This window comes from Hemitrygon akajei, unplaced genomic scaffold (assembly GCF_048418815.1).
Source record: "Hemitrygon akajei unplaced genomic scaffold, sHemAka1.3 Scf000074, whole genome shotgun sequence".
Taxonomy (NCBI): domain Eukaryota; kingdom Metazoa; phylum Chordata; class Chondrichthyes; order Myliobatiformes; family Dasyatidae; genus Hemitrygon; species Hemitrygon akajei.
Window position 1 is genome coordinate 2,137,940 of NW_027331960.1, and position 144,179 is coordinate 2,282,118.

Below are 144,179 nucleotides of genomic sequence, written 5' to 3' on the forward strand. Positions count from 1 at the left end.
CATCCAAACGGTCCCATCACACTTTCACGGGGTCAGACACAGAGTGAATCTCCCTCCACACCATCCCATCACAAATTCCAGGGGTAAGACATAGAGTGAAACTGCATCCACACCTTTCCATCACACATTGCCGTGGTCAGACACAGAGTGAATCTCCTTCCACACCATCCCATCACAAATTCCAGGGGTGAGACATAGAGTGAATCTGCATCCACACCTTTCCATCACAAACTGCCGGGGTCAGACAAAGAGTGAATCTCCCTCCTCACCGTCCCAACACACACTCCCGGGGTCAGGCACAGAGTGAATTTCCAATCACACCGTCCCATCACAAACTCCCGGGGTCAGACTCAGTGTGAATCTCCCTCCACACCGTCCCATCACAATAGACCGGGGTCAGACACAAAGTGAATCTCAATCCAAACCGTCCCATCACACATTGCCGATGTCAGACACAGATTGAAACTCCCTCCACCCCGTCCAATCACAAATTCCGTGGTCAGACATAGAGTGAATCTGCATCCACACATTTCCATCACAAACTCCCGGGGTCAGAAACAGAGTGAATATCCCTCCACACCGTCCCATCACACACTCCCGGGGTCTGACACAGAGTGAATCTCCATCCACACCGTCCCATCACAAAAGTGCGGGGTCAGACATAGAGTGAATCTCCATCCACACTGTCCCATCACAAAAGTGCGGGGTCAGACACAGAGTGAATCTCCATCCAAACGGTCCCATCACACTTTCACGGGGTCAGACACAGAGTGAATCTCCCTCCACACAAACCCATCACAAAAGCCTGGGGTCAGACACTGAGTGAACCTCCATCCAAACCGTCCCATCACACAATGCCGTGGTCAGACACAGAGTGAATCTCCTTCCACATCATCCCATCACAAATTCCAGTGGTCAGACATAGAGTGAATCTGCATCCACACCTTTCCATCACAAACTGCCGGGGTCAGACAAAGAGTAAATCTCCCTCCTCACCGTCCCATCACACACTCCCGGCGACAGGCACAGAGTGAATCTGCATCCAATCCGTCCCATCACACGTTCCCGTGGTCAGACACAGAGTGAATCTCCCTCCTCACCGACCCATCACACACTCCCGGGGTCAGACCCAGAGTGAATCTCCATCCACACCGGCCCATCACAAAAACCCGGGGTCAGTCACAAAGTGAATCTCCATACACACCGGCCCATCACAAACTCAAGGGGTCAGACACAGAGTGAATCTGCATCCAAACCGTCCCATCACACGTTCCCTGGGTCAGACACAGAGTGAATATCCCTCATCACCGTCCCATCACACACTCCCGGGGTCAGACCCAGAGTGAATCTCCATCCACACCGGCCCATCACAAAAACCCGGGGTCAGTCACAAAGTGAATCTCCATACACACCGGCCCATCACAAACTCAAGGGGTCAGACACAGAGTGAATCTCCCTCCACACCGTCCCATCACAAAAGCCCGGGGTCAGAGAGATATTGAATCTCCCTCCTCACCGTCCCATCACAAAAGCCCGGGGTCAGACACAGAGTGAATCTGCATCCAAACCGTCCCATCACACATTCCCTGGGTCAGACACAGAGTGAATCTCCCTCATCACCGTCCCATCACACACTGGCGGGGTCAGACACAAGGTGAATCTCCATTAACACCGGCCGATCACAAAAACCCTGGGTCAGACACAAAGTGAATCTCCATACACACCGGCCCATCACAAACTCAAGGGGTCAGACACAGAGTGAATCTCCCTCCACACCGTCCCAGCACAAAAGCCCGGGGTCAGACAGATATTGAATCTCCCTCCTCACCGTCCCATCACAAAAGCCCGGGGTCAGACACAGAGTGAATCTCCCTCCTCACCGTTCCATCACAAAAGCCCGGGGTCAGACACAGAGTGAAACTCCATCCAAACCGTCCCATCACACATTGCCGATGTCAGACACAGATTGAAACTCCCTCCACACCGTCCATTCACAAATTCCGTGGTCAGACATAGAGTGAATCTGCAACCACACATTTCCATCACAAACTCCCGGGGTCAGAAACAGAGTGAATCTCCCTCCACACCGTCCCATCACACTCTCCCGGGGTCTGACAAAGAGTGAATCTCCATTCCGACCTTCCCATCACAAAAGCCCGGGGTCAGACACAGAGTGAATCTACATCGAAAACGCCCCTTAACACTTCCCCGCGGTCAGAGACAGAGTGAATCCCCATCCAAACCGTCCCATCACAATCTCCCGGGGTCAGACACAGAGTGAATCTCCCTCCACACAAACCCATCACAAAAGCCTGGGGTCAGACACTGAGTGAACCTCCATCCAAACCGTCCCATCACACAATGCCGTGGTCAGACACAGAGTGAATCTCCTTCCACATCATCCCATCACAAATTCCAGTGGTCAGACATAGAGTGAATCTGCATCCACACCTTTCCATCACAAACTGCCGGGGTCAGACAAAGAGTAAATCTCCCTCCTCACCGTCCCATCACACACTCCCGGCGACAGGCACAGAGTGAATCTGCATCCAATCCGTCCCATCACACGTTCCCGTGGTCAGACACAGAGTGAATCTCCCTCCTCACCGACCCATCACACACTCCCGGGGTCAGACACAGAGGGAATTTCCAAACACACCGTCCCATCACACACTCCCGGGGTCAGACACAGAGGGAATCTCCATCCACACCGGCCCATCACGAACTCACGGGGTCAGACACAGATTGAATCTCCCTACTCACCGTCCCATCACAAAAGCCCGGGGTCAGACACAGAGTGAATCTCCCTCCACACCGTCCCATCACAAAAGCCCGGGGTCAGACAGATATTGAATCTCCCTCCTCACCGTCCCATCACAAAAGCCCGGGTTCAGACACAGAGTGAAACTGCATCCAAACCGTCCCATCACACATTCCCTGGGTCAGACTCAGAGTGAATCTCCCTCATCACCGTCCCATCACACACTGGCGGGGTCAGACACAAGGTGAATCTCCATTAACACCGGCCCATCACAAAAACCATGGGTCAGACACAAAGTGAATCTCCATACACACCGGCCCATCACAAACTCAAGGGGTCAGACACAGAGTGAATCTCCCTCCACACCGTCCCATCACAAAAGCCCGGGGTCAGACAGATATTGAATCTCCCTCCTCACCGTTCCATCACAAAAGCCCGGGGTCAGACACAGAGTGAATCTCCATCCAAACCGTCCCATCACACATTGCCGATGTCAGACACAGATCGAAACTCCCTCCACACCGTCCATTCACAAATTCCGTGGTCAGACATAGAGTGAATCTGCAACCACACATTTCCATCACAAACTCCCGGGGTCAGAAACAGAGTGAATCTCCCTCCACACCGTCCCATCACACTCTCCCGGGGTCTGGCACAGAGTGAATCTCCATCCACACCGTCCCATCACACTTTCCCGGGGTCAGACACAGAGTGAATCTCCATCCACACCGTCCCATCACATACTCCCGGGGTCAGACAAAGAGTAAAGCTCCCTTCTCACCGTCCAATCAAGACTCCCGGGGTCAGACACAGTGAATCTGCATCCAAACCGTCCCATCACACATTCCCTGGGTCAGACACAGAGTGAATCTCCCTCATCACCGTCCCATCACAAACTCAAGGGGTCAGACACAGAGTGAATTTCCCTCCACACTGTCCCATCACAAAAGCCCGGGGTCAGACAGATATTGAATCTCCCTCCTCACCGTCCCATCACAAAAGCCCGGCGTCAGACACAGAGTGAATCTCCCTCCTCACCGTTCCATCACAAAAGCCCGGGGTCAGACACAGAGTGAATCTCAATCCAAACCGTCCCATCACACATTGCCGATGTCAGACACAGATTGAAACTCCCTCCACCCCGTCCAATCACAAATTCCGTGGTCAGACATAGAGTGAATCTGCATCCACACATTTCCATCACAAACTCCCGGGGTCAGAAACAGAGTGAATATCCCTCCACACCGTCCCATCACACACTCCCGGGGTCTGACACAGAGTGAATCTCCATCCACACCGTCCCATCACAAAAGTGCGGGGTCAGACATAGAGTGAATCTCCATCCACACTGTCCCATCACAAAAGTGCGGGGTCAGACACAGAGTGAATCTCCATCCAAACGGTCCCATCACACTTTCACGGGGTCAGACACAGAGTGAATCTCCCTCCACACCATCCCATCACAAATTCCAGGGGTAAGACATAGAGTGAAACTGCATCCACACCTTTCCATCACACATTGCCGTGGTCAGACACAGAGTGAATCTCCTTCCACACCATCCCATCACAAATTCCAGGGGTGAGACATAGAGTGAATCTGCATCCACACCTTTCCATCACAAACTGCCGGGGTCAGACAAAGAGTGAATCTCCCTCCTCACCGTCCCAACACACACTCCCGGGGTCAGACACAGAGTGAATTTCCAATCACACCGTCCCATCACAAACTCCCGGGGTCAGACTCAGTGTGAATCTCCCTCCACACCGTCCCATCACAATAGACCGGGGTCAGACACAAAGTGAATCTCAATCCAAACCGTCCCATCACACATTGCCGATGTCAGACACAGATTGAAACTCCCTCCACCCCGTCCAATCACAAATTCCGTGGTCAGACATAGAGTGAATCTGCATCCACACATTTCCATCACAAACTCCCGGGGTCAGAAACAGAGTGAATATCCCTCCACACCGTCCCATCACACACTCCCGGGGTCTGACACAGAGTGAATCTCCATCCACACCGTCCCATCACAAAAGTGCGGGGTCAGACATAGAGTGAATCTCCATCCACACTGTCCCATCACAAAAGTGCGGGGTCAGACACAGAGTGAATCTCCATCCAAACGGTCCCATCACACTTTCACGGGGTCAGACACAGAGTGAATCTCCCTCCACACAAACCCATCACAAAAGCCTGGGGTCAGACACTGAGTGAACCTCCATCCAAACCGTCCCATCACACAATGCCGTGGTCAGACACAGAGTGAATCTCCTTCCACATCATCCCATCACAAATTCCAGTGGTCAGACATAGAGTGAATCTGCATCCACACCTTTCCATCACAAACTGCCGGGGTCAGACAAAGAGTAAATCTCCCTCCTCACCGTCCCATCACACACTCCCGGCGACAGGCACAGAGTGAATCTGCATCCAATCCGTCCCATCACACGTTCCCGTGGTCAGACACAGAGTGAATCTCCCTCCTCACCGACCCATCACACACTCCCGGGGTCAGACACAGAGGGAATTTCCAAACACACCGTCCCATCACACACTCCCGGGGTCAGACACAGAGGGAATCTCCATCCACACCGGCCCATCACGAACTCACGGGGTCAGACACAGATTGAATCTCCCTACTCACCGTCCCATCACAAAAGCCCGGGGTCAGACACAGAGTGAATCTCCCTCCACACCGTCCCATCACAAAAGCCCGGGGTCAGACAGATATTGAATCTCCCTCCTCACCGTCCCATCACAAAAGCCCGGGTTCAGACACAGAGTGAAACTGCATCCAAACCGTCCCATCACACATTCCCTGGGTCAGACTCAGAGTGAATCTCCCTCATCACCGTCCCATCACACACTGGCGGGGTCAGACACAAGGTGAATCTCCATTAACACCGGCCCATCACAAAAACCATGGGTCAGACACAAAGTGAATCTCCATACACACCGGCCCATCACAAACTCAAGGGGTCAGACACAGAGTGAATCTCCCTCCACACCGTCCCATCACAAAAGCCCGGGGTCAGACAGATATTGAATCTCCCTCCTCACCGTTCCATCACAAAAGCCCGGGGTCAGACACAGAGTGAATCTCCATCCAAACCGTCCCATCACACATTGCCGATGTCAGACACAGATCGAAACTCCCTCCACACCGTCCATTCACAAATTCCGTGGTCAGACATAGAGTGAATCTGCAACCACACATTTCCATCACAAACTCCCGGGGTCAGAAACAGAGTGAATCTCCCTCCACACCGTCCCATCACACTCTCCCGGGGTCTGGCACAGAGTGAATCTCCATCCACACCGTCCCATCACACTTTCCCGGGGTCAGACACAGAGTGAATCTCCATCCACACCGTCCCATCACATACTCCCGGGGTCAGACAAAGAGTAAAGCTCCCTTCTCACCGTCCAATCAAGACTCCCGGGGTCAGACACAGTGAATCTGCATCCAAACCGTCCCATCACACATTCCCTGGGTCAGACACAGAGTGAATCTCCCTCATCACCGTCCCATCACAAACTCAAGGGGTCAGACACAGAGTGAATTTCCCTCCACACTGTCCCATCACAAAAGCCCGGGGTCAGACAGATATTGAATCTCCCTCCTCACCGTCCCATCACAAAAGCCCGGCGTCAGACACAGAGTGAATCTCCCTCCTCACCGTTCCATCACAAAAGCCCGGGGTCAGACACAGAGTGAATCTCAATCCAAACCGTCCCATCACACATTGCCGATGTCAGACACAGATTGAAACTCCCTCCACCCCGTCCAATCACAAATTCCGTGGTCAGACATAGAGTGAATCTGCATCCACACATTTCCATCACAAACTCCCGGGGTCAGAAACAGAGTGAATATCCCTCCACACCGTCCCATCACACACTCCCGGGGTCTGACACAGAGTGAATCTCCATCCACACCGTCCCATCACAAAAGTGCGGGGTCAGACATAGAGTGAATCTCCATCCACACTGTCCCATCACAAAAGTGCGGGGTCAGACACAGAGTGAATCTCCATCCAAACGGTCCCATCACACTTTCACGGGGTCAGACACAGAGTGAATCTCCCTCCACACCATCCCATCACAAATTCCAGGGGTAAGACATAGAGTGAAACTGCATCCACACCTTTCCATCACACATTGCCGTGGTCAGACACAGAGTGAATCTCCTTCCACACCATCCCATCACAAATTCCAGGGGTGAGACATAGAGTGAATCTGCATCCACACCTTTCCATCACAAACTGCCGGGGTCAGACAAAGAGTGAATCTCCCTCCTCACCGTCCCAACACACACTCCCGGGGTCAGACACAGAGTGAATTTCCAATCACACCGTCCCATCACAAACTCCCGGGGTCAGACTCAGTGTGAATCTCCCTCCACACCGTCCCATCACAATAGACCGGGGTCAGACACAAAGTGAATCTCAATCCAAACCGTCCCATCACACATTGCCGATGTCAGACACAGATTGAAACTCCCTCCACCCCGTCCAATCACAAATTCCGTGGTCAGACATAGAGTGAATCTGCATCCACACATTTCCATCACAAACTCCCGGGGTCAGAAACAGAGTGAATATCCCTCCACACCGTCCCATCACACACTCCCGGGGTCTGACACAGAGTGAATCTCCATCCACACCGTCCCATCACAAAAGTGCGGGGTCAGACATAGAGTGAATCTCCATCCACACTGTCCCATCACAAAAGTGCGGGGTCAGACACAGAGTGAATCTCCATCCAAACGGTCCCATCACACTTTCACGGGGTCAGACACAGAGTGAATCTCCCTCCACACAAACCCATCACAAAAGCCTGGGGTCAGACACTGAGTGAACCTCCATCCAAACCGTCCCATCACACAATGCCGTGGTCAGACACAGAGTGAATCTCCTTCCACATCATCCCATCACAAATTCCAGTGGTCAGACATAGAGTGAATCTGCATCCACACCTTTCCATCACAAACTGCCGGGGTCAGACAAAGAGTAAATCTCCCTCCTCACCGTCCCATCACACACTCCCGGCGACAGGCACAGAGTGAATCTGCATCCAATCCGTCCCATCACACGTTCCCGTGGTCAGACACAGAGTGAATCTCCCTCCTCACCGACCCATCACACACTCCCGGGGTCAGACACAGAGGGAATTTCCAAACACACCGTCCCATCACACACTCCCGGGGTCAGACACAGAGGGAATCTCCATCCACACCGGCCCATCACGAACTCACGGGGTCAGACACAGATTGAATCTCCCTACTCACCGTCCCATCACAAAAGCCCGGGGTCAGACACAGAGTGAATCTCCCTCCACACCGTCCCATCACAAAAGCCCGGGGTCAGACAGATATTGAATCTCCCTCCTCACCGTCCCATCACAAAAGCCCGGGTTCAGACACAGAGTGAAACTGCATCCAAACCGTCCCATCACACATTCCCTGGGTCAGACTCAGAGTGAATCTCCCTCATCACCGTCCCATCACACACTGGCGGGGTCAGACACAAGGTGAATCTCCATTAACACCGGCCCATCACAAAAACCCTGGGTCAGACACAAAGTGAATCTCCATACACACCGGCCCATCACAAACTCAAGGGGTCAGACACAGAGTGAATCTCCCTCCACACCGTCCCATCACAAAAGCCCGGGGTCAGACAGATATTGAATCTCCCTCCTCACCGTTCCATCACAAAAGCCCGGGGTCAGACACAGAGTGAATCTCCATCCAAACCGTCCCATCACACATTGCCGATGTCAGACACAGATCGAAACTCCCTCCACACCGTCCATTCACAAATTCCGTGGTCAGACATAGAGTGAATCTGCAACCACACATTTCCATCACAAACTCCCGGGGTCAGAAACAGAGTGAATCTCCCTCCACGCCGTCCCATCACACTCTCCCGGGGTCTGGCACAGAGTGAATCTCCATCCACACCGTCCCATCACACTTTCCCGGGGTCAGACACAGAGTGAATCTCCATCCACACCGTCCCATCACAAACTCCCGGGGTCAGACAGAGAGTGAATCTCCATCCACACCGTCCCATCACAAAAGCCCGGGGTCAGACATATATTGAATCTCCCTCCTCACCGTCCCATCACACATTCCCTGGGTCAGACACAGAGTGAATCTCCCTCATCAGCGACCCATCACACACTGGCGGGGTCAGACAAAAGGTGAAACTCCATAAACACCGGCCCATCACAAAAACCCTGCGTCAGACACAGAGTGAATCTCCCTCCACACCGTCCCATCACAAAAGCCCGGAGTCAGACAGATATTGAATCTCCCTCCTCACCGTCCCATCACAAAAGCCCGGGGTCAGACAGAGAGTGAAAATCCATCCAGACCTTCCCATCACAAAAACCCGGGGTCAGACACAAAGTGAATGTCCATCCTAACCGTCCCATCATACTTTCCCTGGGTCAGACTCAGAGTGAATCTCCATCCACACCGGCCCATCACAAAAACCCGGGGTCAGACACAAAGTGAATCTCCCTCCACACCGTCCCATCACAAAAGCCCGGGGTCAGACAGATATTGAATCTCCCTCCTCACCGTCCCATCACAAAAGCCCGGGGTCAGACACAGAGTGAATCTGCATCCAAACCGTCCCATCACACATTCCCTGGGTCAGACACAGAGTGAATCTCCCTCATCACCGTCCCATCACACACTGGCGGGGTCAGACACAAGGTGAATCTCCATTAACACCGGCCCATCACAAAAACCCTGGGTCAGACACAAAGTGAATCTCCATACACACCGGCCCATCACAAATTCAAGGGGTCAGACACAGAGTGAATCTCCCTCCACACCGTCCCATCACAAAAGCCCGGGGTCAGACAGATATTGAATCGCCCTCCTCACCGTCCCATCACAAAAGCCCGGGGTCAGACACAGAGTGAATCTCCCTCCTCACCGTTCCATCACAAAAGCCCGGGGTCAGACACAGAGTGAATCTCCATCCAAACCGTCCCATCACACATTGCCGATGTCAGAGACAGATTGAAACTCCCACCACACCGTCCATTCACAAATTCCGTGGTCAGACATAGAGTGAATCTGCAACCACACATTTCCATCACAAACTCCCGGGGTCAGAAACAGAGTGAATCTCCCTCCACACCGTCCCATCACACATTCCCGGGGTCAGACACAGAGTGAATCTCCATCCACACCGTCCCATCACAAACTCCCGGGGTCAGACACAGAGTGAATCTCCATTCAGACCTTCCCATCACAAAAGCCCGGGGTCAGACACAGAGTGAATCTACATCCAAAACGCCACTTAACACTTCCCCGCGGTCAGACACAGAGTGAATCCCCATCCAAACCGTCCCATCACAATCTCCCGGGGTCAGACACAGAGTGAATCTCCCTCCACACAAACCCATCACAAAAGCCTGGGGTCAGACACAGAGTGAATCTCCCTCCTCACCGTTCCATCACAAAAGCCCGGGGTCAGACACAGAGTGAATCTCAATCCAAACCGTCCCATCACACATTGCCGATGTCAGACACAGATTGAAACTCCCTCCACCCCGTCCAATCACAAATTCCGTGGTCAGACATAGAGTGAATCTGCATCCACACATTTCCATCACAAACTCCCGGGGTCAGAAACAGAGTGAATATCCCTCCACACCGTCCCATCACACACTCCCGGGGTCTGACACAGAGTGAATCTCCATCCACACCGTCCCATCACAAAAGTGCGGGGTCAGACATAGAGTGAATCTCCATCCACACTGTCCCATCACAAAAGTGCGGGGTCAGACACAGAGTGAATCTCCATCCAAACGGTCCCATCACACTTTCACGGGGTCAGACACAGAGTGAATCTCCCTCCACACCATCCCATCACAAATTCCAGGGGTAAGACATAGAGTGAAACTGCATCCACACCTTTCCATCACACATTGCCGTGGTCAGACACAGAGTGAATCTCCTTCCACACCATCCCATCACAAATTCCAGGGGTGAGACATAGAGTGAATCTGCATCCACACCTTTCCATCACAAACTGCCGGGGTCAGACAAAGAGTGAATCTCCCTCCTCACCGTCCCAACACACACTCCCGGGGTCAGACACAGAGTGAATTTCCAATCACACCGTCCCATCACAAACTCCCGGGGTCAGACTCAGTGTGAATCTCCCTCCACACCGTCCCATCACAATAGACCGGGGTCAGACACAAAGTGAATCTCAATCCAAACCGTCCCATCACACATTGCCGATGTCAGACACAGATTGAAACTCCCTCCACCCCGTCCAATCACAAATTCCGTGGTCAGACATAGAGTGAATCTGCATCCACACATTTCCATCACAAACTCCCGGGGTCAGAAACAGAGTGAATATCCCTCCACACCGTCCCATCACACACTCCCGGGGTCTGACACAGAGTGAATCTCCATCCACACCGTCCCATCACAAAAGTGCGGGGTCAGACATAGAGTGAATCTCCATCCACACTGTCCCATCACAAAAGTGCGGGGTCAGACACAGAGTGAATCTCCATCCAAACGGTCCCATCACACTTTCACGGGGTCAGACACAGAGTGAATCTCCCTCCACACAAACCCATCACAAAAGCCTGGGGTCAGACACTGAGTGAACCTCCATCCAAACCGTCCCATCACACAATGCCGTGGTCAGACACAGAGTGAATCTCCTTCCACATCATCCCATCACAAATTCCAGTGGTCAGACATAGAGTGAATCTGCATCCACACCTTTCCATCACAAACTGCCGGGGTCAGACAAAGAGTAAATCTCCCTCCTCACCGTCCCATCACACACTCCCGGCGACAGGCACAGAGTGAATCTGCATCCAATCCGTCCCATCACACGTTCCCGTGGTCAGACACAGAGTGAATCTCCCTCCTCACCGACCCATCACACACTCCCGGGGTCAGACACAGAGGGAATTTCCAAACACACCGTCCCATCACACACTCCCGGGGTCAGACACAGAGGGAATCTCCATCCACACCGGCCCATCACGAACTCACGGGGTCAGACACAGATTGAATCTCCCTACTCACCGTCCCATCACAAAAGCCCGGGGTCAGACACAGAGTGAATCTCCCTCCACACCGTCCCATCACAAAAGCCCGGGGTCAGACAGATATTGAATCTCCCTCCTCACCGTCCCATCACAAAAGCCCGGGTTCAGACACAGAGTGAAACTGCATCCAAACCGTCCCATCACACATTCCCTGGGTCAGACTCAGAGTGAATCTCCCTCATCACCGTCCCATCACACACTGGCGGGGTCAGACACAAGGTGAATCTCCATTAACACCGGCCCATCACAAAAACCATGGGTCAGACACAAAGTGAATCTCCATACACACCGGCCCATCACAAACTCAAGGGGTCAGACACAGAGTGAATCTCCCTCCACACCGTCCCATCACAAAAGCCCGGGGTCAGACAGATATTGAATCTCCCTCCTCACCGTTCCATCACAAAAGCCCGGGGTCAGACACAGAGTGAATCTCCATCCAAACCGTCCCATCACACATTGCCGATGTCAGACACAGATCGAAACTCCCTCCACACCGTCCATTCACAAATTCCGTGGTCAGACATAGAGTGAATCTGCAACCACACATTTCCATCACAAACTCCCGGGGTCAGAAACAGAGTGAATCTCCCTCCACACCGTCCCATCACACTCTCCCGGGGTCTGGCACAGAGTGAATCTCCATCCACACCGTCCCATCACACTTTCCCGGGGTCAGACACAGAGTGAATCTCCATCCACACCGTCCCATCACATACTCCCGGGGTCAGACAAAGAGTAAAGCTCCCTTCTCACCGTCCAATCAAGACTCCCGGGGTCAGACACAGTGAATCTGCATCCAAACCGTCCCATCACACATTCCCTGGGTCAGACACAGAGTGAATCTCCCTCATCACCGTCCCATCACAAACTCAAGGGGTCAGACACAGAGTGAATTTCCCTCCACACTGTCCCATCACAAAAGCCCGGGGTCAGACAGATATTGAATCTCCCTCCTCACCGTCCCATCACAAAAGCCCGGCGTCAGACACAGAGTGAATCTCCCTCCTCACCGTTCCATCACAAAAGCCCGGGGTCAGACACAGAGTGAATCTCAATCCAAACCGTCCCATCACACATTGCCGATGTCAGACACAGATTGAAACTCCCTCCACCCCGTCCAATCACAAATTCCGTGGTCAGACATAGAGTGAATCTGCATCCACACATTTCCATCACAAACTCCCGGGGTCAGAAACAGAGTGAATATCCCTCCACACCGTCCCATCACACACTCCCGGGGTCTGACACAGAGTGAATCTCCATCCACACCGTCCCATCACAAAAGTGCGGGGTCAGACATAGAGTGAATCTCCATCCACACTGTCCCATCACAAAAGTGCGGGGTCAGACACAGAGTGAATCTCCATCCAAACGGTCCCATCACACTTTCACGGGGTCAGACACAGAGTGAATCTCCCTCCACACCATCCCATCACAAATTCCAGGGGTAAGACATAGAGTGAAACTGCATCCACACCTTTCCATCACACATTGCCGTGGTCAGACACAGAGTGAATCTCCTTCCACACCATCCCATCACAAATTCCAGGGGTGAGACATAGAGTGAATCTGCATCCACACCTTTCCATCACAAACTGCCGGGGTCAGACAAAGAGTGAATCTCCCTCCTCACCGTCCCAACACACACTCCCGGGGTCAGACACAGAGTGAATTTCCAATCACACCGTCCCATCACAAACTCCCGGGGTCAGACTCAGTGTGAATCTCCCTCCACACCGTCCCATCACAATAGACCGGGGTCAGACACAAAGTGAATCTCAATCCAAACCGTCCCATCACACATTGCCGATGTCAGACACAGATTGAAACTCCCTCCACCCCGTCCAATCACAAATTCCGTGGTCAGACATAGAGTGAATCTGCATCCACACATTTCCATCACAAACTCCCGGGGTCAGAAACAGAGTGAATATCCCTCCACACCGTCCCATCACACACTCCCGGGGTCTGACACAGAGTGAATCTCCATCCACACCGTCCCATCACAAAAGTGCGGGGTCAGACATAGAGTGAATCTCCATCCACACTGTCCCATCACAAAAGTGCGGGGTCAGACACAGAGTGAATCTCCATCCAAACGGTCCCATCACACTTTCACGGGGTCAGACACAGAGTGAATCTCCCTCCACACAAACCCATCACAAAAGCCTGGGGTCAGACACTGAGTGAACCTCCATCCAAACCGTCCCATCACACAATGCCGTGGTCAGACACAGAGTGAATCTCCTTCCACATCATCCCATCACAAATTCCAGTGGTCAGACATAGAGTGAATCTGCATCCACACCTTTCCATCACAAACTGCCGGGGTCAGACAAAGAGTAAATCTCCCTCCTCACCGTCCCATCACACACTCCCGGCGACAGGCACAGAGTGAATCTGCATCCAATCCGTCCCATCACACGTTCCCGTGGTCAGACACAGAGTGAATCTCCCTCCTCACCGACCCATCACACACTCCCGGGGTCAGACACAGAGGGAATTTCCAAACACACCGTCCCATCACACACTCCCGGGGTCAGACACAGAGGGAATCTCCATCCACACCGGCCCATCACGAACTCACGGGGTCAGACACAGATTGAATCTCCCTACTCACCGTCCCATCACAAAAGCCCGGGGTCAGACACAGAGTGAATCTCCCTCCACACCGTCCCATCACAAAAGCCCGGGGTCAGACAGATATTGAATCTCCCTCCTCACCGTCCCATCACAAAAGCCCGGGTTCAGACACAGAGTGAAACTGCATCCAAACCGTCCCATCACACATTCCCTGGGTCAGACTCAGAGTGAATCTCCCTCATCACCGTCCCATCACACACTGGCGGGGTCAGACACAAGGTGAATCTCCATTAACACCGGCCCATCACAAAAACCCTGGGTCAGACACAAAGTGAATCTCCATACACACCGGCCCATCACAAACTCAAGGGGTCAGACACAGAGTGAATCTCCCTCCACACCGTCCCATCACAAAAGCCCGGGGTCAGACAGATATTGAATCTCCCTCCTCACCGTTCCATCACAAAAGCCCGGGGTCAGACACAGAGTGAATCTCCATCCAAACCGTCCCATCACACATTGCCGATGTCAGACACAGATCGAAACTCCCTCCACACCGTCCATTCACAAATTCCGTGGTCAGACATAGAGTGAATCTGCAACCACACATTTCCATCACAAACTCCCGGGGTCAGAAACAGAGTGAATCTCCCTCCACGCCGTCCCATCACACTCTCCCGGGGTCTGGCACAGAGTGAATCTCCATCCACACCGTCCCATCACACTTTCCCGGGGTCAGACACAGAGTGAATCTCCATCCACACCGTCCCATCACAAACTCCCGGGGTCAGACAGAGAGTGAATCTCCATCCACACCGTCCCATCACAAAAGCCCGGGGTCAGACATATATTGAATCTCCCTCCTCACCGTCCCATCACACATTCCCTGGGTCAGACACAGAGTGAATCTCCCTCATCAGCGACCCATCACACACTGGCGGGGTCAGACAAAAGGTGAAACTCCATAAACACCGGCCCATCACAAAAACCCTGCGTCAGACACAGAGTGAATCTCCCTCCACACCGTCCCATCACAAAAGCCCGGAGTCAGACAGATATTGAATCTCCCTCCTCACCGTCCCATCACAAAAGCCCGGGGTCAGACAGAGAGTGAAAATCCATCCAGACCTTCCCATCACAAAAACCCGGGGTCAGACACAAAGTGAATGTCCATCCTAACCGTCCCATCATACTTTCCCTGGGTCAGACTCAGAGTGAATCTCCATCCACACCGGCCCATCACAAAAACCCGGGGTCAGACACAAAGTGAATCTCCCTCCACACCGTCCCATCACAAAAGCCCGGGGTCAGACAGATATTGAATCTCCCTCCTCACCGTCCCATCACAAAAGCCCGGGGTCAGACACAGAGTGAATCTGCATCCAAACCGTCCCATCACACATTCCCTGGGTCAGACACAGAGTGAATCTCCCTCATCACCGTCCCATCACACACTGGCGGGGTCAGACACAAGGTGAATCTCCATTAACACCGGCCCATCACAAAAACCCTGGGTCAGACACAAAGTGAATCTCCATACACACCGGCCCATCACAAATTCAAGGGGTCAGACACAGAGTGAATCTCCCTCCACACCGTCCCATCACAAAAGCCCGGGGTCAGACAGATATTGAATCGCCCTCCTCACCGTCCCATCACAAAAGCCCGGGGTCAGACACAGAGTGAATCTCCCTCCTCACCGTTCCATCACAAAAGCCCGGGGTCAGACACAGAGTGAATCTCCATCCAAACCGTCCCATCACACATTGCCGATGTCAGAGACAGATTGAAACTCCCACCACACCGTCCATTCACAAATTCCGTGGTCAGACATAGAGTGAATCTGCAACCACACATTTCCATCACAAACTCCCGGGGTCAGAAACAGAGTGAATCTCCCTCCACACCGTCCCATCACACATTCCCGGGGTCAGACACAGAGTGAATCTCCATCCACACCGTCCCATCACAAACTCCCGGGGTCAGACACAGAGTGAATCTCCATTCAGACCTTCCCATCACAAAAGCCCGGGGTCAGACACAGAGTGAATCTACATCCAAAACGCCACTTAACACTTCCCCGCGGTCAGACACAGAGTGAATCCCCATCCAAACCGTCCCATCACAATCTCCCGGGGTCAGACACAGAGTGAATCTCCCTCCACACAAACCCATCACAAAAGCCTGGGGTCAGACACTGAGTGAACCTCCATCTAAACCGTCCCATCACACAATGCCGTGGTCAGACACAGAGTGAATCTCCTTCCACATCATCCCATCACAAATTCCAGTGGTCAGACATAGAGTGAATCTGCATCCACACCTTTCCATCACAAACTCCCGGGGTCAGACAAAGAGTAAATCTCCCTGCTCACCGTCCCATCACACACTCCCGGCGACAGGCACAGAGTGAATCTGCATCCAATCCGTCCCATCACACGTTCCCGTGGTCAGACACAGAGTGAATGTCCCTCCTCACCGACCCATCACACACTCCCGGGGTCAGACACAGAGTGAATTTCCAAACACACCGTCCCATCACACACTCCCGGGGTCAGACACAGAGGGAATCTCCATCCACACCGGCCCATCACGATCTCACGGGGTCAGACACAGAGTGAATCTCCCTACTCACCGTCCCATCACAAAAGCCCGGGGTCAGACACAGAGTGAATCTCCCTCCACACCGTCCCAACACAAAAGCCCGGGGTCAGACATATATTGAATCTCCCTCCTCACCGTCCGATCACAAAAGCCCGGGGTCAGACACAGAGTGAATCTGCATAAAAACCGTCCCATCACACATACCCTGGGTCAGACACAGAGTGAATCTCCCTCATCACCGTCCCATCACACACTGGCGGGGTCAGACACAAAGTGAATCTCCATTAACACCGGCCCATCACAAAAACCCTGGGTCAGACACAAAGTGATTCTCCATACACACCGGCCCATCACAAACTCAAGGGGTCAGACACAGAGTGAATCTCCCTCCACACCGTCCCATCACAAAAGCCGGGGTCAGACACAGAGTAAATCTCCCTCCTCACCGTTCCATCACAAAAGCCCGGGGTCAGACACAGAGTGAATCTCCATCCAAACCGTCCCATCACACATTGCCGATGTCAGACACAGATTGAAACTCCCTCCATACCGTCCATTCACAAAATTCCGTGGTCAGACAGAGAGTGAATCTGCAACCACACATTTCCATCACAAACTCCCGGGGTCTGACACAGAGTGAATCTCCATCCACACCGTCCCATCACACTTTCCCGGGGTCAGACACAGAGTGAATCTCCATCCACACCGTCCCATCACAAACTCCCGGGGTCAGACACATAGTGAATCTCCATCCAGACCTTCCCATCACAAAAACCCGGGGTCAGACACAAAGTGAATGTCCATCCAAACCGTCCCATCATACTTTCCCTGGGTCAGACACAGAGTGAATCTCCATCCACACCGTCCCATCACAATCTCCCGGGGTCAGACACAGCGTGAATCTCCCTCCACACAAACCCATCACAAAAGCCTGGGGTCAGACACTGAGTGAACCTCCATCCAAACCGTCCCATCACACAATGCCGTGGTCAGACACAGAGTGAATCTCCTTCCACATCATCCCATCACAAATTCCAGTGGTCAGACATAGAGTGAATCTGCATCCACACCTTTCCATCACAAACTCCCGGGGTCAGACAAAGAGTAAATCTCCCTCCTCACCGTCCCATCACACACTCCCGGCGTCAGGCACAGAGTGAATCTGCATCCAATCCGTCCCATCACACGTTCCCGTGGTCAGACACAGAGTGAATCTCCCTCCTCACCGACCCATCACACACTCCCGGGGTCAGACACAGAGTGAATTTCCAAACACACCGTCCCATCACACACTCCCGGGGTCAGACACAGAGGGAATCTCCATCCACACCGGCCCATCACAAAAGCCCGGGGTCAGACAGATATTGAATCTCCATCCTCACCGTCCCATCACAAAAGCCCGGGGTCAGACTCAGAGTGAATCTCCATCCAAACCGTCCCATCACACATTGCCGATGTCAGACACAGATTGAAACTCCCTCCACCCCGTCAAATCGCAAATTCCGTGGTCAGATTTAGAGTGAATCTGCATCCACACATTTCCATCAAAAACTCCCGGGGTCAGAAACAAAGTGAATCTTCCTCCACACCGTCCCATCACACACTCCCGGGATCTGACACAGACTGAATCTCCATCCACACCGTCCCATCACAAAAGTGCGAGGTCAGACACAGAGTGAATCACCATCCACACTGTCCCATCACAAAAGTGCGGGGTCAGACACAGAGTGAATCTCCATCCAAACGGTCCCATCACAGTTTCACGTGGTCAGACACAGAGTGAATCTCCCTCCACACAATCCTATCACAAAAGCCCGGGGTCAGACACTCAGTGAACCTGCATCCAAACCGTCCCATCACACATTGCCCGGGGTCAGACACAGAGTGAATCTCCTTCCACACCAACCCATCACAAATTCCAGGGGTCAGACATAGAGTCAAACTGCATCCACACCTTTCCATCACACATTGCCGTGGTCAGACACAGAGTGAATTTCCTTCCACACCATCCCATCACAAATTCCAGGGGTAAGACATAGAGTGAATCTCCATCCACACCGTCCATCACAAACTCCCGGGGTCAGACAAAGAGTAAATCTCCCTCCTCACCATCCCATCACACACTCCCGGCGTCAGGCACAGAGTGAATCTGCATCCAATCCGTCCCATCACACGTTCCCGTGGTCAGACACAGAGTGAATCTCCCTCCTCACCGACCCATCACACACTCCCGGGGTCAGACACAGAGTGAATTTCCAAACACACCGTCCCATCACACACTCCCGGGGTCAGACACAGAGGGAATCTCCATCCACACCGGCCCATCACGAACTCACGGGGTCAGACACAGAGTGAATCTCCCTACTCACCGTCCCATCACAAAAGCCCGGGGTCAGACACAGAGTGAATCTCCCTCCACACCGTCCCATCACAAAAGCCCGGGGTCAGACAGATATTGAATCTCCCTCCTCACCGTCCCATCACAAAAGCCCGGGGTCAGACACAGAGTGAATCTCCATCCTCACCGTCCCATCACAAAAGCCCGGGGTCAGACAAAGAGTAAATCTCCCTCCTCACCATCCCATCACACACTCCCGGCGTCAGGCACAGAGTGAATCTGCATCCAATCCGTCCCATCACACGTTCCCGTGGTCAGACACAGAGTGAATCTCCCTCCTCACCGACCCATCACACACTCCCGGGGTCAGACACAGAGTGAATTTCCAAACACACCGTCCCATCACACACTCCCGGGGTCAGACACAGAGGGAATCTCCATCCACACCGGCCCATCACGAACTCACGGGGTCAGACACAGAGTGAATCTCCCTACTCACCGTCCCATCACAAAAGCCCGGGGTCAGACACAGAGTGAATCTCCCTCCACACCGTCCCATCACAAAAGCCCGGGTCAGACAGATATTGAATCTCCCTCCTCACCGTCCCATCACAAAAGCCCGGGGTCAGACACAGAGTGAATCTCCATCCACACCGTCCATCACATACTCCCCGGGTCAGACACAGAGTGAATCTCCCTCCACACAATCCCATCACAAAAGCCCGGGGTCAGACACTGAGTGAATCTCCTTCCACACCATCCCATCACAAATTCCAGGGGTCAGACATAGAGTGAATCTACATCCACACCTTTCCATCACAAACTCCCGGGGTCAGACAAAGAGTAAATCTCCCTCCTCACCGTCCCATCACACACTCCCGGTGTCAGGAACAGAGTGAATCTGCATCCAAACCGTCCCATCACACGTTCCCGGGGTCAGACACAGAGTGAATCTCCCTCCTCACCGTCCCAACACACACACCCGGGGTCAGACACAGAGTGAATTTCCAATCACACCGTCCCATCACAATCTCCCGGGGTCAGACACAGTGTGAATCTCCTCCACACCGTCCCATCACAATAGACCGGGGTCAGACACAAAGTGAATCTCCCTCCACACCGTCCCATCAGAAAAGCCCGGGGTCAGATAGAGATTGAATCTCCATCCAAACCGTCCCATCACTCGTTCCCGGGGTCTGACACAGAGTGAATCTCCCTCTTTACCGTCCCCTCACACACTCCTGGGGTCAGACTCACTGTGAACCTCCATCCAAACCGTCCCATCACACTTTCCCGGGGTCAGACACAGAGTGAATCTCCCTCTTCACCGTCCCATCACACACTCCTGGGGTCAGACTCACTGTGAACCTCCATCCAAACCGTCCCATCACACATTGCCGATGTCAGACACAGATTGAAACTCCCTCCACACCATCCCATCACAAATTCCAGGGGTGAGACATAGAGTGAATCTCCATCCACACCGTCCATCACAAACTCCCGGGGTCAGACACAGAGTGAATCTCCCTCCACACAATCCCATCACAAAAGCCCGGGGTCAGACACTGAGTGAATCTCCTTCCACACCATCCCATCACAAATTCCAGGGGTCAGACATAGAGTGAATCTGCATCCACACCTTTCCATCACAAACTCCCGGGGTCAGACAAAGAGTAAATCTCCCTCCTCACCGTCCCATCACACACTCCCGGCGTCAGGAACAGAGTGAATCTGCATCCAAACCGTCCCATCACACGTTCCCGGGGTCAGACACAGAGTGAATCTCCCTCCTCACCGTCCCAACACACACTCCCGGGGTCAGACACAGAGTGAATTTCCAATCACACCGTCCCATCACAAACTCACGAGGTCAGACACAGTGTGAATCTCCCTCCACACCGTCCAATCACAATAGACCGGGGTCAGACACAAAGTGAATCTCCATACACACCGGCCCATCAGAAAAGCCCGGTGTCAGATAGAGATTGAATCTCCATCCAAACCGTCCCATCACACGTGCCCGGGGTCTGACACAGAGTGAATCTCCCTCTTCACCGTCCCATCACACACTCCTGTGGTCAGACTCGGAGTGAACCTCCATCCAAATTGTCTCATCACACGTTCCCCTGGTCAGACACAGAGTGAATCTCCATCCACACGTTCCCATCTTAAACCCCTCGGGGTCAGACACTGAGTGAACCTCCATCCAAACCGTCTCATCACACATTGCCGGGGTCAGACACAGAGTGATTCTCCTTCCACACCATCCTATCACAAATTCCAGGGGTCAGACATAGAGTGAATCTGCATCCACACCTTTCCATCACATACTCCCGGGGTCAGACAAAGAGTAAAGCTCCCTTCTCATCGGCCAATCACAGACTCCCGGGGTCAGACACAGAGTGAATCTCCATCCAAACCGTCCCATCACACATTGCCGATGTCAGACACAGATTGAAACTCCCTACACACCGTCCATTCACAAATTCCGTGGTCAGACATAGAGTGAAACTGCAACCACACATTTCCATCACAAACTCCCGGGTCAGAAACAGAGTGAATCTCCCTCCACACCGTCCCATCACACACTCCCGGGGTCTGACACAGAGTATATCTCCATCCACACCGTCCCATCACACTTTCCAGGGGTCAGGCACAGAGTGAATCTCCATCCACACCGTCCCATCACAAACTCCCGGGGTCAGACACAGAGTGAATCTCCATCCACACCGGACCATCACAAAAACCCGGGGTCAGACAGAAGGTGAATCTCCATACACACCGGCCCATCATAATTTCCCGGGGTCAGACACAGAGTGAATCTCCATCCAGACCTTCCCATCACAAAAACCCGGGGTCAGACACAAAGTGAATGTCCATCCAAACCGTCCCATCATACTTTCCCTGGGTCAGACTCAGAGTGAATCTCCATCCACACCGTCCCATCACAAAAGCCCGGGGTCAGACACAGAGTGAATCTCCATCCAAAACGTCCCATAACACTTCCCCGCGGTCAGACACAGAGTGAATCCCCATCCAAACCGTCCCATCACAATCTCCCGGGGTCAGACAAAGAGTGAATCTCCCTCCACACAATCCCATCACAAAAGCCTCGGGTCAGACACTGAGTGAACCTCCATCCAAACCGTCCTATCACACAATACCGTGGTCAGACACAGAGTGAATCGGCATCCAATCCGTCCCATCACACGTTCCCGTGGTCAGACACAGAGTGAATCTCCCTCCTCACCGACCCAGCACACACTCCCGGGGTCAGACACAGAGTGAATTTCCAAACACACCGTCCCATCACACACTCCCGGGGTCAGACACAGAGGGAATCTCCCTTATCACCGTCCCATCACAAAAGCCCGGGGTCAGACACAGAGTGAATCTCCCTCCACACCGTCCCATCACAAAAGCCCGGGGTCAGACAGATATTGAATCTCCCTCCTCACCGTCCCATCACAAAAGCCCTGGGTCAGACACAGAGTGAATCTCCCTCCTCACCTTCCCATCACAAAAGCCCGGGGTCAGGCACAGAGTGAATCTCCCTCCACCGCGTCCAATCACAAATTCCGTGGTCAGACATAGAGTGAATCTGCATCCACACATTTCCATCACAAACTCCCGGGGTCAGAAACAGAGTGAATCTCCCTCCACACCGTCCCATCACACACTCCCGGGGTCTGACACAGAGTGAATCTCCATACAAACGGTCCCATCACACTTTCACGGGGTCAGACACAGAATTAATCTCCCTCCACACAATCCCATCACAAAAGCCCGGTGTCAGACACTCAGTGAACCTGCATCCAAACCGTCCCATCACACATTGCCCGGGGTCAGACACAGAGTGAATCTCCTTCCAGACCATCCCATCACAAATTCCAGGGGTCAGACATAGAGTGAAACTGCATCCACACCTTTCCATCACACATTGCCGTGGTCAGACACAGAGTGAATTTCCTTCCACACCATCCCATCACAAATTCCAGGGGTGAGACATAGAGTGAATCTCCATCCACACCGTCCATCACAAACTCCCGGGGTCAGACACAGAGTGAATCTCCCTCCACACAATCCCATCACAAAAGCCCGGGGTCAGACACTGAGTGAATCTCCTTCCACACCATCCCATCACAAATTCCAGGGGTCAGACATAGAGTGAATCTGCATCCACACCTTTACATCACAAACTCCCGGGGTCAGACAAAGAGTAAATCTCCCTCCTCACCGTCGCATCACACACTCCCGGCGTCAGGAACAGAGTGAATCTGCATCCAAACCGTCCCATCACACGTTCCCGGGGTCAGACACAGAGTGAATCTTCCTCCTCACCGTCCCAACACACACTCCCGGGGTCAGACACAGAGTGAATTTCCAATCACACCGTCCAATCACAATCTCCCGGGGTCAGACACAGTGTGAATCTACCTCCACACCGTCCCATCACAATAGACCGGGGTCAGACACAAAGTGAATCTCCTTCCACACCATCCCATCACAAATTCCAGGGGTCAGACATAGAGTGAATCTGCATCCACACCTTTCCATCACAAACTCCCGGGGTCAGACAAAGAGTAAATCTCCCTCCTCACCGTCCCATCACACACTCCCGGCGTCAGGAACAGAGTGAATCTGCATCCAAACCGTCCCATCACACGTTCCCGGGGTCAGACACAGAGTGAATCTCCCTCCTCACCTTCCCATCACAAACTCCCGGGGTCAGACACAGTGTGAATCTCCCTCCAAACCGTCCCATCACAATAGACCGGGGTCAGACACAAAGTGAATCTCCATACACACCGGCCCATTAGAAAAGCCCGGGGTCAGATAGAGATTGAATCTCCATCCAAACCGTCCCATCATACGTTCCCGGGGTCTGACAGAGAGTGAATCTCCCTCTTCACCGTCCCATCACACACTCCTCTGGTCAGACTCAGAGTGAACCTCCATCCAAACCGTCCCATCTTAAACCCCTCGGGGTCAGACGCTGAGTGAACCTCCATCCAAACCGTCTCATCACACATTGCCGGGGTCAGACACAGAGTGAATCTCCTTCCCCACCATCCTATCACAAATTCCAGGGGTCAGACATAGAGTGAATCTGCATCCACACCTTTCCATCACATACTCCCGGGGTCATACAAAGAGTAAAGCTCCCTTCTCATCGTCCAATCACAGACTCCCGGGGTCAGACACAGAGTGAATCTGCATCCAAACCGTCCCATCACACGTTCCCTGGGTCAGACACAGAGTGAATCCCCATCCAAACCGTCCCATCACAATCTCCCGGGGTCAGACACAGAGTGAATCTCCCTCCACACAATCCCATCACAAAAGCCTGGGGTCAGACACTGAGTGAACCTCCATCCAAACCGTCCCATCACACATTGCCGTGGTCAGACACAGAGTGAATCTCCCTCCACACAATCCCATCACAAAAGCCCGGGGTCAGACACTGAGTGAATCTCCTTCCACACCATCCCATCACAAATTCCAGGGGTCAGACATAGAGTGAATCTGCATCCACACCTTTCCATCACAAACTCCCGGGGTCAGACAAAGAGTAAATCTCCCTCCTCACCGTCCCATCACACACTCCCGGCGTCAGGAACAGAGTGAATCTGCATCCAAACCGTCCCATCACACGTTCCCGGGGTCAGACACAGAGTGAATCTCCCTCCTCACCGTCCCAACACACACTCCCGGGGTCAGACACAGAGTGAATCTCCATCCACACCGGACCATCAGAAAAGCCCGGTGTCAGATAGAGATTGAATCTCCATCCAAACCGTCCCATCACACGTGCCCGGGGTCTGACACAGAGTGAATCTCCCTCTTCACCGTCCCATCACACACTCCTGTGGTCAGACTCGGAGTGAACCTCCATCCAAATTGTCTCATCACACGTTCCCCTGGTCAGACACAGAGTGAATCTCCATCCACACGTTCCCATCTTAAACCCCTCGGGGTCAGACACTGAGTGAACCTCCATCCAAACCGTCTCATCACACATTGCCGGGGTCAGACACAGAGTGATTCTCCTTCCACACCATCCTATCACAAATTCCAGGGGTCAGACATAGAGTGAATCTGCATCCACACCTTTCCATCACATACTCCCGGGGTCAGACAAAGAGTAAAGCTCCCTTCTCATCGGCCAATCACAGACTCCCGGGGTCAGACACAGAGTGAATCTCCATCCAAACCGTCCCATCACACATTGCCGATGTCAGACACAGATTGAAACTCCCTACACACCGTCCATTCACAAATTCCGTGGTCAGACATAGAGTGAAACTGCAACCACACATTTCCATCACAAACTCCCGGGTCAGAAACAGAGTGAATCTCCCTCCACACCGTCCCATCACACACTCCCGGGGTCTGACACAGAGTATATCTCCATCCACACCGTCCCATCACACTTTCCAGGGGTCAGGCACAGAGTGAATCTCCATCCACACCGTCCCATCACAAACTCCCGGGGTCAGACACAGAGTGAATCTCCATCCACACCGGACCATCACAAAAACCCGGGGTCAGACAGAAGGTGAATCTCCATACACACCGGCCCATCATAATTTCCCGGGGTCAGACACAGAGTGAATCTCCATCCAGACCTTCCCATCACAAAAACCCGGGGTCAGACACAAAGTGAATGTCCATCCAAACCGTCCCATCATACTTTCCCTGGGTCAGACTCAGAGTGAATCTCCATCCACACCGTCCCATCACAAAAGCCCGGGGTCAGACACAGAGTGAATCTCCATCCAAAACGTCCCATAACACTTCCCCGCGGTCAGACACAGAGTGAATCCCCATCCAAACCGTCCCATCACAATCTCCCGGGGTCAGACAAAGAGTGAATCTCCCTCCACACAATCCCATCACAAAAGCCTCGGGTCAGACACTGAGTGAACCTCCATCCAAACCGTCCTATCACACAATACCGTGGTCAGACACAGAGTGAATCGGCATCCAATCCGTCCCATCACACGTTCCCGTGGTCAGACACAGAGTGAATCTCCCTCCTCACCGACCCAGCACACACTCCCGGGGTCAGACACAGAGTGAATTTCCAAACACACCGTCCCATCACACACTCCCGGGGTCAGACACAGAGGGAATCTCCCTTATCACCGTCCCATCACAAAAGCCCGGGGTCAGACACAGAGTGAATCTCCCTCCACACCGTCCCATCACAAAAGCCCGGGGTCAGACAGATATTGAATCTCCCTCCTCACCGTCCCATCACAAAAGCCCTGGGTCAGACACAGAGTGAATCTCCCTCCTCACCTTCCCATCACAAAAGCCCGGGGTCAGGCACAGAGTGAATCTCCCTCCACCGCGTCCAATCACAAATTCCGTGGTCAGACATAGAGTGAATCTGCATCCACACATTTCCATCACAAACTCCCGGGGTCAGAAACAGAGTGAATCTCCCTCCACACCGTCCCATCACACACTCCCGGGGTCTGACACAGAGTGAATCTCCATACAAACGGTCCCATCACACTTTCACGGGGTCAGACACAGAATTAATCTCCCTCCACACAATCCCATCACAAAAGCCCGGTGTCAGACACTCAGTGAACCTGCATCCAAACCGTCCCATCACACATTGCCCGGGGTCAGACACAGAGTGAATCTCCTTCCAGACCATCCCATCACAAATTCCAGGGGTCAGACATAGAGTGAAACTGCATCCACACCTTTCCATCACACATTGCCGTGGTCAGACACAGAGTGAATTTCCTTCCACACCATCCCATCACAAATTCCAGGGGTGAGACATAGAGTGAATCTCCATCCACACCGTCCATCACAAACTCCCGGGGTCAGACACAGAGTGAATCTCCCTCCACACAATCCCATCACAAAAGCCCGGGGTCAGACACTGAGTGAATCTCCTTCCACACCATCCCATCACAAATTCCAGGGGTCAGACATAGAGTGAATCTGCATCCACACCTTTACATCACAAACTCCCGGGGTCAGACAAAGAGTAAATCTCCCTCCTCACCGTCGCATCACACACTCCCGGCGTCAGGAACAGAGTGAATCTGCATCCAAACCGTCCCATCACACGTTCCCGGGGTCAGACACAGAGTGAATCTTCCTCCTCACCGTCCCAACACACACTCCCGGGGTCAGACACAGAGTGAATTTCCAATCACACCGTCCAATCACAATCTCCCGGGGTCAGACACAGTGTGAATCTACCTCCACACCGTCCCATCACAATAGACCGGGGTCAGACACAAAGTGAATCTCCTTCCACACCATCCCATCACAAATTCCAGGGGTCAGACATAGAGTGAATCTGCATCCACACCTTTCCATCACAAACTCCCGGGGTCAGACAAAGAGTAAATCTCCCTCCTCACCGTCCCATCACACACTCCCGGCGTCAGGAACAGAGTGAATCTGCATCCAAACCGTCCCATCACACGTTCCCGGGGTCAGACACAGAGTGAATCTCCCTCCTCACCTTCCCATCACAAACTCCCGGGGTCAGACACAGTGTGAATCTCCCTCCAAACCGTCCCATCACAATAGACCGGGGTCAGACACAAAGTGAATCTCCATACACACCGGCCCATTAGAAAAGCCCGGGGTCAGATAGAGATTGAATCTCCATCCAAACCGTCCCATCATACGTTCCCGGGGTCTGACAGAGAGTGAATCTCCCTCTTCACCGTCCCATCACACACTCCTCTGGTCAGACTCAGAGTGAACCTCCATCCAAACCGTCCCATCTTAAACCCCTCGGGGTCAGACGCTGAGTGAACCTCCATCCAAACCGTCTCATCACACATTGCCGGGGTCAGACACAGAGTGAATCTCCTTCCCCACCATCCTATCACAAATTCCAGGGGTCAGACATAGAGTGAATCTGCATCCACACCTTTCCATCACATACTCCCGGGGTCATACAAAGAGTAAAGCTCCCTTCTCATCGTCCAATCACAGACTCCCGGGGTCAGACACAGAGTGAATCTGCATCCAAACCGTCCCATCACACGTTCCCTGGGTCAGACACAGAGTGAATCCCCATCCAAACCGTCCCATCACAATCTCCCGGGGTCAGACACAGAGTGAATCTCCCTCCACACAATCCCATCACAAAAGCCTGGGGTCAGACACTGAGTGAACCTCCATCCAAACCGTCCCATCACACATTGCCGTGGTCAGACACAGAGTGAATCTCCCTCCACACAATCCCATCACAAAAGCCCGGGGTCAGACACTGAGTGAATCTCCTTCCACACCATCCCATCACAAATTCCAGGGGTCAGACATAGAGTGAATCTGCATCCACACCTTTCCATCACAAACTCCCGGGGTCAGACAAAGAGTAAATCTCCCTCCTCACCGTCCCATCACACACTCCCGGCGTCAGGAACAGAGTGAATCTGCATCCAAACCGTCCCATCACACGTTCCCGGGGTCAGACACAGAGTGAATCTCCCTCCTCACCGTCCCAACACACACTCCCGGGGTCAGACACAGAGTGAATTTCCAATCACACCGTCCCATCACAAACTCACGGGGTCAGACACAGTGTGAATCTCCCTCCACACCGTCCAATCACAATAGACCGGGGTCAGACACAAAGTGAATCTCCATACACACCGGCCCATCAGAAAAGCCCGGTGTCAGATAGAGATTGAATCTCCATCCAAACCGTCCCATCACACGTTCCCGGGGTCTGACACAGAGTGAATCTCCCTCTTCACCGTCCCATCACACACTCCTGTGGTCAGACTCGGAGTGAACCTCCATCCAAACCGTCTCATCACACGTTCCCCTGGTCAGACACAGAGTGAATCTCCATCCACACCGTCCCATCTTAAACCCCTCGGGGTCAGACACTGAGTGAACCTCCATCCAAACCGTCCCATCACACGTTCCCTGGGTCAGACACAGAGTGAATCCCCATCCAAACCGTCCCTTAACAATCTCCCGGGGTCAGACACAGAGTGAATCTCCCTCCACACAATCCCATCACAAAAGCCTGGGGTCAGACACTGAGTGAACCTCCATCCAAACCGTCCCATCACACATTGCCGTGGTCAGACACAGAGTGAATCTCCCTCCACACAATCCCATCACAAAAGCCCGTGGTCAGACACTGAGTGAATCTCCTTCCACACCATCCCATCACAAATTCCAGGGGTCAGGCACAGAGTGAATCTCCATCCACACCGTCCCATCACAAACTCCCGGGGTCAGACACAGAGTGAATCTCCATCCACACCGGACCATCACAAAAACCCGGGGTCAGACAGAAGGTGAATCTCCATACACACCGGCCCATCATAATTTCCCGGGGTCAGACACAGAGTGAATCTCCATCCAGACCTTCCCATCACAAAAACCCGGGGTCAGACACAAAGTGAATGTCCATCCAAACCGTCCCATCATACTTTCCCTGGGTCAGACTCAGAGTGAATCTCCATCCACACCGTCCCATCACAAAAGCCCGGGGTCAGACACAGAGTGAATCTCCATCCAAAACGTCCCATAACACTTCCCCGCGGTCAGACACAGAGTGAATCCCCATCCAAACCGTCCCATCACAATCTCCCGGGGTCAGACAAAGAGTGAATCTCCCTCCACACAAACCCATCACAAAAGCCTCGGGTCAGACACTGAGTGAACCTCCATCCAAACCGTCCTATCACACAATACCGTGGTCAGACACAGAGTGAATCGGCATCCAATCCGTCCCATCACACGTTCCCGTGGTCAGACACAGAGTGAATCTCCCTCCTCACCGACCCAGCACACACTCCCGGGGTCAGACACAGAGTGAATTTCCAAACACACCGTCCCATCACACACTCCCGGGGTCAGACACAGAGGGAATCTCCCTTATCACCGTCCCATCACAAAAGCCCGGGGTCAGACACAGAGTGAATCTCCCTCCACACCGTCCCATCACAAAAGCCCGGGGTCAGACAGATATTGAATCTCCCTCCTCACCGTCCCATCACAAAAGCCCTGGGTCAGACACAGAGTGAATCTCCCTCCTCACCTTCCCATCACAAAAGCCCGGGGTCAGGCACAGAGTGAATCTCCCTCCACCGCGTCCAATCACAAATTCCGTGGTCAGACATAGAGTGAATCTGCATCCACACATTTCCATCACAAACTCCCGGGGTCAGAAACAGAGTGAATCTCCCTCCACACCGTCCCATCACACACTCCCGGGGTCTGACACAGAGTGAATCTCCATCCACACCGTCCCATCACAAAAGTGCGTGGTCAGACACAGAGTGAATCTCCATTCAAACGGTCCCATCACACTTTCACGGGGTCAGACACAGAATTAATCTCCCTCCACACAATCCCATCACAAAAGCCCGGGGTCAGACACTCAGTGAATCTGCATCCAAACCGTCCCATCACACATTGCCCGGGGTCAGACACAGAGTGAATCTCCTTCCAGACCATCCCATCACAAATTCCAGGGGTCAGACATAGAGTGAAACTGCATCCACACCTTTCCATCACACATTGCCGTGGTCAGACACAGAGTGAATTTCCTTCCACACCATCCCATCACAAATTCCAGGGGTGAGACATAGAGTGAATCTCCATCCACACCGTCCATCACAAACTCCCGGGGTCAGACACAGAGTGAATCTCCCTCCACACAATCCCATCACAAAAGCCCGGGGTCAGACACTGAGTGAATCTCCTTCCACACCATCCCATCACAAATTCCAGGGGTCAGACATAGAGTGAATCTGCATCCACACCTTTACATCACAAACTCCCGGGGTCAGACAAAGAGTAAATCTCCCTCCTCACCGTCGCATCACACACTCCCGGCGTCAGGAACAGAGTGAATCTGCATCCAAACCGTCCCATCACACGTTCCCGGGGTCAGACACAGAGTGAATCTTCCTCCTCACCGTCCCAACACACACTCCCGGGGTCAGACACAGAGTGAATTTCCAATCACACCGTCCAATCACAATCTCCCGGGGTCAGACACAGTGTGAATCTACCTCCACACCGTCCCATCACAATAGACCGGGGTCAGACACAAAGTGAATCTCCTTCCACACCATCCCATCACAAATTCCAGGGGTCAGACATAGAGTGAATCTGCATCCACACCTTTCCATCACAAACTCCCGGGGTCAGACAAAGAGTAAATCTCCCTCCTCACCGTCCCATCACACACTCCCGGCGTCAGGAACAGAGTGAATCTGCATCCAAACCGTCCCATCACACGTTCCCGGGGTCAGACACAGAGTGAATCTCCCTCCTCACCTTCCCATCACAAACTCCCGGGGTCAGACACAGTGTGAATCTCCCTCCAAACCGTCCCATCACAATAGACCGGGGTCAGACACAAAGTGAATCTCCATACACACCGGCCCATTAGAAAATCCCGGGGTCAGATAGAGATTGAATCTCCATCCAAACCGTCCCATCATACGTTCCCGGGGTCTGACAGAGAGTGAATCTCCCTCTTCACCGTCCCATCACACACTCCTCTGGTCAGACTCAGAGTGAACCTCCATCCAAACCGTCCCATCTTAAACCCCTCGGGGTCAGACGCTGAGTGAACCTCCATCCAAACCGTCTCATCACACATTGCCGGGGTCAGACACAGAGTGAATCTCCTTCCCCACCATCCTATCACAAATTCCAGGGGTCAGACATAGAGTGAATCTGCATCCACACCTTTCCATCACATACTCCCGGGGTCATACAAAGAGTAAAGCTCCCTTCTCATCGTCCAATCAAAGACTCCCGGGGTCAGACACAGAGTGAATCTGCATCCAAACCGTCCCATCACACGTTCCCTGGGTCAGACACAGAGTGAATCCCCATCCAAACCGTCCCATCACAATCTCCCGGGGTCAGACACAGAGTGAATCTCCCTCCACACAATCCCATCACAAAAGCCTGGGGTCAGACACTGAGTGAACCTCCATCCAAACCGTCCCATCACACATTGCCGTGGTCAGACACAGAGTGAATCTCCCTCCACACAATCCCATCACAAAAGCCCGGGGTCAGACACTGAGTGAATCTCCTTCCACACCATCCCATCACAAATTCCAGGGGTCAGACATAGAGTGAATCTGCATCCACACCTTTCCATCACAAACTCCCGGGGTCAGACAAAGAGTAAATCTCCCTCCTCACCGTCCCATCACACACTCCCGGCGTCAGGAACAGAGTGAATCTGCATCCAAACCGTCCCATCACACGTTCCCGGGGTCAGACACAGAGTGAATCTCCCTCCTCACCGTCCCAACACACACTCCCGGGGTCAGACACAGAGTGAATTTCCAATCACACCGTCCCATCACAAACGCACGGGGTCAGACACAGTGTGAATCTCCCTCCACACCGTCCAATCACAATAGACCGGGGTCAGACACAAAGTGAATCTCCATACACACCGGCCCATCAGAAAAGCCCGGTGTCAGATAGAGATTGAATCTCCATCCAAACCGTCCCATCACACGTTCCCGGGGTCTGACACAGAGTGAATCTCCCTCTTCACCGTCCCATCACACACTCCTGTGGTCAGACTCGGAGTGAACCTCCATCCAAACCGTCTCATCACACGTTCCCCTGGTCAGACACAGAGTGAATCTCCATCCACACCGTCCCATCTTAAACCCCTCGGGGTCAGACACTGAGTGAACCTCCATCCAAACCGTCCCATCACACGTTCCCTGGGTCAGACACAGAGTGAATCCCCATCCAAACCGTCCCTTAACAATCTCCCGGGGTCAGACACAGAGTGAATCTCCCTCCACACAATCCCATCACAAAAGCCTGGGGTCAGACACTGAGTGAACCTCCATCCAAACCGTCCCATCACACATTGCCGTGGTCAGACACAGAGTGAATCTCCCTCCACACAATCCCATCACAAAAGCCCGGGGTCAGACACTGAGTGAATCTCCTTCCACACCATCCCATCACAAATTCCAGGGGTCAGACATAGAGTGAATCTGCATCCACACCTTTCCATCACAAACTCCCGGGGTCAGACAAAGAGTAAATCTCCCTCCTCACCGTCCCATCACACACTCCCGGCGTCAGGAACAGAGTGAATCTGCATCCAAACCGTCCCATCACACGTTCCCGTGGTCAGACACAGAGTGAATCTCCCTCCTCACCGTCCCAACACACACTCCCGGGGTCAGACACAGAGTGAATTTCCAATCACACCGTCCCATCACAAACTCACGGGGTCAGACACAGTGTGAATCTCCCTCCACACCGTCCAATCACAATAGACCGGGGTCAGACACAAAGTGAATCTCCATACACACCGGCCCATCAGAAAAGCCCGGTGTCAGATAAAGATTGAATCTCCATCCAAACCGTCCCATCACACGTTCCCGGGGTCTGACACAGAGTGAATCTCCCTCTTCACCGTCCCATCACACACTCCTGTGGTCAGACTCGGAGTGAACCTCCATCCAAACCGTCTCATCACACGTTCCCCTGGTCAGACACAGAGTGAATCTCCATCCACACCGTCCCATCTTAAACCCCTCGGGGTCAGACACTGAGTGAACCTCCATCCAAACCGTCTCATAACACATTGCCGGGGTCAGACACAGAGTGATTCTCCTTCCACACCATCCTATCACAAATTCCAGGGGTCAGACATAGAGTGAATCTGCATCCACACCTTTCCATCACATACTCCCGGGGTCAGACAAAGAGTAAAGCTCCCTTCTCATCGTCCAATCACAGACTCCCGGGGTCAGACACAGAGTGAATCTCCATCCAAACCGTCCCATCACACATTGCCGATGTCAGACACAGATTGAAACTCCCTACACACCGTCCATTCACAAATTCCGTGGTCAGACATAGAGTGAAACTGCAACCACACATTTCCATCACAAACTCCCGGGGTCAGAAACAGAGTGAATCTCCCTCCACACCGTCCCATCACACACTCCCGGGGTCTGACACAGAGTATATCTCCATCCACACCGTCCCATCACACTTTCCAGGGGTCAGGCACAGAGTGAATCTCCATCCACACCGTCCCATCACAAACTCCCGGGGTCAGACACAGAGTGAATCTCCATCCACACCGGACCATCACAAAAACCCGGGGTCAGACAGAAGGTGAATCTCCATACACACCGGCCCATCATAATTTCCCGGGGTCAGACACAGAGTGAATCTCCATCCAGACCTTCCCATCACAAAAACCCGGGGTCAGACACAAAGTGAATGTCCATCCAAACCGTCCCATCATACTTTCCCTGGGTCAGACTCAGAGTGAATCTCCATCCACACCGTCCCATCACAAAAGCCCGGGGTCAGACACAGAGTGAATCTCCATCCAAAACGTCCCATAACACTTCCCCGCGGTCAGACACAGAGTGAATCCCCATCCAAACCGTCCCATCACAATCTCCCGGGGTCAGACAAAGAGTGAATCTCCCTCCACACAAACCCATCACAAAAGCCTCGGGTCAGACACTGAGTGAACCTCCATCCAAACCGTCCTATCACACAATACCGTGGTCAGACACAGAGTGAATCGGCATCCAATCCGTCCCATCACACGTTCCCGTGGTCAGACACAGAGTGAATCTCCCTCCTCACCGACCCAGCACACACTCCCGGGGTCAGACACAGAGTGAATTTCCAAACACACCGTCCCATCACACACTCCCGGGGTCAGACACAGAGGGAATCTCCCTTATCACCGTCCCATCACAAAAGCCCGGGGTCAGACACAGAGTGAATCTCCCTCCACACCGTCCCATCACAAAAGCCCGGGGTCAGACAGATATTGAATCTCCCTCCTCACCGTCCCATCACAAAAGCCCTGGGTCAGACACAGAGTGAATCTCCCTCCTCACCTTCCCATCACAAAAGCCCGGGGTCAGGCACAGAGTGAATCTCCCTCCACCGCGTCCAATCACAAATTCCGTGGTCAGACATAGAGTGAATCTGCATCCACACATTTCCATCACAAACTCCCGGGGTCAGAAACAGAGTGAATCTCCCTCCACACCGTCCCATCACACACTCCCGGGGTCTGACACAGAGTGAATCTCCATCCAAACCGTCCCATCACACGTTCCCGGGGTCAGACACAGAGTGAATCTCTCTCTTCACCGTCCCATCACAAAAGCCCGGGTCAGTCACAGAGTGAATCTCCATCCAAACTGTCCCATCACACATTCCCGGGGTGAGACACAGAGTGAATCTCCATTCACACCGTCCCATGTTAAACCCCTCGGGGTCAGACACTGAGTGAACCTCCATCCAAACCGTCTCATCACACATTGCCGGGGTCTGACGCAGAGTGAATCTCCTTACACACCATCCTATCACAAATTCCAGGGGTCAGACACAGAGTGAATCTGCCTCCTCACCGTCCCATCACAAAAGCCCGGGGTCAGACACAGAGTGAATCTCCCTCCTCACCGTCCCATCACAAAAGCCAGTGGTCTGACACAGAGTGAATCTCCATCCAAACCGTCCCATCAAACATTGCCGATGTCAGACATAGATTGAAACTCCCTCCACACCATCCCATCACAAATTCCAGGGGTGAGACATAGAGTGAATCTCCATCCACACCGTCCATCACAAACTCCCGGGGTCAGACACAGAGTGAATCTCCCTCCACACAATCCCATCACAAAAGCCCGGGGTCAGACACTGAGTGAATCTCCTTCCACACCATCCCATCACAAATTCCAGGGGTCAGACATAGAGTGAATCTGCATCCACACCTTTCCATCACAAACTCCCGGGGTCAGACAAAGAGTAAATCTCCCTCCTCACCGTCCCAGCACACACTCCCGGCGTCAGGAACAGAGTGAATCTGCATCCAAACCGTCCCATCACACGTTCCCGGGGTCAGACACAGAGTGAATCTCCCTCCTCACCTTCCCATCACAAACTCCCGGGGTCAGACACAGTGTGAATCTCCCTCCAAACCGTCCCATCACAATAGACCGGGGTCAGACACAAAGTGAATCTCCATACACACCGGCCCATTAGAAAAGCCCGGGGTCAGATAGAGATTGAATCTCCATCCAAACCGTCCCATCATACGTTCCCGGGGTCTGACAGAGAGTGAATCTCCCTCTTCACCGTCCCATCACACACTCCTCTGGTCAGACTCAGAGTGAACCTCCATCCAAACCGTCCCATCTTAAACCCCTCGGGGTCAGACGCTAAGTGAACCTCCATCCAAACCGTCTCATCACACATTGCCGGGGTCAGACACAGAGTGAATCTCCTTCCCCACCATCCTATCACAAATTCCAGGGGTCAGACATAGAGTGAATCTGCATCCACACCTTTCCATCACATACTCCCGGGGTCAGACAAAGAGTAAAGCTCCCTTCTCATCGTCCAATCACAGACTCCCGGGGTCAGACACAGAGTGAATCTGCATCCAAACCGTCCCATCACACGTTCCCTGGGTCAGACACAGAGTGAATCCCCATCCAAACCGTCCCATCACAATCTCCCGGGGTCAGACACAGAGTGAATCTCCCTCCACACAATCCCATCACAAAAGCCTGGGGTCAGACACTGAGTGAACCTCCATCCAAACCGTCCCATCACACATTGCCGTGGTCAGACACAGAGTGAATCTCCCTCCACACAATCCCATCACAAAAGCCCGGGGTCAGACACTGAGTGAATCTCCTTCCACACCATCCCATCACAAATTCCAGGGGTCAGACATAGAGTGAATCTGCATCCACACCTTTCCATCACAAACTCCCGGGGTCAGACAAAGAGTAAATCTCCCTCCTCACCGTCCCATCACACACTCCCGGCGTCAGGAACAGAGTGAATCTGCAGCCAAACCGTCCCATCACACGTTCCCGGGGTCAGACACAGAGTGAATCTCCCTCCTCACCGTCCCAACACACACTCCCGGGGTCAGACACAGAGTGAATTTCCAATCACACCGTCCCATCACAAACTCACGGGGTCAGACACAGTGTGAATCTCCCTCCACACCGTCCAATCACAATAGACCGGGGTCAGACACAAAGTGAATCTCCATACACACCGGCCCATCAGAAAAGCCCGGTGTCAGATAGAGATTGAATCTCCATCCAAACCGTTCCATCACACGTTCCCCTGGTCAGACACAGAGTGAATCTCCATCCACACCGTCCCATCTTAAACCCCTCGGGGTCAGACACTGAGTGAACCTCCATCCAAACCGTCTCATCACACATTGCCGGGGTCAGACACAGAGTGATTCTCCTTCCACACCATCCTATCACAAATTCCAGGGGTCAGACATAGAGTGAATCTGCATCCACACCTTTCCATCACATACTCCCGGGGTCAGACAAAGAGTAAAGCTCCCTTCTCATCGTCCAATCACAGACTCCCGGGGTCAGACACAGAGTGAATCTCCATCCAAACCGTCCCATCACACATTGCCGATGTCAGACACAGATTGAAACTCCCTACACACCGTCCATTCACAAATTCCGTGGTCAGACATAGAGTGAAACTGCAACCACACATTTCCATCACAAACTCCCGGGGTCAGAAACAGAGTGAATCTCCCTCCACACCGTCCCATCACACACTCCCGGGGTCTGACACAGAGTATATCTCCATCCACACCGTCCCATCACACTTTCCAGGGGTCAGGCACAGAGTGAATCTCCATCCACACCGTCCCATCACAAACTCCCGGGGTCAGACACAGAGTGAATCTCCATCCACACCGGACCATCACAAAAACCCGGGGTCAGACAGAAGGTGAATCTCCATCCAAACCGTCCCATCATACTTTCCTTGGGTCAGACTCAGAGTGAATCTCCATCCACACCGTCCCATCACAAAAGCCCGGGATCAGACACAGAGTGAATCTCCATCCAAAACGTCCCATAACACTTCCCCGCGGTCAGACACAGAGTGAATCCCCATCCAAACCGTCCCATCACAATCTCCCGGGGTCAGACAAAGAGTGAATCTCCCTCCACACAAACCCATCACAAAAGCCTCGGGTCAGACACTGAGTGAACCTCCATCCAAACCGTCCTATCACACAATACCGTGGTCAGACACAGAGTGAATCGGCATCCAATCCGTCCCATCACACGTTCCCGTGGTCAGACACAGAGTGAATCTCCCTCCTCACCGACCCAGCACACACTCCCGGGGTCAGCAACAGAGTGAATTTCCAAACACACCGTCCCATCACACACTCCCGGGGTCAGACACAGAGGGAATCTCCCTTATCACCGTCCCATCACAAAAGCCCGGGGTCAGACACAGAGTGAATCTCCCTCCACACAGTCCCATCACAAAAGCCCGGGGTCAGACAGATATTGAATCTCCCTCCTCACCGTCCCATCACAAAAGCCCTGGGTCAGACACAGAGTGAATCTCCCTCCTCACCTTCCCATCACAAAAGCCCGGGGTCAGGCACAGAGTGAATCTCCCTCCACCGCGTCCAATCACAAATTCCGTGGTCAGACATAGAGTGAATCTGCATCCACACATTTCCATCACAAACTCCCGGGGTCAGAAACAGAGTGAATCTCCCTCCACACCGTCCCATCACACACTCCCGGGGTCTGACACAGAGTGAATCTCCATCCACACCGTCCCATCACAAAAGTGCGGGGTCAGACACAGAGTGAATCTCCATACAAACGGTCCCATCACACTTTCACGGGGTCAGACACAGAATTAATCTCCCTCCACACAATCCCATCACAAAAGCCCGGGGTCAGACACTCAGTGAACCTGCATCCAAACCGTCCCATCACACATTGCCCGGGGTCAGACACAGAGTGAATCTCCCTCCACACCGTCCCATCACACACTCCCGGGGTCTGACACAGAGTATATCTCCATCCACACCGTCCCATCACACTTTCCAGGGGTCAGGCACAGAGTGAATCTCCATCCACACCGTCCCATCACAAACTCACGGGGTCAGACACAGAGTGAATCTCCATCCACACCGGACCATCACAAAAACCCGGGGTCAGACAGAAGGTGAATCTCCATACACACCGGCCCATCATAATTTCCCGGGGTCAGACACAGAGTGAATCTCCATCCAGACCTTCCCATCACAAAAACCCGGGGTCAGACACAAAGTGAATGTCCATCCAAACCGTCCCATCATACTTTCCCTGGGTCAGACTCAGAGTGAATCTCCATCCACACCGTCCCATCACAAAAGCCCGGGGTCAGACACAGAGTGAATCTCCATCCAAAACGTCCCATAACACTTCCCCGCGGTCAGACACAGAGTGAATCCCCATCCAAACCGTCCCATCACAATCTCCCGGGGTCAGACAAAGAGTGAATCTCCCTCCACACAAACCCATCACAAAAGCCTCGGGTCAGACACTGAGTGAACCTCCATCCAAACCGTCCTATCACACAATACCGTGGTCAGACACAGAGTGAATCGGCATCCAATCCGTCCCATCACACGTTCCCGTGGTCAGACACAGAGTGAATCTCCCTCCTCACCGACCCAGCACACACTCCCGGGGTCAGACACAGAGTGAATTTCCAAACACACCGTCCCATCACACACTCCCGGGGTCAGACACAGAGGGAATCTCCCTTATCACCGTCCCATCACAAAAGCCCGGGGTCAGACAGATATTGAATCTCCCTCCTCACCGTCCCATCACAAAAGCCCTGGGTCAGACACAGAGTGAATCTCCCTCCTCACCTTCCCATCACAAAAGCCCGGGGTCAGGCACAGAGTGAATCTCCCTCCACCGCGTCCAATCACAAATTCCGTGGTCAGACATAGAGTGAATCTGCATCCACACATTTCCATCACAAACTCCCGGGGTCAGAAACAGAGTGAATCTCCCTCCACACCGTCCCATCACACACTCCCGGGGTCTGACACAGAGTGAATCTCCATCCACACCGTCCCATCACAAAAGTGCGGGGTCAGACACAGAGTGAATCTCCATACAAACGGTCCCATCACACTTTCACGGGGTCAGACACAGAATTAATCTCCCTCCACACAATCCCATCACAAAAGCCCGGGGTCAGACACTCAGTGAACCTGCATCCAAACCGTCCCATCACACATTGCCCGGGGTCAGACACAGAGTGAATCTCCTTCCACACCATCCCATCACAAATTCCAGGGGTCAGACATAGAGTGAAACTGCATCCACACCTTTCCATCACACATTGCAGTGGTCAGACACAGAGTGAATTTCCATCCACACCGTCCCATCACAAACTCCCGGGGTCAGACACAGAGTGAATCTCCATCCACACCGGACCATCACAAAAACCCGGGGTCAGACAGAAGGTGAATCTCCATACACACCGGCCCATCATAATTTCCCGGGGTCAGACACAGAGTGAATCTCCATCCAGACCTTCCCATCACAAAAACCCGGGGTCAGACACAAAGTGAATGTCCATCCAAACCGTCCCATCATACTTTCCTTGGGTCAGACTCAGAGTGAATCTCCATCCACACCGTCCCATCACAAAAGCCCGGGATCAGACACAGAGTGAATCTCCATCCAAAACGTCCCATAACACTTCCCCGCGGTCAGACACAGAGTGAATCCCCATCCAAACCGTCCCATCACAATCTCCCGGGGTCAGACAAAGAGTGAATCTCCCTCCACACAAACCCATCACAAAAGCCTCGGGTCAGACACTGAGTGAACCTCCATCCAAACCGTCCTATCACACAATACCGTGGTCAGACACAGAGTGAATCGGCATCCAATCCGTCCCATCACACGTTCCCGTGGTCAGACACAGAGTGAATCTCCCTCCTCACCGACCCAGCACACACTCCCGGGGTCAGACACAGAGTGAATTTCCAAACACACCGTCCCATCACACACTCCCGGGGTCAGACACAGAGGGAATCTCCCTTATCACCGTCCCATCACAAAAGCCCGGGGTCAGACACAGAGTGAATCTCCCTCCACACAGTCCCATCACAAAAGCCCGGGGTCAGACAGATATTGAATCTCCCTCCTCACCGTCCCATCACAAAAGCCCTGGGTCAGACACAGAGTGAATCTCCCTCCTCACCTTCCCATCACAAAAGCCCGGGGTCAGGCACAGAGTGAATCTCCCTCCACCGCGTCCAATCACAAATTCCGTGGTCAGACATAGAGTGAATCTGCATCCACACATTTCCATCACAAACTCCCGGGGTCAGAAACAGAGTGAATCTCCCTCCACACCGTCCCATCACACACTCCCGGGGTCTGACACAGAGTGAATCTCCATCCACACCGTCCCATCACAAAAGTGCGGGGTCAGACACAGAGTGAATCTCCATACAAACGGTCCCATCACACTTTCACGGGGTCAGACACAGAATTAATCTCCCTCCACACAATCCCATCACAAAAGCCCGGGGTCAGACACTCAGTGAACCTGCATCCAAACCGTCCCATCACACATTGCCCGGGGTCAGACACAGAGTGAATCTCCCTCCACACCGTCCCATCACACACTCCCGGGGTCTGACACAGAGTATATCTCCATCCACACCGTCCCATCACACTTTCCAGGGGTCAGGCACAGAGTGAATCTCCATCCACACCGGACCATCACAAAAACCCGGGGTCAGACAGAAGGTGAATCTCCATACACACCGGCCCATCATAATTTCCCGGGGTCAGACACAGAGTGAATCTCCATCCAGACCTTCCCATCACAAAAACCCGGGGTCAGACACAAAGTGAATGTCCATCCAAACCGTCCCATCATACTTTCCCTGGGTCAGACTCAGAGTGAATCTCCATCCACACCGTCCCATCACAAAAGCCCGGGGTCAGACACAGAGTGAATCTCCATCCAAAACGTCCCATAACACTTCCCCGCGGTCAGACACAGAGTGAATCCCCATCCAAACCGTCCCATCACAATCTCCCGGGGTCTGACAAAGAGTGAATCTCCCTCCACACAAACCCATCACAAAAGCCTCGGGTCAGACACTGAGTGAACCTCCATCCAAACCGTCCTATCACACAATACCGTGGTCAGACACAGAGTGAATCGGCATCCAATCCGTCCCATCACACGTTCCCGTGGTCAGACACAGAGTGAATCTCCCTCCTCACCGACCCAGCACACACTCCCGGGGTCAGACACAGAGTGAATTTCCAAACACACCGTCCCATCACACACTCCCGGGGTCAGACACAGAGGGAATCTCCCTTATCACCGTCCCATCACAAAAGCCCGGGGTCAGACAGATATTGAATCTCCCTCCTCACCGTCCCATCACAAAAGCCCTGGGTCAGACACAGAGTGAATCTCCCTCCTCACCTTCCCATCACAAAAGCCCGGGGTCAGGCACAGAGTGAATCTCCCTCCACCGCGTCCAATCACAAATTCCGTGGTCAGACATAGAGTGAATCTGCATCCACACATTTCCATCACACACTCCCGGGGTCTGACACAGAGTGAATCTCCATCCACACCGTCCCATCACAAAAGTGCGGGGTCAGACACAGAGTGAATCTCCATACAAACGGTCCCATCACACTTTCACGGGGTCAGACACAGAATTAATCTCCCTCCACACAATCCCATCACAAAAGCCCGGGGTCAGACACTCAGTGAACCTGCATCCAAACCGTCCCATCACACATTGCCCGGGGTCAGACACAGAGTGAATCTCCTTCCACACCATCCCATCACAAATTCCAGGGGTCAGACATAGAGTGAAACTGCATCCACACCTTTCCATCACACATTGCCGTGGTCAGACACAGAGTGAATTTCCTTCCACACCATCCCATCACAAATTCCAGGGGTGAGACATAGAGTGAATCTCCATCCACACCGTCCATCACAAACTCCCGGGTTCAGACACAGAGTGAATCTCCCTCCACACAATCCCATCACAAAAGCCCGGGGTCAGACACTGAGTGAATCTCCTTCCACACCATCCCATCACAAATTCCAGGGGTCAGACATAGAGTGAATCTGCATCCACACCTTTCCATCACAAACTCCCGGGGTCATACAAAGAGTAAATCTCCCTCCTCACCGTCGCATCACACACTCCCGGCGTCAGGAACAGAGTGAATCTGCATCCAAACCGTCCCATCACACGTTCCCGGGGTCAGACACAGAGTGAATCTTCCTCCTCACCGTCCCAACACACACTCCCGGGGTCAGACACAGAGTGAATTTCCAATCACACCGTCCAATCACAATCTCCCGGGGTCAGACACAGTGTGAATCTACCTCCACACCGTCCCATCACAATAGACCGGGGTCAGACACAAAGTGAATCTCCCTCCACACCGTCCCATCAGAAAAGCCCGGGGTCAGATAGAGATTGAATCTCCATCCAAACTGTCCCATCACACGTTCCCGGGGTCTGACACAGAGTGAATCTCCCTCTTCACCGTCCCATCACACACTCCTGGGGTCAGACTCAGAGTGAACCTCCATCCAAACCGTCCCATCACACGTTCCCGGGGTCAGACACAGAGTGAATCTCCCTCTTCACCGTCCCATCACAAAAGCCCGGGTCAGTCACAGAGTGAATCTCCATCCAAACTGTCCCATCACACATTCCCGGGGTGAGACACAGAGTGAATCTCCATCCACACCGTCCCATCTTAAACCCCTCGGGGTCAGACACTGAGTGAACCTCCATCCAAACCGTCTCATCACACATTGCCGGGGTCTGACGCAGAGTGAATCTCCTTCCACACCATCCTATCACAAATTCCAGGGGTGAGACACAGAGTGAATCTGCATCCACACCTTTCCATCACAAACTCCCGGGGTCAGACAAAGAGTAAATCTCCCTTCTCATCGTCCAATCACAGACTCCCGGGGTCAGACACAGAGTGTATCTGCATCCAAACCGTCCCATCACACGTTCCCTGGGTCAGACACAGAGTGAATCTCCCTCATCACCGTCCCATCACACTTTCCCGCGGTCAGACACAGAGTGAATCCCCATCCAAACCGTCCCATCACAATCTCCCGGGGTCAGACACAGAGTGAATCTCCCTCCACACAATCCCATCACAAAAGCCTGGGGTCAGACACTGAGTGAACCTCCATCCAAACCGTCCCATCACACATTGCCGTGGTCAGACACAGAGTGAATCTCCTTTCACACCATCCCATCACAAATTCCAGTGGTCAGACATAGAGTGAATCTGCATCCACACCTTTCCATCACAAACTCCCGGGTTCAGACAAAGAGTAAATCTCCCTCCTCACCATCCCATCACACACTCCCGGCGTCAGGCACAGAGTGAATCTGCATCCAATCCGTCCCATCACACGTTCCCGTGGTCAGACACAGAGTGAATCTCCCTCCTCACCGACCCATCACACACTCCTGGGGTCAGACTCAGAGTGAACCTCCATCCAAACCGTCCCATCACACGTTCCCGGGGTCAGACACAGAGTGAATCTCCCTCTTCACCGTCCCATCACAAAAGCCCGGGTCAGTCACAGAGTGAATCTCCATCCAAACTGTCCCATCACACATTCCCGGGGTGAGACACAGAGTGAATCTCCATCCACACCGTCCCATGTTAAACCCCTCGGGGTCAGACACTGAGTGAACCTCCATCCAAACCGTCTCATCACACATTGCCGGGGTCTGACGCAGAGTGAATCTCCTTACACACCATCCTATCACAAATTCCAGGGGTCAGACACAGAGTGAATCTGCCTCCTCACCGTCCCATCACAAAAGCCCGGGGTCAGACACAGAGTGAATCTCCCTCCTCACCGTCCCATCACAAAAGCCAGTGGTCTGACACAGAGTGAATCTCCATCCAAACCGTCCCATCAAACATTGCCGATGTCAGACATAGATTGAAACTCCCTCCACACCATCCCATCACAAATTCCAGGGGTGAGACATAGAGTGAATCTCCATCCACACCGTCCATCACAAACTCCCGTGGTCAGACACAGAGTGAATCTCCCTCCACACAATCCCATCACAAAAGCCCGGGGTCAGACACTGAGTGAATCTCCTTCCACACCATCCCATCACAAATTCCAGGGGTCAGACATAGAGTGAATCTGCATCCACACCTTTCCATCACAAACTCCCGGGGTCAGACAAAGAGTAAATCTCCCTCCTCACCGTCCCATCACACACTCCCGGCGTCAGGAACAGAGTGAATCTGCATCCAAACCGTCCCATCACACGTTCCCGGGGTCAGACACAGAGTGAATCTCCCTCCTCACCTTCCCATCACAAACTCCCGGGGTCAGACACAGTGTGAATCTCCCTCCAAACCGTCCCATCACAATAGACCGGGGTCAGACACAAAGTGAATCTCCATACACACCGGCCCATTAGAAAAGCCCGGGGTCAGATAGAGATTGAATCTCCATCCAAACCGTCCCATCATACGTTCCCGGGGTCTGACAGAGAGTGAATCTCCCTCTTCACCGTCCCATCACACACTCCTCTGGTCAGACTCAGAGTGAACCTCCATCCAAACCGTCCCATCTTAAACCCCTCGGGGTCAGACGCTGAGTGAACCTCCATCCAAACCGTCTCGTCACACATTGCCGGGGTCAGACACAGAGTGAATCTCCTTCCCCACCATCCTATTACAAATTCCAGGGGTCAGACATAGAGTGAATCTGCATCCACACCTTTCCATCACATACTCCCGGGGTCAGACAAAGAGTAAAGCTCCCTTCTCATCGTCCAATCACAGACTCCCGGGGTCAGACACAGAGTGAATCTGCATCCAAACCGTCCCATCACACGTTCCCTGGGTCAGACACAGAGTGAATCCCCATCCAAACCGTCCCATCACAATCTCCCGGGGTCAGACACAGAGTGAATCTCCCTCCACACAATCCCATCACAAAAGCCTGGGGTCAGACACTGAGTGAACCTCCATCCAAACCGTCCCATCACACATTGCCGTGGTCAGACACAGAGTGAATCTCCCTCCACACAATCCCATCACAAAAGCCCGGGGTCAGACACTGAGTGAATCTCCTTCCACACCATCCCATCACAAATTCCAGGGGTCAGACATAGAGTGAATCTGCATCCACACCTTTCCATCACAAACTCCCGGGGTCAGACAAAGAGTAAATCTCCCTCCTCACCGTCCCATCACACACTCCCGGCGTCAGGAACAGAGTGAATCTGCATCCAAACCGTCCCATCACACGTTCCCGGGGTCAGACACAGAGTGAATCTCCCTCCTCACCGTCCCAACACACACTCCCGGGGTCAGACACAGAGTGAATTTCCAATCACACCGTCCCATCACAAACTCACGGGGTCAGACACAGTGTGAATCTCCCTCCACACCGTCCAATCACAATAGACCGGGGTCAGACACAAAGTGAATCTCCATACACACCGGCCCATCAGAAAAGCCCGGTGTCAGATAGAGATTGAATCTCCATCCAAACCGTCCCATCACACGTTCCCGGGGTCTGACACAGAGTGAATCTCCCTCTTCACCGTCCCATCACACACTCCTGTGGTCAGACTCGGAGTGAACCTCCATCCAAACCGTCTCATCACACGTTCCCCTGGTCAGACACAGAGTGAATCTCCATCCACACCGTCCCATCTTAAACCCCTCGGGGTCAGACACTGAGTGAACCTCCATCCAAACCGTCTCATCACACATTGCCGGGGTCAGACACAGAGTGATTCTCCTTCCACACCATCCTATCACAAATTCCAGGGGTCAGACATAGAGTGAATCTGCATCCACACCTTTCCATCACATACTCCCGGGGTCAGACAAAGAGTAAAGCTCCCTTCTCATCGTCCAATCACAGACTCCCGGGGTCAGACACAGAGTGAATCTCCATCCAAACCGTCCCATCACACATTGCCGATGTCAGACACAGATTGAAACTCCCTACACACCGTCCATTCACAAATTCCGTGGTCAGACATAGAGTGAAACTGCAACCACACATTTCCATCACAAACTCCCGGGGTCAGAAACAGAGTGAATCTCCCTCCACACCGTCCCATCACACACTCCCGGGGTCTGACACATAGTATATCTCCATCCACACCGTCCCATCACACTTTCCAGGGGTCAGGCACAGAGTGAATCTCCATCCACACCGTCCCATCACAAACTCCCGGGGTCAGACACAGAGTGAATCTCCATCCACACCGGACCATCACAAAAACCCGGGGTCAGACAGAAGGTGAATCTCCATACACACCGGCCCATCATAATTTCCCGGGGTCAGACACAGAGTGAATCTCCATCCAGACCTTCCCATCACAAAAACCCGGGGTCAGACACAAAGTGAATGTCCATCCAAACCGTCCCATCATACTTTCCCTGGGTCAGACTCAGAGTGAATCTCCATCCACACCGTCCCATCACAAAAGCCCGGGATCAGACACAGAGTGAATCTCCATCCAAAACGTCCCATAACACTTCCCCGCGGTCAGACACAGAGTGAATCCCCATCCAAACCGTCCCATCACAATCTCCCGGGGTCAGACAAAGAGTGAATCTCCCTCCACACAAACCCATCACAAAAGCCTCGGGTCAGACACTGAGTGAACCTCCATCCAAACCGTCCTATCACACAATACCGTGGTCAGACACAGAGTGAATCGGCATCCAATCCGTCCCATCACACGTTCCCGTGGTCAGACACAGAGTGAATCTCCCTCCTCACCGACCCAGCACACACTCCCGGGGTCAGACACAGAGTGAATTTCCAAACACACCGTCCCATCAGACACTCCCGGGGTCAGACACAGAGGGAATCTCCCTTATCACCGTCCCATCACAAAAGCCCGGGGTCAGACACAGAGTGAATCTCCCTCCACACCGTCCCATCACAAAAGCCCGGGGTCAGACAGATATTGAATCTCCCTCCTCACCGTCCCATCACAAAAGCCCTGGGTCAGACACAGAGTGAATCTCCCTCCTCACCTTCCCATCACAAAAGCCCGGGGTCAGGCACAGAGTGAATCTCCCTCCACCGCGTCCAATCACAAATTCCGTGGTCAGACATAGAGTGAATCTGCATCCACACATTTCCATCTCAAACTCCCGGGGTCAGAAACAGAGTGAATCTCCCTCCACACCGTCCCATCACACACTCCCGGGGTCTGACACAGAGTGAATCTCCATCCACACCGTCCCATCACAAAAGTGCGGGGTCAGACACAGAGTGAATCTCCATACAAACGGTCCCATCACACTTTCACGGGGTCAGACACAGAATTAATCTCCCTCCACACAATCCCATCACAAAAGCCCGGGGTCAGACACTCAGTGAACCTGCATCCAAACCGTCCCATCACACATTGCCCGGGGTCAGACACAGAGTGAATCTCCTTCCACACCATCCCATCACAAATTCCAGGGGTCAGACATAGAGTGAAACTGCATCCACACCTTTCCATCACACATTGCCGTGGTCAGACACAGAGTGAATTTCCTTCCACACCATCCCATCACAAATTCCAGGGGTGAGACATAGAGTGAATCTCCATCCACACCGTCCATCACAAACTCCCGGGGTCAGACACAGAGTGAATCTCCCTCCACACAATCCCATCACAAAAGCCCGGGGTCAGACACTGAGTGAATCTCCTTCCACACCATCCCATCACAAATTCCAGGGGTCAGACATAGAGTGAATCTGCATCCACACCTTTCCATCACAAACTCCCGGGGTCAGACAAAGAGTAAATCTCCCTCCTCACCGTCGCATCACACACTCCCGGCGTCAGGAACAGAGTGAATCTGCATCCAAACCGTCCCATCACACGTTCCCGGGGTCAGACACAGAGTGAATCTTCCTCCTCACCGTCCCAACACACACTCCCGGGGTCAGACACAGAGTGAATTTCCAATCACACCGTCCAATCACAATCTCCCGGGGTCAGACACAGTGTGAATCTACCTCCACACCGTCCCATCACAATAGACCGGGGTCAGACACAAAGTGAATCTCCCTCCACACCGTCCCATCAGAAAAGCCCGGGGTCAGATAGAGATTGAATCTCCATCCAAACTGTCCCATCACACGTTCCCGGGGTCTGACACAGAGTGAATCTCCCTCTTCACCGTCCCATCACACACTCCTGGGGTCAGACTCAGAGTGAACCTCCATCCAAACCGTCCCATCACACTTTCCCGGGGTCAGACACAGAGTGAATCTCCCTCTTCACCGTCCCATCACAAAAGCCCGGGTCAGTCACAGAGTGAATCTCCATCCAAACTGTCCCATCACACATTCCCGGGGTTGACACAGAGTGAATCTCCATCCACACCGTCCCATCTTAAACCCCTCGGTGTCAGACGCTGAGTGAACCTCCATCCAAACCGTCTCATCACACATTGCCGGGGTCTGACGCAGAGTGAATCTCCTTCCACACCATCCTATCACAAATTCCAGGGGTGAGACACAGAGTGAATCTGCATCCACACCTTTCCATCACAAACTCCCGGGGTCAGACAAAGAGTAAATCTCCCTTCTCATCGTCCAATCACAGACTCCCGGGGTCAGACACAGAGTGTATCTGCATCCAAACCGTCCCATCACACGTTCCCTGGGTCAGACACAGAGTGAATCTCCCTCATCACCGTCCCATCACACTTTCCCGCGGTCAGACACAGAGTGAATCCCCATCCAAACCGTCCCATCACAATCTCCCGGGGTCAGACACAGAGTGAATCTCCCTCCACACAATCCCATCACAAAAGCCTGGGGTCAGACACTGAGTGAACCTCCATCCAAACCGTCCCATCACACATTGCCGTGGTCAGACACAGAGTGAATCTCCTTTCACACCATCCCATCACAAATTCCAGTGGTCAGACATAGAGTGAATCTGCATCCACACCTTTCCATCACAAACTCCCGGGGTCAGACAAAGAGTAAATCTCCCTCCTCACCATCCCATCACACACTCCCGGCGTCAGGCACAGAGTGAATCTGCATCCAATCCGTCCCATCACACGTTCCCGTGGTCAGACACAGAGTGAATCTCCCTCCTCACCGACCCATCACACACTCCTGGGGTCAGACTCAGAGTGAACCCCCATCCAAACCGTCCCATCACACGTTCCCGGGGTCAGACACAGAGTGAATCTCCCTCTTCACCGTCCCATCACAAAAGCCCGGGTCAGTCACAGAGTGAATCTCCATCCAAACTGTCCCATCACACATTCCCGGGGTGAGACACAGAGTGAATCTCCATCCACACCGTCCCATCTTAAACCCCTCGGGGTCAGACACTGAGTGAACCTCCATCCAAACCGTCTCATCACACATTGCCGGGGTCTGACGCAGAGTGAATCTCCTTACACACCATCCTATCACAAATTCCAGGGGTCAGACACAGAGTGAATCTGCCTCCTCACCGTCCCATCACAAAAGCCCGGGGTCAGACACAGAGTGAATCTCCCTCCTCACCGTCCCATCACAAAAGCCAGTGGTCTGACACAGAGTGAATCTCCATCCAAACCGTCCCATCAAACATTGCCGATGTCAGACATAGATTGAAACTCCCTCCACACCATCCCATCACAAATTCCAGGGGTGAGACATAGAGTGAATCTCCATCCACACCGTCCATCACAAACTCCCGGGGTCAGACACAGAGTGAATCTCCCTCCACACAATCCCATCACAAAAGCCCGGGGTCAGACACTGAGTGAATCTCCTTCCACACCATCCCATCACAAATTCCAGGGGTCAGACATAGAGTGAATCTGCATCCACACCTTTCCATCACAAACTCCCGGGGTCAGACAACGAGTAAATCTCCCTCCTCACCGTCCCATCACACACTCCTGGCGTCAGGAACAGAGTGAATCTGCATCCAAACCGTCCCATCACACGTTCCCGGGGTCAGACACAGAGTGAATCTCCCTCCTCACCTTCCCATCACAAACTCCCGGGGTCAGACACAGTGTGAATCTCCCTCCAAACCGTCCCATCACAATAGACCGGGGTCAGACACAAAGTGAATCTCCATACACACCGGCCCATCAGAAAAGCCCGGGGTCAGATAGAGATTGAATCTCCATACAAACCGTCCCATCACACGTTCCCGGGGTCTGACAGAGAGTGAATCTCCCTCTTCACCGTCCCATCACACACTCCTCTGGTCAGACTCAGAGTGAACCTCCATCCAAACCGTCCCATCTTAAACCCCTCGGGGTCAGACGCTGAGTGAACCTCCATCCAAACCGTCTCATCACACATTGCCGGGGTCAGACACAGAGTGAATCTCCTTCCCCACCATCCTATCACAAATTCCAGGGGTCAGACATAGAGTGAATCTGCATCCACACCTTTCCATCACATACTCCCGGGGTCAGACAAAGAGTAAAGCTCCCTTCTCATCGTCCAATCACAGACTCCCGGGGTCAGACACAGAGTGAATCTGCATCCAAACCGTCCCATCACACGTTCGCTGGGTCAGACACAGAGTGAATCCCCATCCAAACCGTCCCATCACAATCTCCCGGGGTCAGACACAGAGTGAATCTCCCTCCACACAATCCCATCACAAAAGCCTGGGGTCAGACACTGAGTGAACCTCCATCCAAACCGTCCCATCACACATTGCCGTGGTCAGACACAGAGTGAATCTCCTTCCACACCATCCCATCACAAATTCCAGTGGTCAGACATAGAGTGAATCTGCATCCACACCTTTCCATCACAAACTCCCGGGGTCTGACAAGGAGTAAATCTCCCTCCTCACCATCCCATCACACACTCCCGGCGTCAGGCACAGAGTGAATCTGCATCCAATCCGTCCCATCACACGTTCCCGTGGTCAGACACAGAGTGAACCTCCCTCCTCACCGACCCATCACACACTCCCGGGGTCAGACACAGAGTGAATTTCCAAACACACCGTCCCATCACACACTCCCGGGGTCAGACACAGAGGGAATCTCCATCCACACCGGCCCATCACGAACTCACGGGGTCAGACACAGAGTGAATCTCCCTACTCACCGTCCCATCACAAAAGCCCGGGGTCAGACACAGAGTGAATCTCCCTCCACACCGTCGCATCACAAAAGCCCGGGGTCAGACAGATATTGAATCTCCCTCCTCACCGTCCCATCACAAAAGCCCGGGTCAGTCACAGAGTGAATCTCCATCCAAACTGTCCCATCACACATTCCCGGGGTGAGACACAGAGTGAATCTCCATCCACACCGTCCCATCTTAAACCCCTCGGGGTCAGACACTGAGTGAACCTCCATCCAAACCGTCTCATCACACATTGCCGGGGTCTGACGCAGAGTGAATCTCCTTCCACACCATCCTATCACAAATTCCAGGGGTGAGACACAGAGTGAATCTGCATCCACACCTTTCCATCACAAACTCCCGGGGTCAGACAAAGAGTAAATCTCCCTTCTCATCGTCCAATCACAGACTCCTGGGGTCAGACACAGAGTGTATCTGCATCCAAACCGTCCCATCACACGTTCCCTGGGTCAGACACAGAGTGAATCTCCCTCATCACCGTCCCATCACACTTTCCCGCGGTCAGACACAGAGTGAATCCCCATCCAAACCGTCCCATCACAATCTCCCGGGGTCAGACACAGAGTGAATCTCCCTCCACACAATCCCATCACAAAAGCCTGGGGTCAGACACTGAGTGAACCTCCATCCAAACCGTCCCATCACACATTGCCGTGGTCAGACACAGAGTGAATCTCCTTTCACACCATCCCATCACAAATTCCAGGGGTCAGACATAGAGTGAATCTCCCTCCTCACCATCCCATCACACACTCCCGGCGTCAGGCACAGAGTGAATCTGCATCCAATCCGTCCCATCACACGTTCCCGTGGTCAGACACAGAGTGAACCTCCCTCCTCACCGACCCATCACACACTCCCGGGGTCAGACACAGAGTGAATTTCCAAACACACCGTCCCATCACACACTCCCGGGGTCAGACACAGAGGGAATCTCCATCCACACCGGCCCATCACGAACTCACGGGGTCAGACACAGAGTGAATCTCCCTACTCACCGTCCCATCACAAAAGCCCGGGGTCAGACACAGAGTGAATCTCCCTCCACACCGTCCCATCACAAAAGCCCGGGGTCAGACAGATATTGAATCTCCCTCCTCACCGTCCCATCACAAAAGCCCGGGTCAGTCACAGAGTGAATCTCCATCCAAACTGTCCCATCACACATTCCCGGGGTGAGACACAGAGTGAATCTCCATCCACACCGTCCCATCTTAAACCCCTCGGGGTCAGACACTGAGTGAACCTCCATCCAAACCGTCTCATCACACATTGCCGGGGTCTGACGCAGAGTGAATCTCCTTCCACACCATCCTATCACAAATTCCAGGGGTGAGACACAGAGTGAATCTGCATCCACACCTTTCCATCACAAACTCCCGGGGTCAGACAAAGAGTAAATCTCCCTTCTCATCGTCCAATCACAGACTCCTGGGGTCAGACACAGAGTGTATCTGCATCCAAACCGTCCCATCACACGTTCCCTGGGTCAGACACAGAGTGAATCTCCCTCATCACCGTCCCATCACACTTTCCCGCGGTCAGACACAGAGTGAATCCCCATCCAAACCGTCCCATCACAATCTCCCGGGGTCAGACACAGAGTGAATCTCCCTCCACACAATCCCATCACAAAAGCCTGGGGTCAGACACTGAGTGAACCTCCATCCAAACCGTCCCATCACACATTGCCGTGGTCAGACACAGAGTGAATCTCCTTTCACACCATCCCATCACAAATTCCAGGGGTCAGACATAGAGTGAATCTGCATCCACACCTTTCCATCACAAACTCCCGGGGTCAGACAAAGAGTAAATCTCCCTCCTCACCATCCCATCACACACTCCCGGCGTCAGGCACAGAGTGAATCTGCATCCAATCCGTCCCATCACACGTTCCCGTGGTCAGACACAGAGTGAATCTCCCTCCTCACCGACCCATCACACAATCCTGGGGTCAGACTCAGAGTGAACCTCCATCCAAACCGTCCCATCACACGTTCCCGGGGTCAGACACAGAGTGAATCTCCCTCTTCACCGTCCCATCACAAAAGCCCGGGTCAGTCACAGAGTGAATCTCCATCCAAACTGTCCCATCACACATTCCCGGGGTGAGACACAGAGTGAATCTCCATCCACACCGTCCCATCTTAAACCCCTCGGGGTCAGACACTGAGTGAACCTCCATCCAAACCGTCTCATCACACATTGCCGGGGTCTGACGCAGAGTGAATCTCCTTACACACCATCCTATCACAAATTCCAGGGGTCAGACACAGAGTGAATCTGCCTCCTCACCGTCCCATCACAAAAGCCCGGGGTCAGACACAGAGTGAATCTCCCTCCTCACCGTCCCATCACAAAAGCCAGTGGTCTGACACAGAGTGAATCTCCATCCAAACCGTCCCATCAAACATTGCCGATGTCAGACATAGATTGAAACTCCCTCCACACCATCCCATCACAAATTCCAGGGGTGAGACATAGAGTGAATCTCCATCCGCACCGTCCATCACAAACTCCCGGGGTCAGACACAGAGTGAATCTCCCTCCACACAATCCCATCACAAAAGCCCGGGGTCAGACACTGAGTGAATCTCCTTCCACACCATCCCATCACAAATTCCAGGGGTCAGACATAGAGTGAATCTGCATCCACACCTTTCCATCACAAACTCCCGGGGTCAGACAAAGAGTAAATCTCCCTCCTCACCGTCCCATCACACACTCCTGGCGTCAGGAACAGAGTGAATCTGCATCCAAACCGTCCCATCACACGTTCCCGGGGTCAGACACAGAGTGAATCTCCCTCCTCACCTTCCCGTCACAAACTCCCGGGGTCAGACACAGTGTGAATCTCCCTCCAAACCGTCCCATCACAATAGACCGGGGTCAGACACAAAGTGAATCTCCATACACACCGGCCCATCAGAAAAGCCCGGGGTCAGATAGAGATTGAATCTCCATACAAACCGTCCCATCACACGTTCCCGGGGTCTGACAGAGAGTGAATCTCCCTCTTCACCGTCCCATCACACACTCCTCTGGTCAGACTCAGAGTGAACCTCCATCCAAACCGTCCCATCTTAAACCCCTCGGGGTCAGACGCTGAGTGAACCTCCATCCAAACCGTCTCATCACACATTGCCGGGGTCAGACACAGAGTGAATCTCCTTCCCCACCATCCTATCACAAATTCCAGGGGTCAGACATAGAGTGAATCTGCATCCACACCTTTCCATCACATACTCCCGGGGTCAGACAAAGAGTAAAGCTCCCTTCTCATCGTCCAATCACAGACTCCCGGGGTCAGACACAGAGTGAATCTGCATCCAAACCGTCCCATCACACGTTCCCTGGGTCAGACACAGAGTGAATCCCCATCCAAACCGTCCCATCACAATCTCCCGGGGTCAGACACAGAGTGAATCTCCCTCCACACAATCCCATCACAAAAGCCTGGGGTCAGACACTGAGTGAACCTCCATCCAAACCGTCCCATCACACATTGCCGTGGTCAGACACAGAGTGAATCTCCTTCCACACCATCCCATCACAAATTCCAGTGGTCAGACATAGAGTGAATCTGCATCCACACCTTTCCATCACAAACTCCCGGGGTCAGACAAGGAGTAAATCTCCCTCCTCACCATCCCATCACACACTCCCGGCGTCAGGGACAGAGTGAATCTGCATCCAATCCGTCCCATCACACGTTCCCGTGGTCAGACACAGAGTGAATCTCCCTCCTCACCGACCCATCACACACTCCCGGGGTCAGACACAGAGTGAATTTCCAAACACACCGTCCCACCACACACTCCCGGGGTCAGACACAGAGGGAATCTCCATCCACACCGGCCCATCACGAACTCACGGGGTCAGACACAGAGTGAATCTCCCTACTCACCGTCCCATCACAAAAGCCAGTGGTCTGACACAGAGTGAATCTCCATCCAAACCGTCCCATCAAACATTGCCGATGTCAGACATAGATTGAAACTCCCTCCACACCATCCCATCACAAATTCCAGGGGTGAGACATAGAGTGAATCTCCATCCGCACCGTCCATCACAAACTCCCGGGGTCAGACACAGAGTGAATCTCCCTCCACACAATCCCATCACAAAAGCCCGGGGTCAGACACTGAGTGAATCTCCTTCCACACCATCCCATCACAAATTCCAGGGGTCAGACATAGAGTGAATCTGCATCCACACCTTTCCATCACAAACTCCCGGGGTCAGACAAAGAGTAAATCTCCCTCCTCACCGTCCCATCACACACTCCTGGCGTCAGGAACAGAGTGAATCTGCATCCAAACCGTCCCATCACACGTTCCCGGGGTCAGACACAGAGTGAATCTCCCTCCTCACCTTCCCGTCACAAACTCCCGGGGTCAGACACAGTGTGAATCTCCCTCCAAACCGTCCCATCACAATAGACCGGGGTCAGACACAAAGTGAATCTCCATACACACCGGCCCATCAGAAAAGCCCGGGGTCAGATAGAGATTGAATCTCCATACAAACCGTCCCATCACACGTTCCCGGGGTCTGACAGAGAGTGAATCTCCCTCTTCACCGTCCCATCACACACTCCTCTGGTCAGACTCAGAGTGAACCTCCATCCAAACCGTCCCATCTTAAACCCCTCGGGGTCAGACGCTGAGTGAACCTCCATCCAAACCGTCTCATCACACATTGCCGGGGTCAGACACAGAGTGAATCTCCTTCCCCACCATCCTATCACAAATTCCAGGGGTCAGACATAGAGTGAATCTGCATCCACACCTTTCCATCACATACTCCCGGGGTCAGACAAAGAGTAAAGCTCCCTTCTCATCGTCCAATCACAGACTCCCGGGGTCAGACACAGAGTGAATCTGCATCCAAACCGTCCCATCACACGTTCCCTGGGTCAGACACAGAGTGAATCCCCATCCAAACCGTCCCATCACAATCTCCCGGGGTCAGACACAGAGTGAATCTCCCTCCACACAATCCCATCACAAAAGCCTGGGGTCAGACACTGAGTGAACCTCCATCCAAACCGTCCCATCACACATTGCCGTGGTCAGACACAGAGTGAATCTCCTTCCACACCATCCCATCACAAATTCCAGTGGTCAGACATAGAGTGAATCTGCATCCACACCTTTCCATCACAAACTCCCGGGGTCAGACAAGGAGTAAATCTCCCTCCTCACCATCCCATCACACACTCCCGGCGTCAGGGACAGAGTGAATCTGCATCCAATCCGTCCCATCACACGTTCCCGTGGTCAGACACAGAGTGAATCTCCCTCCTCACCGACCCATCACACACTCCCGGGGTCAGACACAGAGTGAATTTCCAAACACACCGTCCCACCACACACTCCCGGGGTCAGACACAGAGGGAATCTCCATCCACACCGGCCCATCACGAACTCACGGGGTCAGACACAGAGTGAATCTCCCTACTCACCGTCCCATCACAAAAGCCCGGGGTCAGACACAGAGTGAATCTCCCTCCACACCGTCCCATCACAAAAGCCCGGGGTCAGACAGATATTGAATCTCCCTCCTCACCGTCCCATCACAAAAGCCCGGGTCAGTCACAGAGTGAATCTCCATCCAAACTGTCCCATCACACATTCCCGGGGTGAGACACAGAGTGAATCTCCATCCACACCGTCCCATCTTAAACCCCTCGGGGTCAGACACTGAGTGAACCTCCATCCAAACCGTCTCATCACACATTGCCGGGGTCTGACGCAGAGTGAATCTCCTTCCACACCATCCTATCACAAATTCCAGGGGTGAGACACAGAGTGAATCTGCATCCACACCTTTCCATCACAAACTCCCGGGGTCAGACAAAGAGAAAATCTCCCTTCTCATCGTCCAATCACAGACTCCTGGGGTCAGACACAGAGTGTATCTGCATCCAAACCGTCCCATCACACGTTCCCTGGGTCAGACACAGAGTGAATCTCCCTCATCACCGTCCCATCACACTTTCCCGCGGTCAGACACAGAGTGAATCCCCATCCAAACCGTCCCATCACAATCTCCCGGGGTCAGACACAGAGTGAATCTCCCTCCACACAATCCCATCACAAAAGCCTGGGGTCAGACACTGAGTGAACCTCCATCCAAACCGTCCCATCACACATTGCCGTGGTCAGACACAGAGTGAATCTCCTTTCACACCATCCCATCACAAATTCCAGGGGTCAGACATAGAGTGAATCTGCATCCACACCTTTCCATCACAAACTCCCGGGGTCAGACAAAGAGTAAATCTCCCTCCTCACCATCCCATCACACACTCCCGGCGTCAGGCACAGAGTGAATCTGCATCCAATCCGTCCCATCACACGTTCCCGTGGTCAGACACAGAGTGAACCTCCCTCCTCACCGACCCATCACACACTCCCGGGGTCAGACACAGAGTGAATTTCCAAACACACCGTCCCATCACACACTCCCGGGGTCAGACACAGAGGGAATCTCCATCCACACCGGCCCATCACGAACTCACGGGGTCAGACACAGAGTGAATCTCCCTACTCACCGTCCCATCACAAAAGCCCGGGGTCAGACACAGAGTGAATCTCCCTCCACACCGTCCCATCACAAAAGCCCGGGGTCAGACAGATATTGAATCTCCCTCCTCACCGTCCCATCACAAAAGCCCGGGTCAGTCACAGAGTGAATCTCCATCCAAACTGTCCCATCACACATTCCCGGGGTGAGACACAGAGTGAATCTCCATCCACACCGTCCCATCTTAAACCCCTCGGGGTCAGACACTGAGTGAACCTCCATCCAAACCGTCTCATCACACATTGCCGGGGTCTGACGCAGAGTGAATCTCCTTCCACACCATCCTATCACAAATTCCAGGGGTGAGACACAGAGTGAATCTGCATCCACACCTTTCCATCACAAACTCCCGGGGTCAGACAAAGAGTAAATCTCCCTTCTCATCGTCCAATCACAGACTCCTGGGGTCAGACACAGAGTGTATCTGCATCCAAACCGTCCCATCACACGTTCCCTGGGTCAGACACAGAGTGAATCTCCCTCATCACCGTCCCATCACACTTTCCCGCGGTCAGACACAGAGTGAATCCCCATCCAAACCGTCCCATCACAATCTCCCGGGGTCAGACACAGAGTGAATCTCCCTCCACACAATCCCATCACAAAAGCCTGGGGTCAGACACTGAGTGAACCTCCATCCAAACCGTCCCATCACACATTGCCGTGGTCAGACACAGAGTGAATCTCCTTTCACACCATCCCATCACAAATTCCAGGGGTCAGACATAGAGTGAATCTGCATCCACACCTTTCCATCACAAACTCCCGGGGTCAGACAAAGAGTAAATCTCCCTCCTCACCATCCCATCACACACTCCCGGCGTCAGGCACAGAGTGAATCTGCATCCAATCCGTCCCATCACACGTTCCCGTGGTCAGACACAGAGTGAATCTCCCTCCTCACCGACCCATCACACAATCCTGGGGTCAGACTCAGAGTGAACCTCCATCCAAACCGTCCCATCACACGTTCCCGGGGTCAGACACAGAGTGAATCTCCCTCTTCACCGTCCCATCACAAAAGCCCGGGTCAGTCACAGAGTGAATCTCCATCCAAACTGTCCCATCACACATTCCCGGGGTGAGACACAGAGTGAATCTCCATCCACACCGTCCCATCTTAAACCCCTCGGGGTCAGACACTGAGTGAACCTCCATCCAAACCGTCTCATCACACATTGCCGGGGTCTGACGCAGAGTGAATCTCCTTACACACCATCCTATCACAAATTCCAGGGGTCAGACACAGAGTGAATCTGCCTCCTCACCGTCCCATCACAAAAGCCCGGGGTCAGACACAGAGTGAATCTCCCTCCTCACCGTCCCATCACAAAAGCCAGTGGTCTGACACAGAGTGAATCTCCATCCAAACCGTCCCATCAAACATTGCCGATGTCAGACATAGATTGAAACTCCCTCCACACCATCCCATCACAAATTCCAGGGGTGAGACATAGAGTGAATCTCCATCCACACCGTCCATCACAAACTCCCGGGGTCAGACACAGAGTGAATCTCCCTCCACACAATCCCATCACAAAAGCCCGGGGTCAGACACTGAGTGAATCTCCTTCCACACCATCCCATCACAAATTCCAGGGGTCAGACATAGAGTGAATCTGCATCCACACCTTTCCATCACAAACTCCCGGGGTCAGACAAAGAGTAAATCTCCCTCCTCACCGTCCCATCACACACTCCCGGCGTCAGGAACAGAGTGAATCTGCATCCAAACCGTCCCATCACACGTTCCCGGGGTCAGACACAGTGTGAATCTCCCTCCAAACCGTCCCATCACAATAGACCGGGGTCAGACACAAAGTGAATCTCCATAGACACCGGCCCATCAGAAAAGCCCGGGGTCAGATAGAGATTGAATCTCCATCCAAACCGTCCCATCACACGTTCCCGGGGTCTGACAGAGAGTGAATCTCCCTCTTCACCGTCCCATCACACACTCCTCTGGTCAGACTCAGAGTGAACCTCCATCCAAACCGTCCCATCTTAAACCCCTCGGGGTCAGACGCTGAGTGAACCTCCATCCAAACCGTCTCATCACACATTGCCGGGGTCAGACACAGAGTGAATCTCCTTCCCCACCATCCTATCACAAATTCCAGGGGTCAGACATAGAGTGAATCTGCATCCACACCTTTCCATCACATACTCCCGGGGTCAGACAAAGAGTAAAGCTCCCTTCTCATCGTCCAATCACAGACTCCCGGGGTCAGACACAGAGTGAATCTGCATCCAAACCGTCCCATCACACGTTCCCTGGGTCAGACACAGAGTGAATCCCCATCCAAACCGTCCCATCACAATCTCCCGGGGTCAGACACAGAGTGAATCTCCCTCCACACAATCCCATCACAAAAGCCTGGGGTCAGACACTGAGTGAACCTCCATCCAAACCGTCCCATCACACATTGCCGTGGTCAGACACAGAGTGAATCTCCTTCCACACCATCCCATCACAAATTCCAGTGGTCAGACATAGAGTGAATCTGCATCCACACCTTTCCATCACAAACTCCCGGGGTCAGACAAGGAGTAAATCTCCCTCCTCACCATCCCATCACACACTCCCGGCGTCAGGCACAGAGTGAATCTGCATCCAATCCGTCCCATCACACGTTCCCGTGGTCAGACACAGAGTGAATCTCCCTCCTCACCGACCCATCACACACTCCCGGGGTCAGACACAGAGTGAATTTCCAAACACACCGTCCCATCACACACTCCCGGGGTCAGACACAGAGGGAATCTCCATCCACACCGGCCCATCACGAACTCACGGGGTCAGACACAGAGTGAATCTCCCTACTCACCGTCCCATCACAAAAGCCCGAGGTAAGACACAGAGTGAATCTCCATCCATACCGTCCCATCACACTTTCCCGGCGTCAGACACAGAGTGAATCTCCATCCACACCGTCCCATCACACACTCCCGGGGTCAGACACAGAGTGAATCTCCATCCACACCGGCCCATCACAGAAACCCTGGGTCAGACACAAAGTGAATCTCCAAACACACCGTCCCATCACACACTCCCGGGGTCAGACACAGAGGGAATCTCCATCCACACCGGCCCATCACGAACTCACGGGGTCAGACACAGAGTGAATCTCCCTACTCGCCGTCCCATCACAAAAGCCCGGGGTCAGACACAGAGTGAATCTCCCTCCACACCGTCCCATCACAAAAGCCCGGGGTCAGACAGATATTGAATCTCCCTCCTCACCGTCCCATCACAAAAGCCCGGGTCAGTCACAGAGTGAATCTCCATCCAAACTGTCCCATCACACATTCCCGGGGTGAGACACAGAGTGAATCTCCATCCACACCGTCCCATCTTAAACCCCTCGGGGTCAGACACTGAGTGAACCTCCATCCAAACCGTCTCATCACACATTGCCGGGGTCTGACGCAGAGTGAATCTCCTTCCACACCATCCTATCACAAATTCCAGGGGTGAGACACAGAGTGAATCTGCATCCACACCTTTCCATCACAAACTCCCGGGGTCAGACAAAGAGTAAATCTCCCTTCTCATCGTCCAATCACAGACTCCCGGGGACAGACACAGAGTGTATCTGCATCCAAACCGTCCCATCACACGTTCCCTGGGTCAGACACAGAGTGAATCTCCCTCATCACCGTCCCATCACACTTTCCCGCGGTCAGACACAGAGTGAATCCCCATCCAAACCGTCCCATCACAATCTCCCGGGGTCAGACACAGAGTGAATCTCCCTCCACACAATCCCATCACAAAAGCCTGGGGTCAGACACTGAGTGAATCTGCATCCAATCCGTCCCATCACACGTTCCCGTGGTCAGACACAGAGTGAATCTCCCTCCTCACCGACCCATCACACAATCCTGGGGTCAGACTCAGAGTGAACCTCCATCCAAACCGTCCCATCACACGTTCCCGGGGTCAGACACAGAGTGAATCTCCCTCCACACCGACCCATCACACACTCCTGGGGTCAGACTCAGAGTGAACCCCCATCCAAACCGTCCCATCACACATTCCCGGGGTGAGACACAGAGTGAATCTCCATCCACACCGTCCCATCTTAAACCCCTCGGGGTCAGACACTGAGTGAACCTCCATCCAAACCGTCTCATCACACATTGCCGGGGTCTGACGCAGAGTGAATCTCCTTACACACCATCCTATCACAAATTCCAGGGGTCAGACATAGAGTGAATCTGCATCCACACCTTTCCATCACATACTCCCGGGGTCAGACAAAGAGTAAAGCTCCCTTCTCATCGTCCAATCACAGACTCCCGGGGTCAGACACAGAGTGAATCTGCATCCAAACCGTCCCATCACACGTTCCCTGGGTCAGACACAGAGTGAATCCCCATCCAAACCGTCCCATCACAATCTCCCGGGGTCAGACACAGAGTGAATCTCCCTCCACACAATCCCATCACAAAAGCCTGGGGTCAGACACTGAGTGAACCTCCATCCAAACCGTCCCATCACACATTGCCGTGGTCAGACACAGAGTGAATCTCCTTCCACACCATCCCATCACAAATTCCAGTGGTCAGACATAGAGTGAATCTGCATCCACACCTTTCCATCACAAACTCCCGGGGTCAGACAAGGAGTAAATCTCCCTCCTCACCATCCCATCACACACTCCCGGCGTCAGGCACAGAGTGAATCTGCATCCAATCCGTCCCATCACACGTTCCCGTGGTCAGACACAGAGTGAATCTCCCTCCTCACCGACCCATCACACACTCCCGGGGTCAGACACAGAGTGAATTTCCAAACACACCGTCCCATCACACACTCCCGGGGTCAGACACAGAGGGAATCTCCATCCACACCGGCCCATCACGAACTCACGGGGTCAGACACAGAGTGAATCTCCCTACTCACCGTCCCATCACAAAAGCCCGAGGTAAGACACAGAGTGAATCTCCATCCATACCGTCCCATCACACTTTCCCGGCGTCAGACACAGAGTGAATCTCCATCCACACCGTCCCATCACACACTCCCGGGGTCAGACACAGAGTGAATCTCCATCCACACCGGCCCATCACAGAAACCCTGGGTCAGACACAAAGTGAATCTCCAAACACACCGTCCCATCACACACTCCCGGGGTCAGACACAGAGGGAATCTCCATCCACACCGGCCCATCACGAACTCACGGGGTCAGACACAGAGTGAATCTCCCTACTCGCCGTCCCATCACAAAAGCCCGGGGTCAGACACAGAGTGAATCTCCCTCCACACCGTCCCATCACAAAAGCCCGGGGTCAGACAGATATTGAATCTCCCTCCTCACCGTCCCATCACAAAAGCCCGGGTCAGTCACAGAGTGAATCTCCATCCAAACTGTCCCATCACACATTCCCGGGGTGAGACACAGAGTGAATCTCCATCCACACCGTCCCATCTTAAACCCCTCGGGGTCAGACACTGAGTGAACCTCCATCCAAACCGTCTCATCACACATTGCCGGGGTCTGACGCAGAGTGAATCTCCTTCCACACCATCCTATCACAAATTCCAGGGGTGAGACACAGAGTGAATCTGCATCCACACCTTTCCATCACAAACTCCCGGGGTCAGACAAAGAGTAAATCTCCCTTCTCATCGTCCAATCACAGACTCCCGGGGTCAGACACAGAGTGTATCTGCATCCAAACCGTCCCATCACACGTTCCCTGGGTCAGACACAGAGTGAATCTCCCTCATCACCGTCCCATCACACTTTCCCGCGGTCAGACACAGAGTGAATCCCCATCCAAACCGTCCCATCACAATCTCCCGGGGTCAGACACAGAGTGAATCTCCCTCCACACAATCCCATCACAAAAGCCTGGGGTCAGACACTGAGTGAATCTGCATCCAATCCGTCCCATCACACGTTCCCGTGGTCAGACACAGAGTGAATCTCCCTCCTCACCGACCCATCACACAATCCTGGGGTCAGACTCAGAGTGAACCTCCATCCAAACCGTCCCATCACACGTTCCCGGGGTCAGACACAGAGTGAATCTCCCTCCACACCGACCCATCACACACTCCTGGGGTCAGACTCAGAGTGAACCCCCATCCAAACCGTCCCATCACACATTCCCGGGGTGAGACACAGAGTGAATCTCCATCCACACCGTCCCATCTTAAACCCCTCGGGGTCAGACACTGAGTGAACCTCCATCCAAACCGTCTCATCACACATTGCCGGGGTCTGACGCAGAGTGAATCTCCTTACACACCATCCTATCACAAATTCCAGGGGTCAGACACAGAGTGAATCTGCCTCCTCACCGTCCCATCACAAAAGCCCGGGGTCAGACACAGAGTGAAACTCCCTCCTCACCGTCCCATCACAAAAGCCAGTGGTCTGACACAGAGTGAATCTCCATCCAAACCGTCCCATCAAACATTGCCGATGTCAGACATAGATTGAAACTCCCTCCACACCATCCCATCACAAATTCCAGGGGTGAGACATAGAGTGAATCTCCATCCACACCGTCCATCACAAACTCCCGGGGTCAGACACAGAGTGAATCTCCCTCCACACAATCCCATCACAAAAGCCCGGGGTCAGACACTGAGTGAATCTCCTTCCACACCATCCCATCACAAATTCCAGGGGTCAGACATAGAGTGAATCTGCATCCACACCTTTCCATCACAAACTCCCGGGGTCAGACAAAGAGTAAATCTCCCTCCTCACCGTCCCATCACACACTCCCGGCGTCAGGAACAGAGTGAATCTGCATCCAAACCGTCCCATCACACGTTCCCGGGGTCAGACACAGAGTGAATCTCCCTCCTCACCTTCCCATCACAAACTCCCGGGGTCAGACACAGTGTGAATCTCCCTCCAAACCGTCCCATCACAATAGACCGGGGTCAGACACAAAGTGAATCTCCATACACACCGGCCCATCAGAAAAGCCCGGGGTCAGATAGTGATTGAATCTCCATCCAAACCGTCCCATCACACGTTCCCGGGGTCTGACAGAGAGTGAATCTCCCTCTTCACCGTCCCATCACACACTCCTCTGGTCAGACTCAGAGTGAACCTCCATCCAAACCGTCCCATCTTAAACCCCTCGGGGTCAGACGCTGAGTGAACCTCCATCCAAACCGTCTCATCACACATTGCCGGGGTCAGACACAGAGTGAATCTCCTTCCCCACCATCCTATCACAAATTCCAGGGGTCAGACATAGAGTGAATCTGCATCCACACCTTTCCATCACATACTCCCGGGGTCAGACAAAGAGTAAAGCTCCCTTCTCATCGTCCAATCACAGACTCCCGGGGTCAGACACAGAGTGAATCTGCATCCAAACCGTCCCATCACACGTTCCCTGGGTCAGACACAGAGTGAATCCCCATCCAAACCGTCCCATCACAATCTCCCGGGGTCAGACACAGAGTGAATCTCCCTCCACACAATCCCATCACAAAAGCCTGGGGTCAGACACTGAGTGAACCTCCATCCAAACCGTCCCATCACACATTGCCGTGGTCAGACACAGAGTGAATCTCCTTCCACACCATCCCATCACAAATTCCAGTGGTCAGACATAGAGTGAATCTGCATCCACACCTTTCCATCACAAACTCCCGGGGTCAGACAAGGAGTAAATCTCCCTCCTCACCATCCCATCACACACTCCCGGCGTCAGGGACAGAGTGAATCTGCATCCAATCCGTCCCATCACACGTTCCCGTGGTCAGACACAGAGTGAATCTCCCTCCTCACCGACCCATCACACACTCCCGGGGTCAGACACAGAGTGAATTTCCAAACACACCGTCCCATCACACACTCCCGGGGTCAGACACAGAGGGAATCTCCATCCACACCGGCCCATCACGAACTCACGGGGTCAGACACAGAGTGAATCTCCCTACTCACCGTCCCATCACAAAAGCCCGAGGTAAGACACAGAGTGAATCTCCATCCATACCGTCCCATCACACTTTCCCGGCGTCAGACACAGAGTGAATCTCCATCCACACCGTCCCATCACACACTCCCGGGGTCAGACACAGAGTGAATCTCCATCCACACCGGCCCATCACAGAAACCCTGGGTCAGACACAAAGTGAATCACCATACACACCGGCCCATCATACTTTCCCGGGGTCAGACACAGAGTGAATCTCCATCCAGAGCGTCCCATCACAAAAGCCCGGGGTCAGACGCAGAGTGAATCTCCCTCCACACAATCCCATCACAAAAGCCCGGGGTCAGACACAGAGTGAATCTCCATCCAGAGCGTCCCATCACAAAAGCCCGGGGTCAGACACTGAGTGAATCTCCTTCCACACCATCCCATCACACACTCCCCGGGTCATACACAGAGTGAATCTCCATCCACACCTTCCCATCACAAACTTCCGGGGTCTGACACAGAGTGAATCTCCCTCCTCACCGTCCCATCACACACTTCCGGCGTCAAGAACAGAGTGAATCTGCATTCAAACCGTCCCATCACACGTTCCCGGGGTCAGACACAGAGTGAATCTCCCTCCTCACCGTCCCAACACACACTCCCGGGGTCAGACACAGAGTGAATTTCCATACACACCGGCCCATCATAAACTCACGGGGTCAGACACAGAGTGAATCTCCCTCCTCACCGTCCCATCACACACTCCCGGGGTCTAACACAGAATGAATCTCCATCCAAACCGTCCCATCACAAAAACCCGGGGTCAGACACAGAGTGAGTCTCCATCCATTCCGTCCCATCACAAACTCAAGGTGTCAGACACAGAGTGAACCTCCATCCACACCGTCCCATCACAAAAACCCGGGGTCAGACACAGAGTGATTCTCCATACACAACGGCCCATCATACATTCCCGGGGTCAGGCACAGAGTGAATCTCCATCCAGAGCGTCACATCACAAAAGCCCGGGGTCAGACACAGAGTGAATCTCCATCCACACCGTCCCATCACAAACTCCCGGGGTCAGACACAGAGTGAATCTCCTTCCACACCATCCTATCACAAATTCCAGGGGTCAGACATACAGTTCATCTGCTTCCACACCGTCCCATCACAAAAGCCCGGGGTCAGACACAGAGTGAATCTCCAACCAAAATGTCCCATAACACTTTCCCGCGGTCAGGCACAGAGTGAATCCCCATCCAAACCGTCCCATCACTATCTCCCGGGGTCAGACACAGAGTGAACCTCCCTCCACACAATCCCATCACAAAAGCCTTTGGTCAGACACTGAGTGAACCTCCATCCAAACCGTCCCATCACACATTGCCGGGGTCAGACACAGAGTGAATCTCCTTCCAAACTGTCCCATCACACATTCCCGGGGTGAGACACAGAGTGAATCTCCATCCACACCGTCCCATCTTAAACCCCTCGGGGTCAGACACTGAGTGAACCTCCATCCAAACCGTCTCATCACACATTGCCGGGGTCTGACGCAGAGTGAATCTCCTTACACACCATCCTATCACAAATTCCAGGGGTCAGACACAGAGTGAATCTGCCTCCTCACCGTCCCATCACAAAAGCCCGGGGTCAGACACAGAGTGAATCTCCCTCCTCACCGTCCCATCACAAAAGCCAGTGGTCTGACACAGAGTGAATCTCCATCCAAACCGTCCCATCAAACATTGCCGATGTCAGACATAGATTGAAACTCCCTCCACACCATCCCATCACAAATTCCAGGGGTGAGACATAGAGTGAATCTCCATCCACACCGTCCATCACAAACTCCCGGGGTCAGACACAGAGTGAATCTCCCTCCACACAATCCCATCACAAAAGCCCGGGGTCAGACACTGAGTGAATCTCCTTCCACACCATCCCATCACAAATTCCAGGGGTCAGACATAGAGTGAATCTGCATCCACACCTTTCCATCACAAACTCCCGGGGTCAGACAAAGAGTAAATCTCCCTCCTCACCGTCCCATCACACACTCCCGGCGTCAGGAACAGAGTGAATCTGCATCCAAACCGTCCCATCACACGTTCCCGGGGTCAGAGACAGAGTGAATCTCCCTCCTCACCTTCCCATCACAAACTCCCGGGGTCAGACACAGTGTGAATCTCCCTCCAAACCGTCCCATCACAATAGACCGGGGTCAGACACAAAGTGAATCTCCATAGACACCGGCCCATCAGAAAAGCCCGGGGTCAGATAGAGATTGAATCTCCATCCAAACCGTCCCATCACACGTTCCCGGGGTCTGACAGAGAGTGAATCTCCCTCTTCACCGTCCCATCACACACTCCTCTGGTCAGACTCAGAGTGAACCTCCATCCAAACCGTCCCATCTTAAACCCCTCGGGGTCAGACGCTGAGTGAACCTCCATCCAAACCGTCTCATCACACATTGCCGGGGTCAGACACAGAGTGAATCTCCTTCCCCACCATCCTATCACAAATTCCAGGGGTCAGACATAGAGTGAATCTGCATCCACACCTTTCCATCACATACTCCCGGGGTCAGACAAAGAGTAAAGCTCCCTTCTCATCGTCCAATCACAGACTCCCGGGGTCAGACACAGAGTGAATCTGCATCCAAACCGTCCCATCACACGTTCCCTGGGTCAGACACAGAGTGAATCCCCATCCAAACCGTCCCATCACAATCTCCCGGGGTCAGACACAGAGTGAATCTCCCTCCACACAATCCCATCACAAAAGCCTGGGGTCAGACACTGAGTGAACCTCCATCCAAACCGTCCCATCACACATTGCCGTGGTCAGACACAGAGTGAATCTCCTTCCACACCATCCCATCACAAATTCCAGTGGTCAGACATAGAGTGAATCTGCATCCACACCTTTCCATCACAAACTCCCGGGGTCAGACAAGGAGTAAATCTCCCTCCTCACCATCCCATCACACACTCCCGGCGTCAGGCACAGAGTGAATCTGCATCCAATCCGTCCCATCACACGTTCCCGTGGTCAGACACAGAGTGAATCTCCCTCCTCACCGACCCATCACACACTCCCGGGGTCAGACACAGAGTGAATTTCCAAACACACCGTCCCATCACACACTCCCGGGATCAGACACAGAGGGAATCTCCATCCACACCGGCCCATCACGAACTCACGGGGTCAGACACAGAGTGAATCTCCCTACTCACCGTCCCATCACAAAAGCCCGAGGTAAGACACAGAGTGAATCTCCATCCATACCGTCCCATCACACTTTCCCGGCGTCAGACACAGAGTGAATCTCCATCCACACCGTCCCATCACACACTCCCGGGGTCAGACACAGAGTGAATCTCCAAACACACCGTCCCATCACACACTCCCGGGGTCAGACACAGAGGGAATCTCCATCCACACCGGCCCATCACGAACTCACGGGGTCAGACACAGAGTGAATCTCCCTACTCGCCGTCCCATCACAAAAGCCCGGGGTCAGACACAGAGTGAATCTCCCTCCACACCGTCCCATCACAAAAGCCCGGGGTCAGACAGATATTGAATCTCCCTCCTCACCGTCCCATCACAAAAGCCCGGGTCAGTCACAGAGTGAATCTCCATCCAAACTGTCCCATCACACATTCCCGGGGTGAGACACAGAGTGAATCTCCATCCACACCGTCCCATCTTAAACCCCTCGGGGTCAGACACTGAGTGAACCTCCATCCAAACCGTCTCATCACACATTGCCGGGGTCTGACGCAGAGTGAATCTCCTTCCACACCATCCTATCACAAATTCCAGGGGTGAGACACAGAGTGAATCTGCATCCACACCTTTCCATCACAAACTCCCGGGGTCAGACAAAGAGTAAATCTCCCTTCTCATCGTCCAATCACAGACTCCCGGGGTCAGACACAGAGTGTATCTGCATCCAAACCGTCCCATCACACGTTCCCTGGGTCAGACACAGAGTGAATCTCCCTCATCACCGTCCCATCACACTTTCCCGCGGTCAGACACAGAGTGAATCCCCATCCAAACCGTCCCATCACAATCTCCCGGGGTCAGACACAGAGTGAATCTCCCTCCACACAATCCCATCACAAAAGCCTGGGGTCAGACACTGAGTGAATCTGCATCCAATCCGTCCCATCACACGTTCCCGTGGTCAGACACAGAGTGAATCTCCCTCCTCACCGACCCATCACACAATCCTGGGGTCAGACTCAGAGTGAACCTCCATCCAAACCGTCCCATCACACGTTCCCGGGGTCAGACACAGAGTGAATCTCCCTCCACACCGACCCATCACACACTCCTGGGGTCAGACTCAGAGTGAACCCCCATCCAAACCGTCCCATCACACATTCCCGGGGTGAGACACAGAGTGAATCTCCATCCACACCGTCCCATCTTAAACCCCTCGGGGTCAGACACTGAGTGAACCTCCATCCAAACCGTCTCATCACACATTGCCGGGGTCTGACGCAGAGTGAATCTCCTTACACACCATCCTATCACAAATTCCAGGGGTCAGACACAGAGTGAATCTGCCTCCTCACCGTCCCATCACAAAAGCCCGGGGTCAGACACAGAGTGAAACTCCCTCCTCACCGTCCCATCACAAAAGCCAGTGGTCTGACACAGAGTGAATCTCCATCCAAACCGTCCCATCAAACATTGCCGATGTCAGACATAGATTGAAACTCCCTCCACACCATCCCAACACAAATTCCAGGGGTGAGACATAGAGTGAATCTCCATCCACACCGTCCATCACAAACTCCCGGGGTCAGACACAGAGTGAATCTCCCTCCACACAATCCCATCACAAAAGCCCGGGGTCAGACACTGAGTGAATCTCCTTCCACACCATCCCATCACAAATTCCAGGGGTCAGACATAGAGTGAATCTGCATCCACACCTTTCCATCACAAACTCCCGGGGTCAGACAAAGAGTAAATCTCCCTCCTCACCGTCCCATCACACACTCCCGGCGTCAGGAACAGAGTGAATCTGCATCCAAACCGTCCCATCACACGTTCCCGGGGTCAGACACAGAGTGAATCTCCCTCCTCACCTTCCCATCACAAACTCCCGGGGTCAGACACAGTGTGAATCTCCCTCCAAACCGTCCCATCACAATAGACCGGGGTCAGACACAAAGTGAATCTCCATACACACCGGCCCATCAGAAAAGCCCGGGGTCAGATAGAGATTGAATCTCCATCCAAACCGTCCCATCACACGTTCCCGGGGTCTGACAGAGAGTGAATCTCCCTCTTCACCGTCCCATCACACACTCCTCTGGTCAGACTCAGAGTGAACCTCCATCCAAACCGTCCCATCTTAAACCCCTCGGGGTCAGACGCTGAGTGAACCTCCATCCAAACCGTCTCATCACACATTGCCGGGGTCAGACACAGAGTGAATCTCCTTCCCCACCATCCTATCACAAATTCCAGGGGTCAGACATAGAGTGAATCTGCATCCACACCTTTCCATCACATACTCCCGGGGTCAGACAAAGAGTAAAGCTCCCTTCTCATCGTCCAATCACAGACTCCCGGGGTCAGACACAGAGTGAATCTGCATCCAAACCGTCCCATCACACGTTCCCTGGGTCAGACACAGAGTGAATCCCCATCCAAACCGTCCCATCACAATCTCCCGGGGTCAGACACAGAGTGAATCTCCCTCCACACAATCCCATCACAAAAGCCTGGGGTCAGACACTGAGTGAACCTCCATCCAAACCGTCCCATCACACATTGCCGTGGTCAGACACAGAGTGAATCTCCTTCCACACCATCCCATCACAAATTCCAGTGGTCAGACATAGAGTGAATCTGCATCCACACCTTTCCATCACAAACTCCCGGGGTCAGACAAGGAGTAAATCTCCCTCCTCACCATCCCATCACACACTCCCGGCGTCAGGCACAGAGTGAATCTGCATCCAATCCGTCCCATCACACGTTCCCGTGGTCAGACACAGAGTGAATCTCCCTCCTCACCGACCCATCACACACTCCCGGGGTCAGACACAGAGTGAATTTCCAAACACACCGTCCCATCACACACTCCCGGGGTCAGACACAGAGGGAATCTCCATCCACACCGGCCCATCACGAACTCACGGGGTCAGACACAGAGTGAATCTCCCTACTCACCGTCCCATCACAAAAGCCCGAGGTAAGACACAGAGTGAATCTCCATCCATACCGTCCCATCACACTTTCCCGGCGTCAGACACAGAGTGAATCTCCATCCACACCGTCCCATCACACACTCCCGGGGTCAGACACAGAGTGAATCTCCATCCACACCGGCCCATCACAGAAACCCTGGGTCAGACACAAAGTGAATCTCCATACACACCGGCCCATCATACTTTCCCGGGGTCAGACACAGAGTGAATCTCCATCCAGAGCGTCCCATCACAAAAGCCCGGGGTCAGACGCAGAGTGAATCTCCCTCCACACAATCCCATCACAAAAGCCCGGGGTCAGACACAGAGTGAATCTCCATCCAGAGCGTCCCATCACAAAAGCCCGGGGTCAGACACTGAGTGAATCTCCTTCCACACCATCCCATCACACACTCCCCGGGTCATACACAGAGTGAATCTCCATCCACACCTTCCCATCACAAACTTCCGGGGTCTGACACAGAGTGAATCTCCCTCCTCACCGTCCCATCACACACTTCCGGCGTCAAGAACAGAGTGAATCTGCATTCAAACCGTCCCATCACACGTTCCCGGGGTCAGACACAGAGTGAATCTCCCTCCTCACCGTCCCAACACACACTCCCGGGGTCAGACACAGAGTGAATTTCCATACACACCGGCCCATCATAAACTCACGGGGTCAGACACAGAGTGAATCTCCCTCCTCACCGTCCCATCACACACTCCCGGGGTCTAACACAGAATGAATCTCCATCCAAACCGTCCCATCACAAAAACCCGGGGTCAGACACAGAGTGAGTCTCCATCCATTCCGTCCCATCACAAACTCAAGGTGTCAGACACAGAGTGAACCTCCATCCACACCGTCCCATCACAAAAACCCGGGGTCAGACACAGAGTGATTCTCCATACACAACGGCCCATCATACATTCCCGGGGTCAGGCACAGAGTGAATCTCCATCCAGAGCGTCACATCACAAAAGCCCGGGGTCAGACACAGAGTGAATCTCCATCCACACCGTCCCATCACAAACTCCCGGGGTCAGACACAGAGTGAATCTCCTTCCACACCATCCTATCACAAATTCCAGGGGTCAGACATAGAGTTCATCTGCTTCCACACCGTCCCATCACAAAAGCCCGGGGTCAGACACAGAGTGAATCTCCAACCAAAATGTCCCATAACACTTTCCCGCGGTCAGGCACAGAGTGAATCCCCATCCAAACCGTCCCATCACTATCTCCCGGGGTCAGACACAGAGTGAATCTCCCTCCACACAATCCCATCACAAAAGCCTTTGGTCAGACACTGAGTGAACCTCCATCCAAACCGTCCCATCACACATTGCCGTGGTCAGACACAGAGTGAATCTCCTTCCACACCATCCCATCACAAATTCCAGTGGTCAGACATAGAGTGAATCTGCATCCACACCTTTCCATCACAAACTCCCGGGGTCAGACAAAGAGTAAATCTCCCTCCTCACCATCCCATCACACACTGCCGGCGTCAGGCACAGACTGAATCTGCATCCAATCCGTCCCATCACACGTTCCCGTGGTCAGACACAGAGTGAGTCTCCATCCATTCCGTCCCATCACAAACTCAGTGTGTCAGACACAGAGTGAATCTCCATCCACACCGTCCCATCACAAACTCCCGGGGCCAGACAAAGAGTGAATCTGCATCCAAACCGTCCCATCACACTTTCCCGGGGTCAGACACAGAGTGAATCTCCCTCCTCACCGTCCCATCACAAACTCCCCGGGTCAGACACAGAGTGAATCTCCCTCATCACCGTCCCATCACAAACTTCCAGGGTCTGACACAGAGTGAATCTCCCTCCTCACCGTCCCATCACACACTCCCGGGGTCTAACACAGAATGAATCTCCATCCAAACCGTCCCATCACAATAAACCGGGGTCAGACACAGAGTGATTCTCCATACACAACGGCCCATCATACATTCCCGGGGTCAGGCACAGAGTGAATCTCCATCCAGAGCGTCACATCACAAAAGCCCGGGGTCAGACAAAGAGTGAATCTCCATCCATACCGTCCCATCACAAAAGCCCGGGGTCAGACAAAGAGTGAATCTCCTTCCACACCATCCTATCACAAAAGCCCGGGGTCAGACACAGAGTGAATCTCCATCCAAAACGTCCCATAACACTTTCCCGCGGTCAGACACAGAGTGAATCCCCATCCAAACCGTCCCATCACAATCTCCCGGGGTCAGACACAGAGTGAATCTCCCTCCACTCAATCCCATCACAAAAGCCTGTGGTCAGACACTGAGTGAACCTCCATCCAAACCGTCCCATCACACATTGCCGTGGTCAGACACAGAGTGAATCTCCTTCCACACCATCCCATCACAAATTCCAGTGGTCAGACATAGAGTGAATCTGCATCCACACCTTTCCATCACAAACTCCCGGGGTCAGACAAAGAGTAAATCTCCCTCCTCACCGTCCCATCACACGTTCCCGTGGTCAGACACAGAGTGAATCTCCCTCCTCACCGACCCATCACACACTCCCGGGGTCAGACACAGAGTGAATTTCCAAACACACCGTCCCATCACACACTCCCGGGGTCAGACACAGAGGGAATCTCCCTCCTCACCGTCCCATCACACACTCCCGGGGTCTAACACAGAATGAATCTCCATCCAAACCGTCCCATCACAAACTCAAGGTGTCAGACACAGAGTGAATCTCCATCCACACCGTCCCATCACAAAAACCCGGGGTCAGACACAGAGTGATTCTCCATACACAACGGCCCATCATACATTCCCGGGGTCAGGCACAGAGTGAATCTCCAATCAGAGCGTCACATCACAAAAGCCCGGGGTCAGACACAGAGTGAATCTCCATCCACACCGTCCCATCACAAACTCCCGGCGTCAGACACAGAGTGAATCTCCTTCCACACCATCCTATCACAAATTCCAGGGGTCAGACATAGAGTTCATCTGCTTCCACACCGTCCCATCACAAAAGCCCGGGGTCAGACACAGAGTGAATCTCCATCCAAAACGTCCCATAACACTTTCCCGCGGTCAGGCACAGAGTGAATCCCCATCCAAACCGTCCCTTCACAATCTCCCGGGGTCAGACACAGAGTGAATCTCCCTCCACACAATCCCATCACAAAAGCCTTTGGTCAGACACTGAGTGAACCTCCATCCAAACCGTCCCATCACACATTGCCGTGGTCAGACACAGAGTGAATCTCCTTCCACACCATCCCATCACAAATTCCAGTGGTCAGACATAGAGTGAATCTGCATCCACACCTTTCCATCACAAACTCCCGGGGTCAGACAAAGAGTAAATCTCCCTCCTCACCATCCCATCACACACTGCCGGCGTCAGGCACAGACTGAATCTGCATCCAATCCGTCCCATCACACGTTCCCGTGGTCAGACACAGAGTGAGTCTCCATCCATTCCGTCCCATCACAAACTCAGTGTGTCAGACACAGAGTGAATCTCCATCCACACCGTCCCATCACAAACTCCCGGGGCCAGACAAAGAGTGAATCTGCATCCAAACCGTCCCATCACACTTTCCCGGGGTCAGACACAGAGTGAATCTCCCTCCTCACCGTCCCATCACAAACTCCCCGGATCAGACACAGAGTGAATCTCCCTCCTCACCGTCCCATCACAAACTTCCAGGGTCTGACACAGAGTGAATCTCCATCCAGAGCGTCACATCACAAAAGCCCGGGGTCAGACAAAGAGTGAATCTCCCTCCTCACCATCCCATCACACACTGCCGGCGTCAGGCACAGACTGAATCTGCATCCAATCCGTCCCATCACACGTTCCCGTGGTCAGACACAGAGTGAGTCTCCATCCATTCCGTCCCATCACAAACTCAGTGTGTCAGACACAGAGTGAATCTCCATCCACACCGTCCCATCACAAACTCCCGGGGCCAGACAAAGAGTGAATCTGCATCCAAACCGTCCCATCACACTTTCCCGGGGTCAGACACAGATTGAATCTCCCTCCTCACCGTCCCATCACAAACTCCCCGGGTCAGACACAGAGTGAATCTCCCTCCTCACCGTCCCAACACAAACTTCCAGGGTCTGACACAGAGTGAATCTCCATACACACCGGCCCATCAGAAAAGCCCGGCGTCAGATAGAGATTGAATCTCCATCCAAACCGTCCCATCACACGTTCCCGGGGTCTGACAGAGAGTGAATCTCCCTCTTCACCGTCCCATCACACACTCCTCTGGTCAGACTCAGAGTGAACCTCCATCCAAACCGTCCCATCTTAAACCCCTCGGGATCAGACGCTGAGTGAACCTCCATCCAAACCGTCTCATCACACATTGCCGGGGTCAGACACAGAGTGAATCTCCTTCCCCACCATCCTATCACAAATTCCAGGGGTCAGACATAGAGTGAATCTGCATCCACACCTTTCCATCACATACTCCCGGGGTCAGACAAAGAGTAAAGCTCCCTTCTCATCGTCCAATCACAGACTCCCGGGGTCAGACACAGAGTGAATCTGCATCCAAACCGTCCCATCACACGTTCCCTGGGTCAGACACAGAGTGAATCCCCATCCAAACCGTCCCATCACAATCTCCCGGGGTCAGACACTGAGTGAACCTCCATCCAAACCGTCCCATCACACATTGCCGTGGTCAGACACAGAGTGAATCTCCTTCCACACCATCCCATCACAAATTCCAGTGGTCAGACATAGAGTGAATCTGCATCCACACCTTTCCATCACAAACTCCCGGGGTCAGACAAGGAGTAAATCTCCCTCCTCACCATCCCATCACACACTCCCGGCGTCAGGCACAGAGTGAATCTGCATCCAATCCGTCCCATCACACGTTCCCGTGGTCAGACACAGAGTGAATCTCCCTCCTCACCGACCCATCACACACTCCCGGGGTCAGACACAGAGTGAATTTCCAAACACACCGTCCCATCACACACTCCCGGGGTCAGACACAGAGGGAATCTCCATCCACACCGGCCCATCACGAACTCACGGGGTCAGACACAGAGTGAATCTCCCTACTCACCGTCCCATCACAAAAGCCCGAGGTAAGACACAGAGTGAATCTCCATCCATACCGTCCCATCACACTTTCCCGGCGTCAGACACAGAGTGAATCTCCATCCACACCGTCCCATCACACATTCCCGGGGTCAGACACAGAGTGAATCTCCATCCACACCGGCCCATCACAGAAACCCTGGGTCAGACACAAAGTGAATCTCCATACACACCGGCCCATCATACTTTCCCGGGGTCAGACACAGAGTGAATCTCCATCCAGAGCGTCCCATCACAAAAGCCCGGGGTCAGACGCAGAGTGAATCTCCCTCCACACAATCCCATCACAAAAGCCCGGGGTCAGACACAGAGTGAATCTCCATCCAGAGCGTCCCATCACAAAAGCCCGGGGTCAGACACTGAGTGAATCTCCTTCCACACCATCCCATCACACACTCCCCGGGTCATACACAGAGTGAATCTCCATCCACACCTTCCCATCACAAACTTCCGGGGTCTGACACAGAGTGAATCTCCCTCCTCACCGTCCCATCACACACTTCCGGCGTCAAGAACAGAGTGAATCTGCATTCAAACCGTCCCATCACACGTTCCCGGGGTCAGACACAGAGTGAATCTCCCTCCTCACCGTCCCAACACACACTCCCGGGGTCAGACACAGAGTGAATTTCCATACACACCGGCCCATCATAAACTCACGGGGTCAGACACAGAGTGAATCTCCCTCCTCACCGTCCCATCACACACTCCCGGGGTCTAACACAGAATGAATCTCCATCCAAACCGTCCCATCACAAAAACCCGGGGTCAGACACAGAGTGAGTCTCCATCCATTCCGTCCCATCACAAACTCAAGGTGTCAGACACAGAGTGAACCTCCATCCACACCGTCCCATCACAAAAACCCGGGGTCAGACACAGAGTGATTCTCCATACACAACGGCCCATCATACATTCCCGGGGTCAGGCACAGAGTGAATCTCCATCCAGAGCGTCACATCACAAAAGCCTGGGGTCAGACACAGAGTGAATCTCCATCCACACCGTCCCATCACAAACTCCCGGGGTCAGACACAGAGTGAATCTCCTTCCACACCATCCTATCACAAATTCCAGGGGTCAGACATAGAGTTCATCTGCTTCCACACCGTCCCATCACAAAAGCCCGGGGTCAGACACAGAGTGAATCTCCATCCAAAACGTCCCATAACACTTTCCCGCGGTCAGGCACAGAGTGAATCTCCCTCCTCACCGTCCCATCACAAACTTCCAGGGTCTGACACAGAGTGAATCTCCCTCCTCACCGTCCCATCACACACTCCCGGGGTCTAACACAGAATGAATCTCCATCCAAACCGTCCCATCACAAAAACCCGGGGTCAGACACAGAGTGATTCTCCATACACAACGGCCCATCATACATTCCCGGGGTCAGGCACAGAGTGAATCTCCATCCAGAGCGTCACATCACAAAAGCCCGGAGTCAGACAAAGAGTGACTCTCCATCCATACCGTCCCATCACAAAAGCCCGGGGTCAGACAAAGAGTGAATCTCCTTCCACACCATCCTATCACAAAAGCCCGGGGTCAGACACAGAGTGAATCCCCATCCAAACCGTCCCATCACAATCTCCCGGGGTCAGACACAGAGTGAATCTCCCTCCACTCAATCCCATCACAAAAGCCTGTGGTCAGACACTGAGTGAACCTCCATCCAAACCGTCCCATCACAAATTGCCGTGGTCAGACACAGAGTGAATCTCCTTCCACACCATCCCATCACAAATTCCAGTGGTCAGACATAGAGTGAATCTGCATCCACACCTTTCCATCACAAACTCCCGGGGTCAGACAAAGAATAAATCTCCCTCCTCAGCATCCCATCACACACTCCCGGCGTCAGGCACAGACTAAATCTGCATCCAATCCGTCCCATCACACGTTCCCGTGGTCAGACACAGAGTGAATCTCCCTCCACACCGTCCCATCACACACTCCCGGGGTCAGACACAGAGTGAATTTCCAAACACACCGTCCCATCACACACTCCCGGGGTCAGACACAGAGGGAATCTCCCTCCTCACCGTCCCATCACACAATCCCGGGGTCTAACACAGAATGAATCTCCATCCAAACCGTCCCATCACAAAAACCCGGGGTCAGACACAGAGTGAGTCTCCATCCATTCCGTCCCATCACAAACTCAAGGTGTCAGACACAGAGTGAACCTCCATCCACACCGTCCCATCACAAAAACCCGGGGTCAGACACAGAGTGATGCTCCATACACAACGGCCCATCATACATTCCCGGGGTCAGGCACAGAGTGAATCTCCAATCAGAGCGTCACATCACAAAAGCCCGGGGTCAGACACAGAGTGAATCTCCATCCACACCGTCCCATCACAAACTCCCGGCGTCAGACACAGAGTGAATCTCCTTCCACACCATCCTATCACAAATTCCAGGGGTCAGACATAGAGTTCATCTGCTTCCACACCGTCCCATCACAAAAGCCCGGGGTCAGACACAGAGTGAATCTCCATCCAAAACGTCCCATAACACTTTCCCGCGGTCAGGCACAGAGTGAATCCCCATCCAAACCGTCCCTTCACAATCTCCCGGGGTCAGACACAGAGTGAATCTCCCTCCACACAATCCCATCACAAAAGCCTTTGGTCAGACACTGAGTGAACCTCCATCCAAACCGTCCCATCACACATTGCCGTGGTCAGACACCGAGTGAATCTCCTTCCACACCATCCCATCACAAATTCCAGTGGTCAGACATAGAGTGAATCTGCATCCACACCTTTCCATCACAAACTCCCGGGGCCAGACAAAGAGTGAATCTGCATCCAAACCGTCCCATCACACTTTCCCGGGGTCAGACACAGAGTGAATCTCCCTCCTCACCGTCCCATCACAAACTCCCCGGGTCAGACACAGAGTGAATCTCCCTCCTCACCGTCCCATCACAAACTTCCAGGGTCTGACACAGAGTGAATCTCCATCCAGAGCGTCACATCACAAAAGCCCGGGGTCAGACAAAGAGTGAATCTCCCTCCTCACCATCCCATCACACACTGCCGGCGTCAGGCACAGACTGAATCTGCATCCAATCCGTCCCATCACACGTTCCCGTGGTCAGACACAGAGTGAGTCTCCATCCATTCCGTCCCATCACAAACTCAGTGTGTCAGACACAGAGTGAATCTCCATCCACACCGTCCCATCACAAACTCCCGGGGCCAGACAAAGAGTGAATCTGCATCCAAACCGTCCCATCACACTTTCCCGGGGTCTGACACAGAGTGAATCTCCCTCTTCACCGTCCCATCACAAACTCCCCGGGTCAGACACAGAGTGAATCTCCCTCCTCACCGTCCCAACACAAACTTCCAGGGTCTGACACAGAGTGAATCTCCATCCAGAGCGTCACATCACAAAAGCCCGGGGTCAGACAAAGAGTGAAACTCCCTCCTCACCATCACATCACACACTGCCGGCGTCAGGCACAGACTGAATCTGCATCCAATCCGTCCCATCACACGTTCCCGTGGTCAGACACAGAGTGAGTCTCCATCCATTCCGTCCCATCACAAACTCAGTGTGTCAGACACAGAGTGAATCTCCATCCACACCGTCCCATCACAAACTCCCGGGGCCAGACAAAGTGTGAATCTGCATCCAAACCGTCCCATCACACTTTCCGGGGGTCAGACACAGAGTGAATCTCCCTCCTCACCGTCCCATCACAAACTCCCCGGGTCAGACACAGAGTGAATCTCCCTCCTCACCGTCCCAACACAAACTTCCAGGGTCTGACACAGAGTGAATCTCCATCCAGAGCGTCACATCACAAAAGCCCGGGGTCAGACAAAGAGTGAATCTCCATCCATACCGTCCCATCACAATCTCCCGGGGTCAGACACAGAGTGAATCTCCCTCCACTCAATCCCATCACAAAAGCCTGTGGTCAGACACTGAGTGAACCTCCATCCAAACCGTCCCATCACACATTGCCGTGGTCAGACACAGAGTGAATCTCCTTCCACACCATCCCATCACAAATTCCAGTGGTCAGACATAGAGTGAATCTGCATCCACACCTTTCCATCACAAACTCCCGGGGTCAGACAAAGAGTAAATCTCCCTCCTCAGCATCCCATCACACACTCCCGGCGTCAGGCACAGACTAAATCTGCATCCAATCCGTCCCATCACACGTTCCCGTGGTCAGACACAGAGTGAATCTCCCACCTCACCGACCCATCATAAACACCCGGGGTCAGACACAGAGTGAATCTCCCTCCTCACCGACCCATCACACACTCCCGGGGTCAGACACAGAGTGAATTTCCAAACACACCGTCCCATCACACACTCCCGGGGTCAGACACAGAGTGAATCTCCCTCCTCACCGACCCATCATAAACACCCGGGGTCAGACACAGAGTGAATCTCCCTCCTCACCGACCCATCACACACTCCCGGAGTCAGACACAGAGTGAATTTCCAAACACACCGTCCCATCACACACTCCCGGGGTCAGACGCAGAGTGAATTTCCAAACACACCGTCCCATCACACACTCCCGGGGTCAGACACAGAGTGAATTTCCAAACACACCGTCCCATCACACACTCCCGGGTTCAGACACAGAGGGAATCTCCATCCACACCGGCCCATCACGAACTCACGGGGTCTGACACAGAGTGAATCTCCCTCCTCACCGTCCCATCACACACTCCCGGGGTCTAACACAGAATGAATCTCCATCCAAACCGTCCCATCACAAAAACCCGGGGTCAGACACAGAGTGATTCTCCATCCACACCGTCCCATCACACACTCCCGGGGTCTAACACAGAATGAATCTCCATCCAAACCGTCCCATCACAAAAGCCTGTGGTCAGACACTGAGTGAACCTCCATCCAAACCGTCCCATCACACATTGCCGTGGTCAGACACAGAGTGAATCTCCTTCCACACCATCCCATCACAAATTCCAGTGGTCAGACATAGAGTGAATCTGCATCCACACCTTTCCATCACAAACTCCCGGGGTCAGACAAAGAGTAAATCTCCCACCTCACCGACCCATCACACACTCCCGGGGTCAGACACAGAGTGAATTTCCAAACACACCGTCCCATCACACACTCCCGGGGTCAGACACAGAGGGAATCTCCATCCACACCGGCCCATCACGAACTCACGGGGTCAGACACAGAGTGAATCTCCCTACTCACCGTCCCATCACAAAAGCCCAGGGTCAGACACAGAGTGAATCTCCATCCAGAGCGTCCCATCACAAAAGCCCGGGGTCAGACACAGAGTGAATCTCCATCCAAACCGTCCCATCACACTTTCCCGGCGTCAGACACAGAGTGAATCTCCATCCACACCGTCCCATCACACACTCCCGGGGTCAGACACAGAGTGAATCTCCATCCACACCGGCCCATCACAGAAACCCTGGGTCAGACACAAAGTGAATCTCCATACACACCGGCCCATCATACATTCCCGGGGTCAGACACAGAGTGAATCTCCATCCAGAGCGTCCCATCACAAAAGCCCGGGGTCAGACGCAGAGTGAATCTCCTTTCACACCATCCCATCACAAATTCCAGGGGTTAGACATAGAGTGAATCTGCATCCACACCTTTCCATCACAAACTCCCGGGGTCAGAGAAAGAGTAAATCTCACTCCTCACCGTCCCATCACACACTTCCGGCGTCAGGAACAGAGTGAATCTGCATTCAAACCGTCCCATAACACGTTCCCGGGGTCAGACACAGAGTGAATCTCCCTCCTCACCGTCCCAACACACACTCCCGGGGTCAGACACAGAGTGAATTTCCATACACACCGGCCCATCATAAACTCACGGGGTCAGACACAGAGTGAATCTCCCTCCTCACCGTCCCATCACACACTCCCCGGGTAGGACACAGAGTGAATCTCCATCCACACCGTCCCATCACAATCTTCCGGGGTCTGACACAGAGTGAATCTCCCTCCTCACCGTCCCATCACACACTCCCGGGGTCTAACACAGAATGAATCTCCATCCAAACCGTCCCATCACAAAAACCCGGGGTCAGACACAGAGTGAGTCTCCATTCATTCCGTCCCATCACACTTTCCCGGGGTCAGACACAGAGTGAATCTCCCTCCTCACCGTCCCATCACACACTCCCCGGGTCAGACACAGAGTGAATCTCCCTCCTCACCGTCCGATCACAATCTTCCGGGTCTGACACAGAGTGAATCTCCCTCCTCACCGTCCCATCACACACTCCCGGGGTCTAACACAGAATGAATCTCCATCCAAACCGTCCCATCACAAAAACCCGGGGTCAGACACAGAGTGATTCTCCATCCACACCGTCCCATCACACACTCCCGGGGTCTAACACAGAATGAATCTCCATCCAAACCGTCCCATCACAAAAACCCGGGGTCAGAAACAGAGTGATTCTCCATCCACACCGTCCCATCACAAACTCCCGGGGTCAGACACAGAGTGATTCTCCATCCACACCGGACCATCACAAAAACCCGGGGTCAGACAGAGAGTGAATCTCCCTCCACACCGTCCCATCACACACTCCCGGGGTCTGACACAGAGTGAATCTCCATCAAAACCGTCCCATCACACTGTCTCGGGGTCAGAAACAGTGTGAATCTCCCTCCACATCTTCCCATCACACACTCCCGGGGTCTGACACAGAGTGAATCTCCATCATAACCGTCCCATCACACTGTCCCGGGGTCAGACACAGAGTGAATCTCCATCCAAACCGTCCCATCATAATTTCCCGGGGTCTGACACAGAGTGAATCTCCATCCAAACGGTCCCATCACGCTTTCCCGGGGTCAGACACAGAGTGAATCTCCCTCCACACAATCCCATCACAAAAGCCCGGAGTCAAACACTCAGTGAACCTGCATCCAAACCGTCCCATCACACATTGCCCGGGGTCAGACACAGAGTGAATCTCCTTCCACACCATCCCATCACAAATTCCAGGGGGTCAGACACTGAGTGAACCTCCATCCAAACCGTCTCATCACACATTGCCGGTGTCTGAAGCAGAGTGAATCTCCTTCCACACCATCCTATCACAAATTCCAGGGGTCAGACACAGAGTGAATCTGCCTCCTCACCGTCCCATCACAAAAGCCCGGGGTCAGACACAGAGTGAATCTCCCTCCTCACCGTCCCATCACAAAAGCCAGTGGTCTGACACAGAGTGAATCTCCATCCAAACCGTCCCATCAAACATTGCCGATGTCAGACATAGATTGAAACTCCCTCCACACCATCCCATCACATATTCCTGGGGTGAGACATAGAGTGAATCTCCATCCACACCGTCCATCACAAACTCCCGGGGTCAGACACAGAGTGAATCTCCCTCCACACAATCCCATCACAAAAGCCCGGGGTCAGACACTGAGTGAATCTCCTTCCACACCATCCCATCACAAATTCCAGGGGTCAGACATAGAGTGAATCTGCATCCACACCTTTCCATCACAAACTCCCGGGGTCAGACAAAGAGTAAATCTCCCTCCTCACCGTCCCATCACACACTCGCGGCGTCAGGAACTGAGTGAATCTGCATCCAAACCGTCCCATCACACGTTCCCGGGGTCAGACACAGAGTGAATCTCCCTCCTCAGCGTCCCATCACAAACTCCCGGGGTCAGACACAGTGTGAATCTCCCTCCAAACCGTCCCATCACAATAGACCGGGGTCAGACACAAAGTGAATCTCCATACACACCGGCCCATCAGAAAAGCCCGGGGTCAGATAGAGATTGAATCTCCATCCAAACCGTCCCATCATACGTTCCCGGGGTCTGACAGAGAGTGAATCTCCCTCTTCACCGTCCCATCACACACTCCTGTGGTCAGACTCAGAGTGAACCTCCATCCAAACCGTCCCATCACACGTTCCCGTGGTCAGACACAGAGTGAATCTCCCTCTTCACCGTCCCATCACAAAAGCCCGGGGCAGTCACAGAGTGAATCTCCATCCAAACTGTCCCATCACACATTCCCGGGGTAAGACACAGAGTGAATCTCCATCCACACCGTCCCATCTTAAACCCCTCGGGGTCAGACGCTGAGTGAACCTCCATCCAAACCGTCTCATCACACATTGCCGGGGTCAGACACAGAGTGAATCTCCTTCCACACCATCCTATCACAAATTCCAGGGGTCAGACATAGAGTGAATCTGCATCCACACCTTTCCATCACATACTCCCGGGGTCAGACAAAGAGTAAAGCTCCCTTCTCATCGTCCAATCATAGACTCCCGGGGTCAGACACAGAGTGAATCCCCATCCAAACCGTCCCATCACAATCTCCCGGGGTCAGACACAGAGTGAATCTCCCTCCACACAATCCCATCACAAAAGCCTGGGGTCAGACCCTGAGTGAACCTCCATCCAAACCGTCCCATCACACATTGCCGTGGTCAGGCACAGAGTGAATCTCCTTCCACACCATCCCATCACAAATTCCAGTGGTCAGACATAGAGTGAATCTGCATCCACACCTTTCCATCACACATTCCCGGGGTCAGACACAGAGTGAATTTCCAAACACACCGTCCCATCACACACTCCCGGGGTCAGACACAGAGGGAATCTCCATCCACACCGGCCCATCACGAACTCACGGGGTCAGACACAGAGTGAATCTCCCTACTCACCGTCCCATCACAAAAGCCCGAGGTCAGACACAGAGTGAATCTCCATCCATACCGTCCCATCACACTTTCCCGGCGTCAGACACAGAGTGAATCTCCATCCACACCGTCCCATCACACACTCCCGGGGTCAGACACAGAGTGAATCTCCATCCACACCGGCCCATCACAGAAACCCTGGGTCAGACACAAAGTGAATCTCCATACACACCGGCCCATCATACTTTCCCGGGGTCAGACACAGAGTGAATCTCCATCCAGAGCGTCCCATCACAAAAGCCCGGGGTCAGACGCAGAGTGAATCTCCCTCCACACAATCCCATCACACACTCCCCGGGTCAGACACAGAGTGAATCTCCATCCACACCGTCCCATCACAAACTTCCGGGGTCTGACACAGAGTGAATCTCCCTCCTCACCGTCCCATCACACACTTCCGGCGTCAAGAACAGAGTGAATCTGCATTCAAACCGTCCCATCACACGTTCCCGGGGTCAGACACAGAGTGAATCTCCCTCCTCACCGTCCCATCACACACTCCCCGGGTCAGACACAGAGTGAATCTCCATCCACACCGTCCCATCACAATCTTCCGGGGTCTGACACAGAGTGAATCTCCCTCCTCACCGTCCCATCACACACTCCCGGGGTCTAACACAGAATGAATCTCCATCCAAACCGTCCCATCACAAAAACCCGGGGTCAGACACAGAGTGAGTCTCCATCCATTCCGTCCCATCACAAACTCAAGGTGTCAGACACAGAGTGAACCTCCATCCACACCGTCCCATCACAAAAACCCGGGGTCAGACACAGAGTGATTCTCCATACACAACGGCCCATCATACATTCCCGGGGTCAGGCACAGAGTGAATCTCCATCCAGAGCGTCACATCACAAAAGCCCGGGGTCAGACACAGAGTGAATCTCCATCCACACCGTCCCATCACAAACTCCCGGGGTCAGACACAGAGTGAATCTCCTTCCACACCATCCTATCACAAATTCCAGGGGTCAGACATAGAGTTCATCTGCTTCCACACCGTCCCATCACAAAAGCCCGGGGTCAGACACAGAGTGAATCTCCCTCCTCACCGTCCCAACACACACTCCCGGGGTCAGACACAGAGTGAATTTCCATACACACCGGCCCATCATAAACTCACGGGGTCAGACACAGAGTGAATCTCCCTCCTCACCGTCCCATCACACACTCCCCGGGTCAGACACAGAGTGAATCTCCATCCACACCGTCCCATCACAATCTTCCGGGGTCTGACACAGAGTGAATCTCCCTCCTCACCGTCCCATCACACACTCCCCCGGTCAGACACAGAGTGAATCTCCATCCACACCGTCCCATCACAATCTTCCGGGGTCTGACACAGAGTGAATCTCCATCCACACCGGCCCATCACAGAAACCCTGGGTCAGACACAAAGTGAATCTCCATACACACCGGCCCATCATACATTCCCGGGGTCAGACACAGAGTGAATCTCCATCCAGAGCGTCCCATCACAAAAGCCCGGGGTCAGACGCAGAGTGAATCTCCTTTCACACCATCCCATCACAAATTCCAGGGGTTAGACATAGAGTGAATCTGCATCGACACCTTTCCATCACAAACTCCCGGGGTCAGAGAAAGAGTAAATCTCCCTCCTCACCGTCCCATCACACACTTCCGGCGTCAGGAACAGAGTGAATCTGCATTCAAACCGTCCCATAACACGTTCCCGGGGTCAGACACAGAGTGAATCTCCCTCCTCACCGTCCCAACACACACTCCCGGGGTCAGACACAGAGTGAATTTCCATACACACCGGCCCATCATAAACTCACGGGGTCAGACACAGAGTGAATCTCCCTCCTCACCGTCCCATCACACACTCCCCGGGTAGGACACAGAGTGAATCTCCATCCACACCGTCCCATCACAATCTTCCGGGGTCTGACACAGAGTGAATCTCCCTCCTCACCGTCCCATCACACACTCCCGGGGTCTAACACAGAATGAATCTCCATCCAAACCGTCCCATCACAAAAACCCGGGGTCAGACACAGAGTGAGTCTCCATCCATTCCGTCCCATCACACTTTCCCGGGGTCAGACACAGAGTGAATCTCCCTCCTCACCGTCCCATCACACACTCCCCGGGTCAGACACAGAGTGAATCTCCCTCCTCACCGTCCGATCACAATCTTCCGGGGTCTGACACAGAGTGAATCTCCCTCCTCACCGTCCCATCACACACTCCCGGGGTCTAACACAGAATGAATCTCCATCCAAACCGTCCCATCACAAAAACCCGGGGTCAGACACAGAGTGATTCTCCATCCACACCGTCCCATCACACACTCCCGGGGTCTAACACAGAATGAATCTCCATCCAAACCGTCCCATCACAAAAACCCGGGGTCAGAAACAGAGTGATTCTCCATCCACACCGTCCCATCACAAACTCCCGGGGTCAGACACAGAGTGATTCTCCATCCACACCGGACCATCACAAAAACCCGGGGTCAGACAGAGAGTGAATCTCCCTCCACACCGTCCCATCACACACTCCCGGGGTCTGACACAGAGTGAATCTCCATCAAAACCGTCCCATCACACTGTCTCGGGGTCAGAAACAGTGTGAATCTCCCTCCACATCTTCCCATCACACACTCCCGGGGTCTGACACAGAGTGAATCTCCATCATAACCGTCCCATCACACTGTCCCGGGGTCAGACACAGAGTGAATCTCCATCCAAACCGTCCCATCATAATTTCCCGGGGTCTGACACAGAGTGAATCTCCATCCAAACGGTCCCATCACGCTTTCCCGGGGTCAGACACAGAGTGAATCTCCCTCCACACAATCCCATCACAAAAGCCCGGAGTCAAACACTCAGTGAACCTGCATCCAAACCGTCACATCACACATTGCCCGGGGTCAGACACAGAGTGAATCTCCTTCCACACCATCCCATCACAAATTCCAGGGGGTCAGACACTGAGTGAACCTCCATCCAAACCGTCTCATCACACATTGCCGGTGTCTGAAGCAGAGTGAATCTCCTTCCACACCATCCTATCACAAATTCCAGGGGTCAGACACAGAGTGAATCTGCCTCCTCACCGTCCCATCACAAAAGCCCGGGGTCAGACACAGAGTGAATCTCCCTCCTCACCGTCCCATCACAAAAGCCAGTGGTCTGACACAGAGTGAATCTCCATCCAAACCGTTCCATCAAACATTGCCGATGTCAGACATAGATTGAAACTCCCTCCACACCATCCCATCACATATTCCTGGGGTGAGACATAGAGTGAATCTCCATCCACACCGTCCATCACAAACTCCCGGGGTCAGACACAGAGTGAATCTCCCTCCACACAATCCCATCACAAATTCCAGGGGTCAGACATAGAGTGAATCTGCATCCACACCTTTCCATCACAAACTCCCGGGGTCAGACAAAGAGTAAATCTCCCTCCTCACCGTCCCATCACACACTCGCGGCGTCAGGAACAGAGTGAATCTCCCTCCTCACCGTCCCATCACAAACTCCGGGGTCAGACACAGTGTGAATCTCCCTCCAAACCGTCCCATCACAATAGACCGGGGTCAGACAAAGAGTGAATCTCCCACCTCACCATCACATCACACACTGCCGGCGTCAGGCACAGACTGAATCTGCATCCAATCCGTCCCATCACACGTTCCCGTGGTCAGACACAGAGTGAGTCTCAATCCATTCCGTCCCATCACAAACTCAGTGTGTCAGACACAGAGTGAATCTCCATCCACACCGTCCCATCACAAACTCCCGGGGCCAGACAAAGAGTGAATCTGCATCCAAACCGTCCCATCACACTTTCCCGGGGTCAGACACAGAGTGAATCTCCCTCCTCACCGTCCCATCACAAAAACCCGGGGTCAGACACAGAGTGATTCTCCATACACAACGGCCCATCATACATTCCCGGGGTCAGGCACAGAGTGAATCTCCATCCAGAGCGTCACATCACAAAAGCCCGGGGTCAGACAAAGAGTGAATCTCCATCCATACCGTCCCATCACAAAAGCCCGGGGTCAGACAAAGAGTGAATCTCCTTCCACACCATCCTATCACAAAAGCCCGGGGTCAGACACAGAGTGAATCTCCATCCAAAACGTCCCATAACACTTTCCCGCGGTCAGACACAGAGTGAATCCCCATCCAAACCATCCCATCACAATCTCCCGGGGTCAGACACAGAGTGAATCTCCCTCCACTCAATCCCATCACAAAAGCCTGTGGTCAGACACTGAGTGAACCTCCATCCAAACCGTCCCATCACACATTGCCGTGGTCAGACACAGAGTGAATCTCCTTCCACACCATCCCATCACAAATTCCAGTGGTCAGACATAGAGTGAATCTGCATCCACACCTTTCCATCACAAACTCCCGGGGTCAGACAAAGAGTAAATCTCCCTCCTCAGCATCCCATCACACACTCCCGGCGTCAGGCACAGAGTGAATCTGCATCCAATCCGTCCCATCACACGTTCCCGTGGTCAGACACAGAGTGAATCTCCCTCCACACCGACCCATCACACACTCCCGGGGTCAGACACAGAGTGAATTTCCAAACACACCGTCCCATCACACACTCCCGGGGTCAGACACAGAGGGAATCTCCATCCACACCGGCCCATCACGAACTCACGGGGTCAGACACAGAGTGAATCTCCCTACTCACCGTCCCATCACAAAAGCCCGAGGTCAGACACAGAGTGAATCTCCATCCAAACCGTCCCATCACACTTTCCCGTCGTCAGACACAGAGTGAATCTCCATCCACACCGTCCCATCACACACTCCCGGGGTTAGACACAGAGTGAATCTCCATCCACACCGGCCCATCACAGAAACCCTGGGTCAGACACAAAGTGAATCTCCATACACACCGGCCCATCATACATTCCCGGGGTCAGACACAGAGTGAATCTCCATCCAGAGCGTCCCATCACAAAAGCCCGGGGTCAGACGCAGAGTGAATCTCCCTCCACACAATCCCATCACAAAAGCCCGGGGTCAGACACTGAGTGAATCTCCTTTCACACCATCCCATCACAAATTCCAGGGGTTAGACATACAGTGAATCTGCATCCACACCTTTCCATCACAAACTCCCGGGGTCAGAGAAAGAGTAAATCTCCCTCCTCACCGTCCCATCACACACTTCCGGCGTCAGGAACAGAGTGAATCTGCATTCAAACCGTCCCATCACACGTTCCCGGGGTCAGACACAGAGTGAATCTCCCTCCTCACCGTCCCAACACACACTCCCGGGGTCAGACACAGAGTGAATTTCCATACACACCGGCCCATCATTAACTCACGGGGTCAGACACAGAGTGAATCTCCCTCCTCACCGTCCCATCACACACTCCCCGGGTAGGACAGAGTGAATCTCCATCCACACCGTCCCATCACAATCTTCCGGGGTCTGACACAGAGTGAATCTCCCTCCTCACCGTCCCATCACACACTCCCGGGGTCTAACACAGAATGAATCTCCATCCAAACCGTCCCATCACAAAAACCCGGGGTCAGACACAGAGTGAGTCTCCATCCATTCCGTCCCATCACACTATCCCGGGGTCAGACACAGAGTGAATCTCCCTCCTCACCGTCCCATCACACACTCCCCGGGTCAGACACAGAGTGAATCTCCCTCCTCACCGTCCGATCACAATCTTCCGGGGTCTGACACAGAGTGAATCTCCCTCCTCACCGTCCCATCACACACTCCCGGGGTCTAACACAGAATGAATCTCCATCCAAACCGTCCCATCACAAAAACCCGGGGTCAGACACAGAGTGATTCTCCATCCACACCGTCCCATCACACACTCCCGGGGTCTAACACAGAATGAATCTCCATCCAAACCGTCCCATCACAAAAACCCGGGGTCAGAAACAGAGTGATTCTCCATCCACACCCTCCCATCACAAACTCCCGGGGTCAGACACAGAGTGATTCTCCATCCACACCGGACCATCACAAAAACCCGGGGTCAGACAGAGAGTGAATCTCCCTCCACACCGTCCCATCACACACTCCCGGGGTCTGACACAGAGTGAATCTCCATCAAAACCGTCCCATCACACTGTCTCGGGGTCAGAAACAGTGTGAATCTCCCTCCACATCTTCCCATCACACACTCCCGGGGTCTGACACAGAGTGAATCTCCATCAAAACCGTCCCATCACACTGTCCCGGGCACAGACACAGAGTGAATCTCCATCCAAACTGTCCCATCATAATTTCCCGGGGTCAGACACAGAGTGAATCTCCCTCCACACAATCCCATCACAAAAGCCCGGAGTCAAACACTCAGTGAACCTGCATCCAAACCGTCCCATCACACATTGCCCGGGGTCAGACACTGAGTGAACCTCCATCCAAACCGTCTCATCACACATTGCCGGGGTCTGACGCAGAGTGAATCTCCTTCCACACCATCCTATCACAAATTCCAGGGGTCAGACACAGAGTGAATCTGCCTCCTCACCGTCCCATCACAAAAGCCCTGGGTAAGACACAGAGTGAATCTCCCTCCTCACCGTCCCATCACAAAAGCCAGTGGTCTGACACAGAGTGAATCTCCATCCAAACCGTCCCATCAAACATTGCCGATGTCAGACATAGATTGAAACTCCCTCCACACCATCCCATCACATATTCCAGGGGTGAGACATAGAGTGAATCTCCATCCACACCGTCCATCACAAACTCCCGGGGTCAGACACAGACTGAATCTCCCTCCACACAATCCCATCACAAAAGCCCGGGGTCAGCCACTGAGTGAATCTCCTTCCACACCATCCCATCACAAATTCCAGGGGTCAGACATAGAGTGAATCTGCATCCACACCTTTCCATCACAAACTCCCGGGGTCAGACAAAGAGTAAATCTCCCTCCTCACCGTCCCATCACACACTCCCGGCGTCAGGAACAGAGTGAATCTGCATCCAAACCGTCCCATCACACGTTCCCGGGGTCAGACACAGAGTGAATCTCCCTCCTCACCGTCCCATCACAAACTCCCGGGGTCAGACACAGTGTGAATCTCCCTCCAAACCGTCCCATCACAATAGACCGGGGTCAGACACAAAGTGAATCTCCATACACACCGGCCCATCAGAAAAGCCCGGGGTCAGATAGAGATTGAATCTCCATCCAAACCGTCCCATCATACGTTCCCGGGGTCTGACAGAGAGTGAATCACCCTCTTCACCGTCCCATCACACACTCCTGTGGTCAGACTCAGAGTGAACCTCCATCCAAACCGTCCCATCACACGTTCCCGTGGTCAGACACAGAGTGAATCTCCCTCTTCACCGTCCCATCACAAAAGCCCGGGGCAGTCACAGAGTGAATCTCCATCCAAACTGTCCCATCACACATTCCCGGGGTAAGACACAGAGTGAATCTCCATCCACACCGTCCCATCTTAAACCCCTTGGGGTCAGACGCTGAGTGAACCTCCATCCAAACCGTCTCATCACACATTGCCGGGGTCAGACACAGAGTGAATCTCCTTCCACACCATCCTATCACAAATTCCAGGGATCAGACATAGAGTGAATCTGCATCCACACCTTTCCATCACATACTCCCGGGGTCAGACAAAGAGTAAAGCTCCCTTCTCATCGTCCAATCATAGACTCCCGGGGTCAGACACAGAGTGAATCCCCATCCAAACCGTCCCATCACAATCTCCCGGGGTCAGACACAGAGTGAATCTCCCTCCACACAATCCCATCACAAAAGCCTGGGGTCAGACACTGAGTGAACCTCCATCCAAACCGTCCCATCACACATTGCCGTGGTCAGGCACAGAGTGAATCTCCTTCCACACCATCCCATCACAAATTCCAGTGGTCAGACATAGAGTGAATCTGCATCCACACCTTTCCATCACAAACTCCCGGGATCAGACAAAGAGTAAATCTCCCTCCTCACCATCCCATCACACACTCCCGGCGTCAGGCACAGAGTGAATCTGCATCCAATCCGTCCCATCACACGTTCCCGTGGTCAGACACAGAGTGAATCTCCCTCCTCACCGACGCATCACACACTCCCGGGGTCAGACACAGAGTGAATTTCCAAACAGACCGTCCCATCACACACTCCCGGGGTCAGACACAGAGGGAATCTCCATCCACACCGGCCCATCACGAACTCACGGGGTCAGACACAGAGTGAATCTCCCTACTCACCGTCCCATCACAAAAGCCCGAGGTCAGACACAGAGTGAATCTCCATCCATACCGTCCCATCACACTTTCCCGGCGTCAGACACAGAGTGAATCTCCATCCACACCGTCCCATCACACACTCTCGGGGTCAGACACAGAGTGAATCTCCATCCACACCGGCCCATCACAGAAACCCTGGGTCAGACACAAAGTGAATCTCCATACACACCGGCCCATCATACTTTCCCGGGGTCAGACACAGAGTGAATCTCCATCCAGAGCGTCCCATCACAAAAGCCCGGGGTCAGACGCAGAGTGAATCTCCCTCCACACAATCCCATCACAAAAACCCGGGGTCAGACACAGAGTGAATCTCCCTCCTCACCGTCCCATCACACACTCCCCGGGTCAGACACAGAGTGAATCTCCCTCCTCACCGTCCGATCACAAACTTCCGGGGTCTAACACAGAATGAATCTCCATCCAAACCGTCCCATCACAAAAACCCGGGGTCAGACACAGAGTGATTCTCCATCCACACCGTCCCATCACACACTCCCGGGGTCTAACACAGAATGATTCTCCATCCACACCGTCCCATCACAAACTCCCGGGGTCAGACAAAGAGTAATTCTCCATCCACACCGGACCATCACAAAAACCCGGGGTCAGACAGAGAGTGAATCTCCCTCCACACCGTCCCATCACACACTCCCGGGGTCTGACACAGAGTGAATCTCCATCAAAACCGTCCCATTACACTGTCTCGGGGTCAGAAACAGTGTGAATCTCCCTCCACATCTTCCCATCACACACTCCCGGGGTCTGACACAGAGTGAATCTCCATCAAAACCGTCCCATCACACTGTCCCGGGGTCAGACACAGAGTGAATCTCCATCCAAACCGTCCCATCATAATTTCCCGGGGTCTGACACAGAGTGAATCTCCATCCAAACGGTCCCATCACGCTTTCCCGGGGTCAGACACAGAGTGAATCTCCCTCCACACAATCCCATCACAAAAGCCCGGAGTCAAACACTCAGTGAACCTGCATCCAAACCGTCCCATCACACATTGCCCGGGGTCAGACACAGAGTGAATCTCCTTCCACACCATCCCATCTTAAACCCCTCGGGGTCAGACACTGAGTGAACCTCCATCCAAACCGTCTCATCACACATTGCCGGGGTCTGACGCAGAGTGAATCTCCTTCCACACTATCCTATCACAAATTCCAGGGGTCAGACACAGAGTGAATCTGCCTCCTCACCGTCCCATCACAAAAGCCCGGGGTCAGACACAGAGTGAATCTCCCTCCTCACCGTCCCATCACAAAAGCCAGTGGTCTGACACAGAGTGAATCTCCATCCAAACCGTCCCATCAAACATTGCCGATGTCAGACATAGATTGAAACTCCCTCCACACCATCCCATCACAAATTCCAGGGGTGAGACATAGAGTGAATCTCCATCCACACCGTCCATCACAAACTCCCGGGGTCAGACACAGAGTGAATCTCCCTCCACACAATCCCATCACAAAAGCCCGGGGTCAGACACTGAGTGAATCTCCTTCCACACCATCCCATCACAAATTCCAGGGGTCAGACATAGAGTGAATCTGCATCCACACCTTTATATCACAAACTCCCGGGGTCACACAAAGAGTAAATCTCCCTCCTCACCGTCCCATCACACACTCCCGGCGTCAGGAACAGAGTGAATCTGCATCCAAACCGTCCCATCACACGTTCCCGGGGTCAGACACAGAGTGAATCTCCCTCCTCACCGTCGCATCACAAACTCCCGGGGTCAGACACAGTGTGAATCTCCCTCCAAACCGTCCCATCACAATAGACCGGGGTCAGACACAAAGTGAATCTCCATACACACCGGCCCATCAGAAAAGCCCGGGGTCAGATAGAGATTGAATCTCCATCCAAACCGTCCCATCATACGTTCCCGGGGTCTGACAGAGAGTGAATCTCCCTCTTCACCGTCCCATCACACACTCCTGTGGTCAGACTCAGAGTGAACCTCCATCCAAACCGTCCCATCACACGTTCCCGTGGTCAGACACAGAGTGAATCTCCCTCTTCACCGTCCCATCACAAAAGCCCGGGGCAGTCACAGAGTGAATCTCCATCCAAACTGTCCCATCACACATTCCCGGGGTAAGACACAGAGTGAATCTCCCTCCACACAATCCCATCACAAAAGCCTGGGGTCAGACACTGAGTGAACCTCCATCCAAACCGTCCCATCACACATTGCCGTGGTCAGGCACAGAGTGAATCTCCTTCCACACCATCCCATCACAAATTCCAGTGGTCAGACATAGAGTGAATCTGCATCCACACCTTTCCATCACAAACTCCCGGGGTCAGACAAAGAGTAAATCTCCCTCCTCACCATCCCATCACACACTCCCGGCGTCAGGCACAGAGTGAATCTGCATCCAATCCGTCCCATCACACGTTCCCGTGGTCAGACACAGAGTGAATCTCCCTCCTCACCGACCCATCACACACTCCCGGGGTCAGACACAGAGTGAATTTCCAAACACACCGTCCCATCACACACTCCCGGGGTCAGACACAGAGGGAATCTCCATCCACACCGGCCCATCACAAACTCACGGGGTCAGACACAGAGTGAATCTCCCTACTCACCGTCCCATCACAAAAGCCCGAGGTCAGACACAGAGTGAATCTCCTTCCACACCATCCCATCACACACTCCCCGGGTCAGACACAGAGTGAATCTCCATCCACACCGTCCCATCACAAACTTCCGGGGTCTGACACAGAGTGAATCTCCCTCCTCACCGTCCCATCACACACTTCCGGCGTCAAGAACAGAGTGAATCTGCATTCAAACCGTCCCATCACACGTTCCCGGGGTCAGACACAGTGTGAATCTCCCTCCAAACCGTCCCATCACAATAGACCGGGGTCAGACACAAAGTGAATCTCCATACACACCGGCCCATCAGAAAAGCCCGGGGTCAGATAGAGATTGAATCTCCATCCAAACCGTCCCATCATACGTTCCCGGGGTCTGACAGAGAGTGAATCTCCCTCTTCACCGTCCCTTCACACACTCCTGTGGTCAGACTCAGAGTGAACCTCCATCCAAACCGTCCCATCACACGTTCCCGTGGTCAGACACAGAGTGAATCTCCCTCTTCACCGTCCCATCACAAAAGCCCGGGGCAGTCACAGAGTGAATCTCCATCCAAACTGTCCCATCACACATTCCCGGGGTAAGACACAGAGTGAATCTCCATCCACACCGTCCCATCTTAAACCCCTTGGGGTCAGACGCTGAGTGAACCTCCATCCAAACCGTCTCATCACACATTGCCGGGGTCAGACACAGAGTGAATCTCCTTCCACACCATCCTATCACAAATTCCAGGGGTCAGACATAGAGTGAATCTGCATCCACACCTTTCCATCACATACTCCCGGGGTCAGACAAAGAGTAAAGCTCCCTTCTCATCGTCCAATCATAGACTCCCGGGGTCAGACACAGAGTGAATCCCCATCCAAACCGTCCCATCACAATCTCCCGGGGTCAGACACAGAGTGAATCTCCCTCCACACAATCCCATCACACATTCCCGGGGTAAGACACAGAGTGAATCTCCCTCCACACAATCCCATCACAAAAGCCTGGGGTCAGACACTGAGTGAACCTCCATCCAAACCGTTCCATCACACATTGCCGTGGTCAGGCACAGAGTGAATCTCCTTCCACACCATCCCATCACAAATTCCAGTGGTCAGACATAGAGTGAATCTGCATCCACACCTTTCCATCACAAACTCCCGGGATCAGACAAAGAGTAAATCTCCCTCCTCACCATCCCATCACACACTCCCGGCGTCAGGCACAGAGTGAATCTGCATCCAATCCGTCCCATCACACGTTCCCGTGGTCAGACACAGAGTGAATCTCCCTCCTCACCGACCCATCACACACTCCCGGGGTCAGACACAGAGTGAATTTCCAAACAGACCGTCCCATCACACACTCCCGGGGTCAGACACAGAGGGAATCTCCATCCACACCGGCCCATCACGAACTCACGGGGTCAGACACAGAGTGAATCTCCCTACTCACCGTCCCATCACAAAAGCCCGAGGTCAGACACAGAGTGAATCTCCATCCATACCGTCCCATCACACTTTCCCGGCGTCAGACACAGAGTGAATCTCCATCCACACCGTCCCATCACACACTCCCGGGGTCAGACACAGAGTGAATCTCCATCCACACCGGCCCATCACAGAAACCCTGGGTCAGACACAAAGTGAATCTCCATACACACCGGCCCATCATACTTTCCCGGGGTCAGACACAGAGTGAATCTCCATCCAGAGCGTCCCATCACAAAAGCCCGGGGTCAGATGCAGAGTGAATCTCCCTCCACACAATCCCATCACAAAAACCCGGGGTCAGACACAGAGTGAATCTCCCTCCTCACCGTCCCATCACACACTCCCCGGGTCAGACACAGAGTGAATCTCCCTCCTCACCGTCCGATCACAAACTTCCGGGGTCTAACACAGAATGAATCTCCATCCAAACCGTCCCATCACAAAAACCCGGGGTCAGACACAGAATGATTCTCCATCCACACCGTCCCATCACAAACTCCCGGGGTCAGACAAAGAGTAATTCTCCATCCACACCGGACCATCACAAAAACCCGGGGTCAGACAGAGAGTGAATCTCCCTCCACACCGTCCCATCACACACTCCCGGGGTCTGACACAGAGTGAATCTCCATCAAAACCGTCCCATCACACTGTCTCGGGGTCAGAAACAGTGTGAATCTCCCTCCACATCTTCCCATCACACACTCCCGGGGTCTGACACAGAGTGAATCTCCATCAAAACCGTCCCATCACACTGTCCCGGGGTCAGACACAGAGTGAATCTCCATTCAAACCGTCCCATCATAATTTCCCGGGGTCTGACACAGAGTGAATCTCCATCCAAACGGTCCCATCACGCTTTCCCGGGGTCAGACACAGAGTGAATCTCCCTCCACACAATCCCATCACAAAAGCCCGGAGTCAAACACTCAGTGAACCTGCATCCAAACCGTCCCATCACACATTGCCCGGGGTCAGACACAGAGTGAATCTCCTTCCACACCATCCCATCTTAAACCCCTCGGGGTCAGACACTGAGTGAACCTCCATCCAAACCGTCTCATCACACATTGCCGGGGTCTGACGCAGAGTGAATCTCCTTCCACACTATCCTATCACAAATTCCAGGGGTCAGACACAGAGTGAATCTGCCTCCTCACCGTCCCATCACAAAAGCCCGGGGTCAGACACAGAGTGAATCTCCCTCCTCACCGTCCCATCACAAAAGCCAGTGGTCTGACACAGAGTGAATCTCCATCCAAACCGTCCCATCAAACATTGCCGATGTCAGACATAGATTGAAACTCCCTCCACACCATCCCATCACATATTCCAGGGGTGAGACATAGAGTGAATCTCCATCCACTGCGTCCATCACAAACTCCCGGGGTCAGACACAGAGTGAATCTCCCTCCACACAATCCCATCACAAAAGCCCGGGGCCAGACACTGAGTGAATCTCCTTCCACACCATCCCATCACAAATTCCAGGGGTCAGACATAGAGTGAATCTGCATCCACACCTTTCCATCACAAACTCCCGGGGTCAGACAAAGAGTAAATCTCCCTCCTCACCGTCCCATCACACACTCCCGGCGTCAGGAACAGAGTGAATCTGCATCCAAACCGTCCCATCACACGTTCCCGGGGTCAGACACAGAGTGAATCTCCCTCCTCACCGTCCCATCACAAACTCCCGGGGTCAGACACAGTGTGAATCTCCCTCCAAACCGTCCCATCACAATAGACCGGGGTCAGACACAAAGTGAATCTCCATACACACCGGCCCATCAGAAAAGCCCGGGGTCAGATAGAGATTGAATCTCCATCCAAACCGTCCCATCATACGTTCCCGGGGTCTGACAGAGAGTGAATCTCCCTCTTCACCGTCCCTTCACACACTCCTGTGGTCAGACTCAGAGTGAACCTCCATCCAAACCGTCCCATCACACGTTCCCGTGGTCAGACACAGTGTGAATCTCCCTCTTCACCGTCCCATCACAAAAGCCCGGGGCAGTCACAGAGTGAATCTCCATCCAAACTGTCCCATCACACATTCCCGGGGTAAGACACAGAGTGAATCTCCATCCACACCGTCCCATCTTAAACCCCTTGGGGTCAGACGCTGAGTGAACCTCCATCCAAACCGTCTCATCACACATTGCCGGGGTCAGACACAGAGTGAATCTCCTTCCACACCATCCTATCACAAATTCCAGGGGTCAGACATAGAGTGAATCTGCATCCACACCTTTCCATCACATACTCCCGGGGTCAGACAAAGAGTAAAGCTCCCTTCTCATCGTCCAATCATAGACTCCCGGGGTCAGACACAGAGTGAATCCCCATCCAAACCGTCCCATCACAATCTCCCGGGGTCAGACACAGAGTGAATCTCCCTCCACACAATCCCATCACACATTCCCGGGGTAAGACACAGAGTGAATCTCCCTCCACACAATCCCATCACAAAAGCCTGGGGTCAGACACTGAGTGAACCTCCATCCAAACCGTTCCATCACACATTGCCGTGGTCAGGCACAGAGTGAATCTCCTTCCACACCATCCCATCACAAATTCCAGTGGTCAGACATAGAGTGAATCTGCATCCACACCTTTCCATCACAAACTCCCGGGATCAGACAAAGAGTAAATCTCCCTCCTCACCATCCCATCACACACTCCCGGCGTCAGGCACAGAGTGAATCTGCATCCAATCCGTCCCATCACACGTTCCCGTGGTCAGACACAGAGTGAATCTCCCTCCTCACCGACCCATCACACACTCCCGGGGTCAGACACAGAGTGAATTTCCAAACAGACCGTCCCATCACACACTCCCGGGGTCAGACACAGAGGGAATCTCCATCCACACCGGCCCATCACGAACTCACGGGGTCAGACACAGAGTGAATCTCCCTACTCACCGTCCCATCACAAAAGCCCGAGGTCAGACACAGAGTGAATCTCCATCCATACCGTCCCATCACACTTTCCCGGCGTCAGACACAGAGTGAATCTCCATCCACACCGTCCCATCACACACTCCCGGGGTCAGACACAGAGTGAATCTCCATCCACACCGGCCCATCACAGAAACCCTGGGTCAGACACAAAGTGAATCTCCATACACACCGGCCCATCATACTTTCCCGGGGTCAGACACAGAGTGAATCTCCATCCAGAGCGTCCCATCACAAAAGCCCGGGGTCAGATGCAGAGTGAATCTCCCTCCACACAATCCCATCACAAAAACCCGGGGTCAGACACAGAGTGAATCTCCCTCCTCACCGTCCCATCACACACTCCCCGGGTCAGACACAGAGTGAATCTCCCTCCTCACCGTCCGATCACAAACTTCCGGGGTCTAACACAGAATGAATCTCCATCCAAACCGTCCCATCACAAAAACCCGGGGTCAGACACAGAATGATTCTCCATCCACACCGTCCCATCACAAACTCCCGGGGTCAGACAAAGAGTAATTCTCCATCCACACCGGACCATCACAAAAACCCGGGGTCAGACAGAGAGTGAATCTCCCTCCACACCGTCCCATCACACACTCCCGGGGTCTGACACAGAGTGAATCTCCATCAAAACCGTCCCATCACACTGTCTCGGGGTCAGAAACAGTGTGAATCTCCCTCCACATCTTCCCATCACACACTCCCGGGGTCTGACACAGAGTGAATCTCCATCAAAACCGTCCCATCACACTGTCCCGGGGTCAGACACAGAGTGAATCTCCATTCAAACCGTCCCATCATAATTTCCCGGGGTCTGACACAGAGTGAATCTCCATCCAAACGGTCCCATCACGCTTTCCCGGGGTCAGACACAGAGTGAATCTCCCTCCACACAATCCCATCACAAAAGCCCGGAGTCAAACACTCAGTGAACCTGCATCCAAACCGTCCCATCACACATTGCCCGGGGTCAGACACAGAGTGAATCTCCTTCCACACCATCCCATCTTAAACCCCTCGGGGTCAGACACTGAGTGAACCTCCATCCAAACCGTCTCATCACACATTGCCGGGGTCTGACGCAGAGTGAATCTCCTTCCACACTATCCTATCACAAATTCCAGGGGTCAGACACAGAGTGAATCTGCCTCCTCACCGTCCCATCACAAAAGCCCGGGGTCAGACACAGAGTGAATCTCCCTCCTCACCGTCCCATCACAAAAGCCAGTGGTCTGACACAGAGTGAATCTCCATCCAAACCGTCCCATCAAACATTGCCGATGTCAGACATAGATTGAAACTCCCTCCACACCATCCCATCACATATTCCAGGGGTGAGACATAGAGTGAATCTCCATCCACTGCGTCCATCACAAACTCCCGGGGTCAGACACAGAGTGAATCTCCCTCCACACAATCCCATCACAAAAGCCCGGGGTCAGACACTGAGTGAATCTCCTTCCACACCATCCCATCACAAATTCCAGGGGTCAGACATAGAGTGAATCTGCATCCACACCTTTCCATCACAAACTCCCGGGGTCAGACAAAGAGTAAATCTCCCTCCTCACCGTCCCATCACACACTCCCGGCGTCAGGAACAGAGTGAATCTGCATCCAAACCGTCCCATCACACGTTCCCGGGGTCAGACACAGAGTGAATCTCCCTCCTCACCGTCCCATCACAAACTCCCGGGGTCAGACACAGTGTGAATCTCCCTCCAAACCGTCCCATCACAATAGACCGGGGTCAGACACAAAGTGAATCTCCATACACACCGGCCCATCAGAAAAGCCCGGGGTCAGATAGAGATTGAATCTCCATCCAAACCGTCCCATCATACGTTCCCGGTGTCTGACAGAGAGTGAATCTCCCTCTTCACCGTCCCATCACACACTCCTGTGGTCAGACTCAGAGTGAACCTCCATCCAAACCGTCCCATCACACGTTCCCGTGGTCAGACACAGAGTGAATCTCCCTCTTCACCGTCCCATCACAAAAGCCCGGGGCAGTCACAGAGTGAATCTCCATCCAAACTGTCCCATCACACATTCCCGGGGTAAAACACAGAGTGAATCTCCCTCCACACAATCCCATCACAAAAGCCTGGGGTCAGACACTGAGTGAACCTCCATCCAAACCGTCCAATCACACATTGCCGTGGTCAGGCACAGAGTGAATCTCCTTCCACACCATCCCATCACAAATTCCAGTGGTCAGACATAGAGTGAATCTGCATCCACACCTTTCCATCACAAACTCCCGGGGTCAGACAAAGAGTAAATCTCCCTCCTCACCATCCCATCACACACTCCCGGCGTCAGGCACAGAGTGAATCTGCATCCAATCCGTCCCATCACACTTTCCCGTGGTCAGACACAGAGTGAATCTCCCTCCTCACCGACCCATCACACACTCCCGGGGTCAGACACAGAGTGAATTTCCAAACACACCGTCCCATCACACACTCCCGGGGTCAGACACAGAGGGAATCTCCATCCACACCGGCCCATCACAAACTCACGGGGTCAGACACAGAGTGAATCTCCCTACTCACCGTCCCATCACAAAAGCCCGAGGTCAGACACAGAGTGAATCTCCTTCCACACCATCCCATCACACACTCCCCGGGTCAGACACAGAGTGAATCTCCATCCACACCGTCCCATCACAAACTTCCGGGGTCTGACACAGAGTGAATCTCCCTCCTCACCGTCCCATCACACACTTCCGGCGTCAAGAACAGAGTGAATCTGCATTCAAACCGTCCCATCACACGTTCCCGGGGTCAGACACAGAGTGAATCTCCCTCCTCACCGTCCCAACACACACTCCCGGGGTCAGACACAGAGTGAATTTCCATACACACCGGCCCATCATAAACTCACGGGGTCAGACACAGAGTGAATCTCCCTCCTCACCGTCCCATCACACACTCCCCGGGTCAGACACAGAGTGAATCTCCATCCACACCGTCCCATCACAATCTTCCGGGGTCTGACACAGAGTGAATCTCCCTCCTCACCGTCCCATCACACACTCCCGGGGTCTAACACAGAATGAATCTCCATCCAAACCGTCCCATCACAAAAACCCGGGGTCAGACACAGAGTGAGTCTCCATCCATTCCGTCCCATCACAAACTCAAGGTGTCAGACACAGAGTGAACCTCCATCCACACCGTCCCATCACAAAAACCCGGGGTCAGACACAGAGTGATTCTCCATACACAACGGCCCATCATACATTCCCGGGGTCAGGCACAGAGTGAATCTCCATCCAGAGCGTCACATCACAAAAGCCCGGGGTCAGACACAGAGTGAATCTCCATCCACACCGTCCCATCACAAACTCCCGGGGTCAGACACAGAGTGAATCTCCTTCCACACCATCCTATCTCAAATTCCAGGGGTCAGACATAGAGTTCATCTGCTTCCACACCGTCCCATCACAAAAGCCCGGGGTCAGACACAGAGTGAATCTCCATCCAAAACTTCCCATAACACTTTCCCGCGGTCAGGCACAGAGTGAATCCCCATCCAAACCGTCCCATCACAATCTCCCGGGGTCAGACACAGAGTGAATCTCCCTCCACACAATCCCATCACAAAAGCCTGGGGTCAGACACTGAGTGAACCTCCATCCAAACCGTCCCATCACACATTGCCGTGGTCAGACACAGAGTGAATCTCCTTCCACACCATCCCATCACAAATTCCAGTGGTCAGACATAGAGTGAATCTGCATCCACACCTTTCCATCACAAACTCCCGGGGTCAGACAAAGAGTAAATCTCCCTCCTCACCATCCCATCACACACTGCCGGCGTCAGGCACAGACTGAATCTGCATCCAATCCGTCCCATCACACGTTCCCGTGGTCAGACACAGAGTGAATCTCCCTCCACACCGACCCATCACACACTCCCGGGGTCAGACACAGAGTGAATTTCCAAACACACCGTCCCATCACACACTCCCGGGGTCAGACACAGAGTGAGTCTCCATCCATTCCGTCCCATCACAAACTCAAGGTGTCAGACACAGAGTGAATCTCCATCCACACCGTCCCATCACAAACTCCCGGGGCCAGACAAAGAGTGAATCTGCATCCAAACCGTCCCATCACACTTTCCCGGGGTCAGACACAGAGTGAATCTCCCTCCTCACCGTCCCATCACAAACTCCCCGGGTCAGACAACAGAGTGAATCTCCCTCCTCACCGTCCCATCACAAACTTCCAGGGTCTGACACAGAGTGAATCTCCCTCCTCACCGTCCCATCACACACTCCCGGGGTCTAACACAGAATGAATCTCCATCCAAACCGTCCCATCACAAAAACCCGGGGTCAGACACAGAGTGATTCTCCATACACAGCGGCCCATCATACATTCCCGGGGTCAGGCACAGAGTGAATCTCCATCCAGAGCGTCACATCACAAAAGCCCGGGGTCAGACAAAGAGTGAATCTCCATCCATACCGTCCCATCACAAAAGCCCGGGGTCAGACAAAGAGTGAATCTCCTTCCACACCATCCTATCACAAAAGCCCGGGGTCAGACACAGAGTGAATCTCCATCCAAAACGTCCCATAACACTTTCCCGCGGTCAGACACAGAGTGAATCCCCATCCAAACCGTCCCATCACAATCTCCCGGGGTCAGACACAGAGTGAATCTCCCTCCACTCAATCCCATCACAAAAGCCTTTGGTCAGACACTGAGTGAACCTCCATCCAAACCGTCCCATCACACATTGCCGTGGTCAGACACAGAGTGAATCTCCTTCCACACCATCCCATCACAAATTCCAGTGGTCAGACATAGAGTGAATCTGCATCAACACCTTTCCATCACAAACTCCCGGGGTCAGACAAAGAGTAAATCTCCCTCCTCAGCATCCCATCACACACTCCCGGCGTCAGACACAGAGTGAATCTCCCTCCACTCAATCCCATCACAAAAGCCCGAGGTCAGACACAGAGTGAATCTCCATCCAAACCGTCCCATCACACTTTCCCGGCGTCAGACACATAGTGAATCTCCATCCACACCGTCCCATCACACACTCCCGGGGTCAGACACAGAGTGAATCTCCATCCACACCGGCCCATCACAGAAACCCTGTGTCAGACACAAAGTGAATCTCCATACACACCGGCCCATCATACATTCCCGGGGTCAGACACAGAGTGAATCTCCATCCAGAGCGTCCCATCACAAAAGCCCGGGGTCAGACGCAGAGTGAATCTCCCTCCACACAATCCCATCACAAAAACCCGGGGTCAGACACCGAGTGAATCTCCTTTCACACCATCCCATCACAAATTCCAGGGGTTAGACATAGAGTGAATCTGCATTCAAACCGTCCCATCACACGTTCCCGGGGTCAGACACAGAGTGAATCTCCCTCCTCACCGTCCCATCACACACTCCCCGGGTCAGACACAGAGTGAATCTCCATCCACACCGTCCCATCACAATCTTCCGGGGTCTGACACAGAGTGAATCTCCCTCCTCACCGTCCCATCACACACTCCCGGGGTCTAACACAGAATGAATCTCCATCCAAACCGTCCCATCACAAAAACCCGGGGTCAGACACAGAGTGAGTCTCCATCCATTCCGTCCCATCACACTTTCCCGGGGTCAGACACAGAGTGAATCTCCCTCCTCACCGTCCCATCACACACTCCCCGGGTCAGACACAGAGTGAATCTCCCTCCTCACCGTCCGATCACAAACTTCCGGGGTCTGACACAGAGTGAATCTCCCTCCTCACCGTCCCGTCACACACTCCCGGGGTCTAACACAGAATGAATCTCCATCCAAACCGTCCCATCACAAAAACCCGGGGTCAGACACAGAGTGAATCTCCCTCCTCACCGACCCATCACACACTCCCGGGGTCAGACACAGAGTGAATTTCCAAACACACCGTCCCATCACACACTCCCGGGGTCAGACACAGAGGAAATCTCCATCCACACCGGCCCATCACGAACTCACGGGGTCAGACACAGAGTGAATCTCCCTACTCACCGTCCCATCACAAAAGCCCGAGGTCAGACACAGAGTGAATCTCCATCCAAACCGTCCCATCACACTTTCCCGGCGTCAGACACAGAGTGAATCTCCATCCACACCGTCCCATCACACACTCCCGGGGTCAGACACAGAGTGAATCTCCATCCACACCGGCCCATCACAGAAACCCTGGGTCAGACACAAAGTGAATCTCCATACACACCGGCCCATCATACATTCCCGGGGTCAGACACAGAGTGAATCTCCATCCAGAGCGTCCCATCACAAAAGCCCGGGGTCAGACGCAGAGTGAATCTCCCTCCACACAATCCCATCACAAATTCCAGTGGTCAGACATAGAGTGAATCTGCATCCACACCTTTCCATCACAAACTCCCGGGGTCAGACAAAGAGTAAATCTCCCTCCTCACCATCCCATCACACACTGCCGGCGTCAGGCACAGACTGAATCTGCATCCAATCCGTCCCATCACACGTTCCCGTGGTCAGACACAGAGTGAATCTCCCTCCACACCGACCCATCACACACTCCCGGGGTCAGACACAGAGTGAATTTCCAAACACATCGTCCCATCACACACTCCCGGGGTCAGACACAGAGTGAGTCTCCATCCATTCCGTCCCATCACAAACTCAAGGTGTCATACACAGAGTGAATCTCCATCCACACCGTCCCATCACAAACTGCCGGGGCCAGACAAAGAGTGAATCTGCATCCAAACCGTCCCATCACACTTTCCCGGGGTCAGACACAGAGTGAATCTCCCTACTCACCGTCCCATCACAAACTCCCCGGGTCAGACACAGAGTGAATCTCCCTCCTCACCGTCCCATCACAAACTTCCAGGGTCTGACACAAAGTGAATCTCCCTCCTCACCGTCCCATCACACACTCCCGGGGTCTAACACAGAATGAATCTCCATCCAAACCGTCCCATCACAAAAACCCGGGGTCAGACACTGAGTGATTCTCCATACACAACGGCCCATCATACATTCCCGGGGTCAGGCACAGAGTGAATCTCCATCCAGAGCGTCACATCACAAAAGCCCGGGGTCAGACAAAGAGTGAATCTCCATCCATACCGTCCCATCACAAAAGCCCGGGGTCAGACAATGATTGAATCTCCTTCCACACCATCCTATCACAAAAGCCCGGGGTCAGACACAGAGTGAATCTCCATCCAAAACGTCCCATAACACTTTCCCGCAGTCAGACACAGAGTGAATCCCCATCCAAACCGTCCCATCACAATCTCCCGGGGTCAGACACAGAGTGAATCTCCCTCCACTCAATCCCATCACAAAAGCCTGGGGTCAGACACTGAGTGAACCTCCATCCAAACCGTCCCATCACACATTGCCGTGGTCAGACACAGAGTGAATCTCCTTCCACACCATCCCATCACAAATTCCAGTGGTCAGACATATAGTGAATCTGCATCCACACCTTTCCATCACAAACTCCCGGGGTCAGTCAAAGAGTAAATCTCCCTCCTCAGCATCCCATCACACACTCCCGGCGTCAGGCACAGACTGAATCTGCATCCAATCCGTCCCATCACACGTTCCCGTGGTCAGACACAGAGTGAATCTCCCTCCTCACCGACCCATCACACACTCCCGGGATCAGACACAGAGTGAATTTCCAAACACACCGTCCCATCACACACTCCCGGGGTCAGACACAGAGGGAATCTTCTTCCACACCGGCCCATCACGAACTCACGGGGTCAGACACAGACTGAATCTCCCTACTCACCGTCCCATCACAAAAGCCCGAGGTCAGACACAGAGTGAATCTCCATCCAAACCGTCCCATCACACTTTCCCGGCGTCAGACACAGAGTGAATCTCCATCCACACCGTCCCATCACACACTCCCGGGGTCAGACACAGAGTGAATCTCCATCCACACCGGCCCATCACAGAAACCCTGTGTCAGACACAAAGTGAATCTCCATACACACCGGCCCATCATACATTCCCGGGGTCAGACACAGAGTGAATCTCCATCCAGAGCGTCCCATCACAAAAGCCCGGGGTCAGACGCAGAGTGAATCTCCCTCCACACAATCCCATCACAAAAACCCGGGGTCAGACACTGAGTGAATCTCCTTTCACACCATCCCATCACAAATTCCAGGGGTTAGACATAGAGTGAATCTGCATCCACACCTTTCCATCACAAACTCCCGGGGTCAGAGAAAGAGTGAATCTCCCTCCTCACCGTACCATCGCACACTTCCGGCGTCAGGAACAGAGTGAATCTGCATTCAAACCGTCCCATCACACGTTCCCGGGGTCAGACACAGAGTGAATCTCCCTCCTCACCGTCCCAACACACACTCCCGGGGTCAGACACAGAGTGAATTTCCATACACACCGGCCCATCATAAACTCACGGGGTCAGACACAGAGTGAATCTCCCTCCTCACCGTCCCATCACACACTCCCCGGGTCAGACACAGAGTGAATCTCCATCCACACCGTCCCATCACAATCTTCCGGGGTCTGACACAGAGTGAATCTCCCTCCTCACCGTCCCATCACACACTCCCGGGGTCTAACACAGAATGAATCTCCATCCAAACCGTCCCATCACAAAAACCCGGGGTCAGACACAGAGTGAGTCTCCATCCATTCCGTCCCATCACACTTTCCCGGGGTCAGACACAGAGTGAATCTCCCTCCTCACCGTCCCATCACACACTCCCCGGGTCAGACACAGAGTGAATCTCCCTCCTCACCGTCCGATCACAAACTTCCGGGGTCTGACACAGAGTGAATCTCCCTCCTCACCGTCCCGTCACACACTCCCGGGGTCTAACACAGAATGAATCTCCATCCAAACCGTCCCATTACAAAAACCCGGGGTCAGACACAGAGTGATTCTCCATCCACACCGTCCCATCACACACTCCCGGGGTCTAACACAGAATGAATCTCCATCCAAACCGTCCCATCACAAAAACCCGGGGTCAGAAACAGAGTGATTCTCCATCCACACCGTCCCATCACAAACTCCCGGGGTCAGACACAGAGTGATTCTCCATCCACACCGGACCATCACAAAAACCCGGGGTCAGACAGAGATTGAATCTCCCTCCACACCGTCCCATCACACACTTCCGGGGTCTGACACAGAGTGAATCTCCATCAAAACCGTCCCATCACACTGTCTCGGGGTCAGAAACAGTGTGAATCTCCCTCCACATCTTCCCATCACACACTCCCGGGGTCTAACACAGAGTGAATCTCCATCAAAACCCTCCCATCACACTGTCCCGGGGTCAGACACGGAGTGAATCTCCATCCAAACTGTCCCTTCATAATTTCCCGGGGTCTGACACAGAGTGAATCTCCATCCAAACGGTGCCATCACACTTTCCCGGGGTCAGACACAGAGAGAATCTCCCTCCACACAATCCCATCACAAAAGCCCGGAGTCAAACACTCAGTGAACCTGCATCCAAACCGTCCCATCACACATTGCCCGGGGTCAGACACAGAGTGAATCTCCTTCCACACCATCCCATCACAAATTCCAGGGATCAGACATAGAGTGAAACTGCATCCACACCTTTCCATCACAAACTCCCGGGGTCAGACAAGTAGTAAATCACCCTCCTCACGGTCCCATCACACACTCCCGGGGTCAGACACAGAGTGAATCTCCATCCACACCGTCCCATCACAAACTTCCGTGTCTGACACAGAGTGAATCTCCCTCCACACCGTCCCATCACAAAAGACCGGGGTCAGACACAAAGTGAATCTCCATACACAACGGCCCATCATACATTCCCGGGGTCAGGCACAGAGTGAATCTCCATCCAGAGCGTCCCATCACAAAAGCCCGGGGACAGACACAGAGTGAATCTCCATCCACACCGTCCCATCACAAACTCCCGGGGTCAGACACAGAGTGAATCTCCATCCATACCGTCCCATCACAAAAGCCCGGGGTCAGACACTGAGTGAATCTCCTTCCACACCATCCCATCACAAATTACAGGGGTCAGACATAGAGTGAATCTGCATCCACACCTTTCCATCACAAACTCGCGGGGTCAGAGACAGAGTGAATCTCCCTCCTCACCGTCCCATCACAAACTTCCGCGGTCTGACACAGAGTGAATCTCCCTCCTCACCGTCCCATCACACACTCCCGGGGTCTAACACAGAATGAATCTCCATCCAAACCGTCCCATCACAAAAACCCGGGGTCAGACACAGAGTGATTCTCCTTACACAACGGCCCATCATACATTCCCGGGGTCAGGCACAGAGTGAATCTCCATCCAGAGCGTCACATCACAAAAGCCCGGGGTCAGACAAAGAGTGAATCTCCATCCATACCGTCCCATCACAAAAGCCCGGGGTCAGACAAAGAGTGAATCTCCTTCCACACCATCCTATCACAAAAGCCCGGTGTCAGACACAGAGTGAATCTCCATCCAAAACGTCCCATAACACTTTCCCGCGGTCAGACACAGAGTGAATCCCCATCCAAACCGTCCCATCACAATCTCCCGGGGTCAGACACAGAGTGAAACTCCCTCCACTCAATCCCATCACAAAAGCCTGGGGTCAGACACTGAGTGAACCTCCAACCAAACCGTCCCATCACACATTGCCGTGGTCAGACACAGAGTGAATCTCCTTCCACACCATCCCATCACAAATTCCAGTGGTCAGACATAGAGTGAATCTGCATCCACACCTTTCCATCACAAACTCCCGGGGTCAGACAAAGAGTAAATCTCCCTCCTCAGCATCCCATCACACACTCCCGGCGTCAGGCACAGACTGAATCTGCATCCAATCCGTCCCATCACACTTTCCCGTGGTCAGACACAGAGTGAATCTCCCTCCTCACCGACCCATCACACACTCCCGGGGTCAGACACAGAGTGAATTTCCAAACACACCGTCCCATCACACACTCCCGGGGTCAGACACCGAAGGAATCTCCATCCACACCGGCCCATCACGAACTCATGGGGTCAGACACAGAGTGAATCTCCCTACTCACCGTCCCATCACAAAAGCCCGAGGTCAGACACAGAGTGAATCTCCATCCAAACCGTCCCATCACACTTTCCCGGCGTCAGACACAGAGTGAATCTCCATCCACACCGTCCCATCACACACTCCCGGGGTCAGACACAGAGTGAATCTCCATCCACACCGGCCCATCACAGAAACCCTGGGTCAGACACAAAGTGAATCTCCATACACACCGGCCCATCATACATTCCCGTGGTCAGACACAGAGTGAATCTCCATCCAGAGCGTCCCATCACAAAAGCCCGGGGTCAGACGCAGAGTGAATCTCCCTCCACACAATCCCATCACAAAAGCCCGGGGTCAGACACTGAGTGAATCTCCTTTCACACCATCCCATCACAAATTCCAGGGGTTAGAAATAGAGTGAATCTGCATCCACACCTTTCCATCACAAACTCCTGGGGTCAGAGAAAGAGTAAATCTCCCTCTTCACCGTCCCATTACACACTTCCGGCGTCAGGAACAGAGTGAATCTGCATTCAAACCGTCCCATCACACGTTCCCGGGGTCAGACACAGAGTGAATCTCCCTCCTAACCGTCCCAACACACACTCCCGGGGTCAGACACAGAGTGAATTTCCATACACACCGGCCCATCATAAACTCACGGGGTCAGACACAGAGTGAATCTCCCTCCTCACCGTCCCATCACACACTCCCCGGGTCAGACACAGAGTGAATCTCCATCCACACCGTCCCATCACAATCTTCCGGGGTCTGACACAGAGTGAATCTCCCTCCTCACCGTCCCATCACACACTCCCGGGGTCTAACACAGAATGAATCTCCATCCAAACCGTCCCATCACAAAAACCCGGGGTCAGACACAGAGTGAGTTTCCATCCATTCCGTCCCATCACACTTTCCCGGGGTCAGACACAGAGTGAATCTCCCTCCTCACCGTCCCATCACACACTCCCCGGGTCAGACACAGAGTGAATCTCCCTCCTCACCGTCCGATCAAAAACTTCCGGGGTCTGACACAGAGTGAATCTCCCTCCTCACCGTCCCATCACACACTCCCGGGGTCTAACACAGAATGAATCTCCATCCAAACCGTCCCATCACAAAAACCCGGGGTCAGACACAGAGTGATTCTCCATCCACACCGTCCCATCACACACTCCCGGGGTCTAACACAGAATGAATCTCCATCCAAACCGTCCCATCACAAAAACCCGGGGTCAGAAACAGAGTGATTCTCCATCCACACCGTCCCATTACAAACTCCCGGGGTCAGACACAGAGTGATTCTCCATCCACACCGGACCATCACAAAAACCCGGGGTCAGACAGAGAGTGAATCTCCCTCCACACCGTCCCATCACACACTCCCCGGGTCAGACACAGAGTGAATCTCCATCCACACCGTCCCATCACAATCTTCCGGGGTCTGACACAGAGTGAATCTCCCTCCTCACCGTCCCATCACACACTCCCGGGGTCTAACACAGAATGAATCTCCATCCAAACCGTCCCATCACAAAAACCCGGGGTCAGACACAGAGTGAGTCTCCATCCATTCCGTCCCATCACAAACTCAAGGTGTCAGACACAGAGTGAACCTCCATCCACACCGTCCCATCACAAAAACCCGGGGTCAGACACAGAGTGATTCTCCATACACAACGGCCCATCATACATTCCCGGGGTCAGGCACAGAGTGAATCTCCATCCAGAGCGTCACATCACAAAAGCCCGGGGTCAGACACAGAGTGAATCTCCATCCACACCGTCCCATCACAAACTCCCGGGGTCAGACACAGAGTGAATCTCCTTCCACACCATCCTATCTCAAATTCCAGGGGTCAGACATAGAGTTCATCTGCTTCCACACCGTCCCATCACAAAAGCCCGGGGTCAGACACAGAGTGAATCTCCATCCAAAACGTCCCATAACACTTTCCCGCGGTCAGGCACAGAGTGATTCCCCATCCAAACCGTCCCATCACAATCTCCCGGGGTCAGACACAGAGTGAATCTCCCTCCACACAATCCCATCACAAAAGCCTGGGGTCAGACACTGAGTGAACCTCCATCCAAACCGTCCCATCACACATTGCCGTGGTCAGACACAGAGTGAATCTCCTTCCACACCATCCCATCACAAATTCCAGTGGTCAGACATAGAGTGAATCTGCATCCACACCTTTCCATCACAAACTCCCGGGGTCAGACAAAGAGTAAATCTCCCTCCTCACCATCCCATCACACACTGCCGGCGTCAGGCACAGACTGAATCTGCATCCAATCCGTCCCATCACACGTTCCCGTGGTCAGACACAGAGTGAATCTCCCTCCACACCGACCCATCACACACTCCCGGGGTCAGACACAGAGTGAATTTCCAAACACACCGTCCCATCACACACTCCCGGGGTCAGACACAGAGTGAGTCTCCATCCATTCCGTCCCATCACAAACTCAAGGTGTCAGACACAGAGTGAATCTCCATCCACACCGTCCCATCACAAACTCCCGGGGCCAGACAAAGAGTGAATCTGCATCCAAACCGTCCCATCACACTTTCCCGGGGTCAGACACAGAGTGAATCTCCCTCCTCACCGTCCCATCACAAACTCCCCGGGTCAGACAACAGAGTGAATCTCCCTCCTCACCGTCCCATCACAAACTTCCAGGGTCTGACACAGAGTGAATCTCCCTCCTCACCGTCCCATCACACACTCCCGGGGTCTAACACAGAATGAATCTCCATCCAAACCGTCCCATCACAAAAACCCGGGGTCAGACACAGAGTGATTCTCCATACACAGCGGCCCATCATACATTCCCGGGGTCAGGCACAGAGTGAATCTCCATCCAGAGCGTCACATCACAAAAGCCCGGGGTCAGACAAAGAGTGAATCTCCATCCATACCGTCCCATCACAAAAGCCCGGGGTCAGACAAAGAGTGAATCTCCTTCCACACCATCCTATCACAAAAGCCCGGGGTCAGACACAGAGTGAATCTCCATCCAAAACGTCCCATAACACTTTCCCGCGGTCAGACACAGAGTGAATCCCCATCCAAACCGTCCCATCACAATCTCCCGGGGTCAGACACAGAGTGAATCTCCCTCCACTCAATCCCATCACAAAAGCCTGGGGTCAGACACTGAGTGAACCTCCATCCAAACCGTCCCATCACACATTGCCGTGGTCAGACACAGAGTGAATCTCCTTCCACACCATCCCATCACAAATTCCAGTGGTCAGACATAGAGTGAATCTGCATCAACACCTTTCCATCACAAACTCCCGGGGTCAGACAAAGAGTAAATCTCCCTCCTCACGGTCCCATCACACTCTCCCGGGGTCAGACACAGAGTGAATCTGCATCCAATCCGTCCCATCACACGTTCCCGTGGTCAGACACAGAGTGAATCTCCCTCCTCACCGACCCATCACACACTCCCGGGGTCAGACACAGAGTGAATTTCCAAACACACCGTCCCATCACACACTCCCGGGGTCAGACACAGAGGGAATCTCCATCCACACCGGCCCATCACGAACTCACGGGGTCAGACACAGAGTGAATCTCCCTACTCACCGTCCCATCACAAAAGCCCGAGGTCAGACACAGAGTGAATCTCCATCCAAACCGTCCCATCACACTTTCCCGGCGTCAGACACAGAGTGAATCTCCATCCACACCGTCCCATCACACACTCCCGGGGTCAGACACAGAGTGAATCTCCATCCACACCGGCCCATCACAGAAACCCTGGGTCAGACACAAAGTGAATCTCCATACACACCGGCCCATCATACATTCCCGGGGTCAGACACAGAGTGAATCTCCATCCAGAGCGTCCCATCACAAAAGCCCGGGGTCAGACGCAGAGTGAATCTCCCTCCACACAATCCCATCACAAATTCCAGTGGTCAGACATAGAGTGAATCTGCATCCACACCTTTCCATCACAAACTCCCGGGGTCAGACAAAGAGTAAATCTCCCTCCTCACCATCCCATCACACACTGCCGGCGTCAGGCACAGACTGAATCTGCATCCAATCCGTCCCATCACACGTTCCCGTGGTCAGACACAGAGTGAATCTCCCTCCACACCGACCCATCACACACTCCCGGGGTCAGACACAGAGTGAATTTCCAAACACACCGTCCCATCACACACTCCCGGGGTCAGACACAGAGTGAGTCTCCATCCATTCCGACCCATCACAAACTCAAGGTGTCATACACAGAGTGAATCTCCATCCACACCGTCCCATCACAAACTGCCGGGGCCAGACAAAGAGTGAATCTGCATCCAAACCGTCCCATCACACTTTCCCGGGGTCAGACACAGAGTGAATCTCCCTACTCACCGTCCCATCACAAACTCCCCGGGTCAGACACAGAGTGAATCTCCCTCCTCACCGTCCCATCACAAACTTCCAGGGTCTGACACAAAGTGAATCTCCCTCCTCACCGTCCCATCACACACTCCCGGGGTCTAACACAGAATGAATCTCCATCCAAACCGTCCCATCACAAAAACCCGGGGTCAGACACAGAGTGATTCTCCATACACAACGGCCCATCATACATTCCCGGGGTCAGGCACAGAGTGAATCTCCATCCAGAGCGTCACATCACAAAAGCCCGGGGTCAGACAAAGAGTGAATCTCCATCCATACCGTCCCATCACAAAAGCCCGGGGTCAGACAATGAGTGAATCTCCTTCCACACAATCCTATCACAAAAGCCCGGGGTCAGACACAGAGTGAATCTCCATCCAAAACGTCCCATAACACTTTCCCGCAGTCAGACACAGAGTGAATCCCCATCCAAACCGTCCCATCACAATCTCCCGGGGTCAGACACAGAGTGAATCTCCCTCCACTCAATCCCATCACAAAAGCCTGGGGTCAGACACTGAGTGAACCTCCATCCAAACCGTCCCATCACACATTGCCGTGGTCAGACACAGAGTGAATCTCCTTCCACACCATCCCATCACAAATTCCAGTGGTCAGACATATAGTGAATCTGCATCCACACCTTTCCATCACAAACTCCCGGGGTCAGACAAAGAGTAAATCTCCCTCCTCAGCATCCCATCACACACTCCCGGCGTCAGGCACAGACTGAATCTGCATCCAATCCGTCCCATCACACGTTCCCGTGGTCAGACACAGAGTGAATCTCCCTCCTCACCGACCCATCACACACTCCCGGGATCAGACACAGAGTGAATTTCCAAACACACCGTCCCATCACACACTCCCGGGGTCAGACACAGAGGGAATCTTCTTCCACACCGGCCCATCACGAACTCACGGGGTCAGACACAGACTGAATCTCCCTACTCACCGTCCCATCACAAAAGCCCGAGGTCAGACACAGAGTGAATCTCCATCCAAACCGTCCCATCACACTTTCCCGGCGTCAGACACAGAGTGAATCTCCATCCACACCGTCCCATCACACACTCCCGGGGTCAGACACAGAGTGAATCTCCATCCACACCGGCCCATCACAGAAACCCTGTGTCAGACACAAAGTGAATCTCCATACACACCGGCCCATCATACATTCCCGGGGTCAGACACAGAGTGAATCTCCATCCAGAGCGTCCCATCACAAAAGCCCGGGGTCAGACGCAGAGTGAATCTCCCTCCACACAATCCCATCACAAAAACCCGGGGTCAGACACCGAGTGAATCTCCTTTCACACCATCCAATCACAAATTCCAGGGGTTAGACATAGAGTGAATCTGCATTCAAACCGTCCCATCACACGTTCCCGGGGTCAGACACAGAGTGAATCTCCCTCCTCACCGTCCCAACACACACTCCCGGGGTCAGACACAGAGTGAATTTCCATACACACAGGCCCATCATAAACTCACGGGGTCAGACACAGAGTGAATCTCCCTCCTCACCGTCCCATCACACACTCCCCGGGTCAGACACAGAGTGAATCTCCATCCACACCGTCCCATCACAATCTTCCGGGGTCTGACACAGAGTGAATCTCCCTCCTCACCGTCCCATCACACACTCCCGGGGTCTAACACAGAATGAATCTCCATCCAAACCGTCCCATCACAAAAACCCGGGGTCAGACACAGAGTGAGTCTCCATCCATTCCGTCCCATCACACTTTCCCGGGGTCAGACACAGAGTGAATCTCCCTCCTCACCGTCCCATCACACACTCCCCGGGTCAGACACAGAGTGAATCTCCCTCCTCACCGTCCGATCACAAACTTCCGGGGTCTGACACAGAGTGAATCTCCCTCCTCACCGTCCCGTCACACACTCCCGGGGTCTAACACAGAATGAATCTCCATCCAAACCGTCCCATCACAAAAACCCGGGGTCAGACACAGAGTGAATCTCCCTCCTCACCGACCCATCACACACTCCCGGGGTCAGACACAGAGTGAATTTCCAAACACACCGTCCCATCACACACTCCCGGGGTCAGACACAGAGGGAATCTCCATCCACACCGGCCCATCACGAACTCACGGGGTCAGACACAGAGTGAATCTCCCTACTCACCGTCCCATCACAAAAGCCCGAGGTCAGACACAGAGTGAATCTCCATCCAAACCGTCCCATCACACTTTCCCGGCGTCAGACACAGAGTGAATCTCCATCCACACCGTCCCATCACACACTCCCGGGGTCAGACACAGAGTGAATCTCCATCCACACCGGCCCATCACAGAAACCCTGGGTCAGACACAAAGTGAATCTCCATACACACCGGCCCATCATACATTCCCGGGGTCAGACACAGAGTGAATCTCCATCCAGAGCGTCCCATCACAAAAGCCCGGGGTCAGACGCAGAGTGAATCTCCCTCCACACAATCCCATCACAAATTCCAGTGGTCAGACATAGAGTGAATCTGCATCCACACCTTTCCATCACAAACTCCCGGGGTCAGACAAAGAGTAAATCTCCCTCCTCACCATCCCATCACACACTGCCGGCGTCAGGCACAGACTGAATCTGCATCCAATCCGTCCCATCACACGTTCCCGTGGTCAGACACAGAGTGAATCTCCCTCCACACCGACCCATCACACACTCCCGGGGTCAGACACAGAGTGAATTTCCAAACACACCGTCCCATCACACACTCCCGGGGTCAGACACAGAGTGAGTCTCCATCCATTCCGTCCCATCACAAACTCAAGGTGTCATACACAGAGTGAATCTCCATCCACACCGTCCCATCACAAACTGCCGGGGCCAGACAAAGAGTGAATCTGCATCCAAACCGTCCCATCACACTTTCCCGGGGTCAGACACAGAGTGAATCTCCCTACTCATCGTCCCATCACAAACTCCCCGGGTCAGACACAGAGTGAATCTCCCTCCTCACCGTCCCATCACAAACTTCCAGGGTCTGACACAAAGTGAATCTCCCTCCTCACCGTCCCATCACACACTCCCGGGGTCTAACACAGAATGAATCTCCATCCAAACCGTCCCATCACAAAAACCCTGGGTCAGACACTGAGTGATTCTCCATACACAACGGCCCATCATACATTCCCGGGGTCAGGCACAGAGTGAATCTCCATCCAGAGCGTCACATCACAAAAGCCCGGGGTCAGACAAAGAGTGAATCTCCATCCATACCGTCCCATCACAAAAGCCCGGGGTCAGACAATGATTGAATCTCCTTCCACACCATCCTATCACAAAAGCCCGGGGTCAGACACAGAGTGAATCTCCATCCAAAACGTCCCATAACACTTTCCCGCAGTCAGACACAGAGTGAATCCCCATCCAAACCGTCCCATCACAATCTCCCGGGGTCAGACACAGAGTGAATCTCCCTCCACTCAATCCCATCACAAAAGCCTGGGGTCAGACACTGAGTGAACCTCCATCCAAACCGTCCCATCACACATTGCCGTGGTCAGACACAGAGTGAATCTCCTTCCACACCATCCCATCACAAATTCCAGTGGTCAGACATATAGTGAATCTGCATCCACACCTTTCCATCACAAACTCCCGGGGTCAGACAAAGAGTAAATCTCCCTCCTCAGCATCCCATCACACACTCCCGGCGTCAGGCACAGACTGAATCTGCATCCAATCCGTCCCATCACACGTTCCCGTGGTCAGACACAGAGTGAATCTCCCTCCTCACCGACCCATCACACACTCCGGGGATCAGACACAGAGTGAATTTCCAAACACACCGTCCCATCACACACTCCCGGGGTCAGACACAGAGGGAATCTTCTTCCACACCGGCCCATCACGAACTCACGGGGTCAGACACAGAGTGAATCTCCCTACTCACCGTCCCATCACAAAAGCCCGAGGTCAGACACAGAGTGAATCTCCATCCAAACCGTCCCATCACACTTTCCCGGCGTCAGACACAGAGTGAATCTCCATCCACACCGTCCCATCACACACTCCCGGGGTCAGACACAGAGTGAATCTCCATCCACACCGGCCCATCACAGAAACCCTGTGTCAGACACAAAGTGAATCTCCATACACACCGGCCCATCATACATTCCCGGGGTCAGACACAGAGTGAATCTCCATCCAGAGCGTCCCATCACAAAAGCCCGGGGTCAGACGCAGAGTGAATCTCCCTCCACACAATCCCATCACAAAAACCCGGGGTCAGACACTGAGTGAATCTCCTTTCACACCATCCCATCACAAATTCCAGGGGTTAGACATAGAGTGAATCTGCATCCACACCTTTCCATCACAAACTCCCGGGGTCAGAGAAAGAGTGAATCTCCCTCCTCACCGTACCATCACACACTTCCGGCGTCAGGAACAGAGTGAATCTGCATTCAAACCGTCCCATCACACGTTCCCGGGGTCAGACACAGAGTGAATCTCCCTCCTCACCGTCCCAACACACACTCCCGGGGTCAGACACAGAGTGAATTTCCATACACACCGGCCCATCATAAACTCACGGGGTCAGACACAGAGTGAATCTCCCTCCTCACCGTCCCATCACACACTCCCCGGGTCAGACACAGAGTGAATCTCCATCCACACCGTCCCATCACAATCTTCCGGGGTCTGACACAGAGTGAATCTCCCTCCTCACCGTCCCATCACACACTCCCGGGGTCTAACACAGAATGAATCTCCATCCAAACCGTCCCATCACAAAAACCCGGGGTCAGACACAGAGTGAGTCTCCATCCATTCCGTCCCATCACACTTTCCCGGGGTCAGACACAGAGTGAATCTCCCTCCTCACCGTCCCATCACACACTCCCCGGGTCAGACACAGAGTGAATCTCCCTCCTCACCGTCCGATCACAAACTTCCGGGGTCTGACACAGAGTGAATCTCCCTCCTCACCGTCCCGTCACACACTCCCGGGGTCTAACACAGAATGAATCTCCATCCAAACCGTCCCATCACAAAAACCCGGGGTCAGACACAGAGTGATTCTCCATCCACACCGTCCCATCACACACTCCCGGGGTCTAACACAGAATGAATCTCCATCCAAACCGTCCCATCACAAAAACCCGGGGTCAGAAACAGAGTGATTCTCCATCCACACCGTCCCATCACAAACTCCCGGGGTCAGACACAGAGTGATTCTCCATCCACACCGGACCATCACAAAAACCCGGGGTCAGACAGAGATTGAATCTCCCTCCACACCGTCCCATCACACACTTCCGGGGTCTGACACAGAGTGAATCTCCATCAAAACCGTCCCATCACACTGTCTCGGGGTCAGAAACAGTGTGAATCTCCCTCCACATCTTCCCATCACACACTCCCGGGGTCTAACACAGAGTGAATCTCCATCAAAACCCTCCCATCACACTGTCCCGGGGTCAGACACGGAGTGAATCTCCATCCAAACTGTCCCTTCATAATTTCCCGGGGTCTGACACAGAGTGAATCTCCATCCAAACGGTCCCATCACACTTTCCCGGGGTCAGACACAGAGTGAATCTCCCTCCACACAATCCCATCACAAAAGCCCGGAGTCAAACACTCAGTGAACCTGCATCCAAACCGTCCCATCACACATTGCCCGGGGTCAGACACAGAGTGTATCTCCTTCCACACCATCCCATCACAAATTCCAGGGATCAGACATAGAGTGAAACTGCATCCACACCTTTCCATCACAAACTCCCGGGGTCAGACAAGTAGTAAATCACCCTCCTCACGGTCCCATCACACACTCCCGGGGTCAGACACAGAGTGAATCTCCATCCACACCGTCCCATCACAAACTTCCGTGTCTGACACAGAGTGAATCTCCCTCCACACCGTCCCATCACAAAAGACCGGGGTCAGACACAAAGTGAATCTCCATACACAACGGCCCATCATACATTCCCGGGGTCAGGCACAGAGTGAATCTCCATCCAGAGCGTCCCATCACAAAAGCCCGGGGACAGACACAGAGTGAATCTCCATCCACACCGTCCCATCACAAACTCCCGGTGTCAGACACAGAGTGAATCTCCATCCATACCGTCCCATCACAAAAGCCCGGGGTCAGACACTGAGTGAATCTCCTTCCACACCATCCCATCACAAATTACAGGGGTCAGACATAGAGTGAATCTGCATCCACACCTTTCCATCACAAACTCGCGGGGTCAGAGACAGAGTGAATCTCCCTCCTCACCGTCCCATCACAAACTTCCGGGGTCTGACACAGAGTGAATCTCCCTCCTCACCGTCCCATCACACACTCCCGGGGTCTAACACAGAATGAATCTCCATCCAAACCGTCCCATCACAAAAACCCGGGGTCAGACACAGAGTGATTCTCCATACACAACGGCCCATCATACATTCCCGGGGTCAGGCACAGAGTGAATCTCCATCCAGAGCGTCACATCACAAAAGCCCGGGGTCAGACAAAGAGTGAATCTCCATCCATACCGTCCCATCACAAAAGCCCGGGGTCAGACAAAGAGTGAATCTCCTTCCACACCATCCTATCACAAAAGCCCGGTGTCAGACACAGAGTGAATCTCCATCCAAAACGTCCCATAACACTTTCCCGCCGTCAGACACAGAGTGAATCCCCATCCAAACCGTCCCATCACAATCTCCCGGGGTCAGACACAGAGTGAAACTCCCTCCACTCAATCCCATCACAAAAGCCTGGGGTCAGACACTGAGTGAACCTCCAACCAAACCGTCCCATCACACATTGCCGTGGTCAGACACAGAGTGAATCTCCTTCCACACCATCCCATCACAAATTCCAGTGGTCAGACATAGAGTGAATCTGCATCCACACCTTTCCATCACAAACTCCCGGGGTCAGACAAAGAGTAAATCTCCCTCCTCAGCATCCCATCACACACTCCCGGCGTCAGGCACAGACTGAATCTGCATCCAATCCGTCCCATCACACTTTCCCGTGGTCAGACACAGAGTGAATCTCCCTCCTCACCGACCCATCACACACTCCCGGGGTCAGACACAGTGTGAATTTCCAAACACACCGTCCCATCACACACTCCCGGGGTCAGACACCGAAGGAATCTCCATCCACACCGGCCCATCACGAACTCACGGGGTCAGACACAGAGTGAATCTCCCTACTCACCGTCCCATCACAAAAGCCCGAGGTCAGACACAGAGTGAATCTCCATCCAAACCGTCCCATCACACTTTCCCGGCGTCAGACACAGAGTGAATCTCCATCCACACCGTCCCATCACACACTCCCGGGGTCAGACACAGAGTGAATCTCCATACACACCGGCCCATCATACATTCCCGTGGTCAGACACAGAGTGAATCTCCATCCAGAGCGTCCCATCACAAAAGCCCGGGGTCAGACGCAGAGTGAATCTCCCTCCACACAATCCCATCACAAAAGCCCGGGGTCAGACACTGAGTGAATCTCCTTTCACACCATCCCATCACAAATTCCAGGGGTTAGAAATAGAGTGAATCTGCATCCACACCTTTCCATCACAAACTCCTGGGGTCAGAGAAAGAGTAAATCTCCCTCTTCACCGTCCCATCACACACTTCCGGCGTCAGGAACAGAGTGAATCTGCATTCAAACCGTCCCATCACACGTTCCCGGGGTCAGACACAGAGTGAATCTCCCTCCTAACCGTCCCAACACACACTCCCGGGGTCAGACACAGAGTGAATTTCCATACACACCGGCCCATCATAAACTCACGGGGTCAGACACAGAGTGAATCTCCCTCCTCACCGTCCCATCACACATTCCCCGGGTCAGACACAGAGTGAATCTCCATCCACACCGTCCCATCACAATCTTCCGGGGTCTGACACAGAGTGAATCTCCCTCCTCACCGTCCCATCACACACTCCCGGGGTCTAACACAGAATGAATCTACATCCAAACCGTCCCATCACAAAAACCCGGGGTCAGACACAGAGTGAGTCTCCATCCATTCCGTCCCATCACACTTTCCCGGGGTCAGACACAGAGTGAATCTCCCTCCTCACCGTCCCATCACACACTCCCCGGGTCAGACACAGAGTGAATCTCCCTCCTCACCGTCCGATCAAAAACTTCCGGGGTCTGACACAGAGTGAATCTCCCTCCTCACCGTCCCATCACACACTCCCGGGGTCTAACACAGAATGAATCTCCATCCAAACCGTCCCATCACAAAAACCCGGGGTCAGACACAGAGTGATTCTCCATCCACACCGTCCCATCACACACTCCCGGGGTCTAACACAGAATGAATCTCCATCCAAACCGTCCCATCACAAAAACCCGGGGTCAGAAACAGAGTGATTCTCCATCCACACCGTCCCATCACAAACTCCCGGGGTCAGACACAGAGTGATTCTCCATCCACACCGGACCATCACAAAAACCCGGGGTCAGACAGAGAGTGAATCTCCCTCCACACCGTCCCATCACACAATCCCGGGGTCTGACACAGAGTGAATCTCCATCAAAACCGTCCCATCACACTGTCTCGGGGTCAGAAACAGTGTGAATCTCCCTCCACATCTTCCCATCACACACTCCCGGGGTCTGACACAGAGTGAATCTCCATCACAACCGTCCCATCACACTGTCCCGGGGTCAGACACAGAGTGAATCTCCATCCAAACGGTCCCATCACGCTTTCCCGGGGTCAGACACAGAGTGAATCTCCCTCCACACAATCCCATCACAAAAGCCCGGAGTCAAACACTCAGTGAACCTGCATCCAAACCGTCCCATCACACATTGCCCGGGGTCAGACACAGAGTGAATCTCCTTCCACACCATCCCATCACAAATTCCAGGGATCAGACTTAGAGTGAAACTGCATCCACACCTTTCCATCACACACTCCCGGGGTCAGACACAGAGTGAAACTGCATCCACACCTTTCCATCACAAACTCCCGTGGTCAGACAAGTAGTAAATCACCCTCCTCACGGTCCCATCACACACTCCCGGGGTCAGACACAGAGTGAATCTCCATCCACACCGTCCCATCACAAACTTCCGTGTCTGACACAGAGTGAATCTCCCTCCACACCGTCCCAACACAAAAGACCGGGGTCAGACACAAAGTGAATCTCCATACACAACGGCCCATCATACATTCCCGGGGTCAGGCACAGAGTGAATCTCCATCCAGAGCGTCCCATCACAAATGCCCGGGGACAGACACAGAGTTAATCTCCATCCACACCGTCCCATCACAAACTCCCGGGGTCAGACACAGAGTGAATCTCCATCCATACCGTCCCATCACAAAAGCCCGGGGTCAGACACTGAGTGAATCTCCTTCCACACCATCCCATCACAAATTCCAGGGGTCAGACATAGAGTGAATCTGCATCCACACCTTTCCATCACAAACTCCCGGGGTCAGAGAAAGAGTAAATCTCCCTCCTCACCGTCCCATCACACACTTCCGGCGTCAAGAACAGAGTGAATCTGCATCCAAACCGTCCCAACACACGTTCCCGGGGTCAGACACAGAGTGAATCTCCCTACTCACCGTCCCAACACACACTCCCGGGGTCAGACACAGAGTGAATTTCCATACACACCGGCCCATCATAAACTCACGGGGTCAGACACAGAGTGAATCTCCCTCCTCACCGTCCCATCACACACTCCCCGGGTCAGACACAGAGTGAATCTCCATCCACACCGTCCCATCACAAACTTCCGGGGTCTGACACAGAGTGAATCTCCCTCCTCACCGTCCCATCACACACTCCCGGGGTCTAACACAGAATGAATCTCCATCCAAACCGTCCCATCACAAAAACCCGGGGTCAGACACAGAGTGAATCTCCCTACTCACCGTCCCATCACAAAAGCCCGAGGTCAGACACAGAGTGAATCTCCATCCACACCGTCCCTGCACAAACTCCCGGGGCCAGACAAAGAGTGAATCTGCATCCAAACCGTCCCATCACACTTTCCCGGGGTCAGACACAGAGTGAATCTCCCTCCTCACCGTCCCATCACACACTCCCCGGGTCAGACACAGAGTGAATCTCCATCCACACCGTCCCATCACAAACTTCCGGGGTCTGACACAGAGTGAATCTCCCTACTCACCGTCCCATCACAAAAGCCCGAGGTCAGACACAGAGTGAATCTCCATCCACACCGTCAGATCACACTTTCCCGGGGTCAGACACAGAGTGAATCTCCATCCACACCGTCCCATCACACACTCCCGGGGTCAGACACACAGTGAATCTCCATCCACACCGGCCCAACACAGAAACCCTGGGTCAGACACAAAGTGAATCTCCATACACACCGGCCCATCACACACTCCCGGGGTCTGACACAGAGTGAATCTCCATCAAAACCGTCCCATCACACTGTCCCGGGGTCAGACACAGAGTGAATCTCCATCCACACCGTCCCATCACAAACTCCCGGTGTCAGACACAGAGTGACTCTCCATCCACACCGGACCATCACAAAAACCCGCGGTCAGACAGAGAGTGAATCTCCCTCCACACCGTCCCATCACACACTCCCGGGGTCTGACACAGAGTGAATCTCCATCAAAACCGTCCCATCACACTGTCTCGGGGTCAGACGCAGAGTGAATATCCCTCCACACAATCCCATCACAAAAGCCCGGGGTCAGACACTGAGTGAATCTCCTTCCACACCATCCCATCACAAATTCCAGGGGTCAGACATAGAGTGAATCTGCATCCACACCTTTCCATCACAATCTCCCGGGGTCAGAGAAAGAGTAAATCTCCCTCCTCACCGTCCCATCACACACTTCCGGCGTCAAGAACAGAGTGAATCTGCATCCAAACCGTCCCATCACACGTTCCCGGGGTCAGACACAGAGTGAATCTCCCTCCTCACCGTCCCAACACACACTCCCGGGGTCAGACACAGAGTGAATTTCCATACTCACCGGCCCATCATAAACTCACGGGGTCAGACACAGAGTGAATCTCCCTCCTCACCGTCCCATCACACACTCCCCGGGTCAGACACAGAGTGAATCTCCATCCACACCGTCCCATCACAAACTTCCGGGGTCTGACACAGAGTGAATCTCCCTCCTCACCGTCCCATCACACACTCCCGGGGTCTAACACAGAATGAATCTCCATCCAAACCGTCCCATCACAAAAACCCGGGGTCAGACACAGAGTGAATCTCCCTACTCACCGTCCCATCACAAAAGCCCGAGGTCAGACACAGAGTGAATCTCCATCCATACCGTCCCAGCACAAACTCCCGGGGCCAGACAAAGTGTGAATCTGCATCCAAACCGTCCCATCACACTTTCCCGGGGTCAGACACAGAGTGAATCTCCCTCCTCACCGTCCCATCACACACTCCCCGGGTCAGACACAGAGTGAATGTCCATCCACACCGTCCCATCACAAACTTCCGGGGTCTGACACAGAGTGAATCTCCCTACTCACCGTCCCATCACAAAAGCCCGAGGTCAGACACAGAGTGAATCTCCATCCAAACCGTCCCATCACACTTTCCCGGCGTCAGACACAGAGTGAATCTCCATCCACACCGTCCCATCACACACTCCCGGGGTCAGACACAGAGTGAATCTCCATCCACACCGGCCCAACACAGAAACCCTGGGTCAGACACAAAGTGAATGTCCATACACACCGGCCCATCATACTTTCCCGGGGTCAGACACAGAGTGAATCTCCATCCAGAGCGTCCCATCACAAAAGCCCGGGGTCAGACGCAGAGTGAATCTCCCTCCACACAATCCCATCACAAAAGCCCGGGGTCAGACACTGAGTGAATCTCCTTCCACACCATCCCATCACAAATTCCAGGGGTCAGACATAGAGTGAGTCTGCATCCACACCTTTCCATCACAAACTCCAGGGGTCAGAGAAAGAGTAAATCTCCCTCCTCACCGTCCCATCACACACTTCCGGCGTCAAGAACAGAGTGAATCTGCATCCAAACCGTCCCATCACACTTTCCCGGGGTCAGACACAGAGTGAATCTCCCTCCTCACCGTCCCAACACACACTCACCGGGTCAGACACAGAGTGAATCTCCATCCACACAGTCCCATCACAAACTTCCGGGGTCTGACACAGAGTGAATCTCCCTACTCACCGTCCCATCACAAAAGACCGAGTTCAGACACAGAGTGAATCTCCATCCAAACCGTCCCATCACACTTTCCCGGCGTCAGACACAGAGTGAATCTCCATCCACACCGTCCCATCACACACTCCCGGGGTCAGACACAGAGTGAATCTCCATCCACACCGGCCCATCATACTTTCCCGGGGTCAGACACAGAGTGAATCTCCCTACTCACCGTCCCATCACAAAAGCCCGAGGTCAGACACAGAGTGAATCTCCATCCATACCGTCCCAGCACAAACTCCCGGGGCCAGACAAAGTGTGAATCTGCATCCAAACCGTCCCATCACACTTTCCCGGGGTCAGACACAGAGTGAATCTCCCTCCTCACCGTCCCATCACACACTCCCCGGGTCAGACACAGAGTAAATGTCCATCCACACCGTCCCATCACAAACTTCCGGGGTCTGACACAGAGTGAATCTCCCTACTCACTGTCCCATCACAAAAGCCCGAGGTCAGATACAGAGTGAATCTCCATCCAAACCGTCCCATCACACTTTCCCGGCGTCAGACACAGAGTGAATCTCCATCCACACCGTCCCATCACACACTCCCGGGGTCAGACACAGAGTGAATCTCCATCCACACCGGCCCAACACAAAAGCCCGGGGTCAGACACTGAGTGAATCTCCTTCCACACCATCCCATCACAAATTCCAGGGGTCAGACATAGAGTGAGTCTGCATCCACACCTTTCCATCACAAACTCCAGGGGTCAGAGAAAGAGTAAATCTCCCTCCTCACCGTCCCATCACACACTCCCGGGGTCAGACACAGAGTGAATTTCCATACACACCGGCCCATCATAAACTCACGGGGTCAGACACAGAGTGAATCTCCCTCCTCACCGTCCCATCACACACTCCCCGGGTCAGACACAGAGTGAATCTCCATCCACACCGTCCCATCACAAACTTCCGGGGTCTGACACAGAGTGAATCTCCCTCCTCACCGTCCCATCACACACTCCCGGGGTCTAACACAGAATGAATCTCCATCCAAACCGTCCCATCACAAAAACCCGGGGTCAGACACAGAGTGAGTCTCCATCCATTCCGTCCCATCACAAACTCAAGGTGTCAGACACAGAGTGAATCTCCATCCACACCGTCCCATCACAAACTCCCGAGGCCAGACAAAGAGTGAATCTGCATCTAAACCGTCCCATCACACTTTCCCGGGGTCAGACACAGAGTGAATCTCCCTCCTCACCGTCCCATCACACACTCCCCGGGTCAGACACAGAGTGAATCTCCATCCACACCGTCCCATCACAAACTTCCGGGGTCTGACACAGAGTGAATCTCCCTCCTCACTGTCCCATCACACACTCCCGGGGTCTAACACAGAATGAATCTCCATCCAAACCGTCACATCACAAAAACCCGGGGTCAGACACAGAGTGATTCTCCATCCACACCGCCCCATCACACACTCCCGGGGTCGAACACAGAATGAATCTCCATCCAAACCGTCCCATCACAAAGACCCGGGGTCAGACACAGAGTGATTCTCCATCCACACCGTCCCATCACAAACTCCCGGGGTCAGACACAGAGTGACTCTCCATCCACACCGGACCATCACAAAAACCCGCGGTCAGACAGAGAGTGAATCTCCCTCCACACCGTCCCATCACACACTCCCGGGGTCTGACACAGAGTGAATCTCCATCAAAACCGTCCCAACACACTGTCTCGGGGTCAGAAACAGTGTGAATCTCCCTCCACACTGTCCCATCACACACTCCCGGGGTCTGCCACAGAGTGAATCTCCATCAAAACCGTCCCATCACACTGTCTCGGGGTCAGACACAGAGTGAATCTCCATCCAAACCGTCCCATCATAATTTCCCGGGGTCTGACACAGAGTAAATCTCCATCCAAACGGTCCCATCACGCTTTCCCGGGGTCAGACACAGAGTGAATCTCCCTCCACACAATCCCATCACAAAAGCCCGGAGTCAAACACTCAGTGAACCTGCATCCAAACCGTCCCATCACACACTTCCGGCGTCAAGAACAGAGTGAATCTGCATTCAAACGGTCCCATCACACGTTCCCGGGGTCAGACACAGAGTGAATCTCCCTCCTCACCGTCCCAACACACACTCCCGCAGTCAGACACAGAGTGAATTTCCATACACACCGGCCCATCATAAACTCCCGGGGTCAGACACAGAGTGAATCTCCCTCCTCACCGTCCCATCACACACTCCCCGGGTCAGACACCGAGTGAATCTCCATCCACACCGTCCCATCACAATCTTCCGGGGTCTGACACAGAGTGAATCTCCCTCCTCACCGTCCCATCACACACTCCCGGGGTCTAACACAGAATGAATCTCCATCCAAACCGTCCCATCACAAAAACCCGGGGTCAGACACAGAGTGAGTCTCCATCCATTCCGTCCCATCACACTTTACCGGGGTCAGACACAGAGTGAATCTCCCTCCTCACCGTCCCATCACACACTCCCCGGGTCAGACACAGAGTGAATCTCCCTCCTCACCGTCCGATCACAAACTTCCGGGGTCTAACACAGAATGAATCTCCATCCAAACCGTCCCATCACAAAAACCCGGGGTCAGACACAGAGTGATTCTCCATCCACACCGTCCCATCACACACTCCCGGGGTCTAACACAGAATGAATCTCCATCCAAACCGTCCCATCACAAAAACCCGGGGTCAGAAACAGAGTGATTCTCCATCCACACCGGACCATCACAAAAACCCGGGGTCAGACAGAGAGTGAATCTCCCTCCACACCGTCCCATCACACACTCCCGGGGTCTGACACAGAGTGAATCTCCATCAAAACCGTCCCATCACACTGTCTCGGGGTCAGAAACAGTATGAATCTCCCTCCACACCTTCCCATCACACACTCCCGGGGTCTGACACAGAGTGAATCTCCATCAAAACCGTCCCATCACACTGTCCCGGGGTCAGACACAGAGTGAATCTCCATCCAAACTGTCCCATCATAATTTCCCGGGGTCAGACACAGAGTGAATCTCCCTCCACACAATCCCATCACAAAAGCCCGGAGTCAAACACTCAGTGAACCTGCATCCAAACCGTCCCATCACACATTGCCCGGGGTCAGACACAGAGTGAATCTCCTTCCACACCATCCCATCACAAATTCCAGGGATCAGACATAGAGTGGAACTGCATCCACACCTTTCCATCACAACTCCCGGGGTCAGACAAGTAGTACATCACCCTCCTCACGGTCCCATCACACACTCCCGGGGTCAGACACCGAGTGAATCTCCATCCACACCGTCCCATCACAATCTTCCGTGTCTGACACAGAGTGAATCTCCCTCCACACCGTCCCATCACAAAAGACCGGGGTCAGACACAAAGTGAATCTCCATACACAACGGCCCATCATACATTCCCGGGGTCAGGCACAGAGTGAATCTCCATCCAGAGCGTCCCATCACAAAAGCCCGGGGACAGACACAGAGTGAATCTCCATCCACACCGTACCATCACAAACTCCCGGGGTCAGACACAGAGTGAATCTCCATCCATACCGTCCCATCACAAAAGCCCGGGGTCAGACACTGAGTGAATCTCCTTCCACACCATCCCATCACAAATTCCAGGGGTCAGAAATAGAGTGAATCTGCATCCACACCTTTCCATCACAAACTCCCGGGGTCAGAGAAAGAGTGAATCTCCCTCCTCACTGTCCCATCACACACTCCCGGGGTCTAACACAGAATGAATCTCCATCCAAACCGTCACATCACAAAAACCCGGGGTCAGACACAGAGTGATTCTCCATCCACACCGTCCCATCACACACTCCCGGGGTCTAACACAGAATGAATCTCCATCCAAACCGTCCCATCACAAAGACCCGGGGTCAGACACAGAGTGATTCTCCATCCACACCGTCCCATCACAAACTCCCGGGGTCAGACACAGAGTGACTCTCCATCCACACCGGACCATCACAAAAACCCGCGGTCAGACAGAGAGTGAATCTCCCTCCACACCGTCCCATCACACACTCCCGGGGTCTGATACAGAGTGAATCTCCATCAAAACCGTCCCATCACACTGTCTCGGGGTCAGAAACAGTGTGAATCTCCCTCCACACCGTCCCATCACACACTCCCGGGGTCTGACACAGAGTGAACCTCCATCAAAACCGTCCCATCACACTGTCCCGGGGTCAGACACAGAGTGAATCTCCATCCAAACCGTCCAATCACAAAAGCCCGGAGTCAAACACTCAGTGAACCTGCATCCAAACCGTCCCATCACACACTTCCGGCGTCAAGAACAGAGTGAATCTGCATTCAAACCGTCCCATCACACGTTCCCGGGGTCAGACACAGAGTGAATCTCCCTCCTCACCGTCCCAACACACACTCCCGCAGTCAGACACAGTGTGAATTTCCATACACACCGGCCCATCATAAACTCACGGGGTCAGACACAGAGTGAATCTCCCTCCTCACCGTCCCATCACACGCTCCCCGGGTCAGACACCGAGTGAATCTCCATCCACACAGTCCCATCACAATCTTCCGGGGTCTGACAGAGAGTGAATCTCCCTCCTCACCGTCCCATCACACACTCCCGGGGTCTAACACAGAATGAATCTCCATCCAAACCGTCCCATCACAAAAACCCGGGGTCAGACACAGAGTGAGTCTCCATCCATTCCGTCCCATCACACTTTCCCGGGGTCAGACACAGAGTGAATCTCCCTCCTCACCGTCCCATCACACACTCCCCGGGTCAGACACAGAGTGAATCTCCCTCCTCACCGTCCGATCACAAACTTCCGGGGTCTAAAACAGAATGAATCTCCATCCAAACCGTCCCATCACAAAAACCCGGGGTCAGACACAGAGTGATTCTCCATCCACACCGTCCCATCACACACTCCCGGGGTCTAACACAGAATGAATCTCCATCCAAACCGTCCCATCACAAAAACCCGGGGTCAGAAACAGAGTGATTCTCCATCCACACCGGACCATCACAAAAACCCGGGGTCAGACAGAGAGTGAATCTCCCTCCACACCGTCCCATCACACACTCCCGGGGTCTGACACAGAGTGAATCTCCATCAAAACCGTCCCATCACACTGTCTCGGGGTCAGAAACAGTATGAATCTCCCTCCACACCTTCCCATCACACACTCCCGGGGTCTGACACAGAGTGAATCTCCATCAAAACCGTCCCATCACACTGTCCCGGGGTCAGACACAGAGTGAATCTCCATCCAAGCTGTCCCATCATAATTTCCCGGGGTCAGACACAGAGTGAATCTCCCTCCACACAATCCCATCACAAAAGCCCGGAGTCAAACACTCAGTGAACCTGCATCCAAACCGTCCCATCACACATTGCCCGGGGTCAGACACAGAGTGAATCTCCTTCCACACCATCCCATCACAAATTCCAGGGATCAGACATAGAGTGGAACTGCATCCACACCTTTCCATCACAACTCCCGGGGTCAGACAAGTAGTACATCACCCTCCTCACGGTCCCATCACACACTCCCGGGGTCAGACACCGAGTGAATCTCCATCCACACCGTCCCATCACAAACTTCCGTGTCTGACACAGAGTGAATCTCCCTCCACACCGTCCCATCACAAAAGACCGGGGTCAGACACAAAGTGAATCTCCATACACAACGGCCCATCATACATTCCCGGGGTCAGGCACAGAGTGAATCTCCATCCAGAGCGTCCCATCACAAAAGCCCGGGGACAGACACAGAGTGAATCTCCATCCACACCGTACCATCACAAACTCCCGGGGTCAGACACAGAGTGAATCTCCATCCATACCGTCCCATCACAAAAGCCCGGGGTCAGACACTGAGTGAATCTCCTTCCACACCATCCCATCACAAATTCCAGGGGTCAGAAATAGAGTGAATCTGCATCCACACCTTTCCATCACAAACTCCCGGGGTCAGAGAAAGAGTGAATCTCCCTCCTCACTGTCCCATCACACACTCCCGGGGTCTAACACAGAATGAATCTCCATCCAAACCGTCACATCACAAAAACCCGGGGTCAGACACAGAGTGATTCTCCATCCACACCGTCCCATCACACACTCCCGGGGTCTAACACAGAATGAATCTCCATCCAAACCGTCCCATCACAAAGACCCGGGGTCAGACACAGAGTGATTCTCCATCCACACCGTCCCATCACAAACTCCCGGGGTCAGACACAGAGTGACTCTCCATCCACACCGGACCATCACAAAAACCCGCGGTCAGACAGAGAGTGAATCTCCCTCCACACCGTCCCATCACACACTCCCGGGGTCTGATACAGAGTGAATCTCCATCAAAACCGTCCGATCACACTGTCTCGGGGTCAGAAACAGTGTGAATCTCCCTCCACACCGTCCCATCACACACTCCCGGGGTCTGACACAGAGTGAACCTCCATCAAAACCGTCCCATCACACTGTCCCGGGGTCAGACACAGAGTGAATCTCCATCCAAACCGTCCAATCACAAAAGCCCGGAGTCAAACACTCAGTGAACCTGCATCCAAACCGTCCCATCACACACTTCCGGCGTCAAGAACAGAGTGAATCTGCATTCAAACCGTCCCATCACACGTTCCCGGGGTCAGACACAAAGTGAATCTCCCTCCTCACCGTCCCAACACACACTCCCGCAGTCAGACACAGTGTGAATTTCCATACACACCGGCCCATCATAAACTCACGGGGTCAGACACAGAGTGAATCTCCCTCCTCACCGTCCCATCACACGCTCCCCGGGTCAGACACCGAGTGAATCTCCATCCACACAGTCCCATCACAATCTTCCGGGGTCTGACAGAGAGTGAATCTCCCTCCTCACCGTCCCATCACACACTCCCGGGGTCTAACACAGAATGAATCTCCATCCAAACCGTCCCATCACAAAAACCCGGGGTCAGACACAGAGTGAGTCTCCATCCATTCCGTCCCATCACACTTTCCCGGGGTCAGACACAGAGTGAATCTCCCTCCTCACCGTCCCATCACACACTCCCCGGGTCAGACACAGAGTGAATCTCCCTCCTCACCGTCCGATCACAAACTTCCGGGGTCTAAAACAGAATGAATCTCCATCCAAACCGTCCCATCACAAAAACCCGGGGTCAGACACAGAGTGATTCTCCATCCACACCGTCCCATCACACACTCCCGGGGTCTAACACAGAATGAATCTCCATCCAAACCGTCCCATCACAAAAACCCGGGGTCAGAAACAGAGTGATTCTCCATCCACACCGTCCCATCACAAACTCCCGGGGTCAGACACAGAGTGAATCTCCTTCAAAACCGTCCCATCACACTGTCCCGGGGTCAGACACAGAGTGAATCTCCATCCAAACTGTCCCATCATAATTTCCCGGGGTCTGACACAGAGTGAATCTCCCTCCACACAATTCCATCACAAAAGCCCGGAGTCAAACACTCAGTGAACCTGCATCCAAACCGTCCCATCACACATTGCCCGGGGTCAGACACAGAGTGAATCTCCTTCCACACCATCCCATCACAAATTCCAGGGATCAGACATAGAGTGAAACTGCATCCACACCTTTCCATCACAAACTCCCTGGGTCAGACAAGTAGTAAATCACCCTCCTCACGGTCCCATCACACACTCCCGGGGTCAGACACAGAGTGAATCTCCATCCACACCGTCCCATCACAAACTTCCGTGTCTGACACAGAGTGAATCTCCCTCCACAGCGTCCCATCACAAAAGACCGGGGTCAGACACAAAGTGAATCTCCATACACAACGGCCCATCATACATTCCCGGGGTCAGGCACAGAGTGAATCTCCATCCAGAGCGTCCCATCACAAAAGCCCGGGGACAGACACAGAGTGAATCTCCATCCACACCGTCCCATCACAAACTCCCGGGGTCAGACACAGAGTGAATCTCCATCCATACCGTCCCATCACAAAAGCCCGGGGTCAGACACTGAGTGAATCTCCTTCCACACCATCCCATCACAAATTCCAGGGGTCAGACATAGAGTGAATCTGCATCCACACCTTTCCATCACAAACTCCCGGGGTCAGAGAAAGAGTAAATCTCCCTCCTCACCGTCCCATCACACACTTCCGGCGTCAAGAACAGAATGAATCTCGATCCAAACCGTCCCATCACAAAATCCCGGGGTTAGACACAGAGTGAGTCTCCATCCATTCCGTCCCATGACACTTTCCCGGGGTCAGACACAGAGTGAATCTCCCTCCTCACCATCCCATCACACACTCCCCGGGTCAGACACAGAGTGAATCTCCCTCCTCACCGTCCGATCACAAACTTCCGGGGTCTGACACAGAGTGAATCTCCCTCCTCACCGTCCCATCACACACTCCCGGGGTCTAACACAGAATGAATCTCCATCCAAACCGTCCCATCACAAAAACCCGGGGTCAGACACAGAGTGATTCTCCATCCACACCGTCCCATCACACACTCCCGGGGTCTAACACAGAATGAATCTCCATCCAAACCGTCCCATCACAAAAACCCGGGGTCAGACACAGAGTGACTCTCCATCCACACCGGACCATCACAAAAACACGCGGTCAGACAGAGAGTGAATCTCCCTCCACACCGTCCCATCACACACTCCCGGGGTCTGACACAGAGTGAATCTCCATCAAAACCGTCCCATCACACTGTCTCGGGGTCAGAAACAGTGTGAATCTCCCTCCACACCGTCCCATCACACACTCCCGGGGTCTGACACAGAGTGAATCTCCATCAAAACCGTCCCATCACACTGTCCCGGGGTCAGACACAGAGTGAATCTCCATCCAAACCGTCCCATCATAATTTCCCGGGGTCTGACACAGAGTGAATCTCCATCCACACAATCCCATCACAAAAGCCCGGAGTCAAACACTCAGTGAACCTGCATCCAAACCGTCCCATCACACACTTCCGGCGTCAAGAACAGAGTGAATCTGCATTCAAACCGTCCCATCACACGTTCCCGGGGTCAGACACAGAGTGAATCTCCCTCCTCACCGTCCCAACACACACTCCCGCAGTCAGACACAGAGTGAATTTCCATACACACCGGCCCATCATAAACTCACGGGGTCAGACACAGAGTGAATCTCCCTCCTCACCGTCCCATCACACACTCCCCGGGTCAGACACCGAGTGAATCTCCATCCACACCGTCCCATCACAATCTTCCGGGGTCTGACACAGAGTGAATCTCCCTCCTCACCGTCCCATCACACACTCCCGGGGTCTAACACAGAATGAATCTCCATCCAAACCGTCCCATCACAAAAACCCGGGGTCAGACACAGAGTGAGTCTCCATCCATTCCGTCGCATCACACTTTCCCGGGGTCAGACACAGAGTGAATCTCCCTCCTCACCGTCCCATCACACACTCCCCGGGTCAGACACAGAGTGAATCTCCCTCCTCACCGTCCGATCACAAACTTCCGGGGTCTAACACAGAATGAATCTCCATCCAAACCGTCCCATCACAAAAACCCGGGGTCAGACACAGAGTGATTCTCCATCCACACCGTCCCATCACACACTCCCGGGGTCTAACACAGAATGAATCTCCATCCAAACCGTCCCATCACAAAAACCCGGGGTCAGAAACAGAGTGATTCTCCATCCACACCGGACCATCACAAAAACCCGGGGTCAGACAGAGAGTGAATCTCCCTCCACACCGTCCCATCACACACTCCCGGGGTCTGACACAGAGTGAATCTCCATCAAAACCGTCCCATCACACTGTCTCGGGGTCAGAAACAGTGTGAATCTCCCTCCACACCTTCCCATCACACACTCCCGGGGTCTGACACAGAGTGAATCTCCATCAAAACCGTCCCATCACACTGTCCCGGGGTCAGACACAGAGTGAATCTCCATCCAAACTGTCCCATCACACATTGCCCGGGGTCAGACACAGAGTGAATCTCCTTCCACATCATCCCATCACAAATTCCAGGGATCAGACATAGAGTGAAACTGCATCCACACCTTTCCATCACAAACTCCCGGGGTCAGACAAGTAGTAAATCACCCTCCTCACGGTCCCATCACACACTCCCGGGGTCAGACACAGAGTGAATCTCCCTCCACACTGTCCCATCACAAAAGACCGGGGTCAGACACAAAGTGAATCTCCATACACAACGGCCCATCATACATTCCCGGGGTCAGGCACAGAGTGAATCTCCATCCAGAGCGTCCCATCACAGAAGCCCGGGGACAGACACAGAGTGAATCTCCATCCACACCGTCCCATCACAAACTCCCGGGATCAGACACAGAGTGAATCTCCATCCATACCGTCCCATCACAAAATCCCGGGGTCAGACACTGAGTGAATCTCCTTCCACACCATCCCATCACAAATTCCAGGGGTCAGACATAGAGTGAATCTGCATCCACAGCTTTCCATCACAAAGTCCCGGGGTCAGAGAAAGAGTAAATCTCCCTCCTCACCGTCCCATCACACACTTCCGGCGTCAAGAACAGAGTGAATCTGCATCCAAACCGTCCCATCACACGTTCCCGGGGTCAGACACAGAGTGAATTTCCATACACACCGGCCCATCATAAACTCACGGGGTCAGACACAGAGTGAATCTCCCTCCTCACCGTCCCATCACACACTCCCCGGGTCAGACACAGAGTGAATCTCCCTCCTCACCGTCCCATCACACACTCCCGGGGTCTAACACAGAATGAATCTCCATCCAAACCGTCCCATCACAAAAACCCGGGGTCAGACACAGAGTGAGTTTCCATCCATTCCGTCCAATCACAAACTCAAGGTGTCAGACACAGAGTGAATCTCCATCCACACCGTCCCAGCACAAACTCCCGGGGCCAGACAAAGAGTGAATCTGCATCCTAACCGTCCCATGACACTTTCCCGGGGTCAGACACAGAGTGAATCTCCCTCCTCACCGTCCCATCACACACTCCCCGGGTCAGACACAGAGTGAATCTCCATCCACACCGTCCCATCACAAACTTCCGGGGTCTGACACAGAGTGAATCTCCCTACTCACAGTCCCATCACAAAAGCCCGAGGTCAGACACAGAGTGAATCTCCATCCAAACCGTCCCATCACACTTTCCCGGCGTCAGACACAGAGTGAATCTCCATCCATACCGTCCCATCACACACTCCCGGGGTCAGACACAGAGTGAATCTCCATCCACAGCGGCCCAACACAGAAAACCTGGGTCAGACACAAAGTGAATCTCCATACACACCGGCCCATCATACTTTCCCGGGGTCAGACACAGAGTGAATCTCCATCCAGAGCGTCCCATCACAAAAGCCCGGGGTCAGACACTGAGTGAATCTCCTTCCACACCATCCCATCACAAATTCCAGGGGTCAGACATAGAGTGAATCTGCATCCACACCTTTCCATCACAAACTCCCGGGGTCAGAGAAAGAGTAAATCTCCCTCCTCACCGTCCCATCACACAATTCCAGCGTCAAGAACAGAGTGAATCTGCATCCAAACCGTCCCATCACACGTTCCCGGGTTCAGGCACAGAGTGAATCTCCCTCCTCACCGTCCCATCACACACTCCCCGGGTCAGACACAGAGTGAATCTCCATCCACACCGTCCCATCACAAACTCCCGAGGCCAGACAAAGAGTGAATCTGCATCCAAACCGTCCCATCACACTTTCCCGGGGTCAGACACAGAGTGAATCTCCCACCTCACCGTCCCATCACACACTCCCCGGGTCAGACACAGAGTGAATCTCCATCCACACCGTCCCATCACAAACTTCCTGGATCTGACACAGAGTGAATCTCCCTCCTCACTGTCCCATCACACACTCCCGGGGTCTAACACAGAATGAATCTCCATCCAAACCGTCACATCACAAAAACCCGGGGTCAGACACAGAGTGATTCTCCATCCACACCGTCCCATCACACACTCCCGGGGTCTAACACAGAATGAATCTCCATCCAAACCGTCCCATCACCAAAACCCGGGGTCAGACACAGAGTGATTCTCCATCCACACCGTCCCATCACAAACTCCCGGGGTCAGACACAGAGTGATTCTCCATCCACACCGGACCATCACAAAAACCCGCGGTCAGACAGAGAGTGAATCTCTCTCCACACCGTCCCATCACACACTCCCGGGGTCTGACACAGAGTGAATCTCGATCAAAACCGTCCCATCACACTGTCTCGGGTTCAGAAACAGTGTGAATCTCCCTCCACACCGTCCCATCACACACTCCCGGGGTCTGACACAGAGTGAATCTCCATCAAAACCGTCCCATCACACTGTCCCGGGGTCAGACACAGAGTGAATCTCCATGCAAACAGTCCCATCATAATTTCCCGGGGTCTGACACAGAGTGAATCTCCATCCAAACGGTCCCATCACGCTTTCCCGGGGTCAGACACAGAGTGAATCTCCCTCCACACCGTCCCATCACACACTCTCCCGGGGTCTGACACAGAGTGAATCTCCATCAAAACCGTCCCATCACACTGTCCCGGGGTCAGACACAGAGTGAATCTCCATGCAAACAGTCCCATCATAATTTCCCGGGGTCTGACACAGAGTGAATCTCCATCCACACAATCCCATCACAAAAGCCCGGAGTCAAACACTCAGTGAACCTGCATCCAAACCGTCCCATCACACATTGCCCGGGGTCAGACACAGAGTGAATCTCCTTCCACACCATCCCATCACAAATTCCAGGGATCAGACATAGAGAGAAACTGCATCCACACCTTTCCATCACAAACTCCCGGGGTCAGACAAGTAGTAAATCACCCTCCTCACGGTCCCATCACACACTCCCGGGGTCAGACACAGAGTGAATCTCCATCCACACCGTCCCATCACAAACTTCCGTGTCTGACACAGAGTGAAACTCCCTCCACACCGTCCCATCACAAAAGACCGGGGTCAGACACAAAGTGAATCTCCATACACAACGGCCCATCATACATTCCCGGGGTCAGGCACAGAGTGAATCTCCATCCAGAGCGTCCCATCACCAAAGCCCGGGGTCAGACACAGAGTGAATCTCCATCCACACCGTCCCATCACAAACTCCCGGGGTCAGACACAGAGTGAATCTCCATCCATACCGTCCCATCACAAAAGCCCGGGGTCAGACATAGAGTGAATCTCCTTCCACACCATCCTATCACAAATTCCAGGGGTCAGACATAGAGTGAATCTGCTTACACACCTTTCCATCACACGTTCGCTGGTTCAGACACAGAGTGAATCTCCCTCCTCACCGTCCCAACACACACCCCCGGGGTCAGACAGAGTGTGAATCTCCCTACTCACCGTCCCATCACAAAAGCCCGGGGTCAGACACAGAGTGAATCTCCATCCACACCGTCCCAGCACAAACTCCCGGGGCCAGACAAAGAGTGAATCTGCATCCAAACCGTCCCATGACACTTTCCCGGGGTCAGACACAGAGTGAATCTCCCTCCTCACCGTCCCATCACACACTCCCCTGGTCAGACACAGAGTGAATCTCCATCCACACCGTCCCATCACAAACTTCCGGGGTCTGACACAGAGTGAATCTCCCTACTCACCGTCCCATCACAAAACCCCGAGGTCAGAAACAGAGTGAATCTCCATCCAAACCGTCCCATCACACTTTCCCGGCGTCAGACACAGAGTGAATCTCCATCCATACCGTCCCAGCACACTCTCCCGGGGTCAGACACAGAGTGAATCTCCATCCACACCGGCCCAACACAGAAACCCTGGGTCAGACACAAAGTGAATCTCCATACACACCGGCCCATCATACTTTCCCGGGGTCAGACACAGAGTGAATCTCCATCCAGAGCGTCCCATCACAAAAGCCCGGGGTCAGACGCAGAGTGAATCTCCCTCCACACAATCCCATCACAAAAGCCCGGGGTCAGACACTGAGTGAATCACCTACCACACCATCCCATCACAAATTCCAGGGGTCAGACATAGAGTGAATCTGCATCCACACCTTTCCATCACAAACTCCCGGGGTCAGAGAAAGAGTAAATCTCCCTCCTCACCGT